Source organism: Patiria miniata, unplaced genomic scaffold (assembly GCF_015706575.1).
Source record: "Patiria miniata isolate m_02_andy unplaced genomic scaffold, ASM1570657v1 HiC_scaffold_5, whole genome shotgun sequence".
Lineage (NCBI taxonomy): Eukaryota > Metazoa > Echinodermata > Asteroidea > Valvatida > Asterinidae > Patiria > Patiria miniata.
Window position 1 is genome coordinate 20,781,766 of NW_024037072.1, and position 144,179 is coordinate 20,925,944.

At 40.1% G+C, this 144,179-nt stretch overlaps 5 protein-coding genes and 1 long non-coding RNA gene across 7 annotated transcripts; 3 read left to right on the forward strand and 3 right to left on the reverse strand.

Moving 5' to 3' along the window:
- Positions 1–1,007: 1,007 nt before the first annotated feature.
- Positions 1,008–3,121, reverse strand: LOC119740463 (glutaredoxin-related protein 5, mitochondrial-like). Its single transcript, XM_038215784.1, has 2 exons — positions 2,720–3,121; positions 1,008–1,224 (listed from the first exon to the last, which is right to left on the reverse strand). Exons 1-2 carry the CDS (start codon positions 2,979–2,981, stop codon positions 1,046–1,048), a joined length of 441 nt encoding a protein of 146 aa, XP_038071712.1. The 5' UTR covers positions 2,982–3,121; the 3' UTR covers positions 1,008–1,045.
- Positions 3,122–3,226: 105 nt separating this feature from the next.
- On the forward strand, positions 3,227–53,934 carry LOC119740462. Of its 2 annotated transcripts, none has more exons than XM_038215783.1 (22): positions 3,227–3,500; positions 14,281–14,372; positions 21,905–22,059; positions 23,841–23,971; positions 25,151–25,286; positions 25,805–25,899; positions 26,700–26,785; positions 27,859–28,042; positions 29,733–29,917; positions 31,434–31,535; positions 32,623–32,694; positions 33,957–34,007; positions 34,945–35,009; positions 36,778–36,918; positions 38,145–38,379; positions 40,117–40,163; positions 41,312–41,353; positions 42,669–42,858; positions 44,674–44,916; positions 45,334–45,455; positions 51,626–51,745; positions 53,568–53,934. In XM_038215783.1, the coding sequence occupies exons 1-22, from the start codon at positions 3,392–3,394 to the stop codon at positions 53,722–53,724; spliced, it is 2,760 nt and encodes a 919-aa protein (XP_038071711.1). In that variant the 5' UTR covers positions 3,227–3,391; the 3' UTR covers positions 53,725–53,934. The 2 variants fall into 2 exon arrangements, with proteins under 2 accessions (XP_038071711.1, XP_038071710.1); XM_038215782.1 differs by lacking the exon at positions 3,227–3,500 and adding an exon at positions 8,773–9,171.
- A 5,400-nt stretch (positions 53,935–59,334) lies between these two features.
- Positions 59,335–91,861, forward strand: LOC119741019 (C-1-tetrahydrofolate synthase, cytoplasmic-like). The gene is made up of 20 exons (XM_038216586.1): positions 59,335–59,499; positions 63,403–63,487; positions 64,185–64,244; positions 64,945–64,998; positions 66,988–67,124; positions 68,226–68,326; positions 69,486–69,622; positions 70,184–70,295; positions 71,274–71,446; positions 76,614–76,843; positions 77,789–77,972; positions 78,544–78,726; positions 79,735–79,837; positions 80,468–80,754; positions 81,665–81,776; positions 83,057–83,196; positions 87,859–88,001; positions 89,332–89,509; positions 90,756–91,016; positions 91,563–91,861. The coding sequence occupies exons 1-20, from the start codon at positions 59,450–59,452 to the stop codon at positions 91,650–91,652; spliced, it is 2,820 nt and encodes a 939-aa protein (XP_038072514.1). The 5' UTR covers positions 59,335–59,449; the 3' UTR covers positions 91,653–91,861.
- Positions 61,942–72,412, reverse strand: LOC119741021. The gene is made up of 3 exons (XR_005272711.1): positions 72,073–72,412; positions 68,734–68,738; positions 61,942–61,954 (listed from the first exon to the last, which is right to left on the reverse strand). It is a non-coding gene; the product is annotated as an uncharacterized LOC119741021 (long non-coding RNA).
- Positions 91,862–94,140: 2,279 nt separating the features above from the next.
- LOC119742119 lies at positions 94,141–98,482 on the reverse strand. Its single transcript, XM_038218152.1, has 4 exons — positions 98,150–98,482; positions 97,401–97,632; positions 96,601–96,748; positions 94,141–95,759 (listed from the first exon to the last, which is right to left on the reverse strand). Exons 1-4 carry the CDS (start codon positions 98,438–98,440, stop codon positions 95,591–95,593), a joined length of 840 nt encoding a protein of 279 aa, XP_038074080.1. The 5' UTR covers positions 98,441–98,482; the 3' UTR covers positions 94,141–95,590.
- A 1,847-nt stretch (positions 98,483–100,329) lies between these two features.
- LOC119740556 (serine-aspartate repeat-containing protein I-like) lies at positions 100,330–141,266 on the forward strand. The gene is given in 11 exon segments (XM_038215901.1): positions 100,330–101,207; positions 124,472–124,633; positions 127,326–127,613; positions 129,025–129,097; positions 129,100–129,116; positions 129,330–129,422; positions 131,045–131,134; positions 133,580–133,657; positions 134,761–135,054; positions 136,478–136,769; positions 138,201–141,266. Coding segments are annotated over 10 exon segments (1,527 nt in total). The 5' UTR covers positions 100,330–101,051; the 3' UTR covers positions 136,754–136,769; positions 138,201–141,266.
- The last annotated feature ends 2,913 nt before the right edge of the window (positions 141,267–144,179 follow it).

Sequence of the window (144,179 nt, forward strand, 5' to 3'; positions counted from 1 at the left end):
GCGATCAATTATATGAGCTACTGGAGCAAATACCACAGGTTCTCGTCATACATGTACATGTGTATGTTTGAGCTCTGAAGGTGATGCACCTGATTTCAAACACGCTAGTTTTATTTGCTGGAAAGCCAACAGCAACATGCACAGATCCAGTAAATTAAATTAAACTTCTAAAACCCTCCCCCTCTAGCTGGCAAATTCAGCTACGCCATCACAGCCAGCAGTCAAAATAATAAAGTGACTGTTTTAACACTTTAGAACTCGCTTGTTAATTTGTTATCCATGCTTTGACTGGAGGTGATTGATATGCCAGCTGCACCTACCAGTTACCTCTCTTGTCTGTTGATGGAATTTGACTAGTCCGAAAATTTGGGACTCTCAATACTGTGTATGAGAGTCCCAAAACTTAAGGTATTGAAAACATGCAAAACTAGAAAGTAGACTGGCACCTAAAACAACCACTCCAACACAGCTTCAGTACTGCATCAATCAACCATGCCAAAAGAATTTTAAAAAAATGTGGCATGAAGCGGGAACTAGTCTCAATTTACTACACATATTTCCATAGTCAAGCCACCAGACTATTGACACTGAATGAAGTGGTCAGTCTTTTCAAATAGTTGGACCATGGTTGGACACATGTACCAGTCTAGTATTTAGCTCCATTTTGAAATCACTTGACTTCCCTCTCATGTGCAAAATATTGAAGAAAAGTCTCCTTTAAAAATTGAATTCAGTCTGCACACTTGGTTGGTGAAATACTGAGGACATTTTCTTTGCTCCAGTGAAATTTTCGGAGAAATTTGCTGGCTAAACTGTGAGTAAAGTGGGCCTGATTTAGTTTTGCAGGTTTCAGAGCACTCCAGAGCCCTGTCTGGAATTTGACTAGTCACAGTGTTTTATGCTCGAATGTGATCTGACTGCTCCTATACTGGCCTGTGTACAAATGTACCGGTATGGCAGAGGAAGCGGACGAAATTTTGTGACTGATCAAACAGCGTGAGGGTTTCATGTCAAGTCCAGACTGGCAAAGTCCCTTTCTCCTGCACTATGACTTGGTCTCCTCCTGCGGGGCGTCCAGTAACGCCGATCGGATGCCCAACTTTTCCAACTCCTCCACCAAGTCCCCGTTCTGATGCATCTGGAGCATGATGTCGCAGCCACCGATAAACTCACCATTGAAGAAAATCTGAGGGATGGTGGGCCACTCGGAGTATTCTTTGATACCTATGGACAGGTACAAAAGAAGATTTATACTCTTGAGGTGAAACTATAACAAAAAAATTGGAACAACAGGGCATTGAGCCCATATTTGGAGATGTTTAATATTTTGTTCTACTGTGGGAATAGGTTATAGTGGTTTACCACCCTGCGAGTGCGAGTGACGTCATGCACCACATTGCGAAAGCATCGGTCATCACAAGATCACACAGCAAATGAATTTGGGCAATACGGTAAGCCTCTGTACTGATGTGCACTTTCCTATAGGAGCCAGTGGGGCCCACTGAGCACCATAGGAAAGCACACACGTAAACAAAGTGTGACGTCATCAGTACAGAGGCTTATTACAAAATATTTAAGCCCTGCCCTGGCCATCGCGCATTGACCAACACATCTGTGATTAATGTTAAGGCGATTAAGTTGTTTTTGAAACTTTATTTGTTGTGTCCCAAAAAGTAAGATTGTCTTCTTTTCCTGACATTTAATTGCAGAGCATTTCATCTTCCGCAAACCACCGTTAGATGATTGGTTTATAATTATATTGCTTGATTTATATTACGTGAATAAATGAATAAGTGCTTAGTTCCAGGAGATAGTAAAGGCCCTCGCGGCTTCACCGCTCGTGCTAGTCTTTTTACGTGCCAGCATCCGGGGTGCGTTACGTGTCCGGATGGTCCGGCCTACTATAGGCGCGTGAGACTTGACTAAAGGCTAGTGTTAGCGCGGAACCAGATGAAGATTCTTCACTCTCACACTAACAGTAAAATTTTCAAAAAAAACCCAGTCACTGCGCAGTGCCATGCCGGTACAATAAGGCCTAACAACAGTCGCGGTAGTTCACAGTCAAATATCGGTAATCCTTACTTTTAGGACCCCGTTCCTATATAGGAAGGGAAAGACTCACCAAAACAGTTGACTAAATGACACTCAAAATTGACATTCTGATACTTCTTGGCATATCTGAACAATTGGCAATGACACCTTCTTGAATATCAGCAGGTTTAATTTTGTGGAAAGAGGGCAGGGCTTTGATTTATGAGGGAAATTCAGGGGTAAAAGACGACGATGACAACCAGAAAACAGACTCAAAAACCAAGATGGCAAACGTGAAAGCTCGATGCGATGAAAGCTCGATGCTGATTGGCTGATAAAAAATAAACATCTTATTTTTTTTTTTTAGCAGCCAATCAGCATCGGGCTTTCATTATGTAGGGCTTTCACTGTGTTGTGAGAACTACAACATGCACGTCTGACTGCAAAAAAAGGTAGGAAAGTCACATTTTCTTTGAAAGTGCTTTCAAAATTACAACTAACATGAGTTTATGAAGAAAAAAGACTGCTTTAGCCTGCAAAAGTCACTTTGGTACTGGACAGACATCTGCAAAAGTCAGTTTTGAACAGAACTCGTAAAAAATAGAGGTGTCCTAAAAGTAAGGATTACCCAAATATCCACTGCCAATATTTTATGCGTACAAATACGCAAGATGAAAATCTTGCGTACCTTGCCTGAGATCCTCATCCTCCAGCACATTATGACTGCTGTAACTATCTACTCCATGCATCCTGAGGATCTGCACCACAGCATTGCTGAATCCACACATGGGCTGTGTGGGAACTCCCTTCATGAACACCACCACCTTGTCGCTCTGCACGAGTTTCTCGATGTTTTCTCTGCTGCCGGCATTCGCCGCGTAAAATCTCTGCTGCAGGAGAAACCTGTAGGTCCGGGGCCGCACCAAAAGCTTTGTAATTAAACTACTCATCGTGTCGGTTTTTATTCGTTTGATGAATATTTTTGGCGACTTTTACGACCGAGTTCAACCATAGAGCACTTTTTCCTGTGATGATGTTTCGTATGTTACGCATGATCGATCGAGTTTGCCTTTGACCTTCCCCGTCAAGCAAGGTGCCAGGTGCTATCGCCCTTGTATAATACAATATTATGTGGTCTGAAACCCTGCCCCATTTTGATGCATACATATAACGGATGCGTGCATGCCCAATTCTGCCGATCATGCCGCGCCGATGGGATTGCCAGTGCCACGTACTTTGCTTGTTACCGTTGACTGCTTTTCGTGCTTCACTAGTCTGTAGACTGTAGTCAATGAATAGACACTGAATCCCCCAAACTACTACAGAGTATTGAGGGTTGAAGGTGATAGGTGAATTTATTATGGACAAGAAAAGCGCAGAGACACATCAAAACCTGCGGGTGGCAGTTGAGAAAGGCCGAACTGACATCTTGCGGGCAGTAATCGGCGGCAATACAAACATGACAAACGGTGGGTGGACTCTCATCTTTTTTTTCATTGTACATTTAGGCATGGAGCTAGGAAGCTACCTTTAAACTGCTAGCAATTATAATTAAATTAAGCACCAACGGGCCATAAAAGCCACGTTGGATGGTCCACGTTGTAAGAGTAATTATGTTTAAGTATAAAAAAATTGAACAGGCAAGCCCATTTTATGATGTTTATAAATGCCAAGTTAAAAAAAAGTGTTGAGCATACGGCCTTTACGGGTTTTTGGAAAAAGGGAAGGAGGCCATTATCCCTAAAATTTGATGTTGTGTACACAATTAGAAAAAGTGGCACAGACGTGATACAATTTATTATAATGCCGACTTAAGATTCAGCCGTGTTTGCTGAGATTTAAGCTTGTCTTTGCACATATTGATCTCGACCTAAAAAAATATGAATATGGTGTTCATTGCTTTTATAATTCCTCTTCAGAGCAGGTTAAGGCTGTGTGTATATATGTAGGTCTGTTTGAGGAGTACCTACTAGTATATTGGTTTCCTTCATCTGGCGTGTAAAAAAAAGGATCCGGTCGACGTTACTTTGGTGGCAGTGGCGGCACATTTGACGAAGGAAAAACAGAGTGTCTTTCACCATGAATACACCAGGTCAATTTAGTTTGGCGTCCGAGTCGCCATGCGGTGGGTACACACACTGGATCAGGGCCTCCCAGAGCACAGACCAACCTAGTGAGATGGCCAGCAAAGTGTTAGGGATTCAATGGAGCCGAGCCGGCGCAGTTGCTCAGCACAGGAGTCTATGGAACGGAGCCAGTTGAGCCGGTGGAGTTGCTCTGCATGGGAGTATATGGAGCGGAGTCGGTGGAGCCGACAGAGCTGCTTTGCAGAGGAGCCCCCTGAGGAGACCCCAAAGGAGAACCAAGAGGAGACCCCAAAGGAGAACCCAGAGGAGACCCCAGAGGAGACCCCAGAGAAGAACCCAAAGGAGAACCCAGGGGAGACCCCACAGGAGAACCCAGGGGAGACCCAACAGGAGAACCCAGAGGAGACCCCAAAGGAGAATCCAGAGGAGAAGCCAGAGGGGAGGAGACCCCAAAGGAGACCCCAGAGGAGACCCCAATGGAGAACCCAGAGGAGACCCCACAGGAGAACCCAGAGGAGACCCCAAAGGAGAATCCAGAGGAGAAGCCAGAGAGGAGGAGACCCCAAAGGAGACCCCAGAGGAGACCCCAAAGGAGACCCCAGGGGAGAACCCAGAGGAGACCCCAGAAGTGACCCCAGAGGTGACCCCACGGGAGAACCCAGAGGAGACCCCAAAGGAGAATCCAGAGGAGAAGCCAGAGGGGAGGAGACCCCAAAGGAGAACCCAGAGGAGACCCAGATCTAGAGGTGACCCCAGCGGAGACCAGGAGACCCCTAGCGGAGGCGCTGCCTTGTTCGGGGACGAACAAGGATCCTCAGAGGGGGCGATGTAACGTCGGTGCCGGGCCACGGGCAGAGGGCGCCAGTACGGACTTATGGTGCAACCGTAGTGTCTGGACCCCACGCTTGGCCAGGGAGACCCATTGCCAGACTGCGCCGACTCAGTAGTGCGACATTTTTGTATAACATGTCTTGGTGGTGAGTTGTATAAAAAGAGAGCCTTGTGTAACAAAGCGGTCAGAATAAATGGCCTGGAGACCCGAAACCCTGAAGAATAGTGTCCGTGGTTTCCTTTGTCCGGCGTGTGAAAACCCAGGATCCGGTCAATGTTACAATATGTAGGCCTATATGTACATGTAACTATCGAATACAGGCCTAGGCCTTCATGTACATGATGTAGCAACATCTTTTGAAAATGGGTGGAGGTGATGCTGTAAATTGCTTATCATCGCCATACTTCTAGAACTAGAAGGTACCTGTGCAACTTCTTGTTCTAGAAGTAGTTAACCCACACCACTCCCCCCCCCCCCACTAAACATTTGTACAAGTAGTGCTGCATTCTACATGTACATGTATCTTTTAACAACAGAATAATTTAACGAAAAGAAAGACTGAAAAACTTATTCTAATTGTTACAATGCTTGTACATTTTGTATAACACGTTAAAAATGAACTTGCTCTATAGCTTTCTTTTGTGTAATAAAATACTTGTAGCTAGTCTGTTTCACCAATGCCATGAACTTTTTCCATTTTGTTTATTAATATGATGTTCACACTCAACTTGCATGTATACAAAAGTGCAACTTTTTTGGCATCATTTGTCATAAATTGCGTAGTTTTGTACACATTATCACTGTTTTGGGCCAAATAAAGGAGTATGGCTGGATTGCTAAGGAATTTCTGTACTGATTAGTCGATATTTGAGCGAAAGATGTTCAGTAGTTTTTGAGTTAAACAAACAGATATTTTTTTTTGGGGGGGGGCTTTCTTGTTTGGGTTGAGTGTATTTAGTCGTCACCATAATGCTAATTTGCCGTGAGTGCACTCTGAGAACCCATGTCAGTAGTTTTGGTGGAATGACTGCAAGACACTAACTGGTTGTTGTCGTACTCTACTTTTACATTTTATAAATTTGAAAAAGAAAAATAGTAGATGAAAAATGGGCATTGGTGTGTTTGAACCAGGAATCTTTCGATCCATAGCTAAGGCCAAAAATAAGAATATTTCTGCTTCCGGTTTCCAATACCTTCTCTATTCTAACAGCCGATACCCTTATTTTTTTATTGCAAAAATGAGAAAAGACACCCCAAACCATCAATATCTACCTTTTACCCTTGACTACACGCAGATGCCTGCATATGATCGTACAAAAATTTGGCCAAAAAAAAAATCCCTACCTCAGGCATCTAACTTTTCCTCGGATCAGCTGATTTCCTCTTTTTTTACTTCCCATTTGTGCCATTGAAAATAGAAAAACACTGTACAAAGTCTGGGAAACATTTGAATTTCCTCTTTTTATGTGATTTCCCAGTTGCATGCCTTGCTACCTGCCTACCCTATTTTCAAATGCCATGTAATCCGAAGCAGAAGTGTATATTTTTTTGGCCTTACTAGTTGACTAATAACAGTAGCATGACGTTATCTTCCTTACTCAATGAATAAACATAACTTTCCCATCAAAATTGCCAATCACTGCGCACTCAAGGCAAAATTGCGTTAGTTGGTTTGCCGGTCACGGCAAAATATCCACTATCTAAAATATTGTGTAATGTATCAGGGGCCCCAATGGAAACCACTTTAACTGTGTGGGCATACCCTGGGTAAAAAAATAAAATTACAAGCCCGAAACAATTGTCTTGTTTTGTTTCATTTTGTTTAGTCTTATCATGTCTTGTTTTGCTTTGTTTTGTTTTGTTTTGATTTGTATTTATGTTGTTTTTGTTTGTTGGTTGGTTGGTTGGTTGGTTTTGTTTTGGTTTGTTTGTCTGTTTTTCCCCCAGTCTTGTATAATCTGCATGTTGTTATGTTTTTACACCAGCTATTCTTGCCTTTGAAAACTTTTGTCAGGGTTTTAACTGTTAATCCTTTGAATCTAATTATCTTTGTAAGTTTTATTTTTAAGGCGGTCTTATTTTTCATTGAATTTTGTACCTTTTAATATATTTTGTATGTTACATGTACCATTCAAGTTAGGATTGGCAGGCTTTCGAGTCACAGTGTTTTATTATACTTTTGTCAATCCTAGCCAGATTGGATTGTTTTTGTTTACTTTTGTTTACTTTTGTGGATTGCTTGTTGTATCTTGTAATTTGGCCGAATAAATAATAATAATAATAAATCAAGACTAAATCATTTGGGTTATATGGGTTAATACCAAAGTGTCATTGATGCTCGTTTCCGCAGCAACTCCCAAATGATGATAAACAGTTACTATGGTTACAGGTGCACACGCAGGCACAGGACTCAGAATCTACCAGTATTGACAAGTTTTTTTTTTCCCTGGACACTTGGCCTCCGTACAATCAAAAAGGGGGGGGGGGGGGGGGGGGGGCTGGTACCATCTGTTGATGGGGGCGCTCTTCAAAACCGATGATCGTGCACACTAATAGACACTATATGGTGCTTTTCAGGGCGATACATGCACATAATTCACACAAAAAAAGCACCCGGAACGGCCGATGGGACACAAAAAGAAAACGACTTCTTTTTAAAAAGGGCACTTGTTCAGACAAAAAGGGCACTTGTGGAAAAAAAGGGCACTCGTTACAAAATATTGGGGGGGGGGATAAGTGTTGGTGTCCAAAGGGCATTTGAATGGAAAAGGGCAGTCTTTAAAAAATATGGGGGGGGGTAAATACTACCTCCCCCCCCCCCCCTTTCCACTGCCTACGCCTATGTTGTCATCAACCAGAAACGGTAGTTAAGTTTCCAATAAAATGTCAACCTAACAATCAGCGCCTCTGCAAACAAACATCAGTATGTACAGATCTCTCTTGCAAATGTGTATAGTGCAACACTCAGATCGGGGCATCAAGTTGCTATGGATACATCACATATGTTGATGTGGGTACATACATGTGTAAATAGACGTTATGCGTTGCTGGTGTCGCCGAGGGTTTTCTTCATTGTTTTGACTAGAAATGTACAAAAGGATCACTCATTGTCTATTCTAGAGATTCAAAACCATTGACCTCTAACTCCGCCTTAACGGATAAGGTCTGCACTCTTGGTGTGGCATACCATCTATTTCCTCCGTGGGCATACCAGTAGTGATGGGTTTTAAATTCAGATTTTTCAAAGTTCGGTTTGAATTCCACTATTCGGTTTTGATTGGTATCTGATTTTTCCTGGAAAAATTTTAGAATTTGTTTCTTCAAAATTCATCTGTGTCCATTCCACCCAATGTGTAGGTTTTTTGTGTTTTTTAATTTTTATTTTACCCATGCTTAGAGAGAACAATTCAGGATCCAGGAGTTTTTGCAGGGGAGTCTTTTCATCAGCAAACAAATTTGAAATTTAGACAGCAAGAACAACATTTTTGTTTTGGTTTGACCAGCATCTATGATTAACACAAAACTTTAAACAGGTCAGGGTAACAATATTTGCAATAAAATACTCGCCCTCAAATCCATCCATTTCTAAACATCACCGCAAAAGCAAATGTTGTACCTTTCAAAATGTTGACAACCTTTGTACATGTAGTTGATGGAGAAAAAAAAATAGAGTCCAGCTGGATAAAAGTTCAATACATGGGCTCATTTGATTAAAAAAATACCCATTGAATTGATTGTGTGATGTGTGACCTTTGGTGAACTAGTGATGCATGTGTAATGGGGAATTCATTGTGTACATGCTTAATAATACAATTTGGGTTTTGGGGAGTGATGCCTGAATGACTAGCTCAGCATGCACAGGTTTAGCGTGTGCACTTCACGCGTACAAAAGTATCCTTTCGATTTCAAAGCACACTGGGTTATTTTTTAACCAGTTTTGCTGATTGATCACTGAACTGAGACAGCGTTGTATTGTTACGTGGCCTACAGACCGACGTACAGTACATTGTGTACGTGTCGGGTTGGGTGTGTCGTCATATAGTGTGCAGGATTGTGCCAGCAGTGGTTGCATTTTTGGCACAATGTCTGTGAACAAGCCAACTATTCCTGGGTTTGACAGTAGTTCTGGCTACGAGTTCCCTTCCACGTGCACTACCCTCGGTAGCGTTGGTGGTATGAGAGTTGCGTTGGACAGGGACTTCGCTGTACCGCACCGAAGACGTAAGCTCATGTGGTTTTTGTTCTGTTTTTGTACTTTTCGTTTTGGTGGAGTCCATATAGAGTTTAAAAAAAAAACTAGAGAGCGCACTCACTATACGCGACACGGACAAGCTTAGAAGGACACGCGTAGGCCATTTTCTAAGTGGGCAAAACCACTTACAAAACGTACAAATGTAGAGTGTTAGAACATACATGTAGTGCATTAGTAGAACGAATATGAAATACCAAGATGTGCCTTCTTTCAGTGCGTAAAATCTTTGCATTTTTCCCACTTAGAAAACGCCCGCCGCGCGTCCTCGTAGTGCATGTAGCATAGCAAGTGCACTCTCTAGTTCTATGGCAGCGAGATATTGCACTGACATTATCAACGCCAAATATCTGTATTCGTTCACGTAACAATGCATGTGTGCATATTGAATAAATTAGGATTGTACATGTAAATGTAAATGTGTATAAGCGATGAAAGGGGCTGGTAACTTCGCTTTTCTGAAAATGTCAGTTACATGTACCGGTACACTATTTTGAAATTGGAATTGTAGCTACATGTACATACATATGTAAACATTCTGCAAGCTGCATCATCTTTAACCTACCGGTACATGTATCATAGCACTTGTACTGTGCATGTACACTTGGTGACAATGCCATCATTTAAGGTAAATACACATGTACGTACATGTAATGGACATGGTAACAAAAATTGGAGTCACAACCAAAAATACGTAGAGCTAGATTGACAGTTCTTCAACAAGTGAGTTTTCTCCTGTGAAAAAATGATCTTCCCTGACAGGTTTTATGCCAATTTTAAGCTGCGTGTCAAATTTTGGAAGTTAGCACAATAACAGGACATAAAGTCAAAACTTAGCTGACTCTGTCGTTCAAGTCCTAGTTGGCCTATACAATGTAAATAGTCGACAGTAAAAAGGGAGTGTTCCTGCCACACTTGTACATGTACAATTGTTCACCTGTAGTTAGGTCGAGTAAAAAAAATAGGTGGTTTCTCGTCCGGTCTCTCTGAAAAAAAAATGGAGGAGGCGAGCATTTTTCCCCCAAGATGGCAAATTTTTCATGATGGAGGATTTTAAATTTTTTACATTATTTTGCCGATACAAAATTGTGTCCAATATTAAGGAGCCATCACCCTTTCTTCACAGCTACAATTTTGTTGGAAACATTGTTGGAAACAAATAAAAAGACAATACATTGTAAATGCAAAATACAATGTATATCCTGCAACTGTATGAATTTTTAAAAAAACCGGGAGGCGGCCGAGAAAAGAGGAAGCGGGCGGGGAAAAAAGGAAGAAGGCGGGGATGAGAAACTGGTTTATTTTTTTTACTTGGCGTTATTCTCAGTGTTTCTACACGTTGCATTTGTGATCAGATGATGGCTTATTAAATTTGTATGGATTGAACAGCAGATGTATGGCGACTGGTGTATTTCTTTTGTTATGAATGAGTCACACATGTTATGGTGAGTGTAAAGCTGTCTGCACCTGTTGCTCTTCCATTCTGTTTGCACATGTCGTGTTGAGACAAAAAGATAAACCATTATCTAAAACATTCTACAAACTTGTTCATCTGTCTGTGTAGAACTTGACCACACTTTGAGTCTGAGATATTGTCAGCTTTCTGGACGATCATTTCCAGTGATAAATTTATATTTGACAATGATAACAAAAAATGTGTGTTTTGCAATTTAAAAAAAAATGATGAAAAAAAATTAAAAACTCAGTGTCGGATGTTCTTACCAGGAACGTGTCGTATCAAGTTATTTCCCCACTATTTTTCGAGTTTCACCTCAAAACACAGATTAGTTTTTTTTTTCAATTGCTTTTTTCCCAAGCAATATATGTTATTTACTTTTGAACGAAAAAATTTAACAACGTTAAGGCCTAGTAATTGCATTTTTTTGGGCAGGTTTATTTTTGCACAAAATGAAAACGCTTTTTTCGGAGGAATTCAGACATCCAAAATCAGAATAAATTAGGGTGTTTTTTTTTGTTAAAATTGAAAATTTGTTGGGAGAAAAAAAAATCCTTTTTTTTTTTTTAAGAGCACAGGGTATACAACTTTAAGACACCATTGCTCCAACAGCCACTCATGGGTTTGCTACAAATTTATGGCCCAAAGCATACATGTAGTTTTCCTGTTCCTGTTACCTTGGTACTTTGTAATTTGCCATGCAAGTACCGGTATCATGAGCAATAATTTCAAACTTTTTTTTTTATTTGTTGGGTAGGTACATGTACATGTAGTTTGCCATTCATAATCACTCTTGGACGACAAACAAATGTCAGATGCAACAGGGTCTCACGAAAAAAAAGTGGACCCCAAATTATAAATCGAATGAACCATAGTTAAAAGGCTGAAAACTACTCACAGGATGAATGTAATAGATTTGCTCATCAAAAATGTAAGTCTTCATGGAATTGCAGAATTTCCTGCTTTTTAAAATTTGCAGATAACAGTTCCTGTGCCATATGCCATCCATATTTTCTGGTGTGCGTCGAATTTGCTGCTAGAATGTGGGATCCCACGTAATACATGTACATCGCCAGTTTCTGAGAAATATTTGCATTCATGGTATATTTGATAGAAATTAGGGACAAAAAAGGGGTGAAATAATTAGACATTTCCTGTTTCCGAAGGTAGTCAACAATAAAAACTGAACAAATGACAAAAGCCGAAGACTGTACATGTACAATGTATAATAGTGAACAGAACTGAAAATCCCAGAGTGCCCCGAGACAGCCAACCTTTTCACTCCTCTGTTTTATTATTATTAGTGGTTTTAAAAATATTTTGTATCAACAGCACATGTCATTGTGATGAGTTGTTGTACAGTTCAGGTCCATATGTATACATGTGTATGCTTTCATAAATGTGTAAGGACACAATACTGGCTGAATTTTAGGGTGGAACTCGATGTTGTCACTCCAGATAACTAAATAGTTGGGTAAAGTCTGTTTTGGTGGTTTAACATGTTAGGTGCAAGTATGAACGGATAAATTAAAAAATTAAAATTAAAAAAAATCACAATTTTCATTTTTTAGTGGTAAAATTCTTGATTTTTGGTGAAAATTTACCTCAAAATACCACTTACATTGTAAAACGGGACATAACAAGGAAGCCTTTTTGAATGACTTAAAAACACGCTTACATTTTATTTCCTCAGATGAATATTGTATTGAAGTTGTTGGTAATGGAATGAATTGTACAAATACAGGTAACCTGTATTCAAAATATTTCTGGTTTGTGCACAGGGACGCCAGATAAACTGCATGTATTTAACGTAAGTTACGTTTGGTGTCCACCTATTTAGCATATTTACTGGGGTCTGTATAAACCCTCCTTAGTATATCCTACAGTAATTTCAGATGATATAGGTAGTCTTCAGAAGCATAATATCAGTTCCTTTTTTTTCACAATGTACATAAGTTTTTAAACTTTACCTTTTCTCATATTTAAGGGTGGCTCACCACTTTGGTGTCCGTTTTTATTCAACATAATGAATGCCTAATTCATTATGTGTTAGGAGGAAAGGCCAAATACTCTAACAGTGATGTTGTACCCTACATGTGTACCAATAAATGTATATCTAATCACAATTAGGACATTTGATCTACTGGTACATAAAAAAAATCAGTCATTCTACACTATGTAACTAACGATAAATGGTGTCCACTAAATGATGTAACTAATGTAAGTATAAAGCTACATGGATAGAAAAGTAAATAATAGCTGATTGGTTTTAAACAGCACATTACTTTCTGAGGAATATCTAGCAGTTTAAAATATTTACTGTGATATCCAGAGCACTCGGAGTACAAATGTCATGCATGTGATTTAACGTTAGTTACAGCTGGACACCAAAGTTGCATTAGTTACAATGTGCACTTTGTATAATACGATAGTTAATATCTACAAGCGACAACTTCCCATTGGAATATTGGTGTTAATTAGTTAAAATGGGTCCCTATGGTATTATGGAGAACAACAATTTAATATCAGTTTTGGGATCAATAATAATATAAAGTTATGTAAATGAAGGTCTCTGTGGTGTCCACATGTAACTTACGTAACATTTTGATACAGAGATTGTCAAAAGAGGTCCATATAAGATCGTCACAGGAATATAACTTTTAATGGATTAATTTCCCTCTGAGGTACTTACTGTGAGACACTGTTGTCATAAAATTGCAATTGATCTGCTATTAAAATGGTTTAACAGCTAAATCTCATTTTATTTAACATTAGTTACGGAGTCCACTTGTTAAATTTGCGACAAAATATTATATAAAAAAAGAAATCGTCTAAATTTTACATTTTCAGCAATGAATAGCTTATATTGCAATAAAGAAACTACATGTATAATTATCTCCATTTCTGCCATTTATGGTCTGGTAATACAAGCAGGAAGTGGACACTTCCTGTCACCAACATAAAGCTGCTAATAAAGGAAAGATGCTTTAAAACTTATCTTCTCATTATTCTTTTCTAATGAGGGAAGGCCGGTCGAGCATTATGAAAGGGAAACAAAATAAATACAACCAATTTTATTTTTGATCCCCATGTCCCTATTTTGTTCACCAGTATTGTGTCCTTACACAAATATACCAGCAGTATACATGATAATATTCTTGTTTTGTACGATATTTTAAGTTTCAAGTTTTGAACCAAAATAGTCACAGACTGTGTCTCATTTGTACATCGCATATAAGTTTATAGTCACTAAAAAGGTTAAGAATTTAACTTAAGTTTGAAGCAAATTGCTCTTTTTTCCTCTCCCGAAACGTTGAGAGCTGTTTTCTCTGATAACTTTGATATGCAATCAAGTAATAAAGTGGTGTACATGTACTGTCCTCTTTGAGTTAATGAACCGTTAAATAACCTTGAGTTATTTTTTGTTGGGGTGGGGGGTTACACCTTTGACTTCTATTGAAGTAAACGTTGTTTTGGCTGTTTGATTGAGAGGGTAATAAAAAAGTGTCAGAGGTCGAATTCCGTAGATGTTTGTTGCTGAAAAAAAAACTGAGAGAAAGTCTGCATAGGACATTGAATACAACTTAACAAGCTTGTCTGGTTCTATTATTGGTTGCTATTTCAGAGGTAAAGGAGTCCAAGCGAGACAGCCAACTAGAGACAGTGCTGAACAACATCACGCCTGGACAGGGAACCATGCTACACTTGGCTTCAAAGGTAAACTGAAATATTTTTCAAAATTTTTAATTGTTTGTTGTACATTGGCAAAGGCAGATTATTGTTTGGTGAGTGGAAAGAGGCTGGCTAAAGCCTCAGTCACACGTTCACGGTTTGGAGCTACGGATCTCCACGGTTTCAAATTCGTGATAAACCGTGGGAGTACCGGATTCATCTTTAGTACCTCTGTGGTTATCCGTCATCTTCCTTGGGTATTCTTGCAGGAACTACGGAAGTTTTAAACTGTTCCAAACCTCCGATTTTCTCAGAAAATCATTTTCTTATTTTTGAAGGCATTTCAAATTTTTCGGAAGTTTTAAACTGTTCCAAACCTCCGATTTTCTCAGAAAATTATTTTCTTATTTTTGAAGGCATTTCAAATTTTTCATTGTGCACTTCGAAATAAAATCAGAAAATCACGCAAAAATAAATTTCTCTGTTAACTTCGTAATGGCTAGATAAAGTCACGATTCATGAACGAGGATGTTTAGAGCTTGATGAAATTTCACTTACTGTGTAATTCTGGTAAAACTTTTGCTATAGCAAAGCGTTTGAGGCAAAAAATCAAAATGCTCCATGTTAGGAGCCACGCCACGTTATGGTACGGTACATCATCAATATTACATGCTCCCCTGTACATTGTACATTTATTTTACTTTGTCAATAATTTTTTTTACTATGTAGACATGCTGTTTTGTTTCTAATGTCATACAATGTATGCGTTGGTGATCGCCTAACAGGCTGACCCTTCAAGCTCTGCATTATGTAGCTATTATTTCTGCATTTTTGATTGAGGCATCATATTATTTATCACCAGTCTGTTTGTTTCGACACCAGGATCAATCTGGACCAATTTCAGACATTTCAGTTACTTATTGAGTGAAATAAGAGAGGACGAAGATCTGCAGTTTAGACTTCATGTAGTCAGGAGTTGAAACTACGTCCACCATGTTGCATGTGTGTAGCATTGAAGTTCGCTCAAGCAGTCTTTTGTATTGTCCTCCTGAATAGCCACCTGGATCTGCAATGGAGTTAGTCAAGCTGATAACTTTTGTACTCATTGTATCTACCCTGGGAAAATGTGGATTCACTGCACACTGTACATTCAATAAAGGCCTATTTAGTGGTGCACAGTACAAACCCAAGCACCTTAAATTTCTAGGAAACCGCCTTGCATACTATGCAAATACTACATCAACTTTTCAGCTCCAACTTTTGATAGCTGGTGATGTGAACCCGAACCCTGGGCCTATTATCTACGACTCGACCTTGGAAAAGCAGAGCCATGCATCAACTACCGTACCTCCAAACAACCCGAGGCAGTACAGCAGGTATGAACTCCTTCAGTTTAAAGTAACTAATCTACAAAGAATGGAACTCCCGGGAGATGTTAAAGAGAACATTTGTTTTCTTGGTATTGAAAGGAGGAATGAGAGGAGAGATCGGAGGAGCCACAGAGGAAAGAGAGCAGGAAGAAGAAAGCAGAGACCCATCCCAGTAATTATTACAGCATGTAATCGACCTTCTTTGGACAACGCTCCAAAACAGGGAACTAATCATAACCTGATCAATGTCCCAAGATTGAAAACTAACGTTTCTTCTGGCACAAAACTCTGTCTGTGGAACGCTCGTTCCCTTAGAAATAAAGTTCATCTTACTTGTGATTACATCCTTGAACACGACATTGACATATTAATCATTACAGAGTCGTGGCTGAAAGACGACGATCAAGTCATCATCGGGGAATGTACACCACCTGGTTACACGTTTCATAGTTCGCCTCGAGAAAGTGGTCATGGAGGGGGTATCGCAGTCATCTTTAAGTCAGAGCTTAATCTTTCTACAAAGCCAGTCTCTAACTTCACAACATTTGAATCAATTCATATTATCAGCAGGACCTCGACGCTTCACATCGTTGCCATCTACCGTCCACCACCCTCGTCTGCAAATGGACTCAGGGGCGGATCCAGGATTTTCAAAAAGGGGGGGCACAAAAACTTTGTGCGCGTTGCACACATAACGAGACTGAAGCGCGAAATCCCTTGCGGGCAGGGTTGAGGGCACTGGAAGCTCTACGATTTTAGATGTTCTCTCCTACATCATGAGTACTTTAAGCCATTAAGAGCAAAATTCACAATGTTTATTTTTTACTTTTAATAACACTATTTTTGCCTATCAAATATAGAATTTAAAGTCACTGTTGATGTAAGTTGAAAATGAACCCCAAAATTAGAAGGTGCTGATGACAGCCCCCGGGTGAAAAAAATGAACGTGTTATTTTGCGAGCGAGCGGAGCGAGCGAGCCAAAACAAGTCATGTTTACTATTAAAACATACATTTCCACCCAGAAATTTGCCTTGCAAACAAAGAAAATAAAATAAATTGAATTTCATTAGGGGACAGCCTGCCCAAAGCAGCCCCTACCCCCACCCCACCCCACGGCTGAGCAAATCAACCGGCCCAGAAAATTTCTCCGTCCCAATTCCTTTGAAAAATGTTGTATAACTTATAAGCCTGCTGAGTATTTCATTACGAATAGTCTTTACAAACAAAAAGAAGAAATAAAACTTTATTTCAAAACCATCTCGATTGTCATAAAAAAATTGATATTAGCAAAATTTCCCCGTAGCGTTTATATGTTTAGTCAAGACTTCAAAAAGACTGCCGCCTGTGTCCCAGTATAATGTGAGGTAACTGCGGTCACATATATACTTACTTTGTATATACACTTGTATACACTTTAACCACCATTTTTTTCCATGTTCTTTTGAAGTCTGCAGGCTAAATAATTTAAGACGAAATGAATCGTCTGCATTCTGCAAGTGTTGTCGAATCACTTCAAGAAATGTCAAGGCCTGAGGAAAATCGTTTATTTGTATTTTGGGGGGGGGGGGGCTCCGATTTTCTTTAATAGAAAACAAAAAAAACAACCTTTAATTTAACGGAAATGCAAACTGCATCAAAATTCCAAATTCCAAAATATGAAAAAGTTTGTCTGCACAAATTTCCCGAAAGTGGCAGCATTCCTGAGCTGTTATCAAAGGCCTTAAAGTTCGGTGGCCTACAGCTGAACCCAAATGTATATATGCTTTGTAACGAACAAGAGTGGCATTGTATCAATTTGAACAATGCGGCTATCAATCATTCTCTGGAAAGGCTTTTCGGAGCTGAGATTTTATTGGGCATTTTTTTTTCTCAGAGACAGGGGAAACCTTTATGCGAAAAATGTGGGAAACTGAATTGAACGTGAAATTTCACCTCCGTGTTGTGTACATGCACATAGATAAACGATTGGGGGATGATATTCCAAGTCCAAATAATTCATTAAATGTAGGGCTCCCGATGTCTTTTTTCGTAGTACGATTTTATTCTTCGCTTATTTAAAAAATAAAACTGCATGGCCTACATTATTTTTGTAAATGTTACTCTAAAATATTTCGGAATACATTTTGAAATTAAGTTTGAAGTCAAAGGGCTGTTGATAATCTTATTCGTATTCCTTTTAAAATTAGGAAAAACTAAGCATAGTTCGTATTAAAATTTCCCCTGGAATCTACAAAAGAATTAACTGAGAGTTCAGAACTTAATGGGCTAGGGTTTTGAAATCGTTTTACTTTAAAAATAAATCGAGAGAACAAGACATACTAAGTCGTATTAAAATAACCCCTATTTATTTGATGTCTCTCGATTTGAGGCAAAAGGGATGACGATTAATTCTTCGTGTATCTAAAAAATAAAATGCATGGCCTACATTATTTTGTGAAAATGTTTTACTCTAGAATATATTTTGGAATATATTTTGACGCTATTATTTGAGGGATGTTGTTAATCCTGATCATATTCATTTAAAAATAAGAAAAACCGAGCATAATTCGTATTAAATTTCCCCTGGAATCTACAAAAGAATTAACTTTGAGTACAAACTTTAACGAACTAGGTTTTTTTTTAATCATTTTGCTTTAAAAAAAAAGTTTTTGTAGAGAACCAGACGTAAATCTCTCTCTGAGGCCGGGAAAATAAAAGAAGGGGGTGGCGATTTTATTCTTCATTTATTAAAAAAAATACATAGCCTACATAATTTCGTGTACCGGTACATGTTCTACTCAAGGGTGGATCCAGAACACAATTTTGGGGTGGGCCAAAACAAATTTTTGGTCCCCCCAGAAAAGTTTTGGTCCCCCAAAAAAGTGGGTCAAAAAAATTACGGCGTGGGGTTCGGGGCCCGCTTAAGGGCCCCGAAAATTGTTTGGATTCTAGATACTCTGTGGTGCGATCTGAGGCAATTTCTGACCACTTTAACCACTGTTTTATTGAGGAAAAGATGGTGGTGTACTCATTGCCTGCCTTTATTGCGATGTCACATAAAAAAAAAAATGGTTTCGTTTTTGGGGGGGGGGGGCATGGCCCCCTTTGCCCCCCCCCCCCTGGATCCGCCCTTGGTTCTACTCTAGAATATAATTTGGAATACATTTTGACATGAAGCATTAAATGCAAGTGCTGTATTAAATGTGCCCCTAGTCCAGCCGGGAAATAAAAAAAGTGTCTTATAAAAATATATTCTTGGTTTGAAAGAAATTTTGAGACAATGATTGACAGGCGACCTTCAAAACTTATACATTGTATATTTTTGTTGATAATTATGTATAATAGTTATGTTCCAAGCGATTGATTTGATGACCGCCCGTCCGCCCGCCATAATGACTCCTCAAAAAGGAAAAAGATAGCCATGTTCTCAAAGGGATATATTTAATGCCCGCCCGCCCTAAGATGACTCGTTAAAAAAAAAAAAAAAAAAAAAAAAACAGTTGCAAAAAGGGGGGGCACGGGCCGGGTGTGCCCCCATCTGGATCCGCGCGTGAATGGACTTACTGTTTCAGACTTCTTCAATGAGTTTGAAAGTTTTCTAACCGATTTATCGGGCCTCCCAGGCAAATTGCTTTTGCTTGGAGACTTCAACTTTCATGTGGATCTACCTGCCAAGCCTGACGTTGGTACCTTTCTTCGAGCAACATCCTCTGCTAGTCTTCGTCAACATGTCATAGGTCCAACACACTCTCATGGTCACACACTGGACTTGGTATTCACAAGAGAGACAGAATCCTTTATTAAGAAATGCAATGTGTATGATGTGCAAATGTCGGATCATTTTGTTATTGATGTACAGTTAGACATACCTTTACCTAAACCACAAAAGATTCTCACAGTATCTCGTAATTTCAAGGCAATTGATAAGGAGGCATTCTCGACAGCTTTGTGTGAGTCAACTCGGGGTTTCAGCCACCGAGGTGATGCTGAATCTGGGTTCAAGTGGTACAACGAAACCATGCAATCACTTCTGGATGAATATGCCCCTCCAACTGCCAAAGAACGTCCAGTACGTCGAAGGATGCTGTGGTACAACAACGATATTCATTTGGCACGTCAGGAGAAACGTCGAGCTGAGCGAAAGTGGAGGAAGACTAAATCAGATGCGGACCGTGACGAATTCTTGAATAAACAACGTTATTCGTCAAATCTGATCTGTTGCACAAAGATAGCATATTTTCATAGAACCCTGTCATCATGTGAACATAAGGAACTCTACAAGACTGTTGATTATTTGATGAATAGAAGGTTACCATCTCTCCCTGTTCATGACTCAGTTGAAACATTATGCAATAACTTTTTAACATTCTTTGATGATAAAGTAAAGAAGATTCAGAGTAGCATTAATGATGATCAACATCTTTCCACATCTGATCTCAATGTGAATAATCGAGTGCATGTTAAACCACTCTCTTGTTTAGATCCTGCAACTGAAGATGAGGTTTTGAAGATTATTATATCATCTCCTAGTAAGTCATGTAGTTTGGATCCCATTCCCACTTGGTTTTTGAAGGAACATGTACATTGTCTTCTTCCTGTATTGACAGATATTGTTAATTCATCATTGCAAACTGGCACATTCCCTTCTGCAGCACGGTCGGCAATAATTCGTCCTCTTATCAAGAAACATAATCTTGATAATGATTGCCTTTCTAATTATAGACCAGTCTCTAATTTAAGTTTTATTGGAAAGTTAATTGAGAAGGTTGCGTGTCGTAGGCTCACAGCTTACATGAATGAAAATAACTTGTGGGATCCTAATCAGTCTGCATATAGACCCTACCATAGTACTGAAAGTGCACTTATTAAAGTCAAAATGACATTTTGTCTGCCATGGATAAAGGTCAGGTAGTTTTACTTTTATCATTAGACTTGTCAGCAGCGTTTGACACCATTGATCGTCATATTTTGATTAATCGTTTGTCAACCAGGCTAGGTATAGAGGGTGTAGCCCTGAGTTGGTTTATGTCATACTTGGATGATTGGTCTTTATGCGTTGAAATCAAAGGAAAACATTCAGTAGTAGCTACCAACACAGTTGGTCTACCTCAGGGATCTGTATTTGGACCCATTGGATATACTATATACACTTTACCTGTCCCAGATATTGCAAGACATCATAAGGTTTCTTATCACACTTATGCTGATGATACACAGTTGTATGTTTCATTTGACCCTAAGCAACCAACAAATAGCCTAGATACAGCATTACAAACCCTTTCAGCATGTGTTATGGATATCAGTAATTGGATGGGAAAGAATAAACTTAAACTTAATGAGCAAAAGACAGAATTTTTGGTAATTGGATCTAAACACAACTTGGGCAACATGAATGACGTCATTCTAACACTTGGAACCACCCAGATTGCACCATCAACATCAGTCAAGAACCTTGGTGTATATTTTGATTGCAATATGTCTATGTCTAACCAAATAGACCAGCTTTGCAAATCTGTTCGATTTCAGTTAAAAAATGTGTCACAGATAAGGAAGTATGTATCTGAAGATGCATGCCATCAAGTGATTCGCAGCCATGTTCTTTCCCGGTTAGATTATTGTAACGGGTTGCTTACAGAAGTCCCACAGATGCATATTAAGAGACTTCAAAGTTTGCAGAACTGGGCTGCTCGTGTCATCTTTAAGTTAGATCGCCGTCATGATGCCATGCCTCTTCTAAGATCGCTTCATTGGTTACCAATTAAACAGAGGATTGTGTTTAAGATTCTTTTATTTGTATACAAATTCTTTCATAATCAGGCCCCAGAGTATTTTAATGAGTGTCTTGAGTTGTATCAACCTGTGCGTACTAATCTTCGCTCCAATGCAGATCCATCTCGGCTAACTTTTCCCAGGACTCGTAGTAAGGCAGGAGATCGTACATTCACTGTTACAGCAGCTAAGGAGTGGAATGAACTTCCCTCCTATATTAAATCTGCTCCATCAGTGGATGTGTTTAAGAAGATCCTCAAAACATACCTCTTTCCCAATTGATGTATTATTGTTGTTTTGTTTGTATAATGTTTAATGATTTGTTGTTATATTGCTCATTACTACTGTAATCGCTGTGATATAGTTATACTATGAATAGCGTACCTAAATGCATAATAATAATAATAATTTTGAGCAGATTTTAATGTTTAAAATCACTCCCTATTGTGTGATCGTAGCTGGGTAATGCGGATGTTGTGCGTGCCCTGTTGATATCTGGTGCGGACCCATCGGTGCTTGATGAGGAAGGCATCACAGCATACGACAGTTCATTTTCAGAGCAAGTGACCAAAGTGTACCACGATGTTCTACTGCAAGCCGTCGCGCAATCCAAGTAGGTCACATAATGCTCTGTATAGAGCTCCAACATGAATGCTTTCCTTGCTCAGGATACTACAAATTGCTTCCAATACAATCCTGTCTGGTGAATACAGTAAAGCAATGCTGATGTTACAAACCGCTCACAGCAAAAGTTCACTGGAGTTGCAATCTGTTTGACTTTCGCAAATTTGTTGGTACCGGTACTCAGGAAAGATTCCCATACCTGGCCATCACTAATTCCCCCTGCAGTGACCAATCAGCCATCAGAAAGTGATAATATGTCCTAAAAAGTCCAATTTATCAGGGAAAATATTGAAGCATTTACTGAGTAAACACTGAGTAAACACATTTTCAGACCAGCCTCATAGGGTTTGTGCACAGGATGACAAGTGATGTCCAGTTATGGAAATCTGTTTTTGTTGTTTAGTGAGACATCTCTAATACCGGTATGTGCTCTTCTTTGTATAACGTGCACGATTTGAGACAGAGGGTACCCCCCATTGTCCCTAAACCCTATACACACTCTAGTCTATTATTACCTAACACATCCCCCACCTAGATATCTGAACAAAATTTCTGAGACTCCGGGAACACAGTGACCAATTCGGGCGATTCACAGTGCAGTGCCCCACCAAGAGCTTGCCATGAAGAGTCCATATTTTAAGTTTATGGTCGACAAAACACAGGCCATTTGAATGAGTGTCAGTAAACAACTTGAGCTAATTTGTTATAGACTGGGGGATGGCGTTCTGCCGCCTTAACACAGTTATTGATAAAAAGCAGAGAAAAGGGCGAACATACACTCGAATCATACGCCTACGAAACTACTGACCGGAAAAACGAACAATTTCAAATGTCCCGCGCTGCGAATTTGTCAAACATCTCCCACAATACACTGGGAAAAATCAACTCTCCGTGGCAAACTCTTGGTGGCGCACTGCATTGTGAATTGCCCGAATTAGCATTAATACATGTACATTGTAGAGGGAGAGGGTCCCCTCTGTCATATATCTTGCTTCAAATTCTCATGTGCATTCACACTGAATATGAACTGAGTCAACATTGAAATCACACAATGCCCCCATGCACTTTGCGTATGTTCTTAAATTTGAGGTGCGTCTGCATTTGCCAAGTTTTCAATAAAATACGGATAAAGTAGAAAGATTGCGGGTAACACCATGTGGAAAGAAATCTCTTCTTGGAAGAAGTGTGGTTCTGAAAAGAACCGGTTGGATGAGTGTAGACGTTTCGGAGAGTGTGCTCTGTCCGTCCTCAGGAGGGTAGACGGACAGAGCATACTGACCGAAACGTCAAGTTCTACACTCAACCAACCGGTTCTTTTCAGAACCACACTTCTTCCAAGAAGAGATTACTTTCCACATGGTGTTACCCACAATCTTTCTACTTTATCTCATCCGCCATGCAAAGCTTCAAGTCATATAAAATACAGATAATAAGCTTCAAAATAATACACGTTTCATTTGTTGTATTTGGACCATTTTGAAATTCATCATTGCGGTTTACAATTCTGTTGAATTGCCCAATTACAAAACCATTTCAGCTGCTTGTTTATTGAATTTTCACCAGATTTCAGGGCTTCACTCTTTCTTCAGATAAGCAGTTCAAATGTTTTGGGAGGCTGAGGCCTTGTTCATACTGTGAGCAAAATTTTAGCAAAATTAGTAGAGCAAATTTGAAACAACGATTTTTGGCCACAAGAAATTCACTTCTGTTTTGCTCTCACTTCCTGATGTTTGAGCCAATATTTGATTGCAATTGTGTGCTTATTTACAGTATGGCATTAGCCAGGAATCTACTGAAAGCAGGAGTTGATGTGAATATTCAGGATGACGAGGCCACAGGCAACACAGCGCTACACTGGGCTGCATCCTACGGTAGTAAGGACACAGTCAAACTCCTGATCGGTGAGTAGCCTGTCCCTTCTTGCTGTCTTAGATCTGCTCAAGCCAAACCCCAGTAAATAATCGATATGGTCCAAGGAATGGGCTCTGTGCACAATTACCGCCCTCGACGGTAAGGACGGGAGAGTTTGGGGAGACCACTGGGAGAGACATTTGAACGCATTGCCGATGACGCCTGACGCTCAGACAAAGACTTATGGCTTTGTGCACATTCAGAATGAAATTAGTCGCGCGAACTTTGCGCTATACATGCACAAACCAATATGCACATTAGGTATGTCCCGTCCGTTTGGCTCTCGAAAGTGGTAAAAAAAACTTTTTTGCGAATGGAACCCATATTCTTGTGTGAAAATCTCAAATCTTAATCACAAAATTATGGAGATTGAGCAATTACCCGTACTATCCATGGAATTCATTTGGATGCTTTTAGAGTAGGTCTTCGTATATTTTTCAATACTGAGTGTTATGGTCCTGTCCTCCGATCCTGTGCATATTTAGTACCTGCAACTTGGTCTATAAAAACCTTATGTATCACACAGCTATGGGAAATACTGCTATGTATCTAAAAGGCGCCAACCTATTTGGAAGATCATTTAAAGTTGCATTTCCCATGCTATGTTAAGTTTTGTCCCCAAAAATAGATTCCTATTGCTCTTGCAATACAACTGTTGTTAACTTTTGAATGAGACGCCGACTTAAAAAGAAAATTGGCCCACGTTGAGTTATTAAATTATTAATTTACAAATTTCAAATTACTTGCTGCTGGACAATAATTCCATTCTTGCGGGGTAGGCAGGTTCCCGCCCCACAATCAATGACAAATCAATAATTTGTGTACCAGCAACCAGTCTGCTCTCAAGGCAGATCTGTTTTTCCCCAAAATAAGAACCTTTTACAGAGGGTTGCAGAGAATCCCCCCCCCAAAAAAAAGGTGTTTTTGGGGCTGAAATAAAGCATACAAAATGAAATTTATTGAAACCATAACTCCATAGGCATTTTTGCTAGGAGGTAACCTCAATCCTGCAAAATCCTCCAATTGCCTCCATGTAAAAAATAGCATACAGCCTCCATTTTGCAAAGAGGATTTTGGAGGAAGGTTTTGGTTAAGAAAAACAACAACTGAATGTGTTGAAGAGGACGGGGAAAGCAACTTCAAGGTTTTTTTTACCCCCTACTCCCTAGACGACAAAGCAGACATCAATGCAGCCAATGTTGACGGAGCTACACCGTTACACGATGCCGTAGCCAGGGGAGATGTGGGCATCATCTACGAGCTGGTCAGCAACGGAGCCAATCGCTACGCTAAGGCAAAGAAAGGGTGAGCATCATTAAATCATATTCTGGAACATGTACTATCAGCAGCCGCTTTCACAAAACTTTATACGCAATTGCCTAAGTCCACTTGAGCCACAATTTACTGCGTAAGTTGCACAACATTTCACGCTGCGCAACATTTCAGCTGTGACAATTTCACGAAAGTTTCATCATGCGTAAGTCCTTGACTTGCGCCACAAATAATGGCGCAACTTGCACAGTCATTTTAGGTGGTGTAGGTTAGGGCGTAGCGACTGAAAATGACCTATTTTACTAGCAAATCGTGATCGTCGTGATCAAGGGGTCATTGTTTCAAAATGCACAAAATGTGACTTTTTTTAAGATCACAGAACATATAGGTATTGACTGCGAAAAAAGGCGACACATGCAAGCCGCGGATCAATCTTGTTTTAACTGCCAATCTTTTCAAGTCTTAATTTTTGTTATCCCTTGTTATTCATGAGTCATAATCTCCCTTGTTACAAACTGAGTTAATCCAATTCGTTTCGGTCGTCTTCCCAGAAAATTTGCAGGCAAGACGCCCATGTCGATGGCAGAAAACAGACCAAAAGTCAAGAAAGCTATGGAAGGTGTACAGCTTGCCAACGGTGACGTCAGTGAGTATTCAGTCAAAATCATTGAAAAGCTGCTAATTTCTGTCCCTGGCAGCTGATTGAGATCGGCCTGAGCTTTAAATTACTTCTATCAGGGCCAGCATTTTGTAAAATTGTGCTAGATGTGGGCTCAGTTAAAATCAGGGACGTTAGTCCAGTCGACAAGTCCCTGCAGGTCACTGCAAGTCCATCACAAGTCCTCCAGTCCCCATAGACCTTTCTCAGGGTATGCCATCTTGAAAATCAAAGCGAGGCATATAATGCAAACAAATATGGCGGCGTAAATAGTGTGCGCGATGAATGAGTGACTCTCGCAAACCAGCAGCAGATTGACGCTCATATAAATGGATGGATGGCTTAAATTCCCCAAAACATCAATCAACATTCTACGTAGTTCACGTCTCATTGTATTTTCAAGAAGGATCTTACAAATATAAAGCCCAAAACCACGCTGCCATGTTTGTTTGCGTTATATGCCCCGCTTCTATTTTCAAGATGGTGTACCCTGGCCTGAGTTAGGTCTATTCAAATCACAAGCTATTCAAATGAGCTTTAGCATATAGACCTTCCTTTGTTATTTCTCATCCACTGTTACTTGTGACTGGACTTGTGATTTACTTGTGACTGGGCTTGTGATTTATTTGTTACTGGGCTTGTGATTTATACTGGACTTGTTAAAGGACTTGTGTTGGACTCGACTTTGTCCATAGTTTCACACATTTTGTTCAGGAGGAGATATGGTGTCTAGTTTAATTCCCCCCAATGCTGTCGTGATCAATTGTAGTTTGTTTTTTTCCCCCCAGAACATGCAGAAACAGCGGCAGCAGCTACCAAGCCTGTCTCGCCACTCACGCCACTCACTCCAGTACCCGATGCAGACATCCAACAAGTGAGAAACTCTTTCACTCCCATATCACATGAAACAAACCACACACTGTGGTACACATCCCTGGGTCCAGACTCTTGTGTTCACTCAACTTGTAGCTAACAAATAAGAGTGACTTATAGTCCATCATTTGTAATTTGTGCATTTTGTTCGTTTGAAGCAACAAAAGTGTTCAAAATCTAATGAAGGATACTGAACAACGAACCTGATGAAGTTTCAGGTAAGCTTCAGCTGTATATTCCATTATTCCGAGAAAAACAGCATTCTAGGATCTCAATTTCAAATCAAAAGTTACTGAATCATGTAAGTTGAATTGTTTTGAATTGCAGCTAGACGCGATGTCGCGCACTGATCCGACGAATTATAGCAACCGCGCACGCTTGTGCGTCGTGCCAATGCTTGCGCGGGCTTCGCCGAATAACAAAACGAACTACTAATTTAAATTTTCCTACGGTGCGTCTTTAGACGCACCGTTGGAAAGCCCTTCTTTCGTTGATTACTTCAAAATGACAGCTTGCCAGAAAGAATAATTTCACAGGGAGTTTAGTTCCCTTTTCAACCAAGTTTGTTTTTCAACAATAATTACGCCAGTTACTTTTCGGATGGCTGCAAATGATGGACTATAGCTTTAAAGTAGGTCTCTCTCGGAGACCCGCGTGACGCGGCCTACATCCGGGTATCGGAAAGGCAGCATCGGCATTGTAGTAGGCAAAGATCATATATAAAGCGCCGTGTGCAGTAGGTAGTGGGCAAGCCTTCAAAGCTGTGATTGATGGTAAAAACTGTGAGAGAAACACAGAGCCAACACCCAGTGCTGGGTCGGCACGATTATGACAACCATACACGGCACAGGTAGTAACCATTGTGCCATTCTATCTCTCATGGGATTAGCAGCAGTATTTGATAACAGGGGCCAGTTTGTTGACAAGGGGATTAACAAGATAAGAGTGAAGGGGTAGAAGTACTGTATTCTTTCCGAGTTTACAGGCCCTAGAAGCACTTACACCTGATGTGGAATTGCCCTAATTTGGGTAATAATTTACAAGCTAATTTGTTTCATGTTTTGTGTCTTGCAGCAATTGTCGGACCTACTGAATGCACAGAAGCTTGCCGGTCGGTCTCAGCCTAGTCCGGTCACCGATGAGAAGTTCCAGCTCCTATGGCCCAAGCCGCAGAGTATGATCAAGAAGTCAGGGGACCCGCTCAAACTCAAGCCGCATTTCCTGGTCCGAGTGGCCGCTGGACCGACGGCGAATAGTGGTATGTTTGCTCTTTAAGGATGTGAATTTGCGTTTAATTTTGTAAGCATTAAGCAAATATTTTGATAACGTTCTAGCCATTTCATAAAGGCTGTTGCCTGCCCATTACATGTATGTCTGCAGGCTGGTGTGACTGACATGATAAATCAACAATGATTGGCATAATAAATAGTGGGCAGTCATTGAAAAAGTAAAAACTTAACTACGTGTACCCCAAATGTAATCAAGCACCATGGTGCTTCTAAGGTTTTATAAATTGAATAGGTTTGAAAGCATTGTTAATTATTTGTGCCATGTATGTTTAAACTCAAAGGAAGATCGCGTGACAGAGGTCCCTTTTTTATATTTTGGGTTTTGTTTAAACGTTTTGGAAAATTTGTAAATGGATTTAGAATTGTTTAAATGTGTAAACATCACATCCTTATTTGCTCTTGTTGACATATTAATTTTGAGATCAAATTTGACGCCAATTCCTGCGGAAAATTTCTCTATAAATGCTGCCTGAAGCCTCCAAAATCAGGTGCTGTGCAGAAATCGATACATGTTATGTATTCTCAACTTCTAAGATGCAACCAGTCTAATGTAAATTAAGAGCTGTGCTCTACCTCCCTCAGTCCTGCAAAATCCTTCAAAATCTTTCAGCTGAAATTTGAAGGATTTTTTATTAATGCCAGTTGGTATTTTGTGTGCAAAAATAAAAAATAAATACAGCTTTGTCATGTTTGTGATGTATTCACGCTGCGAATTCGCAAGAGCTGATGAGCACATTTCAAATCCTGAAAATTTTTGCCACTAACGCTCCATGACGTCAAATCAAGTTAGCATTTGTGTGAAGAAGGAACGGTCCTTTAGGGTTAAAACCCTAACTGCCTAGGCCCTTTTGGCTAGGATCAATCCTCAGTCCTTTAAACTCCTCCAATTGCCACCATGTAGAAATTAGATACAGCCTCAATCCTCCAAAATCACCGTTTTTTTTCTTGCATTAATCTAGAGAGGGGGTGGCCACTGCCTCAATCAGTCAAAATCCTCCAAGAATCATTGTAATACAATGAGGAATTGTCAATGATATCCAGAAGCAGCGCGGATGATATCTGGTATAATCTAGTCATAATTTATGCATGGCTACGCATAAACAACACTAGGTGCAGCTAACCTTGGCGCAATGCATTCAAATTCATCTGCCACAAAAAAAGAATACAGCCTCAATCCTCCAAAATCCTCCAAAACCGCCTGGTTTGATTTCGGAGGAATGATGAGGGTTAGGCCAAAAAAAAATAAGTCGGTCTCTGGTCAGCGCGCGCGTCGATTTTTTAATCATGCGCGTCAATCTTTTTTTTTTTCCAAAATGTTCCGCGGTAGCTCCGACAGCGCCCTCTATTGCCGCACCTCCTCAATTTTTTTTTTACCAAAGAGCACCAAGGAACTGGGAATTGCACCAAGGCAAATGATCGAGAGCACCAAGGCAAATTATGGAGGACACCAATGTACATGAGGACACCAAAAAAGCAAAATATTACCCCACCTTGTCTGTACAATCCAAGCTTGAAGAAAACAAAAAAAGCAAAAAAAAAAAAAAAAAAAAAAGCCGCATCCCCGCGTCAATTCCGGAACTTTGGTCTGACCAGAGACCGAATATTTTTTTTTTGGCCTTAGGGTTAATTATTTTCTGTTCCCGTGTTTCTGCCGTTCAGATTACCTGCAACAGATGGTGGACATCTGGAGTATACACGGCCCCCTCTTGGGCGAGATGGGCTTCAAGTGTATCCTAGAGTGTGCCGTCAGACCAGAGTACCCAGACCCCTTCATCCTGTGCCAGTATGTGCCCAATCTCTTCACCGGCAAAGACCAGTACAGGATTACTGTCACCGAAAAACAGGTATGGGCTTGTCACTGTCAAATTGAAAAATTGCTCTGTTTCTTCTTAAATGGAGTCAGGGAGCCAGACTACAGGAAAATGATTGTTTTTCTTGGTTTTTATAGCATTTTTGAACCCAAAACCTCAAAAAAGTCAGTGTAACTATATTTGCTATATATTTCCAACCCCCCCAATTCCATCCGTTTCTGAAAATTACAGCAAAAGCAAATGATGTATATTCCCTTTAAGGGGCAAGCTGTGGCTTTGTGAATCAGTTTTGCAAGTGGAACCTCGCTTTTGTTTCTATGGGCTCCATGCGCAAACAAGAGAGGGCGCTTTTTGCAGGTCCAGTGGTTGGGACACACAGCATGCACGTAGTGGATTTTGCACACATTTAGAACAAAGTACACAAGACTTATTTTGATGGAATTTGCACAAAGCCATAGTGTCTTCACTCGAGCATCAGGCATCATCGACATGTATTTGAGTGTCTCTCCCAGTGGTCTCACCCAATTCTCCCTTTCTTACCGTTGAGGGGGTACTTGTGTACGGAGCCCAAATAATCCTCCAGATATCGTTGTGTAAAGCCAGTGGAGTCTCCCCTTCAGATTTAATGGCAGACCCCATAGCATTTGTACTGAATGGACAGTGAACACAACAGTTCTAGTATAGTGGTTTTGTTTAATACTGAAAACCTGTAGCAAACTTTCTGTCATTTTGGAGCCAGTTTCCCGGGCACCATTGTTGTAGTCAGGTTCGTATCGAGTGCACGTTATCACACCGGCATCACACTGATGGTGCAGCAATCTGGGGAAAATTGCATGATGAGCACTTCAAATACAGGTGTATAATTCATTGTCTACACAAGAAATCCTTGCTGAAAGTGAAGATAACACTGGTACCAAATACCCTGTGAAATTATTCCACCCTGAAATGGTATCATTCGGAAGAAAACCCATCATTGGAAGGTAGTTTAAGAAAATGTGCCTGCAGACACACTTACGAAGTGCGTTAGCAATGGAATCCAGCTACGAGATGCCAACAATTGTTGCAACTGTTTTTCGCATTATGCGTATTATCCGCTAAGCTGACACTTCAACAGGTTAGTTGTTGTGTACCCTTCTTCAAATGAAAAACAGTGATCCTGTGTACCTTTATAAACTTTGGTTAGTTTGGGGGTAAAATCCTGTCAGAAAGGGTTTATCTTGCGTGCAAGCAACTTCAGTTGACCTCACAGCTACATGCTCAGTGTGCAGTACAGTGAGTACACCACTCAACATTGTAATATGTTGTACACATGTAGATTATTTTTGTGCCTCGGCAAGCAACAGTTCTCTACTAAAATTCTTGAGTCACTGTAGCGCCCAAAACCGCTCTTCCAATTACTCCCTGTAGCGCCCGAAACTGCTGGAGCAGTCTATGGTTTTATTGAGTTTTCAATGAATAAACACAATGTAATACAATGAAGTACAGGTGCTTATGGGTTAAAACAATATCGTTTCAAACTTCTTATTCTTTGATTTCTTTGCTGTGTCAGATGACTGTCCAGTGTGCTGACTTCAGTGGTCTATGGAATGCTAGCTGTACTGTAGTACAACTCATTCGGCTGTTTAACGAGGAAGGCATCCCAGCAGTGCAGGTTAGTGGTATCATTGATCTAGTATACAAATATTGAGTGGCTCAGCGTGGAATGGGCGGAATATTATCGCAAGGTAAAATCTGGACTTTTGCATTTCACGAGGCAAAGCCGAGTGAACTGGAAAAGTTTTTACCGAGCGACAATATTCCTCGCATTTCACATTTTAAAGCCACTATATTTGTTTTATATAACTGACATATAGATCCTTGTCATTTGATATATTTGAACTTTTATTTCAATACAAAATTGGTGGAAAATGTATTGCTCTCTTCCTAACCACCCCTTCAGGAAAATGTTTGAACCCAACTCTGTAGCGCTGGCTCTTTGGAACAATACGCGCAACGCTGAACGCGCACATGAGCATGCCTTTGCACACAAATACCGCGTCTTGCAACAAGAATGATCCTAACTGTTCAATAGTATTTCCCATTCCCCATGGGCGAAAAGGACTTCTTGAGCCCCGGCGTGAATAGGAGTAATAACGAATGTCACGTGGTGTGAGTTCCACCAATCAAATGACAAGGATCTGTATGTCGGTTATACAATAGGAGCTGACGAAATCCACATTTCTAAAAACAATCCAATAAAATTTTGCCTTTGACAGAGATTCTGCTAGGATCGAAAGGTTAGGCTGCCTATTTTTGTTTGATTTGTATATTTCATGTCAATCCAGTCAGCAAGTAGTTTTATTCATTTTCAATAAAGGTTAATATTTGGTTTCCCCTTCACTGACACAATTTCATGCTAAAAATTCCATCATCTCTGCAACATGAGATTCGAACCAGCCGACGGTAATGCATCTGCACTTGTAAGCAGGAGGTTGTGGGTTCGAGTCCCACCCGAATAAGCTTGCAAATTGTTTTTCTTGCAAGTCCTTGGACAACAATGAGCATACAGTGTACATGAAAATACGTCGGTTTAAAGGCAAAACCACTTATAAAGTTACATCTCTCTGATGCCAAAAAAATTAATTCAATCAAACAAGCAGTTATCCAATACCATGTTTGTTTGTTTACAGCTGTGCTAAGTAAACTTATTTTAATACATTGAAACAGACACTAATAAATGATGTATATTTTTTTCCCAGATTTCTGATTGGCCGGATCTTCGATACAGGGGCGTGGCCCTGGACATTTCTTGTGGGAGGGTACCTAAATTAGTGAGTATCCCAAGAAGTTGAAAAATTTGACACCAAATTTGCCGAAAGAAACATGTGGCATGAACCGGCAACTAGTCTCTATTTACTACACATTTCTCCACAGTCAGTCACCAGACTAATGACACTGAATGAAGAGGTCAGTCTTTTCAAATAGTTGGACCATGGTTGGACATGTACCAGTCTAGTATTTAGCCTCATGTTGAAATCACTTGACTCTCATGCGCAAAATATTGAAGAAAAATGTCTCCTATAACAATGAATTGAGTCTGCAAACTTGGTTGGTGAAATACTGAGAACCTTTTCTTTGCCCAATAGATTTTCTAGAAAATTGCTGGCTAAAGAGTGAGTTAGTTCATAGCCTGATTAAGTTTTGCACGTTTCAGAGCACTCCAGGCCTGAGCTGATATTCGAAACAATTTAAAGATGAACATCAAAGCTAATATTTCTCACGAAAGCTCTCGAATCATGTGTGTAAAGTGAATGCCGGCAAACATGAGGCATTTGACAAACTAAACAAAAGTAAGGGTTGTTTTTTACATCATTTCTTATAGACCACTCACGTTTTCAAATGTTCAGATTTGAAAAATGCTTTTCGCGTATTCAGGTGATGATGATCATATATATTTGAATATTTGGTTTATTCGGCACAACCCTAGTGTCCTCTAGGAAGCAGTTATTATTAAAAGTGCATATTAGCATCGTAATATTTAGACAGGTTCCAAGCTGAAGTTTTTAGAAGACAAATTTGCTAAAAGAAAATTTTTCTGTGATAAACTGGCATGTCACCAAATAGCTCCTAAGACCAAAAAAAAAAGTCTCCGGTTTCTGGTATGGAGCTTGCCCAAAAAGTTGTGCGGCGACGCAGCTTTTTTTTTTTTTTTACCTGATTTTTTTGCTTCAAATGTCGGCTGATGACTGCAAATGGTGCCCGACTAAACTTAGTGCAAATATATGGGAGTCCAGAGAGGCCACATAAAGCTTATTCTCGACCATAACCCAATCTAAAAACACGTTAAAATTTTGCAGCAGCAGGATTCCAGTCAAACCAGTGAGTTTGGCGGTTTTGAGACATCATCTTTCATTGGGAAAAAAAACGTTTTCATTTTGCCGACGCGCATGGCGACGCGCGCGCATACCAGAAACCGGAGACTTTTTTTTTTGGCCTAATAGACTACTGACCTACTTGTAGTTGTAGAACTGCTTTTTCTGTTTTGTTCTACACAATTTAACTGCTTGTCATCTTGTCCTTCCCCCCCCCCCAGGATTATCTGATGCATGTCGTCAATATATTAACCCTTATGAAGTTCAACGAGGTAAGTTATTGCCTTTTTTTCTCAAAGAAAGATAGTTTGACATTAAAATTGGTTCTGTTACAGTGAACTTAAAAAGATTGTTTTGGACATTGTCGTCATCGTAGCAATACGCACTAATTTTCATTTTTCAATAGAATCTTGTCCTTTCCATCTTTGCGTCCATTGATCTAACAGATACAGGAATGTGGTTTGAGTTGTCCAGTTTGAATGTTGGAACAAAATTAAATCCGCTCCAGACAATTTCTTTGTTTAAATGTTAAATTATTATAATGGACCTAGTCAGTTTTCCTTTGTGCTTTATTTGATAATTAAAACCTGCGATCCCGTTTGCTATTTCCCAGGTTTGCAGCACTGCTAGTGTTGCTAGCATCGTGACTTTGGGCAAAATCCCTGGCTAGTGCCACAAAAATGGGCAAAAATTACTAGCACCCTTTGAACCAAGACATTAACAAAATGGGGGAACTGCCAACATAGGGCTGGATAGCTCACTTAGAGCACCGGAACAGCTATCTGGAGGTCGCAGGTTCAAACCCTGCTTCGTTCAATTTCTTTATAATGAAAAGTTTGCGGAAACACTATTTGCGAATAATTTCTCAACTAAGAGAATGGTTCTGAAAAGAACCAGAGGTATAAACTCGACGTTCCGGTCAGTATGCTCTGACCATCTTCAGGAGAGTGCCTAAACTCTAAAAAAGAGTTTCTTTCTTAGTTGAGAAATTATTCGCACATGGTGTTTCCGCAAACCTTTCATTATTTAGTATCTCCACCATGCAAAGCCTCAAATCTTACTTTTCAATTTCGTTGTTCAACTTTAAGAATAACCCCTCCAAAAAAAAAAAAGATTGATAAGTACATCAAATATCTAGAACTTTTTTGCATTCAAAGGCATTTGTTATTCATTGTGAATTAACGTTTTCTGCTTGTGTCTTATTTTTAGCTTCATCTGCACATGAAGAGTGTGGAAGGGGAGGAGGTGGAAGGAGTTATGCCTTACTCTGAGAGGTGAGCACCCTGAACGCAAAACCACACCTCCAAATGTAGAGCAATGCATAGAAAGTTACTAAACGCTAATCAAATCTTTAAAAAAATGAGTGTTGGAGATTTTGATATGTGATGCGATCAAGTTTAAATGAGTCGTTTGTTGGCCCTTATCAAATTTTGGTGGTTTTTTTTTTTTTTTACATTTTTGAATAGAGCTATCTTTCAGTATATATTTGGTGAAAACCCCATGTGAATACGACCTTCCGTTCAGAAGTTATGAGACTTTGAACAAAGGCAGATCAGAAAGAACAAAACAGAGAAATCAACGATTCAAAATCGAAGTGTTTAGTGAGCAACAATAAACATGCTTTATTTCAGGTTATTGAATATTATCTCCTTACAGTTGACATGAAAGAGGACACATGTAGCCATCCAATTTTATTAAAAAAAAAGTCAATTTTAAAATTTCCACCCCTACTGACCTATTTTGGGCTGTATCTTAAAATCATAATTGCAGACAAATGACTCATTTAGCTTGATTGCATCACATATATTCGATTTTGCTCTTCGCATAACATCTTTTTTTGGGGGGGGGGGGAATGGTACTTATTTTGTAAAGTTTTCATCGGAACTGTCTGGTCAGTGCTTCTCAGTTTTTGCTGAGTTTTGAGAAAACATTCCTCCGTACAAGAGGACAAACTAAAAGAGTGGCCACAAGAAAAATAAAGGTTTCCACCGTCATGGAAAATCCTTGAATTCCTTATTTTACAAGGGAAAAAGTCATGGAAAAGTCTTGGAATCCTGTACAACCCATACGTGATAATGTGTAATATTTGGTTAGAGCCAGAGTCCATCATTTGCAGCTATCCAAAAAGTAACTGGCGTAATTATTGTTGACAAACATTCTTAGTTGAAAGATAGTAAGGTTGAAAGATAGTAAGGGGACTAAACTCACTATTAAATTATTCTGTCTGGCAAGCCGTCATTTTGAAGAAATCAACGAAAGAAGGCCTTTCCAATGGTGCTTCTTAAGAAGCACCGTAGGAAATTCAAATTAGTAGCTCGTTTTGTTATTCGGCGAAGCGCGCAAGTACTGGCACGACGCATACGAGTGCACGGTTGCTATAATTCGTCGGATCAGTGCGCGACATCGCGTAGCTGCAATCGGCTCAGTGAGAACGTGTCCCGGATGCTGAATTCAGGCCCAATTCAAAACATGATTCAGCAACTTTTGATATAAAAATCGAGATCCTAGAAATTTGTTTTTCTCGAAAAATACAGCTGAAGCTAAGCTGAAACTGCATCAGGTTAGTTGTTCAGCATCCTTCATCAGATATTGAGCACTTTTGTTGCTTCAAACGAACAAAATGCACAAATCACATATGATGGACTATACCTTTAAGGCAGTCTTCCACTTGGCATTCCAGTTTACTATACCTCCTCTTCATGTATATAATCTCTATATCTGTTGCTCATTTAGTGCACTATTGTCATGCTGTTATGGTGCTCAGTGGTCTTGTGCCGAGCAGGAAGGTTGAAAGGGAGTGGTATCCCTTGCCTCCAGAGCAATAGGCACCCAAAATGCCGACGTAGGAATTGGCCATGGAAAGCCGATTTTGCCCCGAAAAAGTTATGGAATTGTATTTCAATACTTCTGTAGAATCCCTGACAAATATTTAGCCAAATTCTGTGCCTTGTAGAATATGACCCCTCATTGCTTTAACAATCCTTTAAAAAAACAATTGTACTGGTCACGTAATTAGGTTTGTATTTTACTTTTCATGTACAGTGAACTCCTGGATCTAGAGATTTACTGCAGGTGGCGATACATGGACGTGATTCCCCACCTGGACATCAGCTCCAAGACCGAACTCACTCCCAAACAGATGGGCATCTTCAAGCAGGTCTTAACCTCGTTCGGATCCACAAGGTAAGAGTTGAGATGTTTGGTCATTCCTTTTCATACCTGAGGAATGTTTCACAGGTTGAAAATTAATTTTCCAGGAGTTGATAATTTGAATGTACTGCTTGGCGAACATGCATGATGTGGAGCGCTCGTGGCTTTTTGGTCTGGAACATTGAACTCATAGTCTGCGGGTAATTCTGCAGGTGGTGGGTTCGAGTCCAGCCTGGGGTTGTGGTGTGTGTGCCCTTGGGCAAGGGGCTTTGTCACTCATTGCTTCTCCCCACCCAGGAGTAAATGGGTACCTGTGAGGGCAGAGATGGTTATTGTGGTTGATTTTTAGCTGCTTTGCGCCGAAGTGGCAGCAATGAGCTTTATACTCCCAGGGAGCTGACATTGTCTTTTAAATGTTTCATTAGCCCGATGATCAGGGGTGATAATAAATTAAAACACTTTGATCTTTGTTAAAAGTGCTATATAAATGTCAATTGTTATTATAAAAAATCAGCTGGGAGCCTCCGGGTTTAGCAAAACGACCCTCTTTTTTTTCTGGTTTTTTTTTTCCTTTTGTGTTTTTGTTTTTTATACTCAGGGCAATTTTCTCAAATCAGCAAATTCGTCTTGACATCCCAGCTTCTCGAAACTGGCAAATTTTATCAGACAGGTTCAACAAATCAACCATTTTTTGTAAAAAAAAAAAATATTAGAAACTAGTCAATCTCAGTGGCATAATAATTATCCCTAATGTCTGTTTGCTGATTTGATATTGTGGTTTATCTGTATTACATTCAAGAAGTCGAGTAGATTTAGTATTTTCTGTTCTGGTGATTGCTGTTTTTTTAGTTGGTACAAATCAATCTGTATGTTTAACCTTAGAGCCCTCCAGGGTATTCTGACTAGAAACCCTGCTAAACGCAGCAACATGCAACACTTGTCAAAATGGCAAGCCTGCTCAGTGTGGCAAGATCCGTCGGGTCAAAAGTCTCAAGGCTAAATTTCCTCAGAGTCTGTGTTCACCAACTGCAGCAGGATACTACTGTGGCATTGTTCAATGGGACTAGCCCTCATTGTCTCAGAATTGGCCGGTTATGCACTGGTGTTGGTGGCTCAGTGCAGCACTCTCCCACAGACGTTTACACCTGTGTTGCACCTGGCAGGGTTAGGGTTAATTGTTTTTGATCTTTGAGCAACAGTACAACCACAATTTCCAATTAAAATCCATCTCGGCCCTTGTCTCCTTCTCCCACGTGCAGCTCGGTCAACATCGGCGCCACGCTGACCAAGAAACTCCTGGCCACTCCCTCGGACGATGACCAAGACGGCAAGGATTCCTCCCACCTGGCTCAGCTGGACGTGAGGGACCGTCTGCACCTGCTTGGGGTCAAGGACAGCCACAATGTACGGTTCTGTGCCAACACGGTGGACATCAGCGCAGAGACTATCGCCAGGTTACCAGTGGGCAGTATGGCAATGCATTATGGATGCAAGGTAAGCACTGGCATGTTTCTGTGGGGCGCTGTGGTCCAATGGTTACGGTGTTCGACTCGTGTGCCGTGGTACATGGGTTCAAATCCTGACCGTGAAAACATGGTGCTTGTGCTCTTGAGCAAGGCACTTTACCATTATTGCTTCGTCCTTTCGGATGGGACGTACATTTAAAGCCGTAGGTCTCGTGTGTTGTGTAATGCACGTTAAAGAACCCAGTAACACTTGTCGCTGAGAGAAGGGGTTTGCCCCGGTGTTTCTGGCAGTGGCAGCGATTATGCGCCGCAGCACCTAGCAAAAAGGTGTTACATAATGGGTCTCATATGTTCATATACTTCATTTACTTGTCTTTGGTTGCATTCTCCCCCAGCGCTTTGTATCCTCTGGCAAAAGGCGCTATATAAATACAGTTATTATTATTATTAGATATTCTACTTCGGCTTCTACCTGTTAGGTAAAAAGCTTAGAATTTATTGTTTGTTCAAAACGTTGTTAGAAATATCTGAAGCTTTCACTCTTAAATGAAAAATACAACTTGAACATTTTAAAGCCGTTTTTTTTAATTATGAAAAGAAAATGGAAATGGTTTAGACATTTTACATGTAAAGGACCGTACCATAAATGACCATCGCATATTCTGCAGCCCCTAACGGTCAGTCTGGGGTCCCGTCACCCACAACCATTCAAAGAATGGTCATCCATAGACTGGTCAGTATGACTGCAGATAGATGAAATCTCAGTGTGGTGCTGAGGTAGGAGTTGAAGCAGACTTGAGCTCCTGTGCGATGAACCACACACAGTAATTTCCAGGTCATGAGCGTCATTTTGAACATGCGCACATTCACTTGATGCAAACGATTGAAAAGGGCCGTTGTGCTTAGCTGCCACGTCTAACTGTACATCTAACTTGCTCGCGGTATCCAATGTGTGGGATCTGTTGGATATTATACAAATACAACATGGTTTGTCGGGAAATAGTGAAAACCTAATGACCCTGAGGTGTTGGATGAGCCGGGGGAGATAGTCCCAATCATCTAACACCGAGGGGTCATTTGTTTGCACTATTTCCCCGCAAAAACATGTTGTATTTGTTTTACTATACCCCTTAACCCTAACTCCCTAGGGGGTGTGAAAAATCATATTGAAATTGGAGGATTCAGGACTGTTAGGGCTATTTATTCATCAGGCAGCTGCGGTATTCAATTCGTCCATTCCACCATGTTTTTGATCGTGCAGTATTTGGATAAAGGGAAACATTATTTTAATTTAAGGAGACAGACAGTATTGAAAGTTAATTTTGTGTCATTTAATAACTCTAACATTCACACAAAACACTGCATTTATTTTCATTGTGTAAAATTTCACCCACTTCCTCCTCGGTTAAAATCGCAAAGCAAGCACCACCGGTCGCCATTTTGATGTACGCCGTAATAGACTGGCACATGCATCTGTCCTCACTGGTGTTCTCCATGTTAGGCACGTAAAGCACATGCATCATTGGTAAAGAGATAACACAGTACTGTACTGAGCTGCGACCCAGGTGTGTGATAGTACGTCCCTGGTTTTTGCGCGTCACGCGCGCGTACGAAGACGCAGGGTGATGGCTAAAACTTTCCCACGGTTGAGTTGCTGGAATGGACCAATTAAATGCCGCGGTTGCCTAATGAATATTTATGAGGTATTGTAACAGCACATGACTGAAAGGGATAATGAGCAGAGTCTTCCACTGTCCATTCCCAGGTTGACTATGACTACAGTGCAGCGTGTACAGCACTGACAGAGGCAGGGTGAGTACAACACATTGTAACATTTTGTCCTCAGCTATGAGCCAGCACATCAACATTGATTGCGAGGAAAACAATCTCACTCTGTGGCATTCACTCATACAGTGTTCAATATATGGACTAGCCAGACACGCCAGTTAGAACTTGTCGTTTCTGTCAAGATGTCATGGCAAGGAAGTTTGAGACAGCCATTTAAAAAGGCAGTGAAGTTCAGATAGCCGTCAGACTGTGCGCTCTTGTATTGTTTTACGCTCGAGGACAGACAACAAAAGGACAGACTACAAAAGGAGCACAAAGGGGCCTTTGATCCTCGGACGACGGTGCCTATTGTTAAAACTGGTCCTCGATCGTATGGTTATGTGCTTAGTCTATGGGAAAGTGTTATATTTTAGAGGGACAGAGGGAAACACAATAGGTTGTCCTCAGACGTATAGTAAAACACGACTGTGCGTACACATCCATGCAACACTGAGTGCACAGACAATAGACCGATTCTCTATGTTGTTTTTGATCACAGCTTTGATTAACCCTAACCTTCCCAAATTCTCCCCCATCCTCTTTGCAAAATGGGGGATTGAGGCTACATGTCAAAAGTGTGTTGCTGATTTCAGAGGATGCACTGTGTCTTGGGCCGGACCTTGTGTTGTTTATGCTCAGCCGTGCATAAATTTAGGCCTAGATTCAACTTGAAACCCTCCACACTGCTCCAGGATGTCACTGGCTCTGCCTCAACATATTGACAGTGATTGCTGCTTTGCTGGAGAATTTTGCAGGATTGAGACAGTGGTCACCCCTCCAAGGACCACATTCAAGAAATTACGGAGGATAGTGCATGACGCACTATAAAATTATTTAGAACTATAAAATTCTGACTCGCTGGTAGTGTTGCGCATGCCTACGTGAGGATTGTGAACTTTCAACCAATGAAACGGTAAGAGGCACTGGATTTTTAGGAGTCCACATTTTATTGTGACACTGGAAAAGTGTTTAAGACCAGCTAACCACGTCTTTATCATCCGTTTAAGACCGGCCACGTGACGGGCTCTCGACCAATAGGAATGGCTAAACTGTCTGAGGTATTTATGAATTATTGTTCAAAAGGAACATCAAACTTAAATAAATTGTTGATGTCGTTGGCTTTTTGTTTTCAGAGTGGCCTTCTCCGTTTGTCCTGGAACTGCAGCCTGGGACAGGTAAGTTTGAAAACATTTTTGATCCGTCTGTTGCTTTTTTTCTTTCCTAAAAGTTAATAGTGGACACTATTCATCACTGATCCCACTTGACCTTCTTTGTTTTACAGTTCTCACAACCCATTCTTAATTTCAACCATAGCTATCATTATGAGAGTGCATGGCACAGAAGACAACATGTTTCTCTGGCTTCGGCATGTCATTGTTGTGGATCTTTTGTCCGCAGTGTTCAAAAAGGAAACAATATACCTGGTACCCTCCATATACGTTACCACACACAGCATTGTATCCACGAGCCCATCACAAGTCATCACGTCTCAAGACAATTTATTCAATGGAAAAATAACATTCGCTACTAAGCCTGTGACTGGACTTGTTAAAGGACTTGTGTTGTACTTTTGAACAGATTTGTTTGAATGGACTTATCTACAACATGGTCCTTGGTAAAAATCTCATCAATTTTCACTCCCTTCCTTCTTTGTCTTTAATTGTCCAACACATTCTGAATTCCTGTACGCTGAGGGATGGTGCTTAATAAGAGCAAAGTCCGTTTTGCTTAATTTTTAAAATACTCTGATATTTGTTGGTCAAACAATTCAAATTTCGCAAGTTCCTCATTTAAACATAGCCAAATAAAGTGGTGAGAGCCCTTTTAGCCAGGATTGAACTATTGATACTAAAATTCCTAGCCAAACCCCAGCCCCTCTGACAAGAACCACGTTTGTGCAATAAAATCCTTATAGTGAGTCTGGCCGGCCTCACCATAGCTGATGGAAATCAATCATATCCTAGTCACCGAGCTCAAGTGATGCTGTTTGCAATTTTCTGACCACTATAACACCCCAGACTGACAGAAAGCAGGGTTCGACTTAAGTGGTAGCCTGCTAGCCAAATGCTAGTCAAAACAGCGGCAGGCTAGGCAAACTATTCATAAGTAGCCCGGCTGGCGAGTAAAAAATTATTGGGCTACTGCAAAGATGAAAGGACAGGAAGAAATAAATCATTAAATTCAGAAAGCAAACCTGTATCAGTTTGTGTCTAATTTTACTAACTGTTTAGGGTGAAATTATTAGATCTGTTTATTTAAAACACTCACAGAATTGCTTCAGGATACATGTTTTCCATGAATGTACATTGTTGTTTATGAGACACTCTATAAAGAAAAAATATGCAGACTAGTAAAAATGTTAGACTAGTTAAAAATCTGTTCCAGTAGCCCGGCTTGCTAGTGAAAAAAAAGAGTGAAGGTCAAACCCTAGAAAGCACAAGGTTGTGTGAATTGGGACGTGTAACCTTTCTTTTTTGCAACCTATTGCAGCATTGTTGGCTGTCCAGAAGCCGCCATACGCAACATTCACAACGCGGTCCTCTCGGCTGCCGCCTCCCCCAACGCCGTGGGTCTGCTACTCACTGATTGGTCAGGGACTATGCAGATCAACCAGCCCACGATCAGTTTCCCTGGTTTCGCCACGGCCGGCGGACTGGCTTGGAATAAAAACGTACCCCTGGTGAGTTTGAACCTCGGCCCGAGTTTGTTGTACACTGGTTTCAATTAAATTAAGCTGTTTAGCACAAAATATTGCTTAGCACGTTTCGCGTGCCAAGCACGCTGAGAATCATCCACAAACAGTATGTTCATAACATGACCTCATGACATTTTGTTTTAACCAAAGGTTCTATTGACCCTAAACCCTTAAAGAGGTTGTGGAATGCTCGAAGACATTTCCGTCATTTTTTGTGTATATGTAGCCTAATGTGTGATGAAATAAAAACGACTATTGTTTCTGTCATGAAATGAGTACAAAGGGTACTTTTGAGAGCTATTTTTCAGGTCCTGTTTCGACCCGAACGTGCAATTTGTGTAAAAGTTGTCGTTGCGGGCAGCAAACAAAACACAGTAAATCGTGACGTAATAAACAGGACTCGTTTATCGGGAGTCCTGTTTATTACGTCACGATTTACCGTGACTGTGTTTTGTTTGTTGCCCGCAACGACGACTTTTACACAAATTGCACGTTCGGGTCGAAACAGGCATGACAGGACTTGAAAAACAGCTCTCAAAAAGTACCTTTTGTACTCATTTTATGACAGAAACAATTGTCGTTTTTATTTCATCACACCTTAGGCTACACATACCCGAAATATGACGGAAATGTCTTCGAGCATTCCACAACCTCTTTAAAGTATTTTGGCTAGAAACCCTGCTAGATGCAGCAAGTTGCGACACTTGTCAAAATGGGAAGCCTGCTCAGTGTAGCAAGATCCATCAGAAAATAGACAAGTTTGCGGGTAACACCATGTTATGTCGAAAGAAATATCTTCTTGGAAGCAGTGTGGTTCTGAAAAGAACCGGTTGGTTGAGTGTAGAACTCGACATTTCGGACCAAAATGAGGACCTACAGAGCATACTGTCTGATGCACACTGTGTAGACCTTTATTTCAGTGAGAGGACTTGCCAAGTATGGTACATGTATATAGGCTCCTTAGATCCAAAACGTCACAGCAATTCACAATGCAGTGCGCCACCAAGAGTTTGCCACAGAGAGTTAATTTTCCCAGTGCGTTTTCGGAGATGGTCGACAAATTTGCAGCGCTGGACATTTGAAATTGTTAGTTTTTTTCCGGTCAGTAGTTTTGTAAGCGTATGATTCCAGTTAATGTTTGCCCTTTTCTGTTCTTTTTACCAATGTGGTGTTTTTGTAAGGCGACAGAACTCTATGCCCCAGTTTATAACAAATTAGCTCAAGTTGTCTACTGACACTCATTCGAATGGGCCGTGTTTTGTCGACCGTCAACATGAAAAATGGACTCTCCATGGCAAACTCTTGGTGGCGCACTGCATTGTGAATGGCCCGAATTGGTCATGCAATGCGCTTATTTTGTGCTGGGAAAAGTCATAGAATTTCATTTTAAGATTTCTGTGGGATCCCTGGCTAGTAACTAGGGTGGCATGGGTGGCTTGTGCATAAAAGCGCTCGCCTCTCGCCTAGGTGACCACGGTTCGAATCCTGGCCGCAGATCACACGTGAGTAGAACTGTGCGTTGGTTCTCTCCTGTGCCACGAGGGTTTTTCTCCGGGCCCTCCGGTTTTCCTCCCTCCGGAACAATCAAACACTTTTGATCTCTCAGGCTGTGCTCCGTGGTCATATGGGTCGATGTGGCCGGCAGCCATGGGCACCTTTACGTGCCAGCGGTCTGACCACGTTGTAGCCGCGTCCTTCGCAATTCAGCATACCAGCTCTGAGTAAGGATGATTAGCCTCCCAAATTATTATTATTATTATAACTTATACTCTCCCGCCCAATTTGCCTTTCTCTAAACAGGATTTCATCACCAGCAGGCTTGCCGACATCATCAACCACTACTTCTTCATGGATGAGGACTGTGTCCTGGGTCAGGTGATTGTAGAGCTGGGCCGGGCCGAGACCTTCATCACCCGGTCAGCGTGGAACATGCTGGAGGGTCAGCTGGCCAACATCCCTAACCCTAAGGGCTCTTTCTTGTGTCAGCTCATCAGCAAGCCCGATGAGGTGGACTTGGAGCATGTCACCCCTGACGTCATACAGGTATTTAAAGGAAACCACACTTAGATTCTTTCAATATTGGGTTGTTACCCCTGCCAGTGGGCTTGGTGGTCTAGCGGTAGGGCACAGGATTCATGATTGTTAGATTGTGGGTTCGAGCCCCGGCCATATGCGTGTTGTGCCCTTGAGTAAGGCGCTTTACCTCAATCACTCCTCTCAACCCAGGTGTTAAATGGGTACCGGCATTACTCAGTGCTGGGAAGGTAACAGACTCACTGTGGAGGAGGTGTGGCGATCCCCCCACAGCAGCATTTCATGGACTCGAGTCTCACCCAATCGCTTCGAAAGAGAGATGGGCACTCCGTCCTGTGAACACAGATTCGTCCCCCTTACCCTTTCCAGTTGTTATTTTACAACAAAAAAATAACCAACTTTCTCTTGGCTCTGTTTGCCTTTCAGAAAACTCTGAATCACCTTCACAAGATACAGAGGTCCCTGGAGTCAGCTAAGAAGACTCCCGTACAAGAGTTTGCCATCGTGGAGCTGCAGCTAGCCACGGATATCATGCTGTGGGCCAGCAGGTAGGCACCTTCTTAACCCTCACCTCACCTTAAACCCTTACCCTCCTCACTCCTCCAAAATACTCCTGGCGGTTTTGGAGGATTCTAGAGGATTGAGGATGACTGGTGATTGAATCACATGAGGATTTTGGAGGATTGAGGATGAATGGTGATTGAAGCATAGGAGGATTTTGGAGGATTGAGGATGAATGGTGATTGAAGCATAGGAGGATTTTGGAGGATTGAGGATGAATGGTGATTGAAGCATAGGAGGATTTTGGAGGATTGAGGATGAATGGTGTTTGAAGATGAGGATGATTTTGGAGGATTGAGGATGAATGTATTTTGAGGCATGACTGTCTGGTGATTTTCGAAGAATTTAGGCGTTGGTTATCCTTCATTTAAACACGAGTGCAACATTTTGAGATGAGGATGATATTTGGAGGATACACGATGAATGCATTTTGAGGCAGGACTGTCTGACAGTTTTGAAGAATTTAGGTGCTGTTGCAAAATGTTGGAGGATTGAGGACAGTTTTTAGCAAAAAGGACCTAGGGGGTTAGGGTTAATCTACGGAGTAGTAATCTGTAGTGTGCATTTCTTTCCCTACAAGTGTGCACAACACATGAAGTATTCTGTGGTATTTGGTACTTGACCCCCAAAGAGCCCTTAGGGGGCCAGGGTTAAAGGCACGTAGGAACACTTGCAATTACCCGGAAAAGTACCTACCGAGTTCACGAGAGAATCCTTGCTCAAAGTGAAGATGGGACTGGTACCAACTACCTTGTGAAATTATTCCGCCTGAAATGGTATCATTTTGAAGAAAACAATCATTGACAGTGGTTTAAGAAAATGTGCCTGGCACAGTTTTTTTAACCCTTTCCTTACCATGGGCGACTTTTGTCGACAAGAACTACCCCCTTGCTGATTCCCATGGGCGACTAGCTAGTCGACTAGGAAACCACACACAGAACACCCTCAACGCAGATATATTGACTACTTTTCAGAAAGGCGGCATGTTCATATGTTTGGCCGCCCATACATCAACCATGTACCAGCTGAAAGAGTGTTTTTGGAAAGTTTCAATGGTGTAGTTTATTCATAGTGTTACCATTACAAAAAAAATGAGAAAAAGTGCTTCAGAAGTATCCACGCACAATTTGAGGTATGGAGTGTCATTTGGTCATGTGGTGAAATGGCTTGCAGTTTGATAAATGGGACCAGATGGACAAAAAGGCATATAGTACAGGCAATATAAGGTTTGACCTCAAACAAATTGCAACAGAATTTTTTTCACCACAGTACATTTCTATAAGGTCCCTAAAATGACATACTAAAAGTCTTAAGAAATCGAGGTGGTGGAAATATGCCTAATTTGCATAAATCCAAAATGGCCGCATATGTTAGGACTTTCGGATTTGATTTGGTCATATTTCTCATACTAGGTGGATTTTAGAGGTACTTTAAACAACAGATTTAGTCCTTTTACATTGATTTACTCATTATTCAAGTCCTAGGTAAATTCCAAGATCCCTATGTTTCCGAAATTTTCCAAATGCCGTATAATTTGCATAAATGCCGTATATTTTTGCCTAATTAAAGTTAAAATAATGGATGCCATGTGTGGACATGTACCAATTGAGTGTTCCCTGATAATCCAAGTCAAATTTCACACCACAGTGCATTGCTATAAGGTCCCTAAAAAAGTTGTTAAAAATCCAAGTGGTGGAAATATGCCTAATTTGCATAAATTCAAAAGGCCGCTAATTACATGATTTTCATATGATTTGGCGCGGCCATAATAGTATATAGGCCGTTATGTACTTTTGCTTTTTTTTGTTTAAGAAGTAATTTTTGCCATATTTGGAAAGAGTTTACCTCCCTAAGCCGGAAATGCATTGGAGACATTTTTCCCAGCTACCGTGTGGCGGCCATCTTGGATTTCAAAATGGCCGCCATTTCGAGCCTAATTTGTATCATATCTTCGGACTTGATTGTCACATGAAGTTTATTTTGATGGCAAACCCCATGTTTTTGATACCAAGGAACCTGAGTACATTATTGTTTATGGTGTACTCCAAATGGATGGCAGCCATCTTGGATATTTCAAATATATGACCGCCATTTTCGGCTTATTTGCATGATAAATTTGGGCTCGAATGGCGTACGAAGTCAATTTCGGTAGCAAACCCCATACATTTGATACCAAGTAATCTTAATGACCCATTGCTGATGATCTATCCCAGATGGATGGCAGCCATCTTGGATTTTTTTCAAAATAGTCGCCATCTTGGATCTTATTTATAATAACATTGCACCTGAATGTCCTATGAAGTCCATGTATTTGAATGAACTCAAGTAAATCACTGTGGACGGGGTACTTACAGTTGATGGCAGCCATCTTTGATATTTCATAATTGCCGCCATTCTGAACTATTTGCATATTAATTTTGCACTTGAATGTCGTATGAAGTCACTATTGGTGGCAAAGCCCATAAATTTGATACCAAGGAATCCAATTAGCACATTTAGGCATCCCAAATGGACGACAGCCATATTGGATATTCAAAAATATCGGCCATCTTTGATTTCATTTAAATAATAAGGTGGCACCTAAATGTCGTATGAAGTCCATTTTGGTGGCAAACTGCATATGTTCTTGATACCAAGGAACCCAAGTTTATCATTGTTGATGGGGTACTCCACTGGGAGTATACCCCATCAACAATGATTTTCGTGGGTTCCTTGGTATCAAAAACATGGGGTTTGCCACCAAACTGAACTTCATATGACAATCAGGTCAGAAGTTATATACAAATTAGGCCCGAAATGGCGGCCATTTTGAATTCCAAGATGACCGCCACATGGTAGATAGAAAAAAAATGTTACCAATGGATTTCCAGCTTAGGAAGGTAAAGTCTATCCAAATAATTATGAGAAAAATTCCTTCTTTAGCAAAGAAAAATGCAGTGGCCAAAAATATGACATAATATGCTATCTAGTAATAACTCTCGTCCTAAGTTGCTTTTCGGAGTACTTTAAACAACATTTTGTCATTTGACATTGGGGCCATTCAGTGTCAAATCACCCCCCAAAACTTTTAAATTTGAAACCCTAACCTCTTCAAATTGGATCATATTTAGTTTATGGGGTAATTTCGGCTGAAAAGCCGAAATTTTCAGTTTTAGCACCATCGGACAAACAGTTTTCGCGCTACCGCCCAGGCAATTTTGGTCAAAATGGACATTGCTGCCATTTTTAAATGACCATATTTCTATAATCTGTGAGCCAAATGTGTTAATCTTAATTTCTTTTGAAAGGTTACATCATGAGAAATCCAAATTTACCATTGTTTTTTTCATGTCGGGGTTATTTTAAGTATAATGACATTTTGACCTTTAGTTTGACCTTGAATTTGACCTAGGGATCACCCGACATTGAGACAAACTTGGATGAAAATTAAACCCCAAGATGTTCGCTACAAAATATCAAAAAATTGGGAAAGATATTTTTTGTTCGGTTTTTGGCTCATCTCAAAGTTGGCATACGCGTTGCATAATGTGATATCCCTATGCAGTGTACTAGTGGATTTAAAGTAGGGATTTTTTTGTCCCTGAAATGTGTTTATGTACAGGGTGTCACAAGACTGTTAAAATTATTTCATCAATCACTAATTTTTTTACGGCCGTAAAGTGTTATGTAACTTCGGAGGTGGGTGCTAGGTGAATTATGCAAATCGTAATTCCTTTTTCCTTTGTTGCATACCAATTCTGGGCTTGCATCCATGCGGGAGGGGTATAAAACTCTCGCCCACGTATTTTCGAATTGAGGTTTGCGGTTTTTTGGTTTATTTCTTTCCCGTAATATTGATTTTTGTGATTTGTAACTCCTGTGTTGAATCCTCTGTTCTCTTGAGTTATTCCTTGATTTTTGGTCCGAGTAGAGCGGCGCAAGGGTTCGCTCTGCGACACAGGGATATCACATTTTCCAACACTTATACCAACTTTGACAAGAGCTAGAAACCTTAACAAAAAATATTATACCCCATAGGAAACATAGGATCTCATAAGGTACCTCGGACTGGAATGATGATGAAATCAATGTCAAAGGACAAATTGTTGTTCAAAGTACTCCAAAAAGCAATGCAGGACAATGTAATTAGTGGCCATTTTGAATTCATGCAAATTAAGCATATTTCCACCCATGGATTTCTTTCCTTTTTTAAGGAACCTTATAGCAATGCACCATGGTGTGAAATTAATTTATGTACATGACTGGACTTGGATTTTGAGGGAAAATTTTATTGTGACATGTCCACACATGACAGCCATAATTTTAACTTTAATCTATGCAAATTAATAAATGGCATTTATGCAAATTATTATCGGCATATCGCAAATTTGGGAAACATAGGGATATTGAAACTTACCAAGGTCTAGAATAATGAGTAAATTCGCCTGATGATCGCCACGCAGTGTGCGTGTGCGTGAAACCAATGGTAGCAGAATAGACTGAACCTATATGTTATATATAGATTCATATATATATCATATTGCAAATAGTATTACAGCATAATAAATGAATATAAATCATGTACAGATCATTTCTGAAGTCAATGGGCATCTCAATAATAAATTAAGATCAACTCTCTGTGTTTAGTATTAAATATATTGTTGCAGCATCACTAAATATTCCATTATAAAGTAGCAAAAAAAGTGGTACTGGGTGTGGTTAAGAAACACATTAGAAAACTACTTTCCACCACTCAGATTTCTTAAGACTTTTAATATGTTATAGAGGAGATTTTTCTGAGTAATAACCTTTTTAAATGGTTTCTGTTGCAATTTGTTTGAGGTTACCCCTTATTTTTTCACATAATGCCTGTACTAATAACATTCTTTCATTTTTAAATCACATAAAAGAACAAACTTTACACACAACACCTATGATTTTAATCACTCCTTGGCAGTGAAAATCTGGGTTGAAAAAAGTGATTTTTCGACTTGTGGTCATTTTGTTCACGCTCGAGTGATTTTCGCATGACTGAGCAAACAATTCGGTCCTGGGGAGAGCCAAGTCAATAAGCAATGTGGTAATGAAAGGGTTAAGTGCTTTAGCAATGGATCCAGTTACGAGGCCCCAAAAATCGTGCGTATGTTTTCTCTGTTTTCTCAAAATGTATAGTATCTACTGAGTTGAAACTTCACCAAGCTAATTGTTGCGCACCCTTAATATTTTGAGCAACATTTTTTCTTCAAACAAAAAATGCACGAAAAGCAAATGCTCCCTTGTACCTTCAAGGCAAGTTCACACTTCACACAAATGCGAAATGCCAGGCAAAGTTGACTTCGCAAAACATCTGCAGCAGAATTCACTCCGGAGTTGAAATGTGTTGAAATGTTGTTAAGTACTTCGCATCATGAAAAACTTCACATGGCGTCACAGATTTTACATCAGCATTTGTGTTAGCCCGAGTTCGAACCTACATGCACTTCACAAGTATATGAGCCATCCAGCCCCAAGTTAAAGGTAGCTTCCATCATTTGTAATTTGTGCATTATGTTCGTTTGAAGCAACAAAAGTGCTCAAATTCCAAAGAAGGGTGCTGAACAACTAACCTGATGAAGTTTCAGCTCAGTGAATGCTGTTTTTCTGAGTAAACAATATTCTACGATCTCGATTTCAAATCAAAAGTTGCTGAGTCAGGTTTGAATTGGGCCTGAATTCAGCATCCGAGACACGTTCTCACTGAGCCGATTGCAACTACGCGATGTCACGCACTGGACCGATGTATTGTAGCAACTGCGTGTACGTGTGCGTCCTGTCAATGCTTGTGCGTGCTTCGCTGAATTTTTAAAAATGGAAATTTCGAAGAATGCGTCTTTAGACACATCGTTTGAAATGGCCTTCTTTCATTGTTTTCTTCAAAATGACAGCTTGCCAGAAGGACTAATTTCACAGGGAGTTTAGTGCCATTACTGTCTTTAAACCAAGTATGCTTTTCAACAATAATTTTGTCAGTTATATTTTGGATAGCTGCAAATGATGAACTGTAGCTTTAAGTCACAACCTGTTGAACTAAACTTTCACGAAGGCATCCCTTTGCTGCTGTTCATCTCCTGTAACTTATAACCAGCGTTGTGAGTTGACTTTTGATTTGCACACTGGCTTTGTCTTGTCTTCTTGTCAGAGTGGCTCGTATCCTGGTTGTGGCCGGTAAGAAACCTGATGCAGCGTCTGCAGGCTCAGATATCGTCAATGTTGGCCTAGCGAATGCTAACATGACAGCTAAGACAGACTCCGCCAACAAGTAAGTACAGGAAGTCTTTTCAGAAAGCATCGAAGAGAGATCCTAACTAACAAGTGTAATCTCCCTTTCCCCACCCCCACCCCACCCCCTTTTTCATAAGGGCCCGTGACTATTCAGCCCCGGTATGAAAAGGGCCCCCCTGTAAGCTCGTCCCCTCCCAAGAAGTCCTCTCGTACCCCGTCCCAGCTACCAGCCCAGGAGCTGGTCCGGTTGCTAATCAGGAACTCCTCTATCCTGGGGTCTATTGTTTGCAAGTATTGACACATGTAATATATCCCAGAAGAAACCCGCTTGTGGTTTTCATCTCTCAGAGCGAAACAATAGAACACTTTCGTCGGCACAGATCAAAACCCCTGCCATGCGGTTTCACGCACAATGGGACCGTAAATTACCTAGGCGTTATGGATAGATTTTATCTTTAATCCGGTAAGTCTGCTATTGTTCTGCTGTGGACGTTCTCTGAAGGGCAATAAATTAATGCGCCTGACTGACTTCAAAACTTCTGGTCAGACAGGACCATGTACCGGACGAGATTGGGCTGAAGACCGGACTGGCTTTGGGCCGGACGAGGTACCGGGGGGCCCTTTTCATACCAGGGCTGAATGGTCACGGTCCCTAATTTGGTAGTTTGCATGAGGTAATGCTGAAAACTTTCACGGTTTTTTTCCACACCAAAACCTATCAATGCCTATATTTCGGCACTTAAATACCTTTAAGAAGCTACCTCAATATTTCGATTTACAAAAACCTATTCATAAATACCTGAGACAGTTTCCCCATTCCTATTGGTTGAGAGCCCGTCACGTGGGTGGTTTTAAACCGCCGGTAAATCACCGCTGCATTCTGCGCCACATCGCGCAGTACATGCCCCGCGCCACATCGCGCAGTACATGCCCCGCGCGCGCCAGTTTCAGATTTTTAGCACTAAACGCGCAAGGCACATACCATAGTCATGGCCAGATGGGTGTTTCACAAAACATAAAGTAAAGTTGTTGGAACAAAATTGTTGGAAATGGGTGAATTTTTGACTTGTTTTGACCTTTTTACCATTAATGAATGGGAATAAATATGTGCTTGGCCGATATTAAAGGGAATGTACAACATTTGCTTTTGCTGCATTTTTCAGAAATAAGTGGATTTGGAGGGTTGGTATGTAATAGCAAATGTTGTTTAACTGAGTTGCTTCACGTTTTGGGCTCGGAGATGCTGGAAAATCCAAGAAAACCAACCATATTTTTGTAGTCTGGTTCCCTGACCCCAAGCAAGATGCAACGGAGCAATTTATAGACTTTGGGAAATTGTAAGGTCAGAGAATCAGTCTAGCAGGCTTGTACCCCTTCACAGGTGTGTAATCAATTGCAAGAAAATGCGGAATAACTAAATATGAAAAATTAGCAGCCCTTTTTGAAAAAATGTCAGTTTTCTCCAACGCCGGTCAGCCGACCAGCGTTGGAAAAATACAAGTTTTCTTGAAAATGTCAGCACACCAGGGGCCACGATTTTACAGGATGCTTTGGACTGACATCCCCAAGCAATCCAGTAAGATATTTCATGATAATTTGATCATTTCATTTTTTGATATTTGCAAATGTTGTATCTTCCCCTTTAAACAAGTATGTTTGAAGCAGGCTAGGGGCCTGGTTGTGGATGATGACCCTTGGGCCGTTATCAACGCCAAGGCCCCTACCCGGTTATAAACGTCCTTGTGAAAAACCCGCCAAGCACATATTTATTCCCTTATTAAAAACCTATATTGATGAAGAGTGGCAGTGTGAGGCCTCTATATTAAAACTTTTCTGAACTTTTTTTTTTGATTTTTCAGGCTTCTAAGCATCATCGATATGTACCGGAAAGTCTGGCTTCACACCAACCACACTTCGGGGCTGTTGGAGTGCCTGGAAGTCTTCAACCACATCTTAGAGAAACTCATCCCCACGGATGTGGAGGGCTTACAGAATGGTGATGTAGAAGAGAAATAATGAGACGCTTCAAAGGGGGAAGGAAAAAAAACTTGCTCAGTCTCCTCACCTGGCAGAACGCCATAAAAATTAATAACATTTGTCACGAGTCTTTCTTTCATTGCATCCACTGTAAAATTTAGCTTTGCAGTATTACGACCACAGATAATAATCACATGATTATTGAGGCCTGGGGCCAATTTCACGGCGCTGCTAAGCACAAAAATTTGCTTAGCACAAAAAAAGTCTGGCTTATAAAAGCAGGTTACCAGCCAAAACTTTATGTGATTTTCATGGCAAGCAAACAACAGCTGAATACCAATCACAAGCAATATACATCACATGGAAATTTGGTCGGTAACCTGCTTTTATAAGCCAGACTTTTTTTGTGCTAAGCAAATGTTTGTGCTTAGCAGCTCCATTGGCCCCATATGTGCATGTATCGACGTCGACATCAAAGCATTTTGTTTCAATGTCCACTAATTGCAATTTGTTGAATTGAAAATCAGTCGTTGAATCGCATGTTATTGGTTTAGTTTGGGCCAAGGCATTTGACCAGATGTGAACCACAGACCTCTGGACTGCTGTTAAAGTTTTTAAAAAATGTGACATGGACAGTTCGCAGGAGCTGGTCAGTATTTATTATCTCCAAGCAAACTTGAATCTTCGAGCGCGATTGGTCGATCCATGGCAATAACAGTGTGGTGTTATACAAATATTGAGTGGCTCAGAGTGGAATGGGAGGATATTATCGCAAGGGAAAATCTGGACTTTTGTGTAGTCCAGATTTTACTGAGCAATAGTATTCCTCCCATTTCACAATTTAAAGCCACTCACTATTTGTTTTATATAACTGACATATAGATCCTTGTCATATGATTTACAGTTAAAATGAACTTCTATTTCAATAAAATTGGTGGGAAATGTATTTCTCTCTTCCAAACCACCCCTTCGCGAAATGTTTGAACCCAACTTCTTAGCTACTGGCTCTTGGGACCATACACGCAACATGCAATGCTGAACGTGCACACCAGCATGCATTTGCACACAAATACCACGCCATGAAACAATGACGATCCTAACTGTTGAATAGTATTTCCCATTCCCCGTGGGCGAATAGTACTTTTTGAGCCGCGGCGTGAATGGGAGCAATAATGAATGCCACGTGATGTGAGTTCCACTAATCAAATGACAAGGATCTGTATGTCAGTTATATAATATCCCATTATACCACAGTCCATATCGCACTCCATGTATCGCTATGCTAGTTCCATCTTTACTGTGCTTCAAGTTTGCTTGAAGATAAATTCATTATCGCCCTCTTGCTTGTGGAACAAGGAAAATGTAGTGTGTCTGTGGGACACATACCACTTGGCCTTCGGCCTCGTGGTATGCAGGACACAGACGCACTACATTTTTCCTTGTTCCACTCGCACTCGCGGGATAACTTATAATATCCAAATTTAATAACTCCTTGGCAATCGTGTTCCCAGAAAATAAAAACACTTGAAATTTTGCCGGTACAGTATGCTTGATACAACATCTTAAACTGGTTGTCTGTTCTCATAGTGAATTACAATACTTTTTTGTAGAATGCTTAATTTAGGGGAAAGATGTATGTATAAAATGTGGTCCAGTGCTGTATATTTGATAGAAATCACCGTTCAGAGGAACAAAAAGTTTAATGGATTTGTACATATATAAAAGTAGTTTAACCCAATGAAATCTTTTTTGAAATTATAGTTTCCAGATATCCTTTAATTTTGCGTCAGCTTACATTTATTTTTTTATTTGGATTCTGCAAAATTGTGCCAGACTAGTGTGCCTTTCACTAATTTCAATGTGGTTTATAATTAGGAAAACTTGGAAGTCCTATTGGGTACTAGATTCCCATTAAAAGTGGTTTTGTTTGAGTTTTTTCAACATGCAGTTGGGTAGGGTTGGATGTGAACCAGACAGCAAAATCCACATGTCTGCATCATAAATGGGCCCAGTTTCATGGCACTGCTTACTGTTAGGGAAAAATCCCTGCTTAGTGTAGCAGAAAATTCTGTGATTAGAGACCCTAATCACAGAATTTAGGGTTTAGCATATTCCAATTTTGGCTTATGTGCATGTGTACATCCTGTAACTAAGGTTTCCGTGCTTACAGGGTTAGCACAGATCTTATTAATAGCGCTGTAAGCACAATGGTTATAGTGAGTGCGGAATTCCGTGGTTAGCAGATTCATGAAACTTCAGATTTGCTAACCAGTTCAAAAAAGTTCCTGCAGTGAATGTAGATTTTTCTCCAAATATAGAGATTCATATATTTTTTTCACTTATTATATATTAAAATGGAACAATTTTTCCTTGAATCCAATACTTTTGGAAGGTGTTGGACGTGGCTGATGGAGAAAAGCTTGTTAGGCACTTATTTTATTTTAACATGGAATATTTTAGAAGCACTGTGGGAGAGGCACTGCACATAAGTGGCATTTATTGCAATACACACAGGTAGTGTATTCTTGCCTTTTAATGTGCATTGAAAAGTTACACATATCTGAAAAATATCTTCAGTACTTCTTACAAATGTGAATGCTTTTCATGTTTTTGCACTTAAATTATTTGCCTTGTAAAGACTGTTAGTTTGTCAAACTAAGTCTATAGATCTCTCTCATTGGACGCCATCTTCGTAGGAAAATTACAACTGCGTATTCAATGCTATCAGGTGCGTGTGCGCGCTGTGTGCAAAATGTTCTAAACACGCACGTGTTGCTCCAAATTTCTTTGGAATACGGCGCAGCCGATGCGCGTCATGAAAATTTGACGCCCAAAATGTGGCAATCTGCAGGAAGTAACGTCATTTGAGAGAGACCTATTGAAATCGTCCACATGTCTTATATTTTTTTACCTAAAATTTGTTCGTTCTTAAATTTGATTCAGGTTCGTCTTTGTGAAAGAATAATGTTTAATCCAATAGGAATTTAGCTTCAGCCTTTATCTCTCCCACATTAATGATTTGAAACTGTAACATTAAGTGATCTTTAAACTAATTTATCTTAAATTTTTTCACATGTAATTGCCAAGGCTTGTATGAACTTTTATTTGAAGACTTTGTTCCTTTCTTTCTGTAAATCTTAAATTCAGTGTAACCATCTGTGTCCAACTGTATAATGCTAGTTCCTTGATTTGTGACCTTTTTGAAAAGTGTATTTTTTTATGCAATTAAGTATGTTAAGATTTCAGACATTCTTAAGTGCCTTGTGTTTCAAATAAAACCTGCTGCAGATAATACATTTGTTGATCAGTCTTGGTACAATGTTTAATAATTAATCTTTGTAATTGTAAAGCAACAATCATGTTACAATTCTTTTTCTGTTAAATGCCAAACAGATCCTAATATAGGAAACCGCCAATATAAGGCTGGATCAGTTGGTAGAACACTGGAACGGTAATCCGGAGGTTGCAGGTTCGAACCCTGTTCCGGTCAATTTTTTTTAATTCAACTTTAAAAAATAATTATGCACCTAGTAAGTTTTCCTATGTGGTTTATTTTTAAAAGGGGAATGTATTATTATTCTTTATTATTATTATATTTTTTTAAATTATATTTCTGGTACTAAAACCAAGGATTCCTCAAAAGCGCCCTAGGCACTGTAGCTCGCAAGCCTGAAGAAACCTGTAGAGAGAAGACAGTGAGAAGAAATTACAGTTTTAGAGGTGGGAGGAAAATCCCAGAAGTATATTCTGGGGAAAATCCACAGAATCAGGCAGGGACTGAAAACCCAATCCACATGTTGACTAGAGCAGGAATCGAACCTGGGCCACAGGGGTGGAAGGCGAGAAAAGTACTGCTACGCCTACCTGACTCCCAGCATAAACGTACATTGTATTAATAGTTATACCTCACTCAAGCCACATGGTGGAACTGTACAGCATAGTGGAAAATGTATACGGTAAAGCAAGGATTTGTTTTTACTCTTAACCCAAATTCCCAGATGGAAAAAAATAATGAGTAACGGAAGAATGAAGGGATATTGGAGTTGAGGAATTATAATGATCAATTTGTGTGAAGCTGACTGTTAAGAAAAGTCTGTACTTTGAAGGACATGCAATATTTTGACTGTGCCTTGTTTAATAGATAAATACACATAAAAAATGTCCCCATTGTATTTAGGATGTCTCCAAAAAACTGTAGCGGTCAATCCATAAAAATGTTGAAAAATACCAGCACCCTCTTTTTGCAAAACTTATCTATAGAGTCTGAAGGTGTAGTAAATACTCTACGCAATGGTCTTTATCCCATCTCATTTGGACACCCCAGTCCAGAGATACAACGAATTAAATGAAAGGACTTGAAATTGGGCCAATTGGTGTCTAATCAAAGGCATTCACATACATGTACCAAGAAGGTGAAGAAAGTGGCTCAAACAAATTTTGACAGGCTTTACAAGCTTTGTCGTAACTTTTAAACAAAAGGTCTAAATCACACAGAACAAACGTCCTGCCAAGGGTGAAGAAACACTATCAACTCATAGTAATTTTTTTAAAGGATGTTTCCTTAGAAAAAAAATGTTTGAATGCTACATTTTTTTTAGACACCCTGCATATGCTGGTGTTCATGGTATAATTATAAGCACAGGCATTGTAACAAAAGGCGTCCGCATTGTTTTGGCTGTAAATTTAAAGGTGGCAATTTAGTTATGATGATAATTATGTTCTCATTCTGTTGAAATGGTTGCCTTGATGCACAAACAAAGGTTGTACAATAAACTAATTAAATGTCGATTATATCCTAAGTGTCCTATGATACATCACTTGTGTCCTTTTTTAAAAGTTTCATTTGTAGGCCTACATAACATCTTCATACATTTGAAATCCCATAGCAATTTGTCCTGCTTGTCATCCACACAGGCCAGTACATGCAGGATTTGAAGGCTTGTCACATAACCATAGGGTATCATGAGAACTGGACTGAAAAGGAGCAACTGTTGATGAAAAAATTGGGGGGGATCTGATTTGAGGCGTGCGATCACACCCCCACACCATCGCACACCTAAATAATTGCACGCCTGAATTTCCCTGGACCACAGATCACACACCTAGAAAACCACACACCTAGAAAACCACACACCTAGAAAAATCCAGGTGTGCCTTTTTCCACACGCCTGTGATTTTCAAATCAGAAGGACTAGATCTGAAGCCAGGATCTAGTGTGTACAAAAAAAAACCCATTCACAGGTTATCGGTGACTACCTGGTGACCTGGTCTGGTAACTGGTTGAATTTTCGACCATTTTTGACTGAAAAGGAATCATAAAAATTCCAAAACCATTCAATTTAGTTACTTTCTTGTTTGTTTTGTTTGGTACTTTTGCTTGAACAGCTTTTTTTTTTTTTTTTAAGGAGGCTGGGTGGGTGAAGGTGTGAGGGTTGGAGCTCCCTTACTTGAGATGTGGACGAAAAAAATGCTCTTATTTCGCTTTTAGTGCCAAATGGAATATATGTAGAATCATGGTAGAATGAATTTTTTTGTTTTTTGTTTTTGCTGTAGTAAACGTGTTTGCTTTGACTGTTCATCTTAGCAGGGGAGGACCCGTTTGGACCATTATGATCCCGGGCAGAGGGCGCTCTACTACTACCAGCAAATAAGCACGCACACCGCCTGGCCCGCCCGCGAAAGTGTTCAGCGGGCGCGCGAGTAACGTTTTGGAAGAGAGGTCACAGATAAATCTTTCGAATTGTTAATAACTTCCTAGCCAAAAATGCCGGAAGAAACACGTGGGAAAGTCATCGACGGAAAGGCTATTTCAGCGTAAGTCTAAGTGTGTGTAGTACTAGTGTACGTGTGAAGTTGTAATGGAGTCTGGGATCGACCACAACATATCCATGTTAACAGAACAACATAACACAGATGGAGAGAAGCTCTAGTCATGCATGTCATGCTAGTGTATCTATTTAAGTATTTTATGTAACAAGTATTGGAAAGATTTCCATATACGAAGTTCACTCAACACCCTGTGTACAAACCCTATGAGATTGGACTGAAAAATTCTAAGTGTTTTCTAAGAAAATGCTTGTATTTTCTCACTGCTCAAATTGACTTTGATGACATGAAATTGCTATCTGGGGGCTTGTTACTTAGTCAATACAGAGGAAAATTAGTGAACTTCGTATATGGAAATCTTTCCCAAGTATTACGTGCAAGGCTGTGGATTTGCCAATTTGGGATGGGAAAAACCGTGCATATTAAACCCTCCGAAGTCCGATCAGCATTAACGTTAACGGCGTCACAACTTGGGTGCATGCAAGTTGCACGACCAGTAGTGGGAACTCGTGGGCCTTGACCATGGCATGGACGGTCATGACCCGTAAACGTGGCTTTTTGATAATAATATTAAATAAAATATTACTAGGGCCTACATTAGTAGCCACGGTTCGTTTATATTATCTGGACCATGTGGACTTTCGACGTGTTCGAAATCCCAGCTGGAGACCTTCCACTATATACATGTATAATATGAAAATTTATTGAGCACTGTTTGTTTAGTACTTAGGCCTACTACATTAAGAGTTTATCCAAGAACTTCCAGCGGCATAGGATCTGTCATTCCAAAGAAATTCAAGGAAAAATGGAGCCCATACGAACATCCGCTGTAGACATTTTTCGAAAGTCCAGGGATGTGAACGGAGCGTGGCTACATCATGTATGTATAGCCACATTCACAGGTCTAGGAGGAAGGAGTCTATTTTGCCTTCTCAAACACTGTCAAATTCTGAGGGGGTGGGATGGAAGCACACGCCCACACGTCCAGGACCGGGTGGTGGTTGGGGGAGGGGGGGGGGGGGGGGGGTGCCCTTACATGCCTTAGTATGCCACTGCTGATCAGGCCTTTACATTCGTATCATGATATTTTCTCTGAACCATGTACCCTGCGTTTTGACATGTTCATTCATCATGTTCAGGAATAGGCCTATATTCCAAGGCGTTGAAAAAGAAAAGAAAAAAGATTGTTTGATTTGTTTCTTAGTTGGGAGGGAGTAGGTTGTCTTTTAAATTGTTAGGCCTTAACTTTAAGTGTTGGGCCCTGTTCCCTGGCTTATGTTTGCATTGCACTATTTTTGTAACTTTATTTTGCCACAATGTATGACATAAAGGAACGTTGCCTTCAAATATCAGTTAACAGTCAATAATGCCTTGTTATGAAGCATATTTTAATGTTAAATGGTGTCCATAATACCCGAAGGTAAATTTCATTGAAAAAAAAATGTACAGAAGTCAATCTCAGTGTGTAAAGAAACAATTAAAATGTCTGCATGAGCTTTATCCAAGAAAGTCCAGTGCAGACACAGCTTACGATATGGGAACCTCCGATTTCTGAAATGAAATTCCAACGCAGTAATTTGTTGAAATTATGTGGTTAGTTTCAGTGTATAATCAAACAAGTTGTATAAGCCTGTGCAATGCGAACCTGTAACATACCGGTACAGTGCATACATACATCAGGTGATTATCTCAGAAACCTTTGGCCTTTACAGATCATCATCCCAGGCAGGTATTTGTGTTAGTTGTATGTAGATTGATAAATCACTATCAGGCTTACCCTGTTTTCATATTCACAAACCCATGGGACCATGTACATGTAATTGCCTCTGCCCACCCACCTGGTTTTTGGGAGTGGTCATGGTGCATATTTTTAGAAAAACAAACCAACAACATAAGTTAACAACCAAAAATAAAATGTGAGATAGTGGATTGGTGGGCTATAAATTTGAGCTAACAGAGAATCTCATCATCCCTAACCCCACCTAAAACTACAAAATACTACTAATAGTAGTGCTATTACTTTTATACATGTACTGTAGTATGTAATACTTCAACATATACTGGTAAGTGTGCACAGCACTCATAGTACCGGTATTTTGTAGTATATACTTTACCCCAAAGTAAGCTTTAGTTAGGGTTACAGCAATGATTTTACTTGATGTAACAACATGACATGAGAAGCTATTTAGAATAAATTACCTGCCCTGAAAGACTGTATTGTATTGCACATATGTAGCATTTGGTCTGGGCGTTCAGATTCATGTAAATGTACATTTTGTACGCCACAAATGTACAGGTAGCAATTGCTGTTATTAGGCCAAGTACAAAAATAAACCAGTTTCTCATCCCTGCCCACTTCCTTTTTTTTCTGCCTGCCTCCTTTTTTTCTGCCCCCTCCTTTTTTTTTTTTTTTTTTAATTCATGCATAAATTGCATTATATGCCTTTTTTGCATATAATTGACCTATCGCGGTAGAATCGCGTCAACGCAGCTCCTGAAATATTGTCCAATCACATGATATACAAATGGGCGCGGAATGCGCAAAATTTGAGACAAACAAAACTTAATTAATTAATGTACACAATTCCATACTGTTGTCTTAGTGGCTAACTCGCAAACGGCGATAGGTCAATTGTCCATACATTGTCTTTTTTATTTGTTTCCAACACAATTGTAGCTATGTAAAAAGGGGTTACATGTTTGTATCAGCAAAACAGTTGAGAAAATGGAAGAAACAAATCTTGGAAAATCAGCCATCTTGGGAAGAAAAGCACAAAAACAAGAGCCCGCTTCCTTCATTTTTTTTCTCAAAACGTTCGGACGAGAAACTATTTTGTTTTTTTATTCGGCCTTATGAACTTTCTGTACACTCTTTTTTTCACTGGGACCTTGAACCTGGCACAGTAGGTTGCCAGTTGTTACTATGGGAGGTAAGCCACTGTGATGGAGTCACTGTTGGCAATGAGTTATATGACCAAGACGTGTTTGCAACCCCTTTGTGTCTTTGAGTAATTGTGAATTTTCCTTTCAAAGTTATATTCCATGTATTTTTTTTTAGCTCTGGCATGAGCTTTTACATGTCACTTCGTGGTTGGTTGGTTGGTCGGTCGGAAATTTGACCAAAAATGAGACCCCTAAGTTTCCCATAAAATACAAAATTTTAATGTTCACAAAAAAAAAGCGAACAAAATTAATTAAATACTTCACAAAAATTGTTTGCAACAATTCGTAAAGTTTTTTTTATGAAAGTTTGTAAACGGAGGCAAGATATGTGCAGTAATGTTATAGTCACGTGGTATTTGTGGAAGAGGTTGGACGGTGTCCCGAAGGAGGAAGTGAAAATTGACCCAAAGCATGGCGTTCCATGGCCGCGGCTCGAGCTTGTACGTACGCACAATCATTTCGTGCAAGACTTTCATGCAAGACGGCCAAAGCTTATGTTTACTTTTGTTAACAGTCTGGGGTAATCAATGTTTAGGCGACTTCAAACGATCCTTTTACTCATGTTCGGTACGTATACCCTCTGTATACGACTACGTATACTCTATATTGTACACAAATTCACCGGGCCAATTAAGCAACACCCAATGGCGAAGTTGAAAAGCATAGAGCTCGCACTAGGAAGGTTCGTGGATCGATTCCGATCAAAACGTCCACTTTTTTTCCCCCCAAACAGTTTTCGATTTTTGCCCTAACTGTTAATTTATCAGTTGGATACTAATTTTATAGCAGACTTCATGCAAGACTTTCCTGCAAGATGGACAGAGCTTATTGTGCACTTGCACTTGTTTTCATCAAAATTAAATCAGAAAGTAAGGGTACTTTGCCGTTGATTTGGTATCTCAGCTGTTACAATGAAGATCTGCATTTGGTTTCTTTATGTCTGCACAGGGAATATCGGGCCGAACTGAAAGATGAAGTCGCAAAATTGAAAGCAGAGCATCCAGGCTTTGCACCTGGACTGGCCATTGTGCAGGTTTGTAGGATAATTTTATGGCGTGCAAATTTAACATTTAATCCTGAAGTAGAGATATCTGTATTTTGATAGAGATATCTCTATTTTAACCAGTGCGCGTCTGAGGCCGTGTTAACACGCACTGGCTGTTTTTATACACAGGCACGGCACGGGTGACGTCTAAACACGCTAACCCCTTGTGCCTTTTGTACACACAAAGTCCGTAAAGTCTGTCAAGGCGGACTGTGTGTTGATCTTGAATCCGCCGCTGTGCACGGCCTAATTGTTCTACAATTTACGCTCTGTTGTTCACCCCAGAGTGTTGAAAAATATGAGGTTTGGTCAAGAAATATCGTACAAGTACTGTTGAAATGACAGTATTTGTGGCGTTTGGCAATATATCAGAAGTTGGCCGCTATATTTTGCCTTTTTCGAAAATCGAACATTTCGGCAAAAATAATCCCGGCGCAAACTAGTTAATAGAGATATCTCTAGAGATATCTCTATTTCTAATGCAGATATCTCTATATATCTTTATTTTTAAAAGAGATATCTCTTTTTTTTAATCTATATGGTTTTAAACATCGCAAACTACATGTAGTTGGGAAACTCCAATAACCATAAAAGTGGTTTTCGCTCTCTTATAGGAACGGGGTCTGTAACTACACAATCCAATGTGTTTTAATTTCTAATTTGATTGATTCAATTATTTCTTCAGATTGGCGACAGGGATGATTCCAATCGGTACATCAAGCACAAGCTGGCTGCGGCAGAGGAGGTAAGAGTTTCTCCTGAAAACATTCAGTTTTTAAATATGAAACACAACATTTGTCATGGTTAAAAGTATGATCTAATATTACACAATTTATCATCTCACTGCGAAAAATGCAACGGGTCATTGTGGGTAAACAGGGTTCCATGTATGCACAATACTATGGTCTGTGTTTGCAAAGTATACAGTCAAATCTCGTTTAATAGTACAAACTCTGTTAATACAAAATTCTGGTTATAACAAACATAAAGCCTTAGTCCCGACTGTGCATTTATGTGCACAATGAATGGGACTGATGATCCTCTTTAATACAAAATTCTGATATAACAAACAATTTGGCTAGGTCCGAACAAGTTTGTATTAACGAGACTCGACTGTAGTTGTCTTATATTCTCACGGGGTTTGAATATGACAGGATTCTTATGAATCTTTGGCAGGAGATGAGCTAGTGCTGGAGATCAGACCAGAGTTTCGTAAATCTCCTATAGTCCATGAAAGGTGCTACATGTTGGTTGTGGGATGGATAGACAAATTATCAGTTACAGTGACTACACAAATTATTATCAATGAACAGTGGTCCTGTGTCATGACTAACTCGCTAAAGTCTAACCATTGTGAAATGTACAGTGTATGTACTTTGATAAATTTCAAATTGGTAACACACGAATTGGTCCTAGTAATTTTGAACATTTTTCCCATATAATAGATTGGTATTACTGCTAACCACTACAAGCTGTCAAAGGAATCAACAATCCAACAGGTATGTAGCTTTGGTTTGTTTGTTTTTACCCAACCCTAGCGTTTTTCCCTCCTTCAACCTTTTTCCCACACCATGAAAGTGACCTTTCAAAAAAGAACTCAACATTGGGTTCTGAAAGGGAGAACCCAATGTTGAATTTACATCATCCCGACGTGTGCAAAATTCCATCGTGTGAATAGTTTGGTTGCAGTGACCACTAATATATCAGATTCAAACCAGCCAGCCGATCCAGGCAAGCTCGGTGGTCGAGTGGTAAGACGTCTGCACTAGAAAGCAGGAGGTCGTGGGTTCTAATCCCACCCGAGTAGTTTTGTTCTCACAATTACTCGAGACAACACTGAGTGTACAGTGTTTTTATAATACGTCAGTGAAAGACAAAACCCAATATTGAATGGAATCTCATGAACACATGCTCACATCCAATGTAGGTTTGATAGAGAGCCAGAGAACCTGGCTGGTCCATTTTTTTGTCTTGATTGCTAATTTGACATGGCAAATGTTTCGTGATTACAAACTTTCTTCGCTTTCAAATTTACAGCAGAGTTGTAACGAGTCACTGATATTTGTGACTCGAGTCGAGTCGAGTAAAATATTTAGCTCGAGTCAATTCGAGTCACGAATATTTGAACACTATATACCAAAATTTATAAAAGGAGGCAATAAGTTTAGCCAGCTTTCGAATCCAAGAGCTTTATAAGAAATCGCCCAAAGCCAATGATGAAACAGCGAATTAGAAAATGTGTTTAAAAATCTGGTTCCTGGATAGTATTTGTGCGTTCTAGAACCATGAGGTGGGAGTCTGTGACACGTTGTATATTTATACATGACTGCTATTCGCAAAGCGAAGTGAGCATAAATTTTGCACCGTACGTCATTGCAAATACTTTTCGCAAAGTTTTGCTTTTATTTTTGGGACTCGAGTCTTATTAGCCTTCGCTCGAGTCGAGTCGAGTCGAGTCTTCTGATGAGGGAGTCGAGTCGAGTCAATTGCTCGCAGTGACTCAAGTCGAGTCGAGTCATTTACCCTTAGGGACTCGAGTCGAGTCGAGTCACCAAAAAAATGTGACTCAAGTCGAGTCATTGACTCGAGTCATTACAACTCTGATTTACAGGCAATTCAGTGTATGAAATTGCCGTTAGTCTGGCACTAAGTAGATCACTCTTTGTTAGGGCTGTGCATCGGAACCAGGTATCCCAGTACCCGACCGCTGATGTCAGGAACTGGTTCCTGATTATCAAATCGAGTACCCGTAACCAACTTTACAAATTACTTTGGAACCTTTCCAACGATGAAAAAGAAGGATTATGAATGTCATTTGTAGGGAATTTTCAAAATCAAAACCAGGGAAAGCCAAACATACTAATAATAATAATAATAATATCGGAGTCTTATATAGCGCACGTATCTACCAACAATTAGGTACTCAAGGCGCTGGAAATTATGTCTATTTTTAAAGAAAGGTAAATAAAGTCTATGAGAAATATGAGACCCATTATGTAGCACCTTATAAGGGTTAACAAGGTGCTGCGGCGCATATTGCAGCCACTGCCAGAAACACCGGGGCGAACCCCTTTTCTTAGCGATAAGTGTTACTGGGTTCTTTAACGTGCATTACACAACACACGGGACCTACGGCTTTACGTCCCATCCGAAGGGCGAAGCAATAATGGTAAAGTGCCTTGCTCAAGAGCACAAGCCCCATGTTCCCACGGTCAGGATTCGAACCCATGTACCACGGCACACGAGTCGAACACTGTAACCATTGGACCGCAGCACCCAACATTGCACATTTGTGACGCTCGCGAAAGTTGCACTTTACACTATAAAGCTGTAGAACTCACTGTACAGTGTACATGCTGATATCTTGCTGTATTGATGTACCAATGTTCATTTTGGACCTTTATAAACAATATGAACTGAAACTTCCAAGATTTTAATTTTGGTTTTTTTTAAAGTAAATGTCTGGTACCTTTATTTTTTGGCCGCAGGTATTGAGCAAGATCGAGGATCTGAACAATGACCCTACAGTCCATGGGATCATTGTGCAGATGCCACCAGATTCAGTGGTGCCCATGGACCAAGACACGTTAGCCAATGCTGTCGTCCCTACCAAGGATGTTGATGGGTCAGTAGACGAGGATACATCTGCCCTTTGAATGTCCAGAAAATGTTTTGAAATAATGTGGTACTTATAAAGAGCCTTATACCAAAGGTTTCAAAGCACTTCACAATTGTTACCCTGTTCATCGGGCCCTGGGACCATGTTTTTTCTGCAGCAGTTCGAGATCAGCGCAATCTGGTCTGTACCCTCACAGGTACCCATTTATACTTCAGGGTGGAGAGAGGCAATTGTAGTAAAGTGTCTTGCCCAAGGACACAAACACCATATTCCCCGTCAGGGTTCGAACCCAAGTGCCACTGCACATGGGTCGAACACCATTACCATGGACCACGGCGTTCCACAACTGTGACTCGGACCCATGACTGTGCTGTCTATTCAAGTTGCCAAATTTAATATTGTATTTTTTGCCCATCTATGACATAATTTTCACAAGTACTGTATGCTCACTGCTGTCCAAGTGCTTATGAGAAAAACAATATACACAATCTTACTGGAGTGGGACTCGAACCTACAACCTCCTCCATCGCACAAAATAATTAACAAAATAGCTACTTCCAAGTAAAATGCCTGATTCCTGCCCAAATTCACCCAAGCCAAAAGTCTAGTATTTAGATTTATAATCTTATATCCCCCCCCCCCCTCAAAGTTCCATGAATTTTTTTTTTCGTACCATTTACTGAGTGGTAAGATATCTGCTCTAGTAAGCCTGAGGTCGTGGGTTCGAGTCCCACCCAGGTAGTTTGTTAACTTTTTCTAACAATCACTTGCGACAACACTGGGCATAGAGTGTTTATACAAAACTCTGCCAATTCCATCTTATGAATACGTCGGTTGTGGTACCCGCTGCTATATCAGATTTGAACTGGTCAGCAACCCCCGGCAAACTCAGTGCCTTTGGTCGAGTGGTAAAACGTCTGCACTAGTAAGCAGGAGGTTGTGGGTTCGATTCACTCCGAGTAGTTTGTGAATTTTTCTTGCAATCACTCGGGACAACACTTAGTATACAGTGTTTATAAGATACGTCCATGAAGGGCAAAGCCTATATCCCGACGCCAAATTCATTTAAGAATAACTGTTCACTGAGTTCTTAATTTCTGTCATCAGGTTACACGTGCACAACGCTGGTAAATTGGCCAGAGGGGAGCTGGACTCGTGCTTCATTCCCTGCACTCCCAAAGGCTGCATGGTACTCCTTGACCGCAGCGGTATGTACAGAAATAGTTCACAGCAAAGAACAAGAAAGCACTCGGAAAGCGCAAACCTCCGCCAAGGCTAAACAACGCCCTGCCATATTGTGCCAATGTGGGACCCTTCAATGGGGCATGAGAAATACCCGGATGGGAAACGACCGCAAGGTGCGATGACCGCGAGTGTTGGAGGGCGCCATCTATTGACATGCTTGTCAGTATGCCCAAAAGAAATACTCGCATAAATTGTGCAGAATCCTTTAAAAAAATCCTGGATCCAGACTCAGATCCGGATCACTTCCAAAATCTAATCAATTTGTACTTGTACCAAGGACCACCCGTAAAAAATATTTCATGCAAATCCGTCCATAACTTTTTGAGTTATCTTGTTAACAGACAAACCAACCAACCAACATGATGAAAACATAACCTCTTTGGCGGAAGTAACTTGTTGACTTATAATCGACTTGTGATTATCTTGCGACTGACTTGTGAAGAAGTCGTGATTGACTAGTGATACATTGGAGCGCCGCTATGACAAACATCGCGGGATCCACAGAAATTGTTCGTAATAGCGATCGCTCGGTATAGCGATTTTACCAGCTTGTGGTTTTTCACACATTAGTGGCGCCCTCTTTTGACCATTGTTAAAGTGAAGTGGCATATTTACAAACGGTGCGTTGATTTGCCAAACTTGTCCATTCATCTTTACAATTCCGTAAGCAAAAATTGACCCTGTATGCCGTGGTAGTTACTAAAAGATGACTTTGAACACGTGCAACAATTGAATCAGGTCATTACACAGTTTTTTTAAGCTTACATGGGTAGCTTTTTCCTTCTATTCCTTGGGGAAGTTGACATTTTTCAACAACAATGTTCGGTACATTTTGTACACAAAAATTGGGAGCCAAGGCTGATGTTCAGTATAGCCGAATGTTCGGTATAGCAGTGTTCGGTATAGCGACATTCCACTGTATACTTGTGATTAAATTTTATCGTGTGATGGACTTTATATGTGATTGCCTTGTGACTGACTTATGATTGACTTGTGATTGATATTCTAAAAAGAGCAGAAACACTTTGTATTGAAATGCTTACCAATTGAAATTTATTCTGGGCATTAAAGAAAGTGATGCATTGTTGTCATTTTGGTTTTTAAATTGAAATTCCTAATCAGACGTGAAAGTTGAAGGCAAGCGAGCTGTGGTGATGGGACGCAGTAAAATAGTCGGTGCCCCGATGTCTGACCTGTTACGAGGCCACCACGCAACGGTTACCGTCTGCCATTCACGCACCCAGGTCCCAGCTTCTGTGGTAAGTGGACATAGAAAAGTCATACGTTGATAAACAGATGGTTTTTATTTAAGAATTACCTAAAAATGAAATTTCCAAATATTAGATGAAATTATTTTTCTTAGTCCGCATGATTAAGGTAACTAAACTCTGCCCGAAAAGAATACAACAGACCAAAAGAAACATTCAGAAACTTATGTCTCTTATTGTGAAAACTGATATCTGCTTGTTGGGAGACTATTTTGTAATTTCAGGTAAATGAAAAGAAAAACCTGAAAATGGCATGTCCCAGAAAAGGACAATTGTGGACATCTAAACGATTAAAACTGATGTAGACAGAGGATTGGGAGAGAAAACAAAATGGTTCAGTTCTTGTTTACGTCTTTGTTGCATCTTGATTGTTTTTTTTTTTTAAGTTGCATAAATTTAATATTTTGTAGTCGGAATACTTCTTACACCAAAGGATATTCATAGGACGGACAAATAGTTGTTACTATTTTGAAATATCTGCCTGATAGCTTTGTCAATTTTGCAACATATCTTCTTTTCAATATTCCAATGAATTGATGTATCTTGCCACAGGTTGCTGAGGCAGATATTGTGATTGTGGCCATCGGCAAAGCGCGCATGGTCAAGAGAGACTGGATCAAAGATGGCGCTGTGGTTATTGACTGTGGCATCAACTTCATTGAAGGTAAATTAATAAGAGGGTTCTTTCAGTGCAACTTATACAGCAGATGTAAGTGTGAGCTGGCTGGTACAAAAGTACTTGAATAAGAAAAGAACAATTCAAAATGTCTTTTTCTGTGAAATCATGATCTAGTTTTCATAACCAGTTCATGTCGGATGACGTGATCTGGTACACGGTACCCTGTGGAGACATGGGTATAATAGGGAACAGAAGATTGTATACGTCTCCACATGGCAATTTCTATAGGTGAATACGTCCCCACAACGTTATTACGAAATAGATATATGGATTTTACTCAAAAACTAGGAATTTCCAAGGTGGGTTGGTCGGCCGCAAATTGAAGTATTTCATGTAAGGGATATTGAGTTCGAATTTCAGCCCAGGAAATTAATTTTGGTTAAAATAAGAGCATTTTGAAACTACACTTTCAAACTCGAAAATTTAGTACACGAGAACAAAGAAATGACTCCATAAGGATACAAATTCCAGTATGCGTGTATACACACAAAGATTTTGCAGTATTCGGAACGGATGACGGATAAACACGCAACAAGCGAGGCCAGAAATATCTGTCTGCGACCAATCTAACATAGCCAAATAACATTGTGAGTGCCCCCATTGAAGTAGCTTGAACGATTGAACGTGAAAATCCAAGCCAAATGCCAGCCTTCTGACAAGAACCATATGTTTTGTAATAAAATCCTTATAGTGAGTCTAGCTGGCCTGGCCACAGGGCATGGATAATCAATCATGTCAACAAGGCTAGTAAGTTATCTAATATAAAACAACCTCATTTTGATGGACAGAAAATACTTGCATTTTATTTGGGCCCTTTTAAACGTGTATTGTACTTTAGAGTACGACCGTTTGATCGTGGGTAAAAACAATGATAGTGAGGCACAGGTTTTTAATAGGAAGACTTGCCAAACTCTGACCCTTTTCTATAATCAATCAGTTCATTTGTCAATGTCTTTCCCCAAGATGCAACTGCCAAGAGTGGTCGGCGTCTAGTAGGGGACGTGGACTACAACGACGTGAAGGAGGTGGCCTCCCAGATCACCCCGGTACCCGGCGGCGTGGGACCAATGACCGTTGCCATGCTGATGAGCAACACGCTAGAGGGCGCCAAGCGGGAGCTGAAGACCGCGAAAAACGTTAGTCAGTAAAAGAGGATCGCCGACACAAGTCACTCGTGCCGAGTTCTCCTCGAGGGCGCTTTATATATAAGAACCAGACTGTGCACTCTTGTGGTGCAGTTAATGCTGTCGGCATTCTTGGTACCAGACTGATAAGCTGCTGACTAGCATTTGCCAATCCAAACAATAGCACATTGTGGTAGTTCTGTGAGCTTATTTTTGATTTTGCAAGACGGTATTATTGTATAAATATGCAAAAAGGTGCTTAAATAAAAAAAAAAATTGTATGAACACCATCTGTAAGTTTTGTCAGCAGAGAATTTCTATAGGTTAATTATGAACAATCCACAGGTTAATTATGAAAAATTCATTATACAAAGCATCAATTTGTGCTAAATTGACTTACAATTAACTAGTGCTTTAATTCAATTACAAAAGGCCATTTTTAATTTTAAACAGCGCCCTCTAGAGGATGAAGCATAGTGACCCGTGTCAGTATCCATCTTACAGCTAATCACTGCATGCGTAAATTTGTTACCAATTTGACAGTTCCAGTACTTTTTTTGGTTAATTAAAAATGCTGCATCTAACCCTTTTGCATCGTGTGGTATAAAATCGCACTGTGGCAAGTGGTGAATATAAACATTTTGCCAAGTTGAACAAGTATTCAAAACTTTCTGAAAGTAATTCTTATATTTTGCCAGAATCATAGTGTTCAATTAAATTAATTGTAAGTTTGATATTTTTGATCCTCATCAAATGAGAAAGGTTTTTTTTTCTGAAATGCTTCAATGACTCAATTTTTAAGAATTTGTTTAATGAAAGTATTACGATGCCAAAAAGACAATGAGAAATCAATAAAATAATCATTCAATGCTGCATTGGTTTTTATGATATTATCCCAAAGAATTATCTTACAAAAACTTTGCCAAATATTCTCTTACAATGTTCTTTCATATAAATGTGTCTCTGCCAATATTAATTTCTTCCACGTATTCAGAAAGAATAAACAAATCCCTCAAATACAGGGTAATCAGAAATAGGAGTTAATGTATACACGTCCTTCATTTTTTGCAATTTTTAATTTTTGGGGGGTTCCTACAATAGATGACAATCATACTCAGTTTAACCAGTTCGCGCCAGATGACGTGTATACACGCAAAGGTTTTGCAGTATTCAGAACGGATGATGGATAAACACGCTGGGAGCGAGGCCGGAAATATGAGTGTGCTGCCCGAGGTTGATGGCTTCAACCCGCCTGGCATTGAGGTTGGGTGAAAAATAATCCCGTGCCTCGTTCCGTTCTTGTCAAAATAGTCCCGGCGTGAACTGGTTAAAGATCTCTTTTAGCAGACTACACTCCTGTCCTGTTGGTCTCAGTCAAGTGAATCAATATCTAAGAAACATAGTAATATCAAATTATTCATACTATTAACATAAGCTAACTACCCACCAAGTTTCAAGACAATCGGACATTCCCTTGTATGTGTTTTAAAAAAGTTCATTTTGATGACACGATAATGTCACATATTTTTTCGCAATTTTGAACATATTTTTATGACCTACAAAGCTTATTGCATTCATCATGACGTCGCCTGTCCATGCACAACTTTACTATGCAGTCTATGTCAAGTTTCATCAAGATTGAAGTCTGTTTAATGTCAAAAGTGACACCAAGAATGAAACATACACAAAGTCTATGGGATTTGGGATAGAAGAACAAGAAGAAGAAAAGGAAATAGAAGAGAAAAAAAATCAGAACAAAAACACAGGCTTTTCTGCACATTGCAGAAAAGCCAGTAATGACATATTAAATTTCTATATTGAAGTTAATTCTAATTGCATCTTTCATGCATGTACGTAAATCTGTGAAAAACTCATCAACAGATTTGTTTGGCAATTTCCATATACACACTGCTTTAGTGTTTATTTGGTCAGCAGTAAGCTCCTGGGCCCAATGTCATGGCACTGCTAAGCACCCAATAATCTGCTAACGGAGCCTCTATCTATTTCATGGAGAAGATAATCATGTAAGCACAGCAAAAGCACGCTTAACCCCAGAAGAAAACATTGCCTAAATCAGTAATGTAACAATAGAAATTCCATACACGCGCAACTGTTAGCACATCCACGCTATGAAGTAGCACAATTTTCAGCTTTACCGGGTAGTTGGCACAACTTTTCTCCTACTGTTAATCAGCGCCTGACGTTGGCCCCTGCAGCACAGAAAAAGCGTTGTTTTTTAAGCAAGTTAAGCCTGTTTGATTTCTTTCGCCTCACGAGGCGAAAATCTTACCGTGTGTGGTCAACCTGAGCTACGTGCTCAGCTAAAAAATGTTAACGAGCCAATGAAATCACATACTCTGTACATGTGATTTTAAAGGTACAGTCCATCATTTGTAATTTGTGCATTTTGTTCGTTTGAAGCAACAAACGTGCTCAAAATCTAAAGAAGGGTGCTGAACAACTAACCTGATGAAGTTTCAGCTCAGCTTCAGCTGTATATTTCGAGAAAAACAGCATTCTAGGATCTCGATTTCAAATCAAAAGTTGCTGAATCATGTTTTGAATTGGGCCTGAATTCAGCGTCCGAGACACGTTCTCACTGAGCCGATTGCAGCTACGCGATGTCGCACACCGATCCGATGAATTATAGCAACTGCGCGTGTGTGTGTGTCGTGCCAACGCTTGCGCACGCTTCGCCGAATAAAAAAACGAATTACTAACCGAAATTTCCAACTGTGCGTCTTTAGAGGCATCATTGGAAAGGCCTTCTTTCCTTGATTTCTTCAAAATGACAGCTTGCCAGAAAGAATAATTTCACAGGGAGTTTAGTCCCCTTACTATCTTTCAACCAAGTACGTTTTCAACAATAATTACGTCAGTTACTTTTTGGATAGCTGCAAATGATGGACTGTAGCTTTAAGATATTTTTGTGCAAATCTTCTAAAGCCTGCTGGTTTTTTTCCTCATTTTAAAAAAAATGAGCAACCGACATACAAGAATAACGTGCTTTCATTAGCTAGTTAGTCTTTTTAACTCAGCACGTAGCTCATGTTGACTGCACACAGTGAGTTTTTTGCCTAGCGAGGCCAAAGAAATAAAACAAGGATAGATATTTGCCTCATGGCCTTGCAAGGCAGAAAACTCAACAAAAATTCACCACACACCGAGAGCTACGTGCTGAGCAAATGGCCTCGAATGACTTTTTGCTCTGCATGTAGCTCTTGTGTGCGGCAGGCGTTAATAAAGAGCATTACTTGCTTATATTTTCCACATGCTGATGTACTTCATTTTCAGCATGTCCACATGCTACCCTCCAACTCTGCATAATTGAAAAGTATTTCCATATTAAAATTAAACCACTTTTGTACAAAAAGGCAGTGAGAGTCATTCACTTACTTCAATTATTTGAGTAATTGAAACCTGCTTTGTAATTCTGGTTTGATGCATGCAACTGCAAACTACCCCCTGAAAGAAAATGGAATACTCCCTCATTCACAAAGTATTAAATAATTCGGAACCAGCGATGGACGTTATAAATGCCACCTCAAGGCATTGAATTGTCTCTTTGTATAAGCACCGATAGATCCAAAAAGCACGTGCATTCTTGCTCTCTCCATACTAGCAAGACCTTTAAATAAAGTTCTACAACAAAATGAGACTTTGGCACTGCTTAATGATACACAGGGTGAGTAGTGGTCAACAACTCGGACTAAATATAATGTCCAATTTTTTAAAGTGACTTTTTTTAATCTCAGTAGAGTTACACACAAACACTCGGCCCCATCTCTCTGCGCAACCCATGTGGCATATTGGACTTTCAACAGAGACACGCTTCATTGACTCCTGGTTTGGTCCTTTTGTCATGTTTTTTGTGAATGAAGAAGGTTCCATTCTGTTGGAAGTGTGGTTCAGATTACTGCAGGAGTATCACCTAAACGTGCAATATGACCTCATGGTGTTTTTTTTTTTTTTTTCAGTTCTTTTGTATCAAGTAGTTGGAATTTCTCTGGCTGTAGAGCTGGGGCATGTTTTGGCGGTCGTAACCAAAAAACTGGTTCGATTGTTTCTCATTGGTTTAGCATTTTAGCAACTTGGGTTGTGCAGTAATTCACTTTTTACTTCACAACCACGTTTTCAAAACTATCAATCAATGTCAAACAACTAAACCAGGTTTTGGTTATGACAGCTAAAACATGCCCCTGGTCAGTGTCGACGAGTGTGTTTGGGGGGGGGGGTGGGATTGGGGATGACCAAAAATCCAAAAATTGCCCCCAAAATCCTTATATATCCTCCCCTCCCCAGGGATTTACGCCCTTGCCCCTGGTGTTGATTAATACAGTTATGAAGTGTATCAGATCATGGATGGAAGCTTTGTAATGGGAATATCATTTTTAAGGCAAAGTTCATGGTTGGGTCAGCCCACAAAATGAAGGTTGTTTTGCCTTTACATTTTATTTTATTTTTTATACAAAAAAATATCTTTCCTGACCAATATGAAATTTCATTCAAATATATAACAGACACCAGCAAATTAGACAGGTTCGGCCATTTTAGAAGGTTTTTGAGTTTACGTTTTTTTTTTAGAAATCCTTTAAATTCTTTGCAGTTCCTAAAACAATTTTTGAAATGTACCACTTGCTGTTTTTAAATTATTTCATTCCCCAAAATTTGAAATCAGTTGTATCTACATGTGATTACAAATTATCGAAGAGAAACTTTTTGGCCTGACATAAATGAACAAGTCATCAGATGTGTGGTTCAGATTTGATACCCATACAGGGTGGGGTTTTTTTTTTGGGGGGGGGGAATTTGAGGACCTGGTTTCAAATTCATATATCAATTTAAACGTAAAGGTGGGAGGGAGGGGATATTGAAAACTTTGGAAAATATTTGGATTTTAGAGGGAAAAAAATCAGTAAATTCCAAATTTATGCAATATTTTGCTAGTAACAGAAGTGGGTGTAAGTTTTTCCAAACAAACTTTTTTGACAGAATTTCTGCCTAATCTTGAGAGTGATTGAAGATTTACCAGTGGGTATCGTGTTACGATTAGTTTATGTGGTTATCACTGTCGAGGATATGCATTATGGCCATTTTCGCTCAGATAGTCCAAGAATTATTTTGTGAAGATAATCTATTTACTTGAAAATTGCCTGCTTTTATCATCTTTTTTGTATAGAGCAACCTGTGGAGGATGCGATACCTTCCCCTGACCCCCCTGGATCCCGTTCCCTCGGATATCGACGTCTCCAGGGCCCAGACACCCAAAGACGTTTCAGAGCTTTCTCAAGAACTGAGCCTCCTGCCGTCTGAGATTGACTTTTACGGCAAGAAGAAGGCCAAGGTCTCGCTGAGCATACTTGACCGTCTCAAGGACCAATCCAACGGGAAGTATGTCGTGGTTGCCGGGTGAGTATATGTAGTTCCCATCACAGGTACCGTAGTGGCCATTGCAATGAGCAGTTTTAGTCATTTTGACCTAATATTGACAGTGTTCAGGGGTGTGAAATCTCAGCTTTAAAGCTGATTTCAGCTTCTTTTTTTTTTTGGATTTCAGCTTTTTTTTCCTCACTTCTTGTGTACAAAAGTATATGAGATTTCCAAAGTTCAGTTTTTTTTACACCTTTTCCAGCTGTTTTCAGCAATTTTTATCAGTGGTCACTCACACCCTGAGTGTTGTAGTTGAAGCCTTCTTTGAGTTATATTACAAAATATATTGACATATAAAAAGTTGGTATAGTAGGAAACAGTCATGGTTATAAACACTATGTTGACTGAATGCTTGCATAGGTAAGAATACGATTTTTTTTCGGACATGTTGGACAAAGAAATATACAAATATATGCAAAAAAAGAAGAAGCATACTCAGTCTCAAACTGGAGGCCTTTTATGAATCCCGAGATGATTTCAGATAACATGTATCTTTTTACCCAAATACTTTTTTCACTTTGATGATATCTCTTTTGGAACTATCTGACCCTTGCATATGAAAATGTAGCTGCACTGTAAGTGTAATTTAAGTGAAATTCACTTCAGAAAAGTACAAAAAGCCTTTCATCGGTGTCATTTCAATACATTTCAATCATGGTAGAATACAGTCTGATGTGAGTTTAAGAAGAAAACTTGTGCAAATGGTAACAACATTTCATATGTGTAGACATATGCTGACACTTGTGCATGCTCTGAGATTTCTGCTTCACTATTTTGTTTTTTTTAGCAATCCCTTTGCTTTGATGAGGAAATGGATGGAGGTTCAGTTGTTAAAAAAATAATTCTTCGCAGCGTCATGAATTTAAGCCATGTTTCTTGTTAGCAAATTGACATTGTCAGGAAACTCTTACTATCTTTTTCCAGCATCACTCCGACACCACTAGGGGAAGGCAAGAGCACTACAACCATCGGATTGTGCCAGGCCCTAGGAGCACAACTCAAGAAGAATGTCTTTGCCTGCGTCCGTCAGCCGTCCCAGGGACCCACGTTTGGCATCAAGGGGGGCGCGGCAGGGGGCGGCTACTCACAGGTCATTCCAATGGAGGAGGTACACAAATGGCCAAAATGCAGCAAAATTTTCCGGAGATGAAATGGGCTCAATTTTTGTGAATTCATATTGCAAATATGATATGCTGTGCAAAATATCATGCTGTTTGTTGTAAATTTAAATTTGCAAATTTGCATTCATGCTGAGTATGAAAGAGTTTTAATGAATAGTCCAAATTAAAATTTGTTGTCTATCTGTGGCTATGAATATTTAGAGTTTATAAATATTATTTATCTTCAAGCAAACTTGTATACTCGATCCTGATTGGTCGATCCATGGCAACATCAAGGTGATATTATACCGTATCGCATGGTCCATATTGCACCCTGCATATTGCGCTATTCCAAGATGCGAGCGACATTCCAGCTGCATGCGCTAAACGCGCTAAAAATCTGCTGAGAATTATGAACAAGGAATTGACATCACTAGGCATTTTGGGAGGTGAAGTTAGCAAAACTTGTTTACGCTTAGCAGGTTTTTTATGCTTGGTAGTGCCATGAAACCAGCACATATTTGTGACAAAAGCAATGCTGTCCAAAATATCATGGCTTCCATTTTTTTTCTGTCTTAGTTCAATCTGCACCTGACCGGTGACATCCATGCCATCACGGCCTCCAACAACCTCCTAGCGGCCGCCATCGATGCCAGGATGTTCCACGAAGCCACGCAGACGGACAGCGCCCTCTATGGCCGGCTAGTGCCATCCAAGAACGGAGTCCGGAAATTTTCACCGATTCAGATGAACAGACTCAAGGTGACTTGAATGCTTTTAAGCCCTCCTGTGCATCATTCTACTTCATTGACATAAGCACTGAAGATGAATGCAGGGCTATATTCATAGCCCATGGGATCGCTTTTAAATTTTTGCATAATCTCAAAAAACTCATAAGTGTACAATTCCTTTTTCAGGCCAAAGAAAGTTCCTGTTTCAAAAACTATGATGTTCACAGAAACAAAAATTCAGACTTTTACTGCACATTTAAAGCAAAAATGTAAATAAAAAGAAAATTAAAAAGTTAATCATCTGGGCTTTTAAAAAATTGATGATTTTTACTTGGCCTAAAAACACATTTCCTGACTTTATTGACCGAGTCACTAAGTGTAAATGATGTCCTAAGGGCATCGTGCACAGGTACCCCTCATTGGGAGAGTTTGGGGAGCCCCCTTTGGAGGGACACTCGAACGCATTGCTGACGAAGCCTGGGGAGTATACAGCTCGATGCTGCCTGTTAGGCGCAAGCAAGCTAAATCAATCACATAACCATCTCTGCCCTCACAGGTACCCATTTACTCCTGGGTGGAGAGAAGCAATGAGTGACAAAGTGCCTTGCTCAAGGGCACACGCACCATGACCCCGCCAAGACTTGAACCCACAACCCGCAGCTTTACCCACAGACCACGAATCCAGTGCCCTTAACCACGAGGCCACAGCACTCCACACTATGGCTTTGTGCGCGCACATTCTGTATGCGCATGTGGTGTGTTCCTTCCACTCTTGAAAGTGGCAAAAAAGTTCGTGCATGGAACCCAAATCGAGGCTTTTGGGTCCAGGTTTTCCAATGCCTATGAATAGGTGTCGGATTTTAACCAGAAGTCTGTCAAGCAAGTTTGCACCTCCAATGGCAGGTTTCTTATATTGTGATTGCTTGAATTGTCCGAGTATTTGTGCAGATTTGTAAGGAAGGAATGAATGAGGACATTTACTGGGGGTAGTTTGGGGAAAACACACGCGATTGTCGAGTCTATTCTTTTTTCATGACAGAAACTTGGCATTGATAAGACAAACCCTGATGAATTGACCGAAGATGAGATCTGTAAGTTTGCCCGTCTGGATATTGATCTGTCAACACTCACCTGGCAAAGAGGTAGGTTGGGTTGTACCGAAAAAATGAAACAGGTGCTTGTGCAGAATTCCGTGGTTTATTTAAGACCCTTGAGGATATGTGGCGCTCTTGGCAAAGTGCCATGTTCCACATCACACCAGTACAATAGACCAATCTATCATGAAGCCCTGTCACATGATGTTCTGACATTACACAGTGTTTAATGTCCGACAACAGTCCCAAAAAGGTTTTTACAAGAGGGTACTTCATTATGGAGAAATGGTACCCCACAAGTCGTTTCTGTTTGCGGTAACACCATGTGGTAATAACTACTGTCGCTCAGTGGATATTTAGTTCTGATAAGAACTTGTCCTGCGTATTATCGACTTTTGCTAAGTAGTTTTAGTTCTGATAAGAACAGTCCTAGCTACTTTAAGTTCTAAAAGAACTTGTCTTTGGTCTCAACGTTTCAACTAGCCTGCTCTAGTCATTGTCAGGCGACTCGGGAGACTGAGACAGTATAAAAGAGTAAATACAATTGTTGTAAAATGTAAGGCAAGTGTTGATGGGTTTAATAATGTCTTTTGCTTGAGTTATTTCTGTCATGTTATGTTGAGTAATGACTTGAGAAACAGATGAACGTGAGTTTCTTATTCATCTCAACCGTGGCAGTGATGGACACCAACGACCGTTACCTGCGCAAGATCACCATCGGCCAATCGCCGACGGAGAAAGGCATCACCAGGACGGCCCAGTTTGACATCACGGTGGCCAGTGAGATCATGGCCATCTTGGCGTTGACCACGAACCTTGGCGATATGAGGCAGAGGCTGGGTAGGATCGTGGTGGCTAGCGACAAGTCGGGGAATCCCGTGACGGCTGAGGACGTTGGCGTGAGCGGCGCTCTGACTGTGCTCATGAAAGACGCTATAAGGCCCAATCTCATGCAGACGCTTGAGGTAGGTGATATTTTGGTTCGTCATTATCAAATAGATAAACTTGAGGACAAGTTGTCAGACAGTCGTGTTTTGTCAGACGAGGCCCCCAATATTTACTAGCACGGTGCTCGCTAGTGCTGTGTATCGGGTTTATATTAATTCCTGGCTTCGACGTGTCTAACGACTTGACTAATATGAATTCGGACTGTTATTCATAAATGCGCCCAGCAAAATACATATGCACGCACGTGAACTGAGACGCGTAAATGCCAGGTGTAATATAAATATTCATATCTTTCTGATTCTCAGCAGCAGCAGAAATGCTTTCAAAAGTCCCTCCTGACTCTGTCTTTGTTAACAAGTGAGGGAGTACTTGTGCACAGAGTCTATGGGGTTGCTCTTCAGTGCTGACTGACTGCACAATATCTTACACCGGTTGGTGCTGTTTGTCATTGCAGAACTTGCCAACATGGAATTGTTCTTTCTGGCAAGAAAAAAAGTTGCCAACAGCAAATGGGTTGTTGGGCCCCACACACCCTAGCACATTTGATTGTGGTTTAAATCGAGGATTTTCTTTTGTTCCTCTTCCTTTTTCCTTTGTTTGTACTAACTTTTTTCGCAACAGCTCTCATTGGTTTTGTACATGTTTTCTAATCGAGGTCGTCCTCGATTGGTTCCTGTCCTCGATTCACTGATGATGCTGCATGTATGTGTCCTCGATTTACACCATAAACAAACGCAAGCCGTTTCCGTGGGTGGATTATGCAAACCTAGAGTTGATTTTAAATTTCCAATGTCTCTTTCCTCCTACCCATTACGAATTGGATTATAAAGTATTTCCTTGTGCAATTGAAAAAAAAACTGATTTACTGTCTTTAGCTTTTTCAAAATCATATAAAACTTCCTTCCTTTTTTCCCCCTTGACTCTTAGGGGACCCCAGTGTTTGTGCATGCGGGGCCTTTTGCTAACATCGCCCATGGCAACTCATCCATTCTAGCTGACAAGATTGCCCTGAAGTTGGTTGGACCGGATGGATTTGTTGGTAACTGATATTAGAACTTCCCTTATGTTTGTATCGTACTACCTGCATTTCTACAATACAGACCAAATCAGCCGTTCGCTCAAACGAATTGTTCAATGTTTGTGGTTATTCGGCAATTGGTTGGGATAGCCCATGAAAATCTTTCAACTTATTTCCAGTGGGGTCCCTAGGCAGAAGATGTGGAAGGAAATAGAGTTTTTGTGGTGGGAGGAAAACTCCAGAATAATACTCTAGGTAAACCCAACTAATTAGTTAGGGACTGAAAACCCAATCCACATATTGGCCCAGGCGGGATTCAAACCCAGGTCACAGCGGTGGAAGGCGAGGAAAGTACCGCTACGCCAACCTGATCCTGGTGGTCGAGTGGTAAGACATCTGCACTAGAAAGCAGAAAGTCGTGGGTTCGAGTCACACCTGAGTGATTTTTTTTCCCATCTTTCACTCGGGAGTTAACACACTGAGTATACAGTGTTTAAATGTCAGTGAAGGGCAAAACCTGATTTGATTTATATCACCCGACGCAAAATTCCATCTTATAATAACCTGATCCTGACATAATGTATTTTTAGCATGTAGGAGATAAAAAGGTCTGTTCATGTGAATAGCTAAACGATAACAAACGTTAGTTTGTCTACATGTAAGACCAAGTTTTAGAACACTTTAATAAGTCCCATGTTAAAAATGCAAATCATGTTACTGTTATGTTTAATATTCTATTCATAAATACCTAAGACAGTTTACGCATTCCTATTGGTGGAGAACCCGTCACATGGCCGGTCTTAAACGGATGATAAAGACATGGCTAGCTGGTCTTAAACACTTTTCCAGTGTCACATGAAATTTTGACTCCCATGAAATCTGGTGCCTTTTAACGTTTCATTGGTTGAACGATCACATTCCTCACGTATGCATGCTCAATACTACATTGAATCAGTATTTCATGGTCCGAAATTCACAATACATCAGCCCAGCTGCGTTTCCCAAATGTTCTTATAAGGTAACAAGTTGTGGAGGGGCATTCCATATTATAGTCAGAGGCGTGTTTTTGACTTGTTTTGATTTTTGGACAACAAGATTTTGTTTTTTGACCGAAAAGGTATTTATGAATGGAATAAATATGTGTTCCGTCGGTATTAAACACTCTATTTAAAACCGGTGTGAGTCTGGATGGGTGATAATTACCCATCCAGACTCACACCGGTTTTAAACAGAGTGTCATAAATACCTCCGGAACAAACATTTATTTCCTTAGTAATATTCATTGTGTCCGATGTATACAGTGACCGAGGCAGGCTTTGGTGCTGACATAGGCATGGAGAAGTTCTTCAACATCAAGTGTCGTTACTCAGGTCTGCAGCCCAACGCTGTCGTGTTAGTTGCCACAGTACGAGCTCTGAAGATGCACGGTGGGGGACCAACAGTACGTTGTCATTACTTTTATATTTTCGTCAACTTTGTATTAAGGTAAAGGTCCACTGCGTCTTGGGCGTGGCATATGAGTGGCAGTGCCCAGTCCTCTCCTCTCGCCGTCTTACCTTCCCTGAACCAATCAGGTACCCATTTTACTGTTGGGTCGTCAGAGAGAGTTTTCCAGTTTTTGGTCGGAATGGGATTCAAACTCTAACCTTCCACTCCGTAGCTCCACGCTCTAACCCTCTTTTAACTTTGTATTAATTATTGTAAAAAAGTCTTTTTTAAACCTTTTATATAATTTGTTTGTCTAATGCTTTATTTTGCTGTAACATTCTTCTGATTAGAAAAGCTAATTGAAAATGGGTATGGCCCTAAAGCTTTAATTTAATGGAGGGTTTAACTCAACTCCACCAGGTAGGCAACAGCAAGTGTTTTCTGAGGAACTTGTTCAAGACAATGCTAGTTGATGCGAATAACTTTAACCATTTTGGTGCATAGTGTGGCTGTTAGTGACCGCCCAAGAAACGTGATAATTGTAGTGTAGTTGAACAGCTCCCTCTGTTGTTGTATATCTTTGACCAGGCAACTGTATCACATGCGATCCTGAATAAAACAGTTACTCTCAAATCCGTGTCCATATTCCGTTCCAAACATCACATTGGCGACGAGGACGGATATAACTAACAAAAAACTGATCCAGCAATCCATTGCATCAACCAGTGTCAACGTGGTGAGTCTCACACTCGTTGAATAGAACGTTTCTTTTGAAGAAATAATCGGAAAGCAGAACTGTAAATCCATACCGTAACTGGTCAACGTGAACTCTGCTACACCAATGCTGTACAGAACATTATCTCGACAGTTTCACAGTGCTCGTTGAATATCGCTATCGTAAAGCATGGCACTGCTACCTGTTTTTCCAAGATTTGACATTCATCAAGATGCTAATGCTGGTCCTCGCTGGAAGAAATGGCTCCAGAGATTTGAACGGCTAATGGTGGCCATGGACATAAAAGATGACAATCGAAAAAGTGCACTACTGTTACACTATGCGGGTAAAGATGTTGATGAAGTGTTTGAAACACTCAAGGATGTCGGAGATGATTACAAGTCAGCAACTGAGCACCTGACAAAATACTTCAATCCTCGCCATAACATAGCCACGAGGTATATCAGTTCAGGCAGGCCAAACAGGGCAAAACTGAAACTCTCGATACGTACCATACTCGACTGCGTCAACTTGCACAGACGTGTGAGTTCCAGGATGTCGACAAAGAAATCTGTGCACAAATCATCCTCAGTTGCCAATCACAACGCCTCCGAAGACGTGCTCTGCGTGAACCAATGACACTGGAAAACTTACTTTCCAGTGGTCGTGCCCTCGAGACAAGCGAACGAGAAGCTGACGCTGTAGAAGCAGGGAGAGCTGAAACAACAAATGCTATCACAAAGTCCGATGATGGCAGAAGCAGACGTGACAAGGCATACACAAGCAGGTCTTTCAAGCCCCGCCCTCCCCGACAGCGAAATGCATCACAGAACCGAGGCCGATCCAAGTCCAGGCACCGCCAACCACCACGCCAAAATCAACCACCACGCCCCAACCGTACCTGTTACTTTTGTGGAGGAATCTATCCCCATACTGGAACCTGTCCAGCGAAAGGAAAAAAGTGCCGAAACTGTGGAAAAATCGGACACTTTGATTCCGTATGTCGATCAGCATCAGCCAAAGTCAACGTCATAGAACAAGATGACTCTGACAATGACTACATCTTCGCCAACCAACGTGGCAGCGCTTACGTCATTCATGTTGCTAATCTACCTACCTGCAAAATGACCATCGGCAACACTACCCTGTCTGCCATGATAGATTCAGGAGCATCCGTCAAAGTGTTAGACTCCAAATCCCTTGATCTCCTTCGAAGTAGCGGGCAGACACTCAAGACACGAAAAGCTACTTCCAGAGTATTCGCCTACGGTACAAATACACCCCTACCAGTGCTAGGTGTCATCGAAGCTGAAGTAAGAGTCGGTCCCAACTCTTGCTCTACCGAGTTCCACATTGTCAACACACACAGTTGCAACCTGCTATCTTTCGCAACTGCCAAACAACTCAAGCTGATCTCCCTCAATGCAGACCATGTAACCTCCAACCAGATCAGCCACAGCGACCACCAACCGCCACTGCCATGAATCATGATCAGATAATGCAGCAGTATGGCGACTTGTTTTCTGGCATTGGGAAAATCAAAGATGTCAAGATCTCTCTTCACATCGACCCTGACGTAAAACCGAAGCAACAAAAGCATCGTCGCATACCCTTCCACACACGCAAAGATGTCGAGCGTGAGCTCCGGCGACTGGAAGATGCAGACATCATAGAGAGAATTGACGGTCCTACCCCATGGGTGAGCCCAATTCTTGTCGTTCCAAAGCCCTCAGGTGAGATCAGAATCTGCGTCGACATGAGAGAAGCCAATCGCGCAGTCCAACGAGAACGACACCCCATGCCTACCCTTGATGACATCATCACAGACCTCAATGGGTGTACAGTATTCAGCACACTAGACATGACAGCAGGCTACCACCAGTTTGAACTGGAAGAAGAATGCCGCAACATCACAACCTTCAGCACCCATGTCGGTCTCTTCCGCTACAAGCGTTTGATGTTTGGTATCAACGCTGCCTCTGAGATATTCCAGTCAGCCGTGGCACAACTTCTTACTGAGGTTTTCATCATCTTTTCCCGGCCAAGAGCCAACGGAGAAGTAGAGCGACTAAACAGAACACTAGGAAAAGTCATACGCATCGCCGAGACTGAAGGTGTAAGCTGGAAACAACAGTTACATAGATTCCTTCGCCAGTACAGAGCTACTCCTCATTCCTCAACAAACCTATCCCCCAGCGAAGCACTCAACTCCAGAAAGCTGAAATGTGAGCTACCAGAGATCCAGTCTCCCAAGCGTCCATACAGTAGCGATGACTCCTTGCGAGAACGAGATGCCCAGCAGAAATTGAAAATGAAGACACTCGCCGACACTCGCCTCTTTGCCAAACCGTCAAACATCCAGACAGGAGACGTAGTCCTTGTGCGTCAACCCAAACAATCCAAACACACCTCACCATTCAACCCAAACCCTTCCAAGTCACGATGAGAAGAGGAAACATGGTGGAAGCCACAAGAGGAGACAAAGTAACCAGACGAAACGTCTCTCACTTCAAAAAGGTCCAAACCCCACCCCCTCACCCCCACACCCTAGAAGATGACAACAGTGATGACCCTACAGACGACATACCTTTAGTCACTGATTCACAGCCATCCCAAGATCCTCAATCTTTCGTCAAATCTCCAGCAGTTCTTGAGGATAGTCCTAAACTGAAGTCCAGTCTTCGTCAATCCACACGTGTTCGCAAGCCTCCAGTGCGATTCAAGGACTATGTTCAGTGAACTCTGTGCAGACTGCAAACATTTATTTGCTCATTTGCATCAAACCTATGCCAACTACAAAAATAGGCCAAATCACACTCTCAGCCAATTTTAGAAAAGAAAAAAAAAACCTTCTGAAGTTTCAAGGTTTCAAAGTTTAACAGTTTAAAAGTTCAAAATTTTAAAGTTGAAAGTTTCCAAGAAAGAAAAAGGAATTTTGAGTTGTGTTAAAACAAGAAAAGAAAAAAAAAAGGAACAAGAGAAAGTTCCAAGTTCTACAAGTTTGTTAAAAAAAAAAAAAAAAAAAAAGAGAGAGAAAAGAAAAGTTTATTTAGATCCTTTTCAAACACTCAAATTAAAGGAGACGTACGACTCATTCTTATTTGGAAAATTTTATTTCATTTTATTACTTCCAAACTTATCTCATAGATCACTCGACCTTCAGTGCTCAACATAAAAAACTATCTTAAATGTTTTAACAAACTCAGTTAACTCAAGCAGAAACCCTTTTTGCAACTTTTCATTTAAATCATCCACTGGCACACTTTTCCAAGTTTAAGTGTTGTAACCATTTATCTAAAGAAAGAGGGTGAATGTAGTGTAGTTGAACAGCGCCCTCTGTTGTTGTATATCTTTGACCAGGCAACTGTATCACATGCGATCCTGAATAAAACAGTTACTCTCAAATCCGTGTCCATATTCCGTTCCAAACATCACAATAATCTGTACGTCTAACGAAATAATCTGTGCACCAAAGGGTTAATAAACAGCACTTTTTTTAGGATGAAGCACAAGAGTATGCTTCAATAGGCCTAAGTTATATTTTGTATTGTTACAATTTAAATGTTTTGCTCAAAATAAATTGACTTAAAAAATTTATTAGAAAATTTTTTACAAATTGTAGTGCTCACCAGTGAAACTTGTCGCCAAATTTTTGGACTAGCGTCTGCGTCTTAACAATGCAGACTGATGAGACGCAGAAGGAACAGAGCAGTATCTCATATTTTATCTTGGAGCGCTCACCCCGCACGGCATCAACGTTGAATATTACTGCGCTTTCTCACAGCAACGTACGTCCTGATGAAGGACGCTAGTCTGAAAATTTGGCGACAACTTCAACTAGTGAGCACTCACATTCGTTATATTTTTCCAATATTTTATTAGTGCTACGCAGCACCCTAATTTTCTTTGACTATAATAATATAATTGTTTATACGTTTGCTTTTTCTTTGATCCCCGCAGGTTTTGGCAGGCCAGCCTTTGCCCAAAGAATACAATGAAGAGCATCTGGACCTGGTCCAGGAGGGATTCTGCAACCTGCGTAAACAGATTGAAAATGCGTCCTTCTTTGGAGTGCCATGCGTTGTGGCCATCAACAGATTTAGGTAAATTTCGAATTTCACTGCAGATGGAGAAGTTTCATCAGCGCTGTTGTAATAACTCACTCAAACGAGTTATGTGCGGTTTGAGAAGAACTAGATATCTTGACTTTTTCAAACTCTGTTCTGGTTGTCTTCTGTACCCTTTCAGTGCAACAAAAATTGGCCACATTGTCCACATTGGCTCGTGACAGACTTGACTTACTACTTACTAGTGAAATTATCACACAAAATTGTGATTTATTAGGCCTTAGTATTGCCGAGCCGCATGCGTATCCCATACGCATACTGTTTCTAATGATCCCTATTCTGAATGTGCATAAACTCATAGACTCTTTGTGAGAGTGCCAGGCATGTGTCCCTGATGCATTTGAAAGTCCAGTCTAATTTTTGATTAGTCACTGTTGAGCGAAGATTCTTCACTTATTGTAAGCAGAGCCAGGAATTCGGCCCTCACTTAGCATTCACAATTAACAGGATGTATAGCACCCGACACAGTCCCTGCACTAGTGATGTACATCCAGTGGCGCACCCAGGATTTGGTTGGGGGGGGGGGGGGGGGGCTCACAACTTTTTTTTGGGGGGGGGGGGACCTATTGTGACGTTGGTGGCACCATTTACCCCCTATTATACTACTCGAAAATAGGCCATGTATATATCACCAAGGTCAAATTGCGGGACTAAAAACCGACCCGAGACATTTATTTTATAAACCGAATCCGAACTGAAACCGAACTGGTCCACCTAAAACCGACCTGACCCGACCTGACAGTAATTCAAAGAAAACCGACCCAACCAACCCGAAACCAAACCGACCCGAAAAAACCCGAATATCATGCTTCGGCAAATGTTTTTGCACCTGAACTGACCCGCTTCGCGTAAAAAAATGTCGGCTTTCAGTAACTGAATCATGCCGTGCCGCACTCACAACGTGACCTACTGGTGGGCCTACATGTCATAGACCGATTGAGACAGACCGCAAACCATTTTTAGTCTCACCGCTCACAGTGACTCTGCACTAAATAGTGCACCATGTGAATTTCCATTCTGTTTCGGTTCATCATTTCGGTTTATTTCGGGTTTTTCCAAAATGGCTTAACCGACCCGACCCGACCCGAAAATCGCAAACGCAAAACCGAAACCGACCCGACTAAAATGATGGAAAACCGACCTGACACCACAGGAAGTCGGTTTCGGGTCGGGTCAGTTTCGGTTTCGGGTCGGGTCGGTTTCGGTTTCGGGTCGGGTTTGCACAACATTGCCCTGCACTATTCCATGAGAAACCAACTCACACACCTGCACTGGTCTAACGATACAAACGTTTGTCTGACTGTAGATCTGACACCGACAAGGAGGTGGAGTTGATCCAGCGTTTGTCCAAGGAGGCTGGAGCGTTTGATGCAGTGGCCGCAACTCATTTCACCCATGGTGGTGCCGGGGCAGCTGACTTAGCGAGAGCCTTAGAGAGAGCTTGCCAACAACCCAGTGACTTCAAGTTCCTTTATGACCTCCAGGTTAGAGTTTTGTACAGTTAATGAAACTATGCGTTAGGAGTTGTAAACTCCAAATCTTGGTTTTTTTTGGCCATTAATTAAATTAATTTTAAAAGCAGTGTATACGTATGCTGATTGGCCAATCATTCAACCAAGCAGGGTTGTTGAGAGATATGACCTCTGCACGAGGCCCTGGATTCAAGTCATAACCGAACAAGTTTGTGAATTTCTTCTCTCAGACAGCATGAGTATGTTACGTTGTGTCCGTGCAACAAGGGCGTGAAACGCGAGTTTTCAATGTAAAATAGTTGTATCTCGCTTAAAATAACCTGGATGTACACACAAAGTCAATGGACATCACGATATGCGAGATAAGACCTTGTTGCACAGAGCGTATTCGTGCGAGATACGACTTTGTTGCGACCTTGTTGAACTGACGAGACAAGGTTCAAGGTTTTGCTGATGAAAAGAAAAACACTAAAGCTCTTAATTGTCAGACAGGAATATTTATACAAAAGTAACTGTAAGTTCTTTTATCGATCAGGATACACAGAGGGCGACTGACCTTAATGACATTGAAACTTGGGAACATTACAAGGGAAGAATCCATTATAAACCAGTGACTGCAGCTAATTAATGGTTCCATAAAGACTTCAACCCCTATGACAACTATTATTGGTGGTAAATTGCTGAAAGTTTCCCTTCACATCAACTCTGTCAGAAACTTGTAATCTTTAACTTTTTGTCGACGGACTTATTGTCAGTCATATGTGAAATCACATAATCTGCAGTTGTTAGGTTTTTACGCCAGCTATTCTTGCCTTTGAGAAAACTGTGGTCAGGGTTGTAACTGTTAATCTTTTGAATCTAATTATCTTTTAAGTAATATTTTTAAGGCGGTCTTATTTTTCATTGAATTTTATACCTATTTTTTGATATATTTTGTATGTTACATGTACCATTCAAGTTAGGATTGACAGGCTTTCGAGTCACAGTGTTTTATTATACTTTTGTCAATCTTGGCCAGCTTGGATTGGATTGTTTTTGTTTAGTTTTGTTTACTTTTGTGGATTGCTTGTTGTACCTTGTAATTTGGCTGAATAAATAATAATAATAATAATAAGTCATTCAAACGTCAGATCACAAGTAACGGGTTGATCAATAATAAAGCAATGCCTTGTGAGGCCTTTTCATAGTTTATCTGTAAAAATTGGAGGACTCGTATGTGACTGATAACTCTGTTATTTAACCTTTTCATCCATTCAAGATACCCATTGAGGACAAGATCGCAACAATCGCTCGTAAAATCTACGGAGCGGACGGCATCGAACTCTCTGAGGATGCCCAGAAGGCGGTCAACCGTTACCGCAGCCAAGGGTTCAACGACCTACCCATCTGCATGGCTAAGACACACCTGTCCCTGTCACATGACCCGACAAAGAAAGGCACCCCTACAGGATTCACCTTACCCATCAGAGACGTCAGGGCTAGTGTCGGAGCCGGATTCCTGTATCCATTAGTTGGAACGGTAAGCATTATATAACTGACATACAGATCCTTGGCATTGATTGGTGGAGCTCACATCACATGACATTCGTTATTGCTCCCATTCATACCAGGGCTCAAAAATTCCCATTTGTCCATGGTGAATGGAATTTACTATTCAACAGTAAGGATCATCCTTGTTCCATGACGCGGTATTTGTGTTCAAATGCACGCTGGTGTGCGCATTGATCGAGTGTTGTTCCCAAGAGCCAGTAGCTACAGAGTTGAGTTCAAACATTTCGATAAGGGGTGGTTTGAAAGAGAGAAATACATTTCCCACCAGTTTTCAATTGAAGTAGAAGTTCATTTTAACCGTAAATCAAATGACAAGGATCTGTATGTTATAAAACAAATATTGAGTGGCTTTAAATTGTGAAATGGGAGGAACATTATTACCCTGTAAAATCCGACAGAGATGTAAGATATACTTTTTTGATAAAGTTTTCAAATTTTGTCATCTCGAAAATCCAACTGAAACCATTTCTATACTGTCTTCATGTTATTCATTCTCTCGCTCCATTTATTACAGATGAGCACAATGCCTGGCCTTCCCACAAGACCTTGCTTCTTTGACATCGACATTGACCCCGAGACAGAGGTCATCACTGGCTTGTTCTGAAAGGTCATATCCATGCACAACTCCTTGAGGTACGCGCTGATTTTCTTCTTTTTTTTCATTTGATTTTTCAGAATCATGTGGTACCAGTTCACTCTTGATTCAGTTACATTGAGATCATATGTTTTTTTTTAAAACTAATTAACAATATGTGACCTGTTCTGTCAAAAGCAGATGTTTCTGGGCAGAGGTTGAAATTGAAAACGCTGTGGGGGGTGATTTTTATCGATTTTCAAATTTTTGCATATTTGTAATCCTGAACATGTCTAAAATATATTATAAAAGTTTGAAACCCTAATTTTGAACTCTACATATACTATTTTTGATGATTTTGATAAGGTATATCAGTTAAAGAAATAACTGTTTTGTGACGTTCTACTTTTCTAGTTTTCTACTTTTCGACACAATGAACTTCAAAATAGCATAACTCTGCCCAGGAATGACCAGTTTCAAAAATTAAACCACCTATTAAAAGGAAAAAGAACATATGTTAACAATATGTAAAAAATATCATTTTCGACCTTATGCCCAGAAAAGTCTGATTTTGACAGAACAGGTCACATATTCCCTTATTGTTAGTAATTTCTGATCAGGTGACCATTCAATAGGAGCTGTTTGATATTGGTTATAGATATTCATTCTAATTTTTATGCTATTTGGTACCTTTCTTAATTGATTTCAGATAATATTTATGATAGTTATGCTATTTGGTACCTTTATAAAAAGATGGTGGATAATCATCATGATCTGTAAGATCTTATGAGTGTGTGGTAGCATGCAAGCACTTGAGAATAAGACATTAACTATGTGTAAGGAAAGCCCAGAATGGTGCCTCCAAGGGGGGACTAAACTGACAGACATCTCAACCTCAATTGTTCATTATTTGAAGTTCAATCTATTAAGGAACTTTGTTTTACACCCAAAGAGTTGTTGAAGATAAGCCTTGGTCTCTGGCACTGTTCTTCACAACCTGCATTTTCTGGAATATAAACTACGAGGCTTTGCCTCGCCTGCTATGTGGGGGTAGGTGACTTTGCCGCCTGTCGCCCTCTTCGTGTTTGAGAGGCAGCACAGCGGTCGAGAGGCGGCCCGCTTTGCGGTCCAGAGGCAACTTAGCTGCCTGACGCCTGCTTTGCGGTCAAGCAACTCATGAACACACATGTTAACGTTACATACCTAGTGTGGACATTCCTTCGTTTTCGTGTAGTTAAGAAAAACCTGTGGAAAAAAATCATTTTACTCACACTGTGAAAACTCTTTCGACCCAATTATTTTACTATGATTCCCTTGAGTGTTTCTTTTCATTTTGCGACACATAAACCTAACCCCAAAATGCCTCTAAACCTGTTTTCCAGAGAGATGGAAACCTTGTGTAGACGTGGGCAAGTCCACACAACGTATCTGGAAACTGGTTTATGGGATAACAATTTCATCGTATGCGTGCAAAAGCATAGCGGGGTACCAGCAAAATTGAAGAGATCTGGTCCTGAAGTATAACATTTTGCAAAAAAAAACTTTGGACAGTGAAGTGTTTTTAGGTGTCTTGTGTGTCAAAACGTTTATGTGAATGACAGTTCCATCTCTTTTCGATTGCGCGAAAAATTGCACAGAATGCAGATTTGGTTACCACGTCCCCCATAGCCTTGTGTGTATTTATGTGCCGCGGTTATTCCGAAGAAAAAAATCGTCGAATCGTGCTGTACACCAGACTATTTTGGAATACCGAACTCGCTTAGTGTGGTCACTGCCTAAATCCTGTATGCAAGATGCAAAATGGGGCAAGGTGTATGCAAGATGATATAGAAATGCCCAACATGCAACAGTGGACAGCAAATTACTTGACCACAAAACCGACACAGCTTGTACAGTGTAAGTATGAATATTTTATTTAGTCTCATTTAATCAAGGATGACTTTTTCCTTCATTGTTTAGAAAAATAAATCAATTTATGAGATTAGATACTTTTATAAATAATTAAGTGCAATTTCAAAAAATAAAAGAACTCTGAACACCTGATATTTAGGAAAACCTACCCTCAATGTAGCTATTGCTAACTCTATAAACAGTTACAAGATTTTACCTCTGGAGAAGTAATTACATATCCGTTTTTCATATTTCCTGGACTTTTGGCTTATAAGACTTTTGTTGAGAACAATTAAACCTATACTATAGGAAAAATTTAATTAGCATACAATGCAGATTTGGTATGAAAATGGGTATATTATCAGTTTTATTTCTAACAGTAAAACTGTAATAAGAAAAAAAATGTTTTTGTTTTTTTTAATTTGTAAAGATTTTGTACATTGCTTGCATTGGACCTTAACCAGTTCGCACCGGGATTATTTTGATATTGACCGAACCCAAGCGCGGGATTGTTTTTCACCAACCCCGATGCCAGACGGGTTCAGGCTGTCGTCTGCGGGTAGCACACCCTAATATTTCCGGCCTCGCTCACTGCGAGCAGGTCGCAGACAGATATTTCTGGCCTCGCTCGCTGCGTGTTTATCCATCATCCGTTCCGAATACCGCAAAACCTTTGCGTGTGTATACACGTCATCCGACGTGAACTGGTTAAGAACAAAGGTCTGTTAACCATCAAGTAATCACTTTACTGTGTAATTAACAGTTTCATGTAATGGTAAGATTTCTGTAATGATAAAAGTAAATGTAGTGTAACATTTTGAGCATTGGAAGATCACAAAAGTTCAATATGTACCAGAATTATATGAAATTCAGGGGATTTTTTATGCAAACTTGGATACTTTGGGTAAGGGGCTGTACCCAGCTTTTGAACCGAAATAAAATACATGTATTATATAATCAACTTTCTTTCAGTGATGTTTTACCTTCTTTTACATTTTCTATGACTGTGTAATCACTTGGGAAGACAATAAAGTTGGTATGCCTAGATGTTCATAAATTTATAGTCAAAACAGTAGTCCTGATGTCTCTGCAGAATGTAGAGGCTAAAATCTCTCTCAAAAGGCTTTTGAGAAAGATACCGCTAGGATTGAAACCTCAGCCGGTCTTACTTTGCACAATTTGTATATTTCAGCTCACTCTTCCAGTTTGTGAAACGGTTACCAAATGTTTGGAACACCTTTCCAATTCCTCCAAAATCCTCTTTACATAATGGAGGATTTCAAAGGGTTCGAGGGCCTTTGAAAATCGAAGTACTGGAGGATTTTACAGGGTTGAGGGCATAACAGGATTTTGCCTCTGGAGGATAATGGAGGATCCAGGTCATTAGGCCCAATATGATGCTTGATGAAACTGGAGTCGAGGATTGAGACTCTGGCTGGATTTGCCAAAAAATGATTTTGGAGCATTCAGGCTGTTACTTGCTTTATACATGTATACTTGGGCAGGTATCCAGCACTTATACCACTGTTTATTGTACAGCCTCTTTTCTCCAATTAGTAGGGCCATGACATTGCCAATCCACAAACAGGATGACAATGGAGGATTTCAATAAGTTACACAGGCTTATGAACTCATAAGAGCATTGAAATCCGATTATGTGATAACATGCCATCAACAAACCCAGTGGAGCATTTCGAAGGATCCAGGCAGAGGCCTCCAGTGACAAAAAGTGGATGATTTTGAAGGATTCAGGTGCTTCTGTTTTTAAATCTTTGCCATTGGAGGATATTGAAGGATTCAGGCTGCTTCTGGGCAAGAGAGCTTCTAAGGGAGTCAGGGTTAATGGTTATTCAACTGGAGAGAAAACCAAAATCATATTTATTTTGCCATAAAGATCCAAATTAAGAATGCTCTATATGACAACCTCATGTTTGCTAATTGAAGCAAGGTTTTCTTTGCATAGACTCTGAAAGTTTTGGGCAATCTTTCTAGAGTTCAGTGCCACAATTTTAAATAGTACCCATTTTGCAAGAATAGAATCAGTGATTGTGAATTCCTGAAAGCTGCCATGGTGTTCTTCAGGCATGCTTGAGAGCCTCTCGTTTGCTCAGCGGAGCAAGCTTGTCCTCGTTCTCCTTCACGAAGTCTTTGACGGCCTGAGGGGCAATACGGAAGTGGTTGCGTAAAGCCCATCCTATGGATTTCTGGATGAAGAATTCCTTCTCATGACAACATAACAGGCAGTATCTGGATGAGCAAGATTTTAAAAATGAGATGGAATCAGCAGATCTGAGCTTTACGAAAATAGCTTTTCAAATTCCGCACCTCCCAGAGACCCAAGACATGGTCCCACCCCTCTGTCTTTGTCGTTTTCCAGCTTGAACCCATCTATTCAAGATGAACATGTTCTTGAACATTGGACGTTTTCCTTCCAACATCTTTTCAGTGTAACGACAACGTTCTAGATAAAAGGGGTTTGGCTTGCTTGCTTTTGCTCACATATAGATCTGCCTTGCGGGTAGACTGGTTTCTGGTGCCATTACATGTACTGTCGCTTTCTTTTCCCTAACCCTAAACAAGTGCTGTGGCCTCGTGGTCTGAAGCATTGAACTCATGGTCTGCAGGTAACTTTGCAGATTGTGGGTTCGAGTCCAGCCTGGGCTTGTGGTGCATGTGCCCTTGGGCAAGGCACTTTGTCACTCATTGCTTCTCCCCACCCAGGAGTAAATGGGTACCTGTGAGGGCAGAGATGGTTCATTATTGTGATTGATTTTAGCTGCTTTGCGCCGAAATGGCTGCATCAAGTTGTATACGGCCCAGGGAGCTGAAATTGAATTTGGAATGTTTCTTTGGCCCAATGAGCAGAGTAATAATAACATAAAGCGCTTTGATCTTACTTTAAAAGCTCTATATAAGCACCAGTTATTATTATTATTCTTTTGTTTGGTTTACTCCTTTCCCTTTTTGCAGTGAAGTTGGGGGGGGGGGGGGTTTAACCAAATAAGTGAAGACCAATCCTTACATTGATCCAAAAGCAGTTTGGGAAGGGACGAAGATATTTATAGTATTCAGATTGAATGGACCATACCTGAATAATTTGTCCTGGTCGGTGTTGTGCTTGTATTTCAGCTGATGAAGTATAGCAGCCCGACGTAACCACATGTTGGAGTGTGTTATCCAAGTGTCTAGGATCGGGTTCATTACAGTGGGTTTTTCCGTGGCTAGATACCCGACCACTGAAAAGAGAGTTACATGGGCAGAAGTGAAAGTTGTTTAACACTAATATTTGGAAATCACATACTGGAAGCTTCGTAAGATAAAGTCTCACAGATGTGAAAAAATATATCGCTTCACAAATTTCAAAAATCATGCCAAATTGTGAAAAATGTATGGTCATTGTGTAGGATACGCTTTAGAACAGTTGCCAGTCTTCTGTATAAACAAGGTGCTCATGAAATTGCACATAATTATGGTGATCGTTACGGCAGGACGATTTACATTAAGATCCCTCAAAAGTCCATCTAGAGATTTGGAAGGATTTTACTGAACTGAGGACGGTACAGCCTGAGCCTAGAGCTTGTCAAAGGGATACATCCCCCTTGAGTCATGAGCTGTTGGGGGTAAACACAGTCTTTGGTTAAGTAGAATTCAAGAAGCTTCCAAACAAGGAAAGGGAAAACTGAAAATTGGAATGATTTTACACCCAAGTCTTGAGCCCGACGAGCCGTCACTTCTAGATTTGTTGTAAACATGTACGAAACTATTTTGCTGCTCAACATACGGCCCACCCAACCAAATTTGTATACCAAAAAAACTTCCAGATATATCTTCACGATGTACGATTTCAGTACCGGCGTTGAACATTATTTTTTGTCTGTCTTTTCTTACGATTTGGTGAAATGGTGTCCACAGTATCCCACCAGCTCTTGGTAGTTATCAAAGTCTCCAGGCAGCTCGCCGATTCGCGACACTCCCCGGCCGTGCTTCCGAGCAAGTTGCGGTACTTCTCGCCGAATTTCAAGGCAATATGATGGCACTCTCGTTCGGGTTCATTCCACAGGGATAGCATTAAACCCCTGAGATTTGCCGAGATCGTAATTATGGGAATTTCTGCAAGGATCTTCAGAAGAGAAACCAAATAATTGCGGAGTGTTTGATTTTAATTTACTTTCTGTCATTTTAATAACGTCCCAAAACTTGGTACTTGGTTGGTGGTCCTCCGAAATATTCCATCTAAGGACTTTAAACTGGAGATGTGGTGTAGTGAGAGTGCTCAAGATTAGGTTTTGTCACAAAGAGCGTAGCTACCCTATGTAAATCCGGGCAGACTCAAGGATTTCTCTTTTCAGGAACAAATACGAAAGTAAGGAACGGTTCTGGATCAAAAATAACTTGAGGTTACTTGAAGTTAATAAAGGCATTTTCTTTTAAGATAAGAAAATTTAGGAAATTTTGAAAACTGTCAAAAATGCAATGAAACAATTGTTGAGACACATGGATAGAATACCGCCTGTCTCGTGATGTGACAACCCAAAGGGGGGGGGGGGATTCATGGGAAAACACGCTCACTCTTTTCACCAACGAACATCTTGATTCATGGATTCACTTTCACGTAAAATGACGTCTATACCCCTTACATCTTTGAAAGCGCTTTTCAGCTCCGGACTCGCGATGCCGTAGAATGCGAACTGATTCCGCATGTATTTGGCCATGGCCGGCGCTCGCTTCGGATCCGCTGCTTGGCGAAGATGCCTCGTTACTGTGGCAACTATACGGGTTGCCATGTCAGCATCGTCTGTCTGGAGGGTCTTCGCTTTCTTCTTGGCGGGCGATTTCTCTTCCTCGTCGCGTGACTTTCGCTTAGTGGTGGTCGGTGTCTTTGCCGCTTGATCTCTGGTGGGGACGGCTCGTCCACGTCTCGTGCTCATTGCGATAATCCTTGTCGACCGCTAATATTGAACAAGATAGAAAATGATTCCGTTAAGCTTCAGCACATGTAATATTAAAATATGGGCAACATCGTATGTGTAAAGGCTGCTTTACAATTTCATGGGAGTAATGATCAGAGGGAGGTGTAACTGGGGGCCTATTTGTAGGGGGCATTACTTTGTGAAGGGGGAAAACCAATGGGGTTGTAACAAAAAGGTTCATTTTGTCTTCCCAAATTCTGAGCCAGGAGGGGGGGGGGGGGGGGTACAAGATGGGCACAGGCCTCTACGAAGCGCGTTCCCCCCCCCCCCCCCCCCCCCCAACGCCAATGTAACATTCGCGGCGATCCGGTTAGGCAATAGTGATGTACTTCACAGTGAAGCTAATTTACGGACATAAGCAGAGCCGTATTTTGAACGAAGATACTTATGGCGCCCCCTATTAATTTATAGCCGCCCCGCTATTAACTTCTTGTCTGCATGAAAGACGGGGGTAGCTGACTCTCGGCTTTCAGCGGGGACAGGAAGTGGGTTGGGTTGGGAGTGGGCTTCAGGAGAGTGACCCAACAAAAAAAAAGTTTCGTTTCGCCCTATCAATCCACTCTGAACTTATATTAGGTACAACCGTTTGATCTCTCTCCTCCGGCTGGACGACCAACCCATTCAAGTTTTGTTAAAAAATAACTAATAATACCAGGTGCAAGATAGGCTATGTCTGGTCTCTAGGCTAGCAGTTTGACATTCATCTATCTTAAAGACATAAGGCCCATTTGCTTTTCATGCATTTTTTTTGGTTTCTAATGATAAACCACTCAAAATCAAAAGAATTTTCAAAACCTAACCTGTTGAAGTTTCAGCTCTAGTTAGTGGATATTACACATTTCGCCAACAGAACAGCGAAAACCCATGCACAACCCTTTGATTATAAAACACGATTTCGTCAAAAGCGCTCTCTATTTCCAAATTTGACTAGTCAGTTGACCAATAATCGGTTTGTATGGTGGTTTCCAATTATCATTCTTCTAAATGCCAGTGTAGAGGGGACCGTACCAGCAAGCCAGAGAGGGAAGTCCACGGCGTGTTTAGTACCAGTACGATCTTTAATCCAAATAAGCTTTTTTGATAATAATTCGGTAGGCCTAGTTACTTTGGGGATAAACGCAAATGATCCATTATTAAAACATGGAAGATAAACGCAAATGATCCATTATTAAAACATGGAGGGCTATTTTCCTTCAAACAGGGAATGACCGACACACTTGGCACAGATTATACCAAATATAGGCTTGGCTGATAGTGATAATGCTTTGGTTGACATAAAGGACTGAACTCGTCTCTGCTTAAAACGAGGGAAAAGTGAAGAAAAAAAATTAGGTCCTTGTTGAATTTGCTATATTTGAACCTCCGACTTCTTGAATAGGCCTACCGAACCGGCCGCTCTAGCCGGTGGTAATCGTAGGTTCAAATCTTGCTTCATTCAATTCCTTTGTTCTTTGTTCTTTATAATTATGTAAGCCTGCTGGGCTTCGTGTCCCCTTCACTTGATTAAAACAATGGGTCGACAAACGAATGTTCCCTTGCAGTATAGGGGCGTATAGGCAGTGCTGATCTGCTGGTGCAACAGTACTTGTAGGAATGTAATACCGAGTCCGAATGGTGCGTTGATCTTGAATTGAAGGCAGCACCCGAGACTGGCGGAAATAACAATTTAGTGGGGTTTTTTTTCGCGGGTCCATTTCAGCCAAAGTAGGCCAAATCTTGACATTGACAGAAAGTGTTACTGTTAAGCTAATGTCAGCACCACGTGCCAAAAATGTAATTGGGGCTGCATGTGCAGTGACGCCCTATATTGACACGCGTCTCATCTGGTAAAGCTATTTTTGAGTCCAGACGAAAAGGACTGAACCTCTAATAAATACATCTGATTAAAATCGTGAGGCATTTCATGTTTAAAACCTCGCTATTGGAAATGCTAGACGGGAGAATATTGTTTATGAATACACTGTACGATACCTTGCAGACAGTTTTGATCATGGTTTTGATATATAAAACGAAAGGGCAAAGAACGAAATGATAGCGATCATGCTGCATGCATTACGTGCGTGCAGTGTGTGTGCCGCATGAACACATATATAGTTAGATTCCGACTGGTTACCACAAGCAGGAAATTTCCGGTACAAATCTACCAGGCAGTACACACCCAAGGCCGTCAGACCCACTAGGCCTACTACTGCTAGCATGCAAACCACAAAAATCGCGATTTGAGGTTTTCTAGCTGGCGTTTCTTCGAGGAATCTGGGTCCGAAGTACAGGCTCTTTCTTGTGTGATCGAAGACGATACACATTGCTAACGCATGACTGGACTGGCACGTCGGCCATTGGCACGCTGCGTGAAGAACCCATAGGGCGATTCATAACGTACGTGTTGCTATGCACAGAATTAGAACCGTACCACGTGCGCGCATGCTGAGAAGAAGGAATTGACAGTTTTTGTTTGTCTTTCAAATTCGTCGCCATTTTTTTGTTTAGTTTAAGCGGTCTTTTGTTTTGAACAACGTTTACCAGTACCAGAGACTTTCCCTGTGGATTACTGAAAGACTTTATTGCAAAGATGGGCGGGAAAATGAGTAAAAAGAACAAGTCTTATAACATGACTGGCGGCAAAGATGAGGTCGGAGGAGGATCGCCGGTAGACGACGGAGGTTCGACTCCAGAAGGGGGTGAAGTCACCGTCACAGGAGTGAAAAAGACGGCAGAAGAAACCCCAGTAAGTATACATAAATATGGTTTGGTGGTGTTGGTTGTGTTGAGATAAATTTACATTAAACCTGACTATCTGAGATATATTACAATTCATTATAATAATAATAATAAGTGCCAGATTCCAAGGAAATAGATCCTGTTGTGCTGTAGTGCCGGTGGTAACTGAGCACTGTCAAATTCAATCCCAGTTTTCAGAAATGAAATTACACAGTTATGCCAATATTCCCCCTTCCCTCCCCAATTGCTCCTGCTATTTGTTGACTCTGTGGGTTTCTTTTACCTCAGTAATGTCTTGATTTTGGTATTTCATACTACCATGACTGCAGGTCAAAGGTTCAAATGCTTGTTGTGTGCTAATTTTTTGTTCTTATTTCAAAGTAGGCTATGTCTTTATCATTGTTATAAACCATTGGCATTGGCTTATTTCATAATGATAAATACAGTAGGATACATGTTATTGTTATTGTACAAGAGTGTTTGAGACTTTGAGGTTAGCAATTTTAAAACATCATTGTTCAAAATGTACATTATTTGCAAGTACTTAACAAAAACAATGGTCTAATCTAAGACCATTGCACAATTACTTTGTACCATTAATTCATTGACTAGTACTTGTAATTGTTTGATTCATCAGTTTTAGATATAAAGTGATGACAAATTTTACATTGTGCATGTGAGTCTGCATCTAGGTCTAGGCCCAACATGGTTTTGTCTGCGCCAGCGCATGCATAATGTCACCTTGATAAGTTGATGTCTCATCACATGCACAGCTGTTCAGAATAAAGAAAGTGTGACCAGTGCAGTGTACATGAAGATGATATCACATTTTTCCTGTCTTTCTAAGCTGTCATTTTCTGCTGGATTTAGCAGATCTTTTGCAAAAACAAAACAAAAGAATATCAGAAAAGTCTAGCTGATTTCCAGCAGAATTATGAAAAATGTTGATCCTAACAGCAAAATACAGCAGTTTTGTTTTGAACAAGCTTCAGTTATCACAAACAAACCCTTGAACAGCGGGGACAGGCCACATTGTAGGCCTACTGACTGGGCATGTTCACACGTTCAAATAGTACAGTGTGTGCTAAAATTTGACACGCTGTTTGTTCACAAACGTATGTTATGATATTCTAAAAAAGTAAAAAGAACGCGCTTTGCCTTAATTGGGACATTTTTATAACATGTGCAAGTATTTTTGATGTAGTTTGTGTAATACTAATCTAAGCAGAATTTTGAAATGCATCCAGCAAAAAAATTGCAATTTTCATCTGGTTACCCTGATTCTAAGCAGTGTCTGTTGAGGTGTTTGTAATATAAAGCCTGATATAAAATATCTCCAAATTAATACCGTTAAAGGAACAGAAACTCAATTCAAACTGCTAGAAAATGTTAGACAGGATGGAACTGAAACTGGAAAGGAATGTTCAACTTCAACCAAGATACTGTTTGGACCCACACCCATAGCTCCAGCTTGGTTATCTCATATTTATCAGCAAAGCAATCAGTCTAATCATTTTAACAAACTCCGCAAGCTAGTTTCCCAATCCTAAAGAGAAACCTTGAGCTGCATACATACCCGATGATATGTAATTTAAGTTGTAGGTTCAATCAACTTTTGAACAGGATTCCCATGCACATCTCCTATCTGTACAGGAAGGCGATATTTTTCCTGGGTTTGGTTTTTAGCTGGCGACAGGAAGCCGGTGCATTTATTTAAAGGAAGGGCATGCAAATAAGGAAATAGAAACTAGAACCTATGAGTTTACCCCATGCATGCATGAACATCATGATATTTTAAGACTGAAGATCTGCAGGCAAGAGTATAACGTTATTGATTTATAATTAGAAGAGAATGTAGCCTAGCTGTGGCCATCATTGCATTTAACCCCAGTCAATAACACTTCAAAACTGTAGAAAATTTGCGTTACTAAGAATCAGGATGTATTGTGTGGACCTTCCAAAATCTTAAAGTTTTGGCAGTGTTTTATATTCCAAAGAATTTAGACAGTTGGAAAATGTTTACATGTATATCCTTTACAGTTATATCCTTTAACCCTAACAGAACTCAACCCATCAAACCCCAACAGCATGATTTGTTGGAATCTGTCTGGATGGGTACAGTACCCCTAAACTGACAGTCTTTTACATTGGGTTGGCACACCTCCAGAATCAAAGTCAGAAATATGTGTGTGCACAGTTTCCCATATGGTGTTGGAATTTGCCAGGATGGGTATGGTTCCTGGTAAATCATGCTAGGGAGTTAGGGTTAATCACTTTCACTAGTTAATTCTTGAGAGCTTGAAATATCATAATATTGCTAAATTACATAGAGATCACATCTAGGCACTCTTCATTGAAGACTCATTTTCAACTCATTTTCCCCCTTGCTATTTTTGTCCAATTTTTTGTTGACTGGGGCAGCAACAGCAATCTCAATTTTATGAGGCGTAGTACTCTAATAAAAAAAATCGGCAGATCGATTGATCTGCTGAACCCAGTCTACGTGTATACACAGTGTATTTAAGCTGAATGAATTAACAGCTGTTGTCGTGCACCGATCATCTTACTAGTAATAATTTACAATACGCGAGGTACAGTGCAAACAGTGTGTAAAATTTCTATAATTCACTGTCTTGTGTTTGTGGCAATTTTTTGTGCAAATTAAAAGGAAACCAAAAGAATGCAGGGTTAAATACATGACAAAAAATGTATTTATTTCTATTTAGCTTATTCAAAATAAATATTTAAAAAAAAAGTGGAATTCGAAAAACATGAAATGCTTGTTGGTGGATCAAACTGTTATTTTACACTCTCTGGAGAACACGTCCTTGAATCCGGAGATATTGATTAAACTGGTACCTGCTAAATTCTATAACTCATTAACAAGAAATATGTGGGACGATCTTTGTGATGAGTAATCACCAGCAGAAGTTGCACAAGTTTGTATCCACAAATGGTATTTTGCTGGCAGGTGTACACAAAAAATTACCAAATCGAAAATGATGGAGATTTTTCTTTCTTCAATTGAAACATGACAGCGTTTCCTTCACTACAAAGCCTAAGGTTAATAAGATTGCTCCGAATGGAGCTGAGTCATGTCAGAATGACACGTTCATGACAAATGTTCGATTCTGACTTGTAAGCAAATGCCCAGTCATTACATTGCCAGTGCAATGTTCAGATGAACTTATCTGCTATGTCTTAGTCAGCTTTTGTATTCCTGCAGGGAAAACTGCAGGGAGGCTGAAATTGTACTCTGATGTACAAGTAGAACTAGTTACCATGTCCTTGGTGATAATTGGACGGACCCCTCAAGGCTTGTGGGTGGTGGTGTGCTATAATGGAAATTGGAAAACTGTATCTTGTCACACCTCAGGCGTTTCCAGATCCTTGGTGTGCAATATCATGTGCACATGTCAGCCTATGGACATGTTTTCAGATACATGCACATAATGCATGCATTGTGATGTTTGTAGTGATTGATGACCTACTATGCATCTGATGACAGCCAAGCTTGCTCAGTATCTTAAACCCAACTTTGCAGGGGATTTGTTTTTGGTCAGCCCCTGCTTATTTTCTTTACCAGGCTGGCTACTTTCCAGCACACATATCTGGTACTTAGCTCTACCACATCAGTCCAGGACACAGTAAAGACTATATTCGCCATCAACTCTGTTAAACATAAATATTTACAAACCTCGTGGCCCTTTAGTTCCTCAAAAACAGATCCAGGCCTGTTTTTTTATTTTTTTATTTTTATAGTAAATTTGTGCTTGCACATAAAAATGTATGCACAAAATAAAGGAAGTTGGAATCATTCTTTCAACATCAACAGGCCTGCAACTTTTCCTCGGATCCGCTGATTTCCTCATTTTTTACTTGTCATGAATGCCATTATAAATTGAAAAACACTGTACAAAGTCTTGTGTGGTTTGGAATTTCCTGGTTTTTTTTTTCTGAATTCCCAGTTTCATAGCTGTTTCAAGTAGACAGTTAAAGGGAATGTACCGGTATATCATTGGCTTTTGCTGTAATTTTCAGAAATGAACTATTTGAGGGGTTAGTATAATAGATCAAATATTGTTTAACTGACATGTTTGAAGTTTTGTGTCCAAAAATGCTTGAAAAACCAAGAAAAACAAAAATGTTTAAGTATTCTGGTTCCCTGACTCCACTAAAGATAAAATGGATCAATTTATAGATGTCGGAAAATTGTAAGGTAAGGGAACCAGTCCAGCTGGCCTGCACCTGTTCAAGAAGACGTAACCAATAGCAAATAAAACTTGGACTGAAAAAAATTGTAAATCTGGAGCAGTAGTTGAAAAGTAGTTAGGTTTTTCCAACGGTGGTCGGCCGACCATTGTTGGAAATGTATACAAAAATACCATTTTCTTGAGAATGACCTGACTCCAGGTGCCATAATTTTACAGGATGCTTTAGACTGTCATTTACCAACATCCTAGTATGGTATTTCGTAAAAACTTGGTACTTTTATTTTTCGATGTTTGCAAATGTTGTATATTCCCTTTAACTTAAATTCCATCAGATTGCCTTTAGTATGTATACATTCTATCCAGAATGCTGATCTCACATTTGTTTTTCAAATTGATTAAATTTATTTTTTACACGTATGGTAAAAAGGATTTAATGGCTTGCTTTCAATATAACCCATCTGTGTTTGCATGCATTGATTTCTGTCAAAGCTGTGATGGTTGGTTGGGTCTGTTGGAATTTGCAAAATCAATATTATGAATATCGCAAAAAAAAGATGGAAAAATATTCAATTCCCATACCTTCACCAGATGCAGTTGTAATAATATTTTTTAAATTTTGCACTGTCAAAATAATATACAAATGTGTTTTTATGTGGGCAGTATGTATTTTTGATATTGACACATTTTGATATAAAACTATAATAAATTGTAATGTAAGCATTCTGATAAAAACAAGGGGTACGTATTCGTATTCGCATAATAAAAGATCCTGCTATTTATAAATTATCATCTCCCAAAAAAGAGGACAGCTACATAATCAAACCACAAAATGAAATACGAATATTTTGCCAGTCATCAATTATTCCGAGGTAAGTACGATGGAGTCTGGCAAGAAACAATATGACAATTATACAAACAAAGGTTGGGGTTTGAATAGTCGCTGATTGGTTTGTATGCATGTCATGAATAAACCCTGCATTGTTAACTCTCTTCCCTTGGGACATATTCAATTACGCAGGCAGTGCACTCGTTACAAAACACACAATAAGAGATACAATACATAAATTTGCAAGTTAATAACTAGGGTGGTGTTGCTCATCTTCTGTGACAGTTGGGATATACTTATGATGTGGGCAAGTTTGCTTGCAATGTTTTGATAATTTGAACAGAAGATACAAAAACCACAGGGTTATATTAGAACATTCAGTCAGTAATATTTCTGCATTTATGTGAGAATTTTTTTTTTTTGTAGCTGCCTTCACTGATTATATACAAATATAAATCGGTGCTGACTAACGGAGTTCACAAACTTGGCTGCCATTCATTTTTACAATTTTTTGGTTCATTTTTACAATCTAATTTCATTATTCCTTGTAAATGTTAAATGCCATTAAATAGAATCAAATATCAAACTGACTAAAGCGTACCTAATTTCCAAGTAAGAAGGCTAACCTACATCATAGATTGTAGACCAAAATTTACAATCATACATTACATAATACCAGGGGTTTAAGAAAATGGGCCCATGTATGCCAACTCTTTATATGTCACTGTTTACATATAAAGTTGTCACCTCACTATAATAGTTTGACACAGATATTCAAACCAGGCTAGCTAACATGGAAGGTTATTCAACAGTCAAAGTACAGAAATTGGATACGAAGTCCCATTTTAAAACAAAGAAAATTGACTGAAGTAGTTTTGTTTTTTAATGGTAGTTTTGTTTTTTAATGTTTGCAAATGTTCTATTCCTTTTTAGTCTAAACTTGAAAATTGTGCAACTGACCAAGCAAGCTTTTTTGGTTAAAACAAAACAACATGCCCATAAAAAGTTGAACATTGTTTCCGGTACGTAATTTACAAAAATTGCAAACAGTAGTTTTTAGAGGGCCTTTTGTGTCTTCTTTATTGCATACATGTACTTAGGGTTTAAACCAATTGGCTGGGTTCACTGTGAAAATTACAAAATTAAGTTAATTACTTATTAATTAATTAATTAATTGAATTATGTGAATTTTAACTGACATTAAATTTGTGGGGATGGCCTAGATTGGATTTCAGATTAGAATGAAACTATACAGTAGTTTGAAAATAATAATCATAACTTTGTAAATTGTTCATCTTTATCAAAGTCAAATAACACAATTTTTTAACAAGCCGTAGTGATCTTGTATGGAACAAATAAAAGTAATTAAGTTTACTGCAGAAAGCTTTTATAAAGTGTGGAAACATTTCTCATGATTTCAGCAATTAAGCCTCAGTTTTCATGGGTGATCCCACACCGTTTCCCAAATGAGGAAATCTGCAAGATTTTACATGTGCCTGTTTATATAACAGCCTATCTTTTGAAATATAGGCCTAATTATGGAGTAATTATGAAAACTGACAAATATACATGTACTTGAGTATGCACGGAATGGGAGTCTGGTTGATCATTGATACTAAGGAAATGCTTTCGAGGACTAATCCAGGGTATATGGGGAAAAATAAAGTCATGTGCCAGGTACATGTAGTATCACGTATTGACAGTCACGAGCTTGATACTTCATTGTTTGTTCAGTTCGGCATGTACTAGGCTATTGCTGTGCATTGTTTTCTCTTTCAACAAGACATTTTGGATTCCATATCCTTAGTAGAATTATTAAGGGGTATCAAGAACAGAGCATTATGTACATGCATGCTCATGGCATGCACATTTGCAATAAATTGATGAACCCAAGATTACCATGCATCGCCTGATCAGCATGTGCATGCATGCATCCACATGTACTTTGATGTGCTGTATCAGGAAGAGGCATAACACGTACATATCATCACTAATATCGCAAAATAACCTCTGGAACTCTTAGTAGCAATTAGGGAAAAACAGTTGCGTGAGATATCCCCTGGATAAGTTATTTTGGTGCATTTTAACATTTATTCTTTAGAAAACTTCCTTGTTTGTTCAGTCTGGACTCTTGCACCTGTAAGAGGCTATTACTGTGTGTTTCAACAAGACATTTCAGATTCTATAATATCCTTTCCCATGCTCAGTAGAATCAAGAACAGAGCCCTGTAACTGACGAACCCATACAAGATTACGATGCATCGTCTGATCAGCATGTGAATGCATCTACATGTAACTTGATGTTCTGGATATCAGAAAGGAAACATAACACACATACAAAATAACATGTATCACATTTATTTCCAAATAAACTCTGAAATTCTCAGTAGCAATGAAGGACTGAGGTTACAGGGGAAATTTCCTGGATGAATTTCTGTGTGTAATTTAACGCGTACTTTAGAAAATGTTGGAGGTTACATCTTCTTTGGGGGTTGATAATAAACTAGATTTAGATTCCATCATTTTTTAAAAATAATTATCAATCATGTATTCCCAAGGCCTGTTGAAAGTATATTCTGCATCAGTCAAAGCTGTAGTATGGACTACAGTAGTATTTCCAAGTTTTGCAAGTACCAACTTCAGTTCATTATTTCACCGTTCAATTTCATTATTAGAAAAGTGCAATGTAGGGGGCTTACATGTTTATAAAAAAGATGCTTTCTCCAATAGGCATGCACAAAATATAAGCTTTGTTCTAAACATTTGTGTTACCGGTGTTTGTACTGAAGGACTGAAAATAGCTTTAATAAACACTGTAAGGTCGGAGCATGGAGCTTGCTGATATTAGCTATTGGAGTTACGTTGGGAAGCGGACGGCTTTCAGTTTGACAATCCAATAAGTGGATTGCCATCATCACTTCTATTTGATTATCATTTGTCATGATACATCAGTGTGAATGTGTTGGCATATTGGCTGTATAGTGTATAGGCCTATTCATCAGCTTGACTCCTCTGCCCTTCTAAATTTACACGTATGGTCAACACTTGAAAGACGCTACATGCTCTGAGTTGTATTTTTGCGCTTAAAGCTATAGTCCATCATTTGTAATTAGTGCATTTTGTTCGTTTGAAGCAACAAAAGTGTTCAAAATCTAATGAAGGATACTGAACAACTAACCTGATGAAGTTTCAGCTAAGCTTCAGCTGTACATTCTGAGAAAAGCAGCATTCTAAGATCTCAATTTCAAATCAAAAGTTACTGAATCATGTTTTGAATTGTTTTGAATTGCAGCTATACACGGCGTCGCGCACTGATCCGACGAATTATAACAACTGCGCGCGCGTGTGCGTCGTTCCAATACTTGTGCGCGCTGCGCTGAATAACAAAACGAACTACTAATTTAAATTTTCCTACGGTGCTTCTTAAGAATCACCGTTGGAAATGCCTTCTTTCGTTGATTACTTCAAAATGACAGCTTCCCAGAAATAATAATTTCACAGGGAGTTTAGTTCCCTTACTATCTTTCAACCAAGTTTGTTTTTCAACAGTAATTACGCCAGTTATTTTTCAGATGGCTGCAAATGATGGACTATAGCTTTAAACATGTTAAAGGTACAGTCCATCATGTGCAGCTGTCCAAAAAGTAGGCTAATTGACGTAATTATTGTTGAAAAGCATCCTTGGTTTAAAGATAGTAATGGTACTTGGTTTACAGATAGTAATGGCCATAAACTCCCTGTGAAATTCATCTTTCTGGCATGCTGTCATTTTGAAGAAAACAATAAAAGAAGGTCACATGCGTGCGTGGTTGCTACAATATGTCGGTTCAGTGTGTGACATCGCGTAGCTGCAATCGGCTGTATGAGAATGTGTCCCAGACGCTGATTTCAGGCGCAACTCAAACATGATTCGGCAACTTTTCAATTGAAATTGAGATCCTAGAATATTGTTTTCTCAGAATATACAACATTAACTGAGCTAAAACTTCATCAGGTTAAAAGCACCCTTCTTTAGATTTTGAGCACTTTTATTGCTTCAAATAACAAAAAATGCACAAATGACAAATGATGTACTCTTAAGTACCCACTGTGCCTCCCAACTTTCAGACTTGTTTCCAATAATCAGATTTATAATTATGTTGACATTCAGTTATTTATTTTAACCCTTTATTCCTACAAAGAGTTTCTCATTTCATGGAAAACTGGCATGATCTTGTGAAAGTTGTACAAGTATAAACAGTGGAAAATTGTTGCATCTCATTTTTCTAGTGTCACTTGTCAGTGAGCTGCATGTGATCAGATAATAATCCCATCATGGCTTTATCGTGTCACATGCTTGACCTCAGGGGGCAAAATGTCCCGGAGACGAGATACAGTTTCACTGCGCGTCTGGTCTCCGATGAGAGCACGTGCAAACAACAGGCCAGGACATGACTTGCATGTCACGTCGTCACCTTGCCTGAGAAAGCAGTACTGTATGTTTCAGCCATGAGTCATTCTTTCTTTGGTTAATTAAAGATGCTGTGTTGGTTGTGTCGAAGTGTTCTAACTGAACGAGGATTGAAATCGTTTAGGTGTAAATAATATGAGTTTTTCCATGAATTATACTGTAATATCGTCTCATAGCTCTCCCCCCCCCCCCCCCAGCTATAACAATGGACAACATAATGATCTGACACTGCTTTATTTAACTTTTTTTTTTTTAATCATTTGTGATTTAACAGTTTGAAAAATGTTGGTACCATAACAAGTACATGTGTAGATTTCATTTGTGTATATAGACATGCCCTTTACATCTGTTATGGATGATCTCTATTTAAAGCACTGGAATACATATGAGAACTTTATGAATGTGCTTTTAAAACAATCAAGTAAATTTGCGAAGGTGAATAATACCAAAAAAATAATATTAAATCAAAACCCTTCTATGCGAACATGCATTCTGTGCAAAGTTGTCCTTTCAGTCAAAATGAGTCAAGTGTTGAGGCCTACTGTTTTTAACAGTTGAGTGCTCCCGGCCTATTGTATTTGAAGCAGGATTGACTGGCTGTGACTGTCTATGTTACTTGATACAGCTATGCTTTGGCTGTATGATTGATAAGACAGTTGTGCAAACCAGTTGCCTGCTTTTGTCTGTTGACTGAATTTGACAAGTCACACTGCTTGCTAGAAGTATGAACTGACTGTTTGTGACTAGCCTGTGTTAAAGGCATGGCAGGGGAAGAGGAGAGGATTGATTGAGAATTTTGACTGTCATTGACTGTTCAGACAGCAGGAGGGTTAATCGAACTAGTTGGTAGAGTTGCATACTAGGCATACATAGTAAGTACATTACTGTTATAATACAAATCCCATTCGCAGTACATTGGTAATGTGCGAAGTAGACAACAATTGTAACTCTGTATGATACTTTAGAACAGGAAGAAGGAATCAATTTCTTTCTTTTTCCTCTGCACACTCAAGCAGCAGCAGGATATCCTGAAAGAAGGGATAGGCCTACTGTCCAAAAATCTGTGTACAGCAGTGTAACTCTGTGTACACCACTGCCTTCAGGAAACTGGCTGACATTGATTTCTTAACCCTAACTCCCTAGTGTCTTTTACTTGGTACTGGACCCAGCCCGCCAAAATCCATCACTGCATGACCCTGCTTCACAGGACTAATCCTCTGAAATCCACCACAAGACCACCACTAATTTTGGTGGATTTTGATGGACTTGGTACTCGTGGATTGCCTGCTAAAATCCCCCAAAATGGGGGGGGGGGGGGGGGGGGAGGGATTTTGATGGAGTTGGGAAGGTTTAACCTTCCCAACTTCATGAACTTTTTTTAACCTCAGAACTTGGTAGGACAATTACTAGCTCTTTACTGTGTCTTTTTTTCTTTTCTCAGTCAGAGATTTTAGAAAAATTCAGTTGACATATGTCATAAACATGGTCACATAGATGTTTTAGAGTATGGTGATGCAGACAAAACAGGAACTCGCCCAGATTCAATGTGATTCACCCCTTTAAGGATTAAAGAGCATGGGCAGCCCAATGGAATGTCAACACTGCCCTCTCTTGACTGAGGGTGACCATTCATCTCCTAGGTACAATTGAGCTTGATGCCTAACACTTACAGAACAACAAAAAGGTATGTCGACGAAATGAATTCGGGAAACTTTGGACATTTTCGGAAAAAGGAGGAATTCCTCCCGTTTTAGTCACGTGACGTAAATTGTAATACAATGTATTACCGGACGCTGGTACCTGACCTAAGATTCATCAGGAACAGTCTGAATCTTTTGGTCTGGGAACCAGACTATTAATAAATGATGAACAGGATGCACTAGGTGATTACTTGTTGAACCATGGTTGATTGTTCCCTGTTCTAAAAAGTTATCACCAAATGAACTCAGACTTGTACATGCATTCATGTAGAACTTCTGGATCTGGATCTGGATCGTTATACTCCGACAAAAGACTACCCGCAGTACATCAGTTTTGCCTCGCCTTGCCCCGCCCACTATGTGGAGGAGGCAGCTTTGCAGGCGAGTTGGTCATCTTGTGAACGATCAACTTCGCAAAACATACACACCCTAAGTACTTTATAATAGTGTAGCACTGGTAGTGATTAGTTTAGGGGAAGTTGAACAATGGAGGACAATAATGTCCACAATTCTGGAAGGTGTTAACACACTTGTGTGAGTGTACACAATGTAACAGGATTTTCGCCTTCAAGTACTAAGCCTAAACTGTTGATAAACTAATCCCTGATTACTTTTAAACAGATTGATTCCCCATTACCAACACAGATGACCTATGAAGTACTATCTGAAAGTAGCAATAGGTCCCTAATCCATTAGTGGACAGACAGGCATTAACATTTGGCAGTAAGTCCCTACTGGTTTCACAGGTCAAAAGACAATGATAAGCCCAGTGTCTTGAATTTAAGTGTGATAACATGGTTAAAAATAGGATTACCACAGGTGACATAACATGTTGCAAGGTTTTGTTAGCAACAAATAAGGCCTTCTAATAAGTCGATTTGATGTCAATAACTGTTGACACTTGACAGTTAAGTTCAACTGGCTAGATCAGGAGAACAATAATGGAAAGTCACTGTAAGTTTAGGAATGTACAAATTGAAGGTTACAACAAGCATAAACACAGCAACAGAGGCTAATCTCATTCCTGAGTTGTAACTGTTAACAGAATAATCTTTAGGTCAAAAGGCCAGAATTAAGCACTCAGTAAACTTGTTAACCACTTGTGAGAAAGTGTGCAGGATATAATTGGATCACCAAAGGACAAGCTGTGAAAATCTGTAGATAGTTGCATATCTCATTCAAGAACATTTTAGTGGTAGTGGTACCCTAGTTTGAAACCCCGTGATGAAAAAAAAGGGGAGGGGGAGAGCGAGAGATGGCTGCACATCTAGTCAATGCGTTGTATTCGCTCTCTGCACACGGCCTGCTTGTGCGTGGCACACTGTATGCGGATGTGGTTTGACTATCAGCATGGCCATCTGGCAAATTGAATTTTTTTTGGGGGGGGGGGGAACTTTGCTATGGTAAACCCCCTCTCCCCATGAAAATGCACTAGATCACATAATTGCACAATAGGCCATCAGCCTGGGGGTTTGCTCGGTATCAGATGAGGGGAATAATACTCATTGTGTTTTTTGGTAAGTATGCACCCCTGTAGTTGGAAAATATGTGATAGCATTGCAGCAGTGGCAGCTTTTTGGGTGCTGTCACTTGATGGCGGCCAAAACATGCTTGTTACCACATATAATTAATCCAGTAACAAGCATATTGGCGGCCATTTTGAAAAAAAAATAAAAGTGATAACACCAAAAAAACTGCCACCACTCACACTGCAAAGCTATCACACATTTTCCAACTCTAGATGTACATACCTTACCAAAAATCGCTATGAGCATTGCTCCTTTCGATCATTTGATACCGGTGGCCCAATTTTTGGACCGAAGCTGATAGCCTATAATGTATGTTTACTTGAATTGAGTAATTTTTTTCTGTGCTGTGATTTGTGGTCAATTTTTTTTTTTAAATTTTGTTATCCCTGATGAGGGGGAGAAATTGGAATAACCGGTACCGGTAACTGCATTTGTTGCCATCTGCTGTAATATAAATGATTGGATTTATCCATTTGCGCATGTGAATAACGCACAGGCTAAGATCCAAATCAAAGGTGCTGGGTACTTGGTGTACCTTAATTCTGAGTCATTACAGCATTAGATATGAAAATATCAAGCAGCTTACAGACACGTAAAGGTGGTATTTAAAAAAAATAAAAAAGCCAAAAACGTTTGTATGAAACTGAAGTGCTAGTGGCTTTCACAGTGGGCACACATTCTTCCAAATTCTTTGAACTTTATTGTCACCAATAGGAGTCAATATTTCACTACACTACACCGCAGAAACCCCCTGCAATCCTGCGTGAAATGGCTCACACTTGATAGACTTTCTATTTAATTCACACAAGTCTCCCGTGTGCATACGTAATTTGTGTAATCTCGTGACATTTCGGAAAAATCCCACTCGGTCTCTGTAAAAGACATGCGGCCCCATTGCGTGAGCTCCGTCCGAGTAATATACGACGCACACAGGAAATAATTGGCAAATTGCAAAACATGATTATTGCTGATTTACGGGTTGTTTTTAAAAATACAGAGCAGCATGACGTCAGGGGGGAAATATTTTGAATGCATGCCTTGAAGTGGTGCAGGAATGCCCATTTTTTATTTTTTTGATGATGATGGATTTTTTTTTTTGGTGGGAGATAATTTAAAACCAGAATTATGGGATGCCACTGGATCGGGACTTAAATAGTTGGTTCAAGTTGCAAATGATTTTGTATTGTGGACAGATTTACGTACGGATAGTCTGGACCAGCATTGCGGCATTTAGCTGACACATTGTGCGATTTCACATTGGATTTTTTTGCCAGTTTGAACTGTTGCGAGCGCATTACGGAACTGAAAATGCTTGGCTTTAAACACTGTGTAAGTACTGAATTATTTTCTGTTGTAGCAAATATTAAGAGCGGTTGACAAACTGATGGGAAGTTTTTGTTTTTAGAAGGCGTAAAAAAAATTGTACAAGCATTACATTCATTGTGTGGACCTCTCAACAAAAGATGTCCACGTAAACCAGTTTTCAGATACGTTGTGTAGACTTGCCCATGTCCACACAAGCTTTTCCCCTCTCTGGAAAACAGGTTAAGAGGCATTTTCGGGTTAGGGTTATTCGTCGCAAAATGAAGAGAAACACTCCAAGAAATCATAGTAAGAAATGTGGGTTGAAAGAGTTTTCACAGTGTGAGTAAAACGAAGGAATGCCCGCAGAAGGTATGTAAACATGTCTGTGTTTATGGTAAGCCAACCTACCCCAAATTGCCAACCTCAAACTTTTTATTCCCACATTTGTTTATTCCCGCAAAATTTTAAATTGGGGAAAAAAAATTGAGGGAAAAATGTCTTCCCTATGCTAGTTTTTGTATGTGTTATTGGTCAATTTAAACAGTCACTATTTAAACAGTCACTGACAGTCAAAATGTCCATCAACTTGCCCTGCTATACTTTTAACACAGGCTAGTCACTAGCAGTCAGATCGTAAGTCCAGCAAGCACTGTGACTAGTCAAACTCAGTCAACAGACCATGAACAGACAAAGCAGGCAAGTTGTGTGGGCACAGCTGGCTTATCAATTACCCACAGGCAAAGCAAAGCTGTATCAATATGCATTTAACAGTCACGGCCAGTCAATCTCGCTTTTATGTGCCGGTAGGCTGGACATTCTTAACTGTTGAAAACAGTCACTTGGTTGATTTTGACTGAAAAGACTTGGCACAGAATGTATGTTTGCATAGGAGGGTTAAACAATTCAACAGGTTAATTAAACAGAAAATTGTTTAAGGTATCATAAAGTAAACAAAATAGGTATAAAAAGGACTAATTTTAGAAAACAAATATGTTACTTTCTTACCTACCTATACCTGGATCATTTTTAGGGTGTTACCGTCAACACATAATTTTTTTTCCTCATAACATTTTTCGCAGCCTAATTACTCTAAGGATTTGTTTCAATAATGCACATCTGTAAAAAAGGTAAATTTACACAAATAATTTGGGCATGCAGTGTAAATCGGGTTCTCTGCCTTTCACAAGATAAAATAGTTCTCTTCCTAGTCAGACATTATGAATCAAGTTAAGAATTTTGTTGTGTCTGCATGGCTCTACAGGGTATGGCTTGTTTAATAATAGGCGTGGTGTTTACTGAAAAGGTTTGGCCATAAATCTTAATTCTAGCCAAGTATACTGTTTGTTCAGAGAGACCTCTGATCCCAGTTAAAATATGCACAGTCTTGTCCATTGATATACTTCCAAGTTACTGCCTCATGAAAAAAAACCAGATTTCATTTTGATATTTTCTGGAACCCAAGCCCGCCGCACACGAGACATAGCTCACCAAATATCCCCGTATGCGGTGAATTTTTGCTGAGTTTTCTGCCTCGTGAGGCTGTGAGGCAACTATCTCCCCTGTTTGATTTCTTTCGCCTCATGAGGCAAAAAACTCACCGTGTGCGGTCAACCTGAGCTATATGCTGAGCTAAAAAAAGATTAACTAGCCAATGAAATCACGTGCTCTGTGCACATGATTTTAAGATATTTTTTTGCGCGTTTGTCCCCATTTTTCAAAATCACGTGACCGACAAACAAGAATAATGTGCTTTCATTGGCTAGTTAACCATAATTTTAACCCAGTTATTTTGTTACTTTTCATCATGAATACTATTCAGATTAGGGGTGATGTCAGGATTTTCCCTGATTTCAGGATTTGTGAAGAATCCCTTTTGAAATCTAGAATTCCTGAAATTTAACTTAAAGGTATTTTACCTATAAAAATACCTGCAGAACAAACGAAATGGGTATTTTAAGGGATGGCTTCAGGCAAACACAAGCATATCTTAGACCCTGAGTTGCATTGGGCCCTTGGCAACCCTCAAATGCTGGATTTTTGCATTTTCTCCCAATCTCATCCATGTCATATCCAGAATAGCTTTTTGATGCATAGAAGAAATCAGCAAGTTGTTGGTTAATGTATCGGCATGTTACGTGTTCTATGGACTTCTAAATCTTGGCACTGTCATAAGGTTTGAGAATTTATTTAACTTATCCCTTACTCTCTGAGGGTAGTTTACTGCATGTCAGTTGGTTATGCCAATGCCCTCCAGCTGCAGTTTATTGGAGGATACTTTGATGTAGCAGTGAAGGCTCCAATTGGCAGGAGTTGGAGGCCCTGGAGGGTGCCTGATACTGACCAGCTGGGGGCACTCACTTTGTTATCAGAGGACTCTCATTGTTCTCTGTGGCATGTATTGGAGTGCCTGTCCAGTTACCCTTGAAATGACATGGCAGATATTGGAGGGCCATGCAAAAAACATAGGAGATTTTCTTGAGGCACAATTGGCATGCGTTGGAGGGTCTAGTAGGGTAAGGGTTAAGGAAGAAGACGTACCCGTAGAAATTTCCATACTTGGAGTAACATTTTTTTGTTGCTGACTGCACTCAAAAGTGTGGCGCAGGGGCCAAAACGAAGAGAGAAATGTTCAAATGAGTGGAGGATATTTAGTCAGAGACTTGAAAAGCGGGACATTTACAAGAGGATAAGGAATTAATTTCTACATGTACAGTATACCATATTTAATGATATTGAACCCTAACCCTCAATCCTCCTGGTGGTTTTGGAGGATTTTGGAGGATTGAGGATAAATGGTGTAGAAGCATGTGAGGATGAATGGTGTTTGAAGAAGAGGAGGATTTTGGAGGATTGAGGATGAATGCATTTTGAGAGGCAGGACTGTCTGACGATTTTGAAGGATTGAGGATGAACAGTGTTTGAAGAAGAGGAGGATTTTGGAGGATCAAGGATGAATGCATTTTGAGAGGCAGGACTGTCTGACGATTTTGAAGGATTGAGGCGCTAGGTATCCTTCATTTGTGCAAAAATTTGGAATATTTTGGAGAATTGAGGATGGTTCCTAGCAAAAAGGGCCTTTGGGTTTTGGAAGGGCCCAGGCACATTGTTGTTATTTATGGCTTGCACTTTACTGATGCATATAAAAATGACTTTTGGTGAAATAAGCTGACAGATGTATGTTTTAAGTATAGTTTTTGTGTGGAGAAAATGAGATATACAGATCATTTTATGATTTCATAATAGGAACAGGTTTTTTTTAATGATTTATTTACAATGAAGAGATGTTTACTTGATCTCACTGGACCAAATGGCACACCTATCAGCTTCACAGCAACCTACATCTTTAGTGCCTGGCACCCATCCAATACAACCGCACGTCATCTGACTTTGATTCAGCTCATCGGAATGTGAAACTTGCTGTTCCATCTCCTCCCCCCCCCCTCCATCACCCTGAGCAACTGCGCTAAGGATGAGAGGCAGAGAAAATATCTACAAGACGGCCATCTGTAAACCAAAGACAATCTGACAGATATAAATTCGTAAACACAAAGGGGTAAAAAAAGATCTGATCATGTTATCGGTCGTGCCCAGCTGATACCACAAGTATTCCTTAACAAGTTTTCAGAAGAACTTGAGATACCAACTAAACGACCACCCCTGAACTCGGAGCGGTTCACGTAGATGTGTATCTTGATTCGATCATATCTGCACAATGCCGTGGTTGAAGTCAGTGTCATGTGACTAGCCCCCCTGTTGTGATCCGAACACTGTTGTAGCGGTGGTCTGAAATCTAGGGCTCGGCTGTGATACATTATCCAAAATATTGCCAAACACTCCAGTTGGCGTCTGCCTGATCTGGGTAGTTGAGCAACTGTTCGTCTTTCCGAAGACTCGCTGAGCCAAGGACACAACTTTTTTTGGTAGGCTGTTGCATCTCTAAGCTTGCTTCATCTCTGATTACGTTGGCTCATCATTTCCAGAGGAGGGATATATATGTCATTGTCTCGTCACCATGCCAACAGAAGCGCAAGTACAGGATACTCTGAATGCCGTTTGGGCCGCAATAGCCACCTTGAATCGACGGGTGGAGATACTGGAGGGAAAACTCAAAGAGAAAGATCAGAGCCACGTAAGTTGGTGGGAGATATATGTGACTTGTGACCAAAGCAGACTTGCGGGCATGCAGGGTTCTTTTCTTTTGAATGTTATCTGGTTTTGGACAAGCCAACTTAAACTATGCTTAATTAAGGAACAACATTTTGGAGTTTTTACATTTTGTGTCACCATACTTGTGTAGATATTACTAGGTATTGTATTTTATATAGTTTGTGTGTTAACTGTCCTCCGAATATTTTCTAGTGTTGCATATTTTGAAGTACTGGCATTCCACTTGAAAAATCATTATGATAATGTAGCAGGTTGTAGAAACTGAAAAACACTTACATCTGAAATTCTAAGAAAGATACTCAATTACCCATTTGTTTTAGCGAGTTTTGGAAACTTCTGTCAATTAGTACGGATTACTGGTTGTGTTTCCTGTAACAAATGTATAAGACGGGTGTAGAAACAACTACAAATGGGGAATGTCACAAAAATTCTCGTCATAAGGAAAAAAGTTTTCAAAAAGTTGTGTTGTGTACACAGAAAATTCTGTATGCAGTGCACTTGCATCCTGTGGATTGATTCAGAGTCTTCTATAAAGCAAATGTCTATAGTGGCACATTGGTTCAAATTAAGATCAGCAGAAAGATTGGATGCTCCAGGTATAGGAATTTCATGTAAATTCAGCTAGCTTTAGAAATTGTCAAAATATGGGGAGTGTGGTCCAGTGGTTGGGGTTCGTGACTCGTGATCAGAGGGTCAGGGGTTCGAATCCAGCTGCTGGTCATATGTTGTATCCTTGGGCAAGCCACTTCACCCCCACTTGCCTCTCTCCACCCAGGAGTATAGCTGGGGAGTAAACTGCGATGGACTAGCATCCCATCCAGGGGGAGTAGAAATATTCTCGGTGTTTCATGCTACTGAAACCAGAGATACTGTAAACACCGGCCTGATGGGCCACATTGGCTTGTGACAGACTTTACGACTACTACTTTGAAATTGTCAACCTCAATAGCTCTTGGTTTCAGACAGACCACTTTACGTTTTTACCTTGATCATTGACGAGAGTGATGTCTAAAGTCAAGATGCTCTTGAGTTGTTCCAAATGATTCTGACGGTTTATATTTTGTGATAGGTGCTCCCACTTTTTTGTGGAAGATAGAATTTACGTCGACATGTAAATTTTATACTGGGTTTAGCCCTTCACCGACATATTTCATAAAAACTCAGGGCTTGCGAGAAAAAATCACATGCTTACTTGGGTAGGACTCGAACCCACAACCTCCTGCTTTATACTAGCGCAGACGTCTTTACCACTCCACCACCGAGCTTGTCGGTAATACTGTCCGCTTGTGCACAACATTCGGACTGAGCCAGCTGGGGTACAGAGGTAATTTGTACACTATTCTGTAATATAGTGTTCATGATTGTCGGATTTGAACACTCCCCCCCCCCCCCCCCGCCAAAAATTCCTGGATCTGCCTCTGTATGGGGTTCGGGTTAATACAACACCTTTGTGCAACCATCATCATAGATTAAGGTATATAACCCTGTGCCCTGGCCTACACCGCATTATGAGGAATTTTTTTTTTATTGTTAGCCTTAGGCAAATTAGAACCAAGTTATGGGGATGTTCTGCTGTCCCCACAGCATTTTCGGTCCCCACAAATAGCTCGTACAGAAGAGTGTATGTCCCCACAACTACGGAACAAGACTGTCTGAGCATGGCAGTGTCTGGCATTAAACATTAATGAGGCAGGCATGCTGATTCATCATGTTGGCTTCGTGTTGATCAGTATTCACGTCTGGCAAAAATGCGAAAGGTAAATGAGAGGGTAGATTGATTACGAGTTTAACCTTTAGGATAATGACAAGGAATCAAAACAGGAGCCGGAAGGCGCTCAAATTCCTGGGAAGATTCAGTAATGGCAAATGAACTAAATTATAGATGCAGATGTCATTATTTGGAAGACTGAAAGTTGCATTTGTGATGTATGTGCACAGTCGTTAAAAATAGTTGAGTTTGTAGAAGTGACACTTTGGGGTCAGCATAGCCTGAGGGAAGGGGGGTGGGGAGGGGGGTGGGTGAGGGGCTAGTTAGAGTGTCTCAAGTAATCAACTAGTAGAGGAAGAGATAGAAGGATGCATGAGATCAAGGGGAAAACCAGTATAGCTTGTAGCTGCAGCTTTATCACCCTTGGAATATACAACACTGATTTGCTTTTGCTGTAATTTTCAGAAATGGATGGATTTGGGGGGTTAATATGTTATAGCAAATCTTGTTACACTGACTACTTTGAGGTATTGGGTTCGTAGATGTTGAAAAAAAAACCAGAAAAAAAAACAATCTTTTTTGTAGTCTGGTTCCCTGACCCCACTTCAGATGAAACGGGCAATTATAGATGCCGAGAATTGTAATGTCAGGGAATCAGTCTAGCTGGCTTATACCCATTCATAGGTACTAACTAAATATGATAAATTGGGAGCAGTATTTGAAAAAGCCAGTTTTTTTCCCCCAACGCTGGTCAGCCGACCAGCGTTGGAAATTGATACAAAAATACCACTTTTCTTGAACTTGTCAGCACACCAGGTGCCATGATTTTACAAGATGCTTTAGACTGTCATTCACTGAAAGTCCGGTAAGGTATTTCGTGATAATTTGGTAGTTTTGTTTTTTAATGTTTGCAAATGCTGTATATTCTCCTTATATTAGAGAAGATGGACAATATCTTGTTAATAATATTTGGGAACTGATTTTTTTTCCATTTGAATTTTTATGTTTGACTGTTGTTTTAGAGTTTGTAAGAAAGATGTAACAAATTTGGTTTTTCCATTTGAATTGCTGTGTTTGACTGCTGCAGAGTTTGTAAGAAAGATTTTAAAAAATTTAGTATGTTGATTTGTGATCCTATTGAGCTAAAGACGGAACCGGGCACGTGATCACTGTACAGTCATGGGGCCCCCTTCAATGGAGACACCATTGTGCACGCTATTGTCTAAATATCAATTCTATCACAAAGGCCCCCTTCAATGGGGAACGCACCGTGCTAACTTTTGTTCAGAGAATCCATCATGAGGCAATGGCTTTATACACACTAGCGTGCTAAAAAAAATTGAAAATTGAAATTCATTATCAATTAAAATTTTGTTGTTGATTGTATTGAATAACAGTCAAATTTTTTAAGATCAAAAATTGGGTTGAATGGGTGGGTCAAAAATAATTTTTGGGGGAAAAAAAAAAAAAAAAAATTATCAAAATTTTTTAACATTGATACGTGTAGTTTTGAATGGCTCTTTAAGATATTTTTTGACAGATAAATATCATATTTAAAAAAAAAATTCAATGCTTAAGCCCCATGGTTTAAAACGGTCTTTTCTGAATTGAAGGAATGCAACACAAATCTACTCTGATTCCTATCTCCAGAGGTGGTCAGTTTGGCCGTGTAACACTACTCCCTAGTCCCATTACTATCCCAGATGGACACCCGTTGGTGCACACCAGGACCCATCTGTTAATCCCAATAAAAAAAACTGGACAAATTTAAGTGTCAGAATTCTTTAATAAATAATTGATACGATGAATGTCACTGACACTGAGAGAAAGTGACTTAAATACATGTAAGTGACGTACATGTCCAAAGTGGGCCAAAATAGGGTATTTTTATGCATTGCAGAATTGTTTATTACTGAAAAGTGGCATTTAATTAAGCATAATATATTGTGAGGTGTTCTGCCAAAATGAGGCAGAACTGGGCAGGAGGGTTTGCGGGTATTAATATGAAGGAGAATAAAATTCTCCTTACAATACTGTTTGTTGCACTTCAATTGGACATTCCGTTGACATGTTATGACTGTTTAAATTTCGTATATCGACTGTGCGTCAAAAAAGGTAAAATACTGAGAAAAAGGGCCTTTGACTTCTGACTGTTTTGTAGTCTTGGAAATAAAAAAAAAACCAGTTGTTTTTCCTTAAAAACACTTTTATACCACAGTTTTATACTATTTCTTTGAAATATATGTGTAGTAGACATATCAAAGATTATCAATAAAATATCCATAAATCTGAAAATATGGGGGAAAATTGTTTTTGGCATTTTTCTCCACTACGACCTGTTTTGCCAGAAATGCCCCACAATTGGGTAAAACTGTAACCATGCAGGAAAATGGTAGTGAATGGAGGTTTGGTTTAGTATCCACGATTCCATCATTTGCAGGGTCTAGATTATCATGGATGGCACATGTCTTTTGCCCATGCTGCTTGTGCTTGTCGCTGTGCGATATGGTATTGTGATTTTAATTCCACTGAGATCAACTATGAAATTTTGTTGTTCAGCCTACTCATATTATAGACTGACATGTAATGAGTGTTTGTCATGCAATAATTGCATAAAATTGATTCAAAGGGCTCTCTGAATAGCCACAGAAATGATTTGCCAGGCTTCTTTCTCCCCATTGAAAAATAGATAACGTGATGATTTCTTAAGAAAACGAAAGTGCCAGCACATCACAGGAAGGGGGGGGGGGGGTTGCTTTTCTATTAAAGCCACGATAATTGTTGTTGTAGGAAAAATCGAAATCGTGTTTGCAAAATCGTGTGCTTATTTGCAAGTATGCTGTCAGTGAAGCGCGCCACCTATTGAGCTGTGTTCAAAATCGTCCACTTTGAACAGCACCCCCGATTGTCAGATTGTGTCCAGGCCTTGCACGATTCCCCCCCCCCCAACACACACACACACCCCCACACACACCCACACTTTTTGACTGCGGCCTTTAACCATTCTGCCCCCCCCCCCCCCCCCCAGCCCCTGAACCAAAACCTGGATAAGCTGCTGGTACATGTCTAACCTTCACATAGGCCTGGTTCAAGTCGCTCCTCAGCAATGGCTCCAAATTGTCATTTGCCAGATTAGTGCCTTAACCGGTGATTCTGTGTCATTAAATTGTGTTCATAGTTTAGCTGTTAATGGCAGTGCGCTCGCTTCTAACGAAAGAACAATTTGTCTGATGAGTGGTCGTCCTTTCCGTGCCACTGCAAAATACAAATGATGGCATGGTTTGTACATCAGCAGTAAGGGAAGTTACGGTACATGCATCCTGCATTGCGCTAATTAACGTAAACAACTTGTTTTGTCCTGTTTTCATTTAGAATGAGAGCCCATCTGCTGCTGCCGAGACCAAGTCAGAGGAGCCTGCCCCGGCCTCCACTCCAGGCGAGACTAAAGAAAGCACCGAGAGCAGTAAAGAAGCTGCCGCTGGAGAACCCACATCAGCAGCTGGGGAAGAGTCTAGACAAACAGACGAACAGAAGGTATAGTTTTTGCTTGTCGAGACTCTAGACAGAAAGAAACATTGTAAAATACACAGGGTTGTTTTGATTAATTGTTAACTGCATATTTTAGATCCTTAGCTATGTGTTGTTTGTTTGTTTATTTATTTGTTTTTGGGGGGTTTCTTTGGGGGAGGGGGGCATTGGGATTGGCACATGATAATAATCATTTCCCATTTATGTTTTGCACTGAAAGAAAACCATGTTGCCAGATGGTAATGTGATTGCTGTACATACAGGTCTGACAGATTTTAGGATTTACCTCTCGTATAAAAATTGTGAATTTATTGGGACCACAAATATGTGCACTTCACTGTTCAAGGTGTTGAAGTAGGTCTGCACATGTTGACCTATGCATGAAGCAAGCACTCCATATATGGTCATCTGATAAAACAGGAGAGAGTGATAGATATGTCCTACTTCTCCTCGGAGTGTACAAATATATCATATGTTGCCCATGTACATGTCTGCATGAACATGTAGGTCTCTACATGTTAGATGTACATGTAACTGTGATTCCCATAAATGATTGTCTGTTGCTGGGAAAAGATCAAATGATGACAACACAGATGTTTATAATCTCAGTGTACATACATACCATGTGGTGACCGTGACAGTGTTGAAATTGACGTAGAATCACCAGTAGACATTTGCTGGTGAAATTTTCCTATAGGCCTATATCTGGATACTATCACAGAGCAATGTTTCTCCTGATACTTCCTTCCATGATGTAGTTATAAACCGCCCCCCTTCCCTCCCCCCTCCCCAAAAAAGGGAATCCTACAATTCTTGTTGCACCTACAGTAGACAAAGAAACTGTTGGATCAGTTTCACCGCATTATGTTGTAAACAGAGAATTCAGAACTGTGAACAGAGAATTCAGAATTGTGAATGAATTATTTGGGGCGATCTACGGATTTCACACGGCCATCTGGAAGGCCTGCCTGTAACATTCATGTTATTCGAATACCAAGATGTCACATGATGAATGAGTGGTTGGAATAATGCGGATACTTGGTACCCTGCTGGGGCCTGGTGTCTTTGATTTATCAGCTGGCGTGCTGCGCTGAAACTGTACAGTCCCCATCGCCCTGGCCCCCAGTCTGTGCTAAATGTCACACGCTTTGTTTAGAATTCCCAGTCTGTTTTTGAGCCGTCATCGGCAAGGGGTAGGGGGGAGGGGAATGTGGTTCGGGAAGAATGTTGAAAAGTTGATCAAATTTGTCTGGGAAATTTGGATGAAATGTCATCCATTTTGTTCAGTCACTTTAGTAGTCAGATGAACTACAGTACACAAACCATGGAGCTGCATATGTAGGGCCTACTACTTTCAAACAATTTTGACTGGGGAATGTGTGAAATCTTGTAGCTAAATGGTAGAGTATATCATTTGTCATTTATCCTTTTTTTCGTTTGAAGCAACAAAAGTGCTCAAAATCTAAAGACAGGTGCTTAACAACTAACCTGATGAAATTTTAGCTCAGTGAATGCTAGTATGTTCCGAGAAAACAGTGCTCAAGGATCTCGATTTCAATTCAAAAGCTGCCGAGACATGTTTTGAATTGCACCCGCAATCAGCGTCTGGGACACGTTCTCATTCAGCCGATTGCAGCTACGTGATGTCACGCACTGAACCGACGAATTATAGCAACTGCGTGCACGTGTGCGTCATGTCAAATCTCGCGCACGCCCATTCACGGCTTCGCTGAATAAAAATTGAACTACTAGTGGAAATTTCCACACAAAAAAAAAAACGTCTTTAGACGCATCTTTGGAAATGACCTTTTATTGTTTTCTTCATAATGACAGCATGCCAGAAAGAAGAATTTCACAGGGAGTTTAGTGCCATTACTATCTTTAAACCAAGTATGCTTTTCAACAATAATTCCAAATAGCTGCAAATTATATACTCTACCTTTAATTACATGCATGTGCATGTACACATTATATAAAAGATCAGATAACATAAACAATTCATGGCTGTAGTCACTGCACATGAAATATTTTCCATTCAAAGAATTTTTGTACATGGTCACATATGTTCCCAGTTGTACAAGAGAAGTGGCCCTGTGCCAAAACAGACTACGCATGCACATTCTTGAATTTTGGGCGATTAAATTTTGGGCTATATGTTAAACATATTTTTTTGTAAATATAATTAGGCTGACTTATAAGACATTTTAGTCAAAATTCTTATTACCAATTCAAGTCCTCAAAAAGTGATTAATTTGTACATCCCCCAAATTAATTTCAGCCCCTCCCCCAAAAAAGAGAGATGATGGTGTGGACCCGAACCCAATTCCAATTACCAAAACTCACTTGTCTAGAAAGTTAAAGAAAAGGTGTCAGAACATAACAAGTTTCTGAATAATGAGAATTACTATGCACACAGGGAAAAGTCTGAAATTCCATACCAGAAATACCTGATTGAGAGAGGTTGGGTTCGGAAAACAAGATGTCAAGAATGTGCGATTGGCTTTCCCCTGGCTGTGCATGAGAGCAGAGTTGATTGAATCCTGGTCATGTTCTCACATGCCTATTGTAACCTCTTCAAGACCCTATCACAGCTATTTATTTTGCTTCAGAACATTCTGTTGACTTTCCTTTACCTAATGTTTTTTTTGTTTGTTGCTTTTTGTATAATTTTCATTTAAACCCCAACCACATTTTGCAGTCTGAGGCAGAGCCAACCAAATTAGAAACTGTAACTTCAGAGGTGGCCCCTGAACCGGCGGAAAGTAAAGAGGCAGAGGCCCCTGAACCAGCAGAAACCAAAGAAGTGGCCAATGAACAGGCAGACAGTAAAGAGGTGGCCCCTGAACCAGCAGAAAGAAAAGAAGAGCCTGCTGCTACTGAACCAACAGAAACTAAAGAAGAGCCAGCCTCAGAACCAGCAGAAAGTAAAGCGGTGGCCCCTGAACCAGTAGAGAGTAAACAAGAGGAGGTCCCTGCTCAGACACAAGTATTAATGAGCTTAACTAATACATGTACAAGTTTTGTTGAGCATAATAAGATTGACCTATTAACTTGCATAATAAATTACCCCATATATGAATCTAAGTCCCACCCACCCATCCTTGACCCAGTTTGTGATAGAGAGTTGTTTCAAATTCACTAGTGTGCTATTTTCATTCAGCACTTTCAGTTCTTTGCACATCTTACTTTTGAGGACTATTTTCTGTGGAATTAGTATGATTGGGTAGTGTTTGTTCACAACGTTTCTCACTATGAACCAGAAATGTCTGAAACGTTTTTTTCCCCTGGACAAAATTTCTGAAACGTGAATAATGGCGATCATATTTCAGACAGTTGGTCACTGTTTCAAACATTTTATATCTGAAATATAATCCCCTCTTACGTTTCTGACATTTTGAAAGTCTGAAATGAAAACCTGTGAAAACCACCTACGTTTCAGACAATATGTTACCAAGAAACTATGGCCTGTCAGTCATCCGGAAATGTCAGAAACCTAACATGGCCAGTTTCTGGATAGGCGTACGTTTACGTTATTTTGAGGTTTACAGAATATCGGAAACATACCGGTACATGTAAGTGGTTTTTACAAGTTTACATAAAATGTATGAAACGGTGAGCAAATGTCTGAAATATAACTGCCATTGTTCATGTTATTCCAGACGTAGAGTGCGTTCGATTTATACTTCCCCCGCGCTTACTCGTGCAAGCGCGACAGCTTTTGATTTACCTCTCACGTGACTTCTTGCGCTTACTCGAGCCTGGTCCAAGTGACCGACTCACCGAGCCGGTTAGTTGGGTAAGTATCCCATAAGGCCATGCAATAAACATGGCTGCCAACGTGACATCCGGCGGGCGCCTCGGGCTGTGTCCGAAACGGGCTTCCAGAGCTACGGCTATCTATTGTCAGCGCGTCAGCGCGTATTTTCAATGGGCGTGGACCTAGACCTAGCTCTAGACAGTTGGATTCAGATGCAGCCTCAGTGTCATGTCAAAGTTCAACTTTCCAGCTCTTGCACGAAACTTTACCCGAAACCGTTCGTTTATTTATAGCCCCACTGCGCATGTCTGTCATCACGCGAGGAGCCAGGCGTAAGTAAGCTGGGGGAAGTAATCGAACGCACTCATTATGTCCAGAACAAAAGTGTTTCGGATATTTTTGGTTACAATATAGTGTCTGATACTACATGTATCTGATACTACACCCTGAAACTTTTGGCCCTGTGCAATGTACATGTAACTTGTGACTACATGAAACTCAAAAATTGTGGAAAGGACGGTATTTTGAAGACAACACCTCTGTCCATTAAAACATACATGTATTTGCTTGCTAATCTTACTCGTTACAAATCCGCATGCTTCACTTTGTTTGTATTTTGTTTGGCATGATCGCACCACAGGAAGAAAAGCCTGCAGAAGCTGAGGCACAAGAGGTGGTGGCCCCAGAACCAGCAGAAAGTCAAACGCCGCAAGAGGCCCTGAACCAGCACAAGTACACAACATCTTTTGTTAAATTTTAATTTTAATAACCAACCTGCGCTTTGGTTTTTGAAGATTCGTTTTAGTTTTCAAGTTCTTGATTGATTATTTATCCCAATTAAATATGGTGAAGCATTTTTTTTAATGGAACGCCTGGCCATTTTGCATGCCTGCACATTTTGTTGGCTATTAACACAACGCACTTACAATGTAATTTTCCCTCAAGGAAAAACCAGCAGAAACTGAAGTGCAACCTGTAACAGAAGATGTCCAATCAGGAGACAGTAAAAAAGAGGAGGTGGCCCCTGAACAGGCACAAGTACATGCACATTTTTGTTTATTTTTGTGTTACACAGTTGTTTTGACTTTTGTTTACTTTGAAAATAAGCTTAATTTCCTATTTCCTATCTGTTTTTGGCATTCTCAGTAAAGAGTTGTTGATCTTTGGTCTAAAACAATGAGGTACTCTTTTTTACCTGGAATTGTAATTCTTTTTGTTTACTCTGCTGTGAACATGTCTGTTTTGGAACTTCGCTGGAGTGATAGTGCATTTTTGTTTACAATTTGTAGGGAACTCCAAAAGTTATCTACATTCATAAGAAAAGTACATAAAAATAAAAGTGAAACCTAGCTTTACAGCTTTCATATCACAATGAACACATTTTCAAATGTACTTTTTGGAAGTCGTTCGGGATACACCAAGAGAAGTGGCCAATTCTCAACAAAGAGTGCTGAAAGGACCAGACGGGGTTATCTCCACATTTTGGTCAGCCTGCTCTGACCGCTATCAGGAGGATGTCTTTACTCTAGAGAAGGGGTATCATTAGATGGGAGAGGGATCAAGTATGGATCGATAAGATATGACAGGAGGCAGTAAGTGGGGGGGGGGGGGGGGGGGGGGGGGGGGGGGGGGGGGGGGGGGGGTGCATCTAGAAGGAACTGTCTCTAGGGTGATGATGCTGGGAGGATGTTAACTAGAGTTGGTGGGCTTTCACCGTGTTATGGGGAAGTTTTTTATTGTTAGGCAAATTAGGACCTAGTTTTGGGGACTTTCTACTGTCCCCACAGCGTCTTCGGTCCCTGTAGTACCATGGGACAACTCTATGTAGTCCACACAACTGCGGAACAAGAATGTGTGTACGTGAACTATATACACCCCACGGACAATGGGAGAACAACAGATTCTTTGTTGTCCTCGAGAGTTCATCTTTTGTTAAAAACGGTCCTCAATCGTGAGTTTGTGTGCTTAGTCTATGGGAGAGTGTTATATTACAGGGACAAAGGGAAACACAAAGCATTGTCCTCGAGAGTATAGTAAAACACGACTGTGTGTATCAGTGTATGTGCATATGAAGACCTTTGGATGCTTTGCTGTCTGGCATTTTTGAAGATCCAGCTGGTTGGCAATTTTGCAGCTTGTTCACTGTCTGCTTCCTGATTGGCTTTACTGCCAAGTGTCTGAACTGTTATTTGACCAGGAAGATAAATTGTAGCTCATTGACAGCACACTGGCTGAGGCTTTCTGTTCCCTGCTACATGTATGTTGACTGTCTAATAGCGGCTTTGTTGGGCTGATGCCAATTTGTTTTGGCTGGCCATATAACTTGGCTGTTTTTGGAACTGGCTCCAGAGATTGTGGCTTTGTTGGTCAGTGCATGAATGACAATTTTTTTCTACAGCCTCGAGTTTTACTAGTACTGCACTTAACCAAAACTGACAAGGAAATAGAGCCATGGATTTTTACATGCTCCCCATGTAGTAAAGATCAAGGCAATGGTACTAGATTTTCAACCATAGTCATTCTCTGACCTCACTGTAGAACAACAAACCAAGACAAGTCTACATGTTGATGAGTCTGTTAAATATTCTATAGTTTGCTTGCTGCTTCTATTTATTTGCACTGTTTTGGAATTTCTGCTTGTTGCTCATGTTTGCACGCAGGCTGAGGAACCCTTGACTATCACTGAGACCCAGGAGGCAGCACCAGAAGAGTCTGCAGAGAGCAAAGGGGAGGCAGCTGCGACCACACAAGTACATATTTAACACCACCCTACTTCTAACCAATGCACTGCTTTCACACTTGAGAAAAAAATCACAGGGTTTGACACTGATGATTAATGGGGTTGCATGTTCACACCGACATCATTTTGATCCCGGTGTCACGGTCTCACTTCTCCGGCATGCTAGCTTCTCCGAGAGGGACAATTCGCTTCTTTGAACACGCATGCGCAATATTGCACTTACATTTTCGCCAACTTTATTTGCGTGCCGAGTTCTTTGGGGCTGTACTGGTGCACGTAAGATCTTAGGATATTTGTATGTATAGGTTACAAGGTACTAGCCATACTTGGGAAAAAAGTGTGAAAGGGATCCACATCTGTCGTTCCAGGCTTGCCTGCTTGTTTTTATGGGTGTTTTTGCATGCAAGCATGCATGAAATTCTTCTATGATGTAAGTGGAATGCATTAACATTTCAAAATAATGCATCTTGACAAATGAAACCAATCGATGTTTCAAGGTTTCGCTGTTAGATTGTGTCTGTCACTCTTGTGTCTTTTGAAGGCAGTTTTTCTGTACTATATGACCATGATATAATAGCCCTAATAAGCAAACAGACATGATTTTCCCCCTCACTATACTAACATAAGTGTAAGTTTTCTAGCTGAACAATATTATGTACAGGTTTTTATTCAGTAGGGACCAAATATACACCAATTTGCCAATGTAAGAAACTTGCATATGCCAAAAAGCACATACCTGAGAAAACGAAATGCGTTTATGTGTACATGCATGGAGAAACATGTAGCTGATGATCACAATAAAGCATGTATACACGCATGCAACTGTGAATTTAGAAAAACAAACGAGGAAATTCCAAACCGTACAAGACCTTGTTCAGTGTTTTTCAATTTGTAATGGCATTCATGAGAAGTGAAAAACGAGGAAATCAGCCGATCCGAGGAAAAGTTGCATGCCTATGTATATAGGCTGTGTGGATTGTTGGAAACAGTGCAGAGGTCGTGATCTGGTACACGGTACCCTGTGGAGACATGTGCACAATAGGGAACGAAAGATAGTATACGTCTCCACAGAGCAATTTCTATAGGAGGAATATGTCTTGACAAGGTTATCACGAAATACATGTAGATATATATGGATTTTACTCAAAAACTGGGAATTTCCAAGGTGTGTTGATGTGTCGCAAATTGAAGTATTTTATGTAACGGATATTGAGTCCAAATTTCATCCCAGGAAATTAATTCTGGTTAAAATAGGAGCATTTTGAAAGTACACTTTTGAAACTCGAAAACTTTAGTACACGAGAACACAGAAATGACAAGGATACAAATTCCAGAGTGCGTGTATGAACTAGACAGACATACACACCCATACAGATGGGTATAGACAGGCTGTTACTCATAGTGTAGCTTGTGAAATGCTCTTTGCCAGAGATGAAGGCAGCAAAGAAAGCGTCATTTGTCTCATGGTCTAATTAGTAACATCAGTCGCATTCCAGCTGCTGGGCAGGTTGGGTCCTGATTGAGGGGGGACCGTTTATATTTCCTTCCCTGTCTTGCTGTCAATAACTGGGTTTGTAAAACATGCACAGCACCCGTCCAGTTGATGATTGAGTTGGCAATGATTGTTGGTATGCGGCTTCAGTATAAGGAAAGACTGGAAGCCAAACTAGGCAACCCTAGTTCAGTTTTGATTTCATCAATGTTTTGGTGATACCAAACTTCATGATAATAATGACGTGGTGCTTATATAGCGCTTTATACCAAAGGTCTCAAAGCACTTCACAATTATTACCACTGTTCATCAGGCCATGAGACCAATTTTGCAGCAGTTGGAGATCAGCGCATTCTGGTCTCTACCTTCACAGGTACCCATTTATACTCCTTGGTGGAGAGAGGCAATTGTAGTATAAAGTGTCTTGCCCAAGAACACAAGCTCCATGTTCCGACAGGGAGGAAGCCTGCATCGTACCTACCTCTCACAGATCATAGACAACCTTAATTCCATCGGCCTCAAGTATGATCAGGCTGTTCGTGCTGCCGAGGATTGGGCTGTATGGCCGAGACGAATCTCAAGCATTAGATAAAACAATTACCGGTAGTCACGTCTAGAGTACGACTCTAGTAGCATCAACTACATGTAGTAATAGTAGCATGTTCCCTGTCAGGGCTCGAACCCATGTACCATGGCACACAAGTCGAATAATGTAATCACTGGACCACAGCGCTCCACAAGATACTGACACTTGTAACATTGATGATTGGAACAAAGGTGAAATAATCTCAGTTTAGCCAAGAGCACATCATAAGGAATTGTCATTACAGTGTCGTATGTAGCTGTACTAATGAGCACATTAACCAACCATGCATCCCGCATGCTTTGCTTAATGGTGATTTGTTTTGCTTGTATTGATTTGTGCTTGACAGTGCTGCTCTGTGTAACATTTTGATTTTTCAGTCGGAGGAGAAACCAGAGGAAGTGCCTCAGCCTGCTTCAGAAGAACCAGTCACTGAACCAGAACTAGCCGAAGAAAAAGTATTCTTTTACTTTCTTTTCCGTTATATTTTTTGTTTTTGTTGGTTTTCAGTTTTAACCATTTTTAAGATTCCGACTCGGGAAAGACAATTCAGGATGTAATTCACTTGATTAACCTTCCTTTTTGTTTGATCAGTCATAGACAGTCAAACGTTCCATCCTGTTCCCTGCCATTCCTTTTACACAGGCTAGTCACCAACAGTCAGATCATATTTCTTGTAGGCACTGTGACTAGTTAAATTCCATCAACAGACAAAAGCACGTGACTGGTAGGCACAGCTAGCTTACCAATCTCCTGCAGTCAAAGCTAGCCAGTCAATCCTGCTTTATCAAGGCAGGGAGCACTCAACTGTTGCAAACAGTCGCTTGCTTTATTTTGACTTCTGGACTGGCCTTGTTGAAATTGCCAGCCAGAGAGGGAGCTCAGGTTTAAGTCAAATAAATTCACCCAATCTATCTGACAACATGGACTCCGTTTACAAGTACCCCCTCAACAGTTAATGCACATGAGCATGAGTGTTTGGTTCTCAACATGCATTGCTTGGCTTTACAGTGAGTTGAAATCCTACACCTTCATTGCTGCTGTAACGTCCAGATATCACATTCATGAGTCATAACTCCATGTTCTGATCATAGCAGCTGACAGATGGTTTTGAAATATGATGTAGCTGATCATGCAGATTGACGGATGTTAAAACGAATGCTATGACTCATCTGACCAGTGCATGGCGTTGGAAATTAATGAAATCGGGAGATGCAATTTCTTGTTTTTTAAAACACAAAGCGCAATTCTGCATTCCATAAATGTAAAGGTGCACAATCACTTACATAATTAGAGCAAGAAACTTCGATTAAAATGTTGTCACAACATTCAGACTGTGTTTTAATACTCCTGGTGTATGTTGCTGGAGTTTTTGTAATGTGAAAGATTTAAATCAACCCGTCACTTTCTTATTTCTGTAGATGTTTTAGCTGAGCAGTTCAACTTGTGCATCACACCATCAAGTTGTGTTCCCTTACTGCAGCCGAGGGGAGATGGTATAAAACAAGTTTACAGTAACATTTCACTGAGATTTTCTCCCGTCTCTTCTCCGACTAAACAGAAAGAGGAGGCTAAGGAGGAGGAGCCAGCAGCGCCAGCCGAGCCCGAGGTGAAAGCTGAGACTGCCCCAGAGGTGGAGTCGGCCCCGACACCAGAGCCTGCCGAGACGGAAACCAAGACCTCAGAGGAGGCGGCGCCAGCAGCTGATGAGGCTGAGACCAAGGAGCAGACCAAGGAGGTTGAGGAGGAGGCAGCAGCTCCAGAGAAAGAGGCCAAGGGTGAGGAGGCTGAGCCGGCCCCCGCCGATGACACCGCGGCAGCTGCTGCTGCTGATGATGCCCCAGCAGAGGAACAGGTACTGACATCCTAGAACCAACACCCAAAGGAAATTGGCAAAAGGCCTGATGATTGCAAGGACAAAGTATAAACCTGCTAAAGATATAAGAAAATGGTGCTGAATCCATGAGCCAGACTGCGTACATTTTGAACATGTTTTGAAAAGAAAACAAAAAACACATTGACAGATTATACAAATTCATGGAAAATCAGTCTTTAGGTGACTGCTCTGTTTACCTCAAACTTCCATTTTTTAAACCAAAAACCCAGATTATGGTGCAACAATACTTTCATAACAAGAACCTTCAAGTAATGGCTTAAGAAGTTGTTTGATGATTATTCTTTGGATGGGACCATCACCTTAAAAAAAAGGGAAGTCTTGATTCATTATCCATCACCAAGGTTATACACTATTGTACACAAAGATGTGACCAAAAAAACATGTATGAATTCTCAGAAAAAAAACTAACTTACATGTTATTAAGCAAGGACTGACAAACCCAATCCACATGGTTTACATATTAAGATTTTTAACCAGGGTCATGAGAAGTTGAAGGCAAGGAAAGTGCCGCTGCCACATCCGGACTGCCAGAGAGTTGGTAAACTTGGAAGATTGCATCATCTTGATGCACTGACTTGTATCCAGTCTGCCAATCAACTGCGCTGGCAGTAGACCAATATATGAAAGCTCTGCCCCAGTCCAATGTAGAAATGTTCAATTTATAAGAACATTGAACAAATTTGACTGGAGTGGCATTTGAATCTGCAACCTCTGGAACACCAAACCAGTGCTCTGCCAACTGAGCTCTATCCAGCCCCATGTTTGCAGTCTCCCACAGTCGATATCTTTCTTCATGGGGCACTAGTCAGAAGCCATAAACCTGTAAATGCTATATTAAAGCAATAGAGTTCTAACTCCTCATTCCCCCGCGTAGAATACTTTCATAGGGTCTTGGGAGCAGACGTTTTGAATCAATGTGTGTGATCGTAGCACATTATGGAAATTAGATGAAATTACCATTTCACCGATGAGCTAGCTCTAAATGTAGCGCGAGAGGGCGACTAACGAAGCTGCATGCCACATGCATTAAGGTGCAGTTTCATAAGTTTGAAACACATGTATCTGAAGCAAATACCTGCAAACATGCATGTTGTATGGGCACAGCAGAATGAAAACCTTCATAATATTATTCTAATTGTGTGTTTCAGTTTTGTTCATATCGGCTTCATTTACACATTGGTTTCTAGTACAAATATGCAAATAGCTGTAAAAAAGCCTACAAATTTTTCTATAGGTTTGTACACAAACTTGGATGTGCCCAGGAGGCTACATTGTGTATTAGCTCTACTAATTTAATTAATGAAGCTCTATGTGCCAAAGTCTTGTAACAAATCAGCATTTTTTTTATTAATGTGCCTCTGTCGCTATTACAATCCCTCAGCCAACTTCTGAAGAGCCTGCCGCCGATGAGCCCAGCCCAGCAGCCGAAGAACCAAAGACGGAGGAGTCCACATCTGACCCACCACAGGCAGACGCCGCAGGTGATGCGCCGGCACCCGAGGCTGAAGCAGAGACTAACCATGAAGTGGGACCCGGCGGTGACGAGGTGGCAGCTGAGGAGGAGACTAAGCAGGAGGGGGAAGAGAGTAGTAGCCTGAAGCAAGAGGCGTCTGGTGCCGAGACTAACGGGCCTGAGACTGTGGAGGCGGCAGAATAATATCGGAGGGCAGTTTGTAAGAATAACAAGGTAGATTGTTTGTTAAGTTGGAACATACTTGAGGGTGTTATGCATCTTGTGTGCATGGGTGGTACACTGAAAAATATAAACATTTGATTTTCGCATGCCGCTAAGTTCAATGAGACTGTGTTCTCTTATGGGTTTCAGTGTGCCATGATTGGGCACAGGAAGAAGATTTTGCGTGAACTTGATAATTTGTTGATGAAGCTTTAAGACAAACTTAGCTGTAGAAATTTTACAGAAAGTTCACATTGCACCCTGATATCAGATCACCAGCATTTTGATGAAGAAAATGCAAAATTTCACTAAATTTCAGTTTAAAGGGGTTAAAATTAAAAGAAAGTGCATGAATAAGAGATTTGGGGAAACTTGAGGAGGTTCATAACTTTATTTGCAGAATTGAAACTTGGGACCTTACCAAGGGTTTTAGTAAAAATTGGTTTGTGAAATGAATCGAATACGAAAAAAAAGACACGCATTAACCCTAACCTTCCCAAGTCCTCCAAAATCCTCCAAAATCCTCTCTGCAAAATGGAGGAATTTGCAGGATTGAGGCTATATGGCATAAATGTGTGGCTGATTTTGGAGGATGCACTGTGTCAAGGTCTTTTGCCGGGCCTTGTGTTGTTCAAATGCTCAGCCATGCATAAATTTAGGCCTAGATTATACTTGAAATCCTCTGCACTTCTCCAGGATGTCACTGCCTCTGTCTCCACATATTGACAGTGATTGCTGGAGATTTTGGAGGATTGAGGCAGTGGTCACCCCTCCAAGGACCACATATAAGAAATAACGGAGGATTTTGCAGGATTGAGGCTGTATGCAATTTTACATGGAGGCAGTTGGAGGATTTTGCATGAGGTTGCACCCTAGCAAAAATGCAGGAGTTTGGATTAACCCTAACTCCCTAGCGTCTTTTACTAGGAACTGGACCAAGTCCATCAAAATCCATCAATCACTGTGCGTCCAATACAAAACTGTACATGTACATGACATAATGGAATCCACCACTGACGCACTGGTTGACATTCATGGACTTTCTACAGTATGGCTTTTATCACAATAGCAGTACAGGAAGCTAGGCAAAATCAATTGGATACCCCTAGCAATGCTTCAGGTCATTAGGCCTAAGTCCATCATACTCCATCAATATTTAGTCACGCCAGGCCTTCTGGACCAAGTCCCCCACAATCCACCAAAATGGGGGGCTGGATTTTGATGGAGTAGGGGTGGTTAGGGTTAATAAAACCTGAGAGAATTAAGTAAGGACTGACAATTTGAGCATCCATGGTTCAATGTCTTGGCCCTTACCAGACTACCTGGCATCTAAAGCACTTTTTGTCACTCCTCTTCCACTCCACATCTTTTATATTATAGGACCTTCTAATTGCTCACTCCCATTGTTGTTTTTTCTTTCTGTCTGCAGTTCATTTTCCGAACCAGTGCAAGCACTGTGTGCATCACCCGTGTGTACAAATTTGTAAGCAGAAGTGCACAACCCATCTCCCTTCAAGAATGTTCCAAGAAAGAATGGCGCGACAACAAAAGACTGAACAAGAAAGTTATGGAGCTGTAACCTTATACTGCTGGAAATGGTCTAGTAAATTACTTGTATGTAATTACTGGGCTGGGTTCTTAGTCAGAAAAAAACCCACAGAATACCCTTGATATATACGCTGATTTTTTTGGAGGTACATTTTTGGAGTGCTACCCTCAATACAATGATTTTGGTGAGTGTTCAAAGAACATCGTTTTCAAAATGCTGCCTTGAATGAAATTGACGTTGATTTGTGATTATTATATTATTTCAGTCATAACAATTCTGCTTGGTGGCTCTTTTTAAGAATAAAAGTAAGAATCATGTGGCTCTAAAAATCTGTCATAAAAAATGACACTCAGAAGAGCTTTTTGTCCATGTAAGACACACACAATGTAAGACACACGCAATCTAAGACACACACAGTGCACCCTTTAGCACTTGTATTACATTGTATTACATTGTGTTTACTCCTCCATAAATTCATGAAACCATAGAGTGCTGGGGCGGGATGGTTTAGGGCAATATAAGGGCTAATTGGCATTGTATAAAAGTGAACAGTGCTTAAAACTGTACAGAACTTCATTTGGGCCAGTTTCTACCCCGGGCCCCCCCCCCCCCCCCCCAAAAAAAAACATAAGTAAATGGAGGAGATGGATGATCCAGTATTGAGTGTATATTATAATGCAGTTTGTGAACGATAATAATATTGGCAAAGCTGCCAATTAAGTTCTGTGCTTGATAAACACACGCCCACTTTATAAGCTGGGATAGTGTGCATGTGAATATGAGTGATTCACTATACAGTGCGCCACCAAGTGTTTCCCTCAAAAGTGCCACGTGTCATGGTCGATATCCTGTAGTTATTCATCTGTACTTATTCATCTGTACTGTTGTAAAGCACTACTGAAACACAAAATGCTATGAGCCCTTGTAGAAACACTTTTCTGTTAATATTCACACACAAAAACACTCTTAAATCACATGCGACAAAAGGTACAGAGTACTTTGAAAAAGAAACTTAGTTTGGCGCACAGATGTGGACTTTTCTGTGTTGACTTGTGTGGGCACTGTATTGTGAATTTGTCCTATTTGAGATATCGCGTAGTACTTATAAATATATAAAACTTAGCCGAAGTAGGTCTAGATGGTAGAAAACTGCTTACCATAGAACCTAGTATAAAATGTATTGTAGTCAATCAGTGGAGAAATTGAGATGTTACTTCCATGGCAAGTGGACTTTTTGAGACTTTTTTATAGCATTACTTGGCTGAACTATAATCTTTAATAACTGTAGTAAGAGTGTTGCATATGGCACTGTAGCTTTTCACGTAAAATTGTGATTCCTATTTTTTTGTCACTTGTTTTATCCACAAGTTATCAGTGCCTTCCACAAGTGCGTAAACAATTTTTGCAATGCAATTTTATTTTTACCGAAATTAAACATTAAAAAAAATACAGTACAAAATGGCAAGATGCAGGTGAATTTTTAATTAAGCCGTCCCGATCAAATTTGTACCATTTTGTGGATGCAACTGTTGTGTTTTATAAGAGCTGCATTTGTTAAATAGTTTGATGCAAGTACTGACGTTTAGTCTCTTTATCTAAACATGACTCGGGTTCTTTTTGTATTATGCTTCACAATTTGAAGCAGGATATTTTTTATCTTTTTGGCATAGTCAATCCAAAATAGCTGCAGAATTTAAATCAAAATAAAAGGTGGTGATTTCTGTGGAAGATTTTTTTCACGGCAATTTAAAGGCACTTTTCACTTTGCACATTTTCGCGATGAATTGGCAGTCGTGTTCAATCCAGTATGTAATTGCAGGGTTCCTGGCACTTTATGAAAACAAAAAATTCCCCGAGTTTTCCTTGAACTTTCCAAGAGAAATTAACAAGAATATCCGAGAGAAATAGTTCCACTTAACAAGATTTCTGGGAAGTCAAGAGGTGGTTGTAGCAAAACATATTCATACTTCATAAACACTAAAAAGCCACCCTGGCCAATCAAGGGACACAATTAACTTGGACACATGGCACAAGACACACACGCCAACTTTCCCTTCTGGGTCACTGTCAAATTCCCCGAGTTTTCCCTGATATTTGGTGTGGAAAAATAGAAAGTCGTGAAGTGTGATGTCATTTGAAGCCAGAAGTTACTGGGGTTAACCGGTTTAAACACCAATAACAACTGGACTAAACATATGTGGTTGCAAAAGACCTTGATGAAAAACTGTCAGATTTACAACCATAATGTCCATGCACACATATCTGTCATGAAAACAGAACAGGAATGTTTTTATGGGGTCCACTTGCTGTATCTATATCAGCCATCTTGGGTGAATATGCCAGTAGTTGTGCCACCATGCATTGCGGGGTAGATTTGGCCAGAACAATTTGCATAATGTCTGTTGTGGTATACTTTTCTATTGTATCTATTTTTGGTGGCCATAATCACTGATACCAGCATGGCGAGGTACATCTTTCGTATCACACCTGACCTGAAGAGACAGGACTGCCTGATAGCGGCATTATTTTATCCATTTTTATGCAAATGTATTGAAGTTAAGTGATAATATAGGAATTGACAGTTAATAGTAAATTTACAAATTGGAAATATCTAAATTAGCATCACTGTTATAATGATGACTTTTAGTTTTGAAGTACTCCTATGCACAAGGTATTGTATAAATTATACTCAGTACTGAAGAACAAAAAAAATTGTTTTAATATTAGTAACTTGAGGAGTAATAGCACGAACAAATGTGAAAAAAAGGCAAAATTAAAAGATAAAAATTTACACAGGCAGTAATTTGAGCAACGCTAATAGAGTAATGAAACTATACAACTGATGTCTTGTAATATGTATTAAAAAATGATGTAAAAATTACCCCAATTTTTGAAAATGGCATCATGTAATAGGCAATGTGCTGTATTGGCTCGAGGCAAGAAAAGTAGATGTTGCTATATGGATTACTCATGCCCGTACTTTTGGCATTCTGAAAAAAAAAAAAAATTCTTTTAACTGTGCATGAGGTACACAAACCTGTAGCCTATGGGCTCTGTGCACAAGTACCCCCTCAACGGTAAGAAAGGGAGAGTTGGGGGAGACCACTGGAGCTAGGTATGTATTGCCAAAGACATATGACGCTCACGTGAGGACGCTATGGTTTTGTACACAACATTAGTTGTGATTACTTTGAGCTACACGCGCGCGAACCAATACATGCGCAAACCTGTGTGCGCATGCGATATGTCCCATCAAGGGGCTCTTGAGAGTGGTGAAAGAGCGCCCTCTCTTGTTCACGCACGGAGCCCATAGAGGAGGTGAATGTGTATGTGGCAGCAGCAGTGCCCAAGTTTCCTCCACATTTCAGTTCTCTCTCTTTCTCTGTCATTTCAACCCTTTGTTTAATAATTGGTGTCATTTGTTTAATGTGTTTCCAGGTATTTGAAGTGTTATCACAAGTGCCAAAAATTACCCTACCGGTATTTTCCACACTTGCAAGAATATCTTGAAAAAGGACAATCACCTTTATCTCCTCTTTTATATTTGAGATTTGTGTACAGTTTTATTTACTGATCACTCAACAAATATTTGGGTGATGAGTTTAGTTTTGCTTAAGCCAGTCACTGTACTTAAGATTTTTGTTTTTATGCTGTGGAAATGCAGTTAACCCCTTCCTGCTGGCTATAGCGGACTGGTATGCTGTGGTACGTCGTCTGTGGGTAGCTGCTCAGAAGCTGCTACTGTGCAATCCCGCTTCTGCCACTACTGCACAGAGGCTACTGTGCAGTATGCATACAAGCCTGTGCAGCGAAGTGTAAAAACCCAGGGTTAATTAAAGATCGTCCACGCTAAGGTCATTTCTGGATAGTACTGGTTGTGCTCATTTGCTTTGCAGGAAAAGGGTGTATCTCAGAGAAAGGGTAAATTCAGATAGAAATGATCTCAACTTCTGCCCAGTTAAAAAAAAATTGCCTAATAACTGCCTTTTCCCTGGGCAAACCTAGATATATCCCTTAAACCTGTGAAGCAACTGGGAGCATACATATAAATTGCATTAACGGCTTTATGGAATTGACTTACCGCCGTTTGCGAGTTAGCCACGCCCCTTAGGCTTAGACAACCCTATGGAGTTTTTATACACTAAGTTTTGTTTGTCTCAGATTATGCGCGTTCCACGTCCATTTGTATATCATGTAATTGGACAATATTTCACAAGCTGCGTTGACGCGATTCTAACGCGATTCTACCGCGATAGGTCAATTCCTTTTAATAAGCCTTCTGCCCAGCATTGGACAATTATTAGAGTTTCCAGGTAGCTATCTTTAGGATAGGCTTCTATGGAATCCAATGTGGAATAACATAAAAAAATTAAAAAAAATTGGCAAACCTACAAGTATTTAACAGACCAAAAGAAAGTGTAAAATCTAAGTATTGATAATTATCTTGCCAATTATTTGCTTAATTTTTCTTTGTGATTTGTGTAAAATTGATTTAAATGTTAGCTAATGCAATATTTATTTTGTTGACTTTGAATTTGCATGTGATTCAATTTTTTTTGTTTAATAATGTTTAACATTATTGTAGACAGCTTCGTGGTTTATTTCAAGATTTGTGTACATTTAGTTTTCTGATGATTTTTGTTTTCGAGCAACTTAATTCCAGAATCACTGCTGAATAACCATAGAATTACAGAAAACATGAAATGGAAAAACAAATTTAGATCTGGAACTTTAATGACAAGAAAAGTTTTGTGTTTGCCACAAAGGTTAGAACAGAAATCAGTTGAGATAAGTTGTAAGCTGTATAATGAAGAATGGATGCTACATGTATGTATGTCAATTGCTGAGATCTAATAAATGAAATTGCACACAGACACAGTACATGACCTGGTATACCATGAATGTAAGTAAAAGTCATTAATTTTTTATGTGTGTTTAGTTTTGCTATGAGGTTTCAGTGGAATGGCAGAATGCCGGGGGTTGTATTAGGAATAATAATATCTGCATCTATTAAGGTGTCAGATGACAAATGTTCAACCCAGAGACAAAACACATTGTTGATGTGCCCTCACATGGCGCACTTTGATTTTAAAGGCAGAGCAAAAAGTTTTACCTGAAATTTGTACAGTATGTGAAATTTCATCAGGCTCTAGACATTCACGTTCATAAATCTTGAGTTTACCCACCCGTTACAAAGTTAGCAGAGACATTTTTGGGCATGATTTCCCGAATTTATTTTGAAGTGCACTGTGAACCCTTTAAAAATGCGCCCCAAAATAAGAAAATCATTTTCTGACAAATTTCTAGCTGAGTATGTGAGTAGAGATCTGGTTTAACAGGATTTTTCAATTTTAAAAAAATCTTAAATGTGAACTTGAGATTTTGCGAGATTTGTGTGCGCAACATTAGGGAACACAGCCGATGGATTTGTGCCAAATTTCTGGACGCTACCGTATCTGAATTTTGGACTCGATTTCATGACACTGAAATTGTTCACAAAAAGCTAGCATTATTACATGTATTAAGGTAAAAGGACCAAATTTGGCAACACTGCATGGGGATAGGGGGGGGGGGGGGGGGACATTGAAGTGTGTCACATTAGGGAACACCAATATAACCTCTTGTAATTCCATGCTGCAACTAACTGAGGCCAAGTAACAACAAATACCAGTTGATCGTCCCCGCCCGCTTCCTTTTTTTGAGGCTGCATCATTTTTGTTGGTAATTTTTTTTTTTAATCAACTAATCAACTAGTAGACAACTAGTGCCCACATGGGCGTCGCCGGGATTTTTTCCGGGGGGGGGGCAATTTGTTAACTTTTTCATTATATTCTCAATTTATCATTTTTCCGAGCGTGA

Bases quoted from the DNA above. Each gene is read 5' to 3' on its own strand.
- LOC119740463 (XM_038215784.1), bottom strand. From the start codon at position 2,981: ATGAGTAGTTTAATTACAAAGCTTTTGGTGCGGCCCCGGACCTACAGG. The intron at 1,225-2,719 runs GTACGCAAGATT...ACCTGTCCATAG, and splicing joins GGATGAGGATCTCAGGCAAG to GTATCAAAGAATACTCCGAG.
- LOC119740462 (XM_038215782.1), top strand. From the start codon at position 9,033: ATGTCTGTGAACAAGCCAACTATTCCTGGGTTTGACAGTAGTTCTGGC. The intron at 14,373-21,904 runs GTAAACTGAAAT...GTGTGATCGTAG, and splicing joins TGCTACACTTGGCTTCAAAG to CTGGGTAATGCGGATGTTGT. The intron at 51,746-53,567 runs GTAAGTACAGGA...TTGATTTTTCAG, and splicing joins AAGACAGACTCCGCCAACAA to GCTTCTAAGCATCATCGATA.
- LOC119741019 (XM_038216586.1), top strand. From the start codon at position 59,450: ATGCCGGAAGAAACACGTGGGAAAGTCATCGACGGAAAGGCTATTTCA. The intron at 59,500-63,402 runs GTAAGTCTAAGT...ATGTCTGCACAG, and splicing joins GACGGAAAGGCTATTTCAGC to GGAATATCGGGCCGAACTGA. The intron at 83,197-87,858 runs GTACGTTGTCAT...TGATCCCCGCAG, and splicing joins TGCACGGTGGGGGACCAACA to GTTTTGGCAGGCCAGCCTTT.
- LOC119742119 (XM_038218152.1), bottom strand. From the start codon at position 98,440: ATGAGCACGAGACGTGGACGAGCCGTCCCCACCAGAGATCAAGCGGCA. The intron at 97,633-98,149 runs GTAAGGGGTATA...TCTCTTCTGAAG, and splicing joins TGAAAAGCGCTTTCAAAGAT to ATCCTTGCAGAAATTCCCAT. The intron at 96,749-97,400 runs GTAAGAAAAGAC...CTCTCTTTTCAG, and splicing joins GGACACCATTTCACCAAATC to TGGTCGGGTATCTAGCCACG.